The 110,099-nt window shown below is 42.0% G+C and overlaps 3 protein-coding genes across 7 annotated transcripts; 2 read left to right on the forward strand and 1 right to left on the reverse strand.

Annotated features, from left to right (window-relative positions):
* Positions 1–48,393: 48,393 nt before the first annotated feature.
* nlgn2b (neuroligin 2b) lies at positions 48,394–77,316 on the forward strand. The gene is made up of 8 exons (XM_076101788.1): positions 48,394–48,910; positions 54,737–54,790; positions 59,715–59,864; positions 71,098–71,283; positions 74,416–74,681; positions 74,838–74,991; positions 75,529–75,895; positions 76,371–77,316. Exons 1-8 carry the CDS (start codon positions 48,394–48,396, stop codon positions 77,314–77,316), a joined length of 2,640 nt encoding a protein of 879 aa, XP_075957903.1.
* A 5,933-nt stretch (positions 77,317–83,249) lies between these two features.
* On the reverse strand, positions 83,250–88,230 carry LOC142959881 (endonuclease domain-containing 1 protein-like). The gene is made up of 5 exons (XM_076101384.1): positions 88,210–88,230; positions 87,941–88,015; positions 85,836–85,959; positions 84,348–84,688; positions 83,250–84,141 (listed from the first exon to the last, which is right to left on the reverse strand). The coding sequence occupies exons 1-5, from the start codon at positions 88,228–88,230 to the stop codon at positions 83,533–83,535; spliced, it is 1,170 nt and encodes a 389-aa protein (XP_075957499.1). The 3' UTR covers positions 83,250–83,532.
* Positions 88,231–88,706: 476 nt separating this feature from the next.
* LOC142960225 (uncharacterized) lies at positions 88,707–109,369 on the forward strand. 5 transcript variants are annotated; one of them, XM_076101955.1, is made up of 22 exons: positions 88,712–88,889; positions 91,141–91,288; positions 91,436–91,552; positions 94,204–94,327; positions 95,370–95,426; positions 95,614–95,833; positions 95,954–96,199; positions 96,339–96,494; positions 96,593–96,874; positions 97,639–100,238; positions 100,358–100,484; positions 102,130–102,235; positions 102,788–102,993; positions 104,262–104,419; positions 104,508–104,576; positions 104,672–104,820; positions 104,960–105,074; positions 105,678–105,865; positions 106,002–106,143; positions 106,226–106,352; positions 106,446–106,616; positions 106,891–109,369. In XM_076101955.1, exons 4-22 carry the CDS (start codon positions 94,209–94,211, stop codon positions 106,912–106,914), a joined length of 5,262 nt encoding a protein of 1,753 aa, XP_075958070.1. In that variant the 5' UTR covers positions 88,712–88,889; positions 91,141–91,288; positions 91,436–91,552; positions 94,204–94,208; the 3' UTR covers positions 106,915–109,369. The 5 variants fall into 5 exon arrangements, 4 of the variants coding, with proteins under 4 accessions (XP_075958070.1, XP_075958069.1, XP_075958071.1 ...); XM_076101954.1 differs by lacking the exon at positions 91,436–91,552; XM_076101956.1 differs by lacking the exons at positions 91,141–91,288; positions 91,436–91,552.
* The last annotated feature ends 730 nt before the right edge of the window (positions 109,370–110,099 follow it).

Here is a 110,099-nt window from a genome sequence, read left to right on the forward strand (position 1 = left end):
ATCACAAGTACATGCCAAGTTACACCAAAAGAAAGCTAAGTGGGGATTCTTGGGACAACAGACGATCTCAAGGTTAACAAGTGTTTCCATCATTATAATGAAATTTCCTGCCAAAATCTAAGTGGACTCATTAAGAGTGAAACCACTTTTCATGTCTTCCTGAACTATATCACCTGTATGAACACACCCATACTATCAACCAAAAACCCATTATGTCAGGAGTCTATGTTACTGCCATTAGTTATTTCCAATTTATTACCATATAAATGTTATTCTTTTGTCTTGCTCATATATATTCAACGAGATTCTTAAACTCTAACGATATTCAGGAGTTACTGTGCGGGCTGCCTCAGCCCTCCTGTCGCTGTTGAACCCTCTCTGTTGAAGTGGAGGAGAAACAATCTGCATAATTCAAAATGAGAGTAAGAAAATTTAAAATAGCAAATAACCATTCCGTCACGTGTCCATGTATGAATTGTCATCATCTGCACTGGGGGGGGGATTAAATGCAGATGTTTTGCTAAGAAACAATCCATCCCTGCATGCATATCAATTCACATGGAAGCCGAGGGTATTAAAAGTAGATCCGCTTTGAAAGTGCTTTATGTTGAAATGTATTAACGGTACAACGGTTTCCACGTGTTACCTAACGAAGACGTCTATAATCTAGTGGTGGAAAGTAACCAAGTACATTTACTCAAGTACCGTACTTAGTACAGTTTTGAGGTACTCTGCTCAACTCTACTTTACATGAGTATGTCCACTTTACCCCATACTTCTCCTCCATTACCTTTCATGTAATCCACCAAAATTTAAACAGTTTCCATTATTTCGCGAAAATAGATTTCTGTGCTTTTCTCATTGGGTGAGAAGAAGGTGATGTCACATACTTCTGTGCACCAATCAGGATCAAGCTACTGTCTGTTTTCTGTGAAATAAACGAGCAAGTGAAGAATGGATGAACAGGATTAATCAAGTACACAATTACTTGATGGATCCCAAAAAACTGTATTAAAAAAAAAAAATGAAAATAGTCTTTAATTTTAGCCCTATAAAGCAAAAATCCCCAAATATGTTAATTTCTACTGAAATGTAGGCAGTATGGTTGCTGCAAGGTGTCCTTTAAGCCAGGTCCGATATGCTATAATATAAAGTGCCTATCCTGAAAAGCCCGAGTTCGGACATGCAGTCATGTTTTACGTAAACACGCACAAAGCCAGAAAGAGTGAAGCACATCAAAACAATTGGCCCAGTTCTGTCACTTTCTTCCTCCTCTCTTCATCACTCTCTCCCTCTCCTTCAGTCCCCTCTCAGCTCATCACGCTGTCCACAGATGACAGGAGGCATTCTTCGTTAATCCCCCTCCATTATGCGACCATGTGGAATCTGACTGAGGCCCGCTTCTTGCATACAAAAATAATATTTCCAATGTCCATGACCCCATGGGTGAGTTGCTCATTAACTTTGAGCAGCACATATCATTCTCAGTTTCATTCTTTATTTAGCCCTGTTCAGATCCGCCTCCGCGTAATTAGGTTTTAATCCTGAGAATTACTTGGTGTGTGTGAGACAGATGCACATTCTTTTATTTCTGTCTGTTTTTTTTTTACTGTTCAACTGATCTTGATTTTGACTTGGTGTGAATCAGGCTCTTTTTTTTTTCTCCACATTGCGGGTTTGGCACTGCCAGATATGCCGGATTTTAAAAAAATGAAATTCATTACTCAATATATTCATGATTATTTTACGTTTTGTGTTGGAGAAGCAAAATTATAAACAGTAATCTATCATGGTTTTCATTTGATACATTGATATTCTAAAAAAATAACGATTATAGCCGCTTTAAGAGCTCATGTAGACCCAACATACACACAATGTTCCACTAATAGTCAGAGCAGCCTCTATTCATCTGTTGTTTACTTACAGCCATCACAGACTTCGGTCTCCCATTGTAGTCTTGTATTACAACCATTTGACCTGAAAACAAAATTCAAAGGTTTAACTTTTCTAAAGTTATTCTGTATCAGTAAACCGTAAGAATTAACAAACAGGAAGAGGAACTCGGCTCTTCCACATTCTATTTGCAAGTGGGGCGCTATCTTTCCTCATTGCCTTCATCTCCGCTGTTGCCTGAGGTAAAATCTCAGCAGGTAAAGCTGCAGGATTAAACTTGCCTGTCTCAGAGTGAGTAAAGATTGCTTGATGAAAGCAGATTCAGGAAGGCCTCTGTGTCGGTGCTGTTTTAAGCCCACTGTCACCCCAGCTGGTTCAACCATCACCACCCTAACCCCCTTCATTCTCTCCTGTGGGATCCCCTTCACCGCTGGCAGCTACTGCTGTGATGACTGATAGAGCAGCTGATGTGGAGGAAGACAAGGGGTGTACTTTTAAATGTGTGATTTATTTGACCTGTGTCCTCACGAGCATCCTGAAAATACTTTACCTTTTTTTTTTTTTACCTTTGCGTGCAAACGTTATACTTTCGCGTACATTTAATATACAAATCTTTGCATCAAAATAAAGCTACAAATTCATTCATTCATTTTTTTTTAAACGAGTAACATTATATTACACTACTCTGGACTGCAGCCGCAGCATTCTGGAAAGTTTTATACAGACTGCAGCTGTACGTGACAGCTGCCCAAAAGTGAAGCCAAAATATCTCTATCGCCTCTATCGGAGAGATTGTGCAGCCTTATTTATGTCTGTCATAATCTGGAGAAACAATTTATGGCATACATATTATTTTGATGCTCGGCGCATTCGAAACAGCTTCTGGTTTAAAAAACTAGAACATTTGATTGAATTTGAATAAAATACAAATATGTGATGAAATATATTCCCATATTAAAGAAGACCCAACTTGATGAAGGTCCTCTCAGCTGTGCCTTCAGTCTGCAGCCTGGACCTAACACCAAGGTCCGGATGGAGTAAATGGTTGCATTCTCTATCCTCTAAAATAATCGTCTGTCACTCAGCATTAGGAGTCGTTTAGTTCAGTCTAGTGATACTTTCAAAGCACTTAACTGTGTGACATGAAAAACTGCCTCTGAACTTCCGAATGTTTCGTCCGTTTTGTTTAAAGTCACTGGATTCATTTAGAAGACACGTTTAACTACACGGTCAGATGCAACAGGGATGTTCAGTGTGATTAATCCAAGCCAGGCAGGGATGATCTCTGCTGTTCTATCGCCAATCACTTTCTCCCTGCTCCGCTATTCTTCATTCCTCACTTCTATGGTATGAATGATGTGAATGAAAGCAGAAATAGGCCTATGTCAGATTAGGATGGCCTTTCATTTCATGGATTAGGAATGGGATTGAAATGTTTGGGTTTAAATATAGTGACTCCGGATTTATGAACTAATCTAGCTGGAACCGAATCTCATCGTCCCTCCAAAACTGTTCTCAGTAAACACAAAACAGTGAAGGAATGTGGAAATGAATGTGTGTTTATGCATGTGTGTTCAGTGTGCACAAATATATGTAAATACTGCAGTTTTTTTTATTATTATTATGATGTATTCATGAATATATGAAGAGGTTCCACAGAGAACCACAGCTAAACAGGCATGCAGAAATAACACAGTTTAATGCCAGCAAAATGAGGTCACCTAAATGGGTTTTGAGATTGGCTGCGTATTCAATATAAATATTGATTTTGTGTTGCTGGAGGGTCTCTCTGGTGTTCCATCAGTCTTTTTGGCATTTCACTGCTCGACATGTAGATCATAAGAATAACTCCTTCAGGATTCAGCACACATGATCGCAAAATATCTTGACTGTTTCAGAAATGTGATTTCTCTCATTCCACTGATGACGGCTAACCATAAAAAAAAAGAAATGTACTTATTTGGTACTGGTACTTATTTACGCAAAGGCTGATATAACATTACTCCACTTTGGGGCGAGGAACTGATGTAGGAATGCAGCTTGGATGGTGGAGGAGAGAAGTGGTGGGTAGAAGCTGGCATGTCTTTGGGGTTATCAAGTGGGCACCTCCCATCACAGATGTTCTGCTGAATTAGGATCATAACACCTCTACAAGGCTCCAAACTAACTTCTGGCACCGAAACAACCCCTGTTCTCTCTACACGGAGCACTTTCTGCTGATTTTTACTGTCATTTTACACATTTCTCTCACAATCTAGAGTAGGTTATGTCACAAGGTAAGCGTAGCTTAGCTTAATTCTTGCTCAGTTCTTCTCAAATGTGGGAGCAGACGCTCTAGTGCTTTGCACTCATTAGACTAGCATTAACCGGCTTTTAAACAAAGGCTTTTATAAGTACATGACAAATCCATGACAAGATTCTGTGGCTTATTGAGCCAGTGAAACAGGATGCCTGCGGACTTAGCACAAACAAAACTCCACCTCCTCACCCCTAAGATCAGTCAGGAAAAGCTGTAGATGGAATATGAATAAGATTGAACAAATCTGGAATGAAATATTTGTACAATAACGCTTTTTTTTAGCTGTGCTAGCTGTGTGACTCCATAATATCGGTCTTTTGGTCAGTCCACCACTTTGGTCGGACAGACATTCATGGTTTCCAGAGGATGGATGCTGCTGACTTTGGTGATCCCCTGACTTTTCTGAGCCAACGGGAAGATATATTTGACTTTTAGTGAAATATCAAAAAAATAATTGGATGCATTGCCAAATTATTTGGTGCAGATATCAATGTTGCCCAAACGATGTATTCCAATGAGTTTGGTGATCCCCTGACCTTTCATCCAACACCACCAACCACGAGGTCGACATTCAATGGTCTCAACAACTATAGGAATGATTTCCACAAAGTTCGGTACAGACATTTTCATCTACTGCCGTCATCGGGCAATTTCAATTTGTCCAGAAGTTTATGACAAAATACCTACAAAATGACATCCCCATCAGCATCAGCTGTGCTTTTGGCCTAGTTTCTGGTTTAGTAAAAAGAAGCATATGTTAGCATGCTAACACGCTAAACAGAAATGCACAACGTTGTTGACATTATGTCTGCATTCTGAATCGCCTACTTTTCCTTTTTCCTTTTTAGTACGTACTGCGGCTGAAATATAGCCTCAGATGCATGGCTGCAGACTCTTAAGTCTTATATGTGCTTTGCTGCTTACTGTACTTGAATTCGTCATACCTTCTGTTTAGCCTTATCTGGTTTCTGAGTGTTGCTCACCCTCTGTGACAGAAACATTTGTCCAAACGTGCAAAAAATGATTGATGAGTGATGAAATGCCATGCCATTTGCAAAGTAGTTCAGCCAAAAATAATGCCAGGAAAATAGATGCAATGCAAGAAAGGTGTGCAAGCTCTGCAAACAGTGCCACCGGAAAGCTTTTTCAGGTAAAGCATTTCTGTGTGATTTTGCTGTTAAGAATTACTTCAGTTCATGTTTGCAATAACTTAGTGACAGTTCATCTAACTTAAACTAACATATTTTTATTCCACAGTCTGCGCAGTGCTATCTGTCTGTGGGGTTCTTTTTCCACCCTTGATCTCTGTGCAAGGTGCACAGCTCATCTGTGTCACTGATACTGCTGGCATGGGCCTCAGTTTGTGGTCACTATAGTCTATTTCCAGCTGTTTTTCTCATCTGTCACAGATATCAGGTGGTCACACAGCAGCCATTGAACAAATCCACTTAAAGCCTTCAATGCTGGTGTAATTATTTCTAGTGCTACTTTCGATGTCCCCAAGGTTGAGTCAGAGGAAAGGTGAAAACATGTCATTATTTAGTTTTGAACTTTTATGTGCCCATGGTAGTTTCACTCTTTTTCAAGATCACCCTTCTCACACAGACAGTTAAACACATTTACACACCTGCAGGCTGCCCAGTGTAACCAGTCTGATCTGCTGGCCAGTGAGCAGCCTGATTGGTTGCTGCTGGGGGTTAAGGGCTTTGCTCAAGGGAACCTCAGTCGTTGTAATGCCTTACGGGCGAGCGCTGTTCTCTAATTTTCCCCACCCAGGGTCAGTAACACTAATTAAGCTCCATTATTGGACTAAATAAATTAGTAATATTTGTTTAAAAGCAGCACCAGTCAGTTTATTTCCTGTATTTCGGGAACACAGTAACCACAGCCCTGAAATACGCTTTCATTTTTTCTTTTAATCAAATATATATTTAGAGCTCGATTTAAAAAGCATTAGTTGTGAGGCTTAGCGCAGGGCATTTTTAGTCGGATTACAGTTGGAGACATAATGTGTTCACAGTGAGACGGCACGTGCTTGATTATGGTATACTGCAGAGAGCTGTTAACAGATTGAAAGCTCAAGAACTTCCATGGAACGAGCATGACCTTTTACAGTTCTGGAGAGCAATAAGGGTGAGGAAATTAAAAGAAGAGATAAAACTAAAAGGAACATTGGTGTGGTTGACCTTTTTAAAAGAGAAGATTATCATCTGGAGAATGAATGGCAAGAGTTTAATAAATTAAGTTAATACCACCACAGTTCTCAGTTGTCTAAATCAACATGATACTTCATTATTTCTGTAGCAGTGTTTTATGTGGACTAATAATTGTAGACTTCTGCATAATACCAACAATTTGTCATGGACAGTGGGAGAGGAATGTCCAGGGACTTGTTGATTGTTAGTCGTCCAAGCATTAGACCCAAACCGCAGCATATATGCTCTACTACATGATATGTTGTGAGATATCTAAAGTCCACATTGAAAGAGATTCCAGTTGAAAAACGGTTGCATGCCAATGTTTTTGGTTGTGGCAAAACTAACAGTAAAGTTTGTTTTGTTATCGCCATGTTGAGAACCATTTAGAGGCAATCGAAATCCTCCCAATCTCGTATATCTTGCACCTTTAAGTAACATCGCAGATTTCGTTAAAAGAAAGATTTGAAATGGGAATACAGGATGGGAAAACCATATTTGTTCTCAAATATGGTGGTGTGCATATAATGTTAGCATACTACGTCAAATAAAGTTGCATAGTGTGTTCCTAAAACATACAGAATGCACTTCAAATTCACGTAGGAGCTTTTTCCCCTTTGTCTTGGTTGCAACATAGATGACTTAACTGCCAACTATCCGTCACATTTAATGCCAAACAGTTTTGGCTTTAAAGAACTGGTGACAATAAGAGAGCGCGCTAGAAACAGAAGCAGCAGTGGCTTACTATCAGTTTCTCTTGACTTTTAGCAGGTCATCAATGCAGAGGTCATTCCAATCAAACCAGTCTTAATTGCATCTCTTGGTGAATCCCAAAGACTCCTCTGCAGCATGGTAGATAGCTGAGCTGAGAGTTCCACATTTCACTGCTCCCCTTCATAAGAGAGAACTCTTTGATGTTGCAGAGCTCCGCTGCAAGACAGCCTTTGAACCAGTGGGAAACTGCAGTGGATTAATGGATATTGCAGTCAAGTCTCTTGCTGGGGGCTTGCTTGTGCTATTATGAGCAGACCATGCAGATCTTTGTTATTATCAATTTACCACAAGTCATGCCCCGCATATGGCCCAGTGAGAGGCAAAGCCATGAGCTCTTCTGTTTGTTTTTCAGATGTAGACGAAGGGTTGTTATGACAAGGCCGTGCCAGGGGCAGCTGTACAGAGGAAGACATTGTTATCCATGTTTCAGACTCCAGGACAGTGTGTATCGCCAGAGTCCATGTGGGCACTGGAGTTGTAACAAGGCCTGTAACAGCGGTTGTAAATTGTAAGTAAACAGCAGTTTGATACTCGATGATGGGCTTCGCGTTGTAGGATCAGATCATAGCCATCGTAGACACGATCTGTCTCTTCTTTGCTGTCTTCCAGGTTGGGTCCATCGATTTTGCTTTTGTGCTTTGGGAAATCCAAGACGCACGTTGCACGAAAAGCACACAGGAACAAAAGATGCATGAATGATCAAACACAAGTCGGCTGGCGTATGATAATTCGTTACCTGCTGTGAGATGAAGACGCACCACACACACGGACTGTCACACAAGCACACAGATCACAGACAGTGGTGAAAATAGTTTTCGCTGTTTGCTATGTCAGATCCACTGAACAAGCGCCGTCCCACCTGTGAAGACAAATTAGATAACATGCACGATGAAATCGAATAATTGCCTCTACAAATCAGGAAAGTAAATTTCCCCTGAAACATTAAGTGGCAAATCTCAGGGAGAACATTATATTTATGTTTGGTTGTATGGTGAGGGCTGTTTTTTCTTCTTGCAAGTCTTAAGCCTGCATGCTTTGAGATTAGTTCGAAATATATTTCATCACAAAGCAAGAGCCAGGTTCTATTTATTTTTTTAATTACTGTCAGCGCTCACCATCCGTGCACCTGAGAATTGCACTGCACAGGGGTAGTGTGGGGAAATGTAGTGGTCAGAGCAGGCTGTTTATCTCACGTGAGTCGAGTTTAAATCCGGCTTTGGGTGCATTGAGGTACAAGCCAGGGCACAAATGGAACTTGACTGTATGTGCATTTGTGTGTGTATCATAAAGGGGGGCTTGTGCCAATCCCTGTCATGTAATTTAAATTGAACTCATTGAATACATTATGCATGAAGGAGTCCTGGGTCTGCAGAGGAGCCGAGGTAAAGCCACTCAGGCCAGGGAAGAGAATCTACGATAAACAAGTCAGTGATTATCTTTTCAACCTCTTCTGCTGGTTTTCATGCAATGTAAAAAAAAAAAAAAGAGTTTAGAACGAGACCATGACATGCTCTACATCACAGAGGGCAAGAGCTTATCCCAGCATGCATTGGGCAGGTTGGCAGTCACAAGGCTAACACACATTAACACGGTCAAAGTCATATTCTCACCTCGGATGGAACAACACCTTCGTGCAGTGAGGCCGCAGTGCAAGTCAATGATCCACTGCGATGTTCTAAATTGTTTAAAACGCAGCTTAATTAACACCTGTGCTGTGTAGCCTACTGGTGGCAAACCAATATGTTTGCTTCTGTAGCTACAACTGGATGTTTCATAAGGATTTTTCCCCCAATCATCCTGATATAATCGCACATTATGCACGTATTTGTTAGGCTGAAATGTAACACTGGATATTTGACATCATGCAGTGAACTAGTGGACGGTGTCGAACCCTTATGCCCCCGGTAATCAGCCTTTGGATTTGCATCTCTGCCGCCACGGGCTAGGTGCCTTTCAGCCAAAACTGCCGTTTAATCCACCAACTCTGTCCTCTCAATTCCAATGGAGGACAGCCAAATCCTTGTTTACCCTGAACCCTCATCTGTCACCACATATTAAGCCCGTCTCTCAACAGCAGCCCAGACACTGCCTGCAATTAAAATATTAATGTGATACCTTTTACTCTCACCATTAGATACACAGAAATATCCCCACAGATGCTTCTCACTCACACTGAGTGTGGCGAGTGCATACAGAGTGCAGATGTGCTCTTGTTCACACACACACACACACACACACACACACACACACACACACACACACACACACACACACATGTGCAGACCAAGTGAATGTTCATGTCAGCTTATCAGATGAGAGTCATGTTTAAAGAGGTCATGAGCCAACAATATATTGTTTAATTTAATTTAGAAATCAGAAACTTTTATTGCCAAGTACGTTACATCTACAAGGACTTTGGCTTGGTTGGCAACGTAGTGCAATAGTAAAAGACAATTTAAAAATTAGAAAATGTGAAAATCTACACTAAAATATGATAAACAAACAAATTAAGAGTACGTTTAAAACAAGTATTGTATTAAAGTGTTGTAGAGTTGTGAAAATGTGTGTAACTGTAAGTAATTGTCCTGGGTATGGAAGTGTCCGAGTCAGTGGGCGTCCCGAGCTTTGTTGATGAGCCCAACTGGATTTGGAGGACTAGTGACCATATTATCTATGTTTAGAGAAACGTCATGGTTTGGGTTGAAGATGACTTTTTGGGTATTATTAAGATTGCGTCATTGGATCAAATTACTACTTAGTTAAAGGTTCTTAATACAATATTCAGAGCATGAATATGGCAGCAAACAACTGATTGCAATGTAAATATATAGTGAAGCACTGTTGCCGTTGTTTGCACTGTTTGTGCTTTTTGCACTGTTAGGTGTCGCCATGTTGAGAGCCGCGTGGAGGCAATCCCTCTGCTCTGAATATCGTATTGAGGACTTTTAGGGTTACAGGACGTTTGTTGTCATAGTTACATTAATAAACACGTGGTTAAGGTGAGGAAAAGATTGAGTTCATGCTTTAAAAAAAATCTGTCTAAATTAGGAAATGAACCGTGGTCTCCTGTGTGTCCCATGTTTCGTCCACCCATCCATCTCCCCTAATCTCACTCTTAAAAGACATACTAACACTTCAACGTAAACATGTGTCATTTCCGGGCATTGGTTCAAACAACCGATGCTGTTTCTTTGTTCTTGGGTGGACAGTCTTTATTTGACGGCGCTGTCTGTGGAATGAAAGCTTTTATTTGAGGAACAGCACATATTGTAGCTCTTGCTTTAAAATTGAGCACTAAACATTTACATCCTTGTAAGATGGGGGTTTAATAGCCCACTGAATCTGCCTCTAAAGTAGACCTCATAAGCTTTTAGCAATAAGCAGTATAAATGAAGATGAATCTCAAGTCACAAATTGCTGGAAAGAGGAGCCATAAAATGCATTACGCTCAAGACTGTACAGTAGACTTTATGGACCTCAAGACAAGAGTGGAACGTCCAGGCTCCATTTGAATTGACAGTGAATTAAAAACTTAAACCTTGTTTGTGTCTTACAAATGAGTATAAACAAATAGTGCCATTAGTTGCTCTCAGCTATGGCCTCATTTTCTTCAGTTTTTATTATTCACATTTAATACTACAATGCTTTTATTGGATCATGTAGGAATTTTCTGGTGGGAGAGGGCTTCCGCGTCTAATTACTGCCCTCGTTTGTGTACTGCAGCCCATCTAGTGCGTCATGGCTGAACAAATAATTTGTCACACCCCACCAGGAGTCTGTTTTCTTCTCCCCCAAGCTTTCTGTCTTTTGCTTTTTCTCTCCGTCTGCGTCATCCATTGTGACCGTGTGTCTCATTGTCTTCCCTCTCTGTGTTGACATTCAAGTCAAAGATGACACCAATTTAGTTCACCACTGAGTTTATCTTCATTTGATTCCAAACAAATTTGGAACTATTACCGGACCACACAACATTTTCCAACATAGTTTAACCCTTTGTATGATCAGAAATTGCAGCAATTTTCACTAAGGGGATCTAAATTTGTCTATTTGTGCACTTTTTTTTAACAATGTAATGGAGAGAAAATGTTGCATCGTAGACTGGGTCTCCTGCTAGAGCTGATCAAATGGGGAATAATACAGAAAGGGGAGCAGAAAGTAGGAAGGATTGGTGAAGGAGCAGAGTGAGAGAGATGACGCAAGCAGAGAGGAGAGTGGAAGTCTGAGAAGAAGAGCAAGAGAGTGAAAGTTGATAGAGAAGAAAAAACTGATTACTTATTACACCCTTGACTCTTAATCCAATGGCTAAATCAGCTTCTAAGCAAGAGATATTTTTGGGCGGCGGAGGATGCCGGAGCTACAGTGTGTGATTACAGATGCATGCAGGCCTTAAATAAGACATTGCTTAATTTGTCCATCTTTCACATTGTTGTGTAGTTTACATTGGTTTTCAAATGTAACTTTTTATTGAATGTTTCGTTTTGTTTTCGTCATGAAAAGAAGGTCGACAACGAATATTTTTGGTTTAGTGTAAACACTGCTTTAACAGACACAAATTGAATGAATGAATACACCTATGGCGCAAAACATTTGTCTTCATGCTAACAGCTTGTGTAGCACCAGTAACCAAACATTTCTACCAATATACACAGTAATACTGAGAACAAGGCAGGAATAAAAAAAAAAGGGACAATCACACGTGTACAAAGTAAGGAGACAAAATGTAAATCAACTCTTCATTGACCACTGTAATCTGCCCCTAACACCCCAGCAGCTCCCTCTTTCCATTTTCTCCCCAGAAACTATTAATACTCTCACTGTGTTAATTGAGATTAATGGCTACGGGCAACAAACAGACGAGGTAGAGCAAAAGAAATACCATCATGAGTGATGGCGGAGGGGTGGGTATAGAAACAAGGACGTATGTGAAAGATGGATAGATTTCATTTGGCGGGGAAAAGGAAACACTAAGTTCCGAGGTGAAAAACACCTTCCTCCCTCGGAGCAAAGTGTTCTCCAAATAATGACTGTTCATTGTCACGAGGTCAAGAGGATAGCAAAAAGTCTCTTTGTTTTTACGTGAAATGAAAGAAAAAGGACAGAAGGTAAAACATGTGCTAATGTTGCAATGTTCAACCTATTTTTGCATGTTTTTGTGTCCAAGCAACTAGTGACGACAACCATTTTTTGAAACTAGCCCTGTAATGAAGGAGAGCGCTGCGGACGACAGCCGCTAAACATGCTGTAATGTAATCGCGCGGGGCTATTCCTCACCGCCAATTTACGTCAACTAGCAGTGCTTGTTTTGGCCACTGACAGGCTCATGTTGTAAGTGTCTGACACCATTAAGGAAAGGACCCTACAGAGAAATAAAACGTCTTTCTTACCTTTTGCGCTCGATCCAGTTTGTTTTATCAGCGAGTGTCTCGCTTTGAGAAATCTGGCATCGCATCCACATTGTCGGAATCATCAATATTCAGCCATGATATTAAAAACATTTTCAGATAAAACTAAGCTACACTTTCTGCAACACATCAAACTCTGAAAACACTGATGTCCCGTCTCACTCCTCCCTCACACAACACAATAACAAACAGAAAGTGTGACTTTTTCTCTCTCTCTGTAGGGTCCTTTCCATAATGTTGTCAGACTCTTATAATCTGAGCCTGTCAGTGGCCAAAACAAGCACTTTCAGTGGACGTAAATTGAGGTGAGGAGTTGCCCCGTGTGATTACATTGCAGCCCGTTTAGTGGTCTGCACCCTTCTCCTTCAACACTGGAGCAATTTAAAAGAATTGTTGTCTCCATTAGTCAGTTAGACACAAACTCTAGGGAAATAAGGTCTGAAATGTCCCAAAGTTACCCTTTAACAAAAGCTGGTTGTTTGAGGCTATTGAAGCGTCTAAGAAGGTGTCAAATGGCAAAGATGCTACATGAGGCTAATTGACTGCAAACAGGCTCTCCTGCAGCCTGGCCAGCCTCAGACCAGTGGAAGCAGCGTTTGACAGCGTGACGTGGCCCGGGATGGTGTGCTCGGTGGGCATCTTTGGGGACACGGGAGAGGACGGGGCTGTGCTTATATAACTTGAGCTGTGGAAGATCGGGGCATCCACACCACAGCCGGGAGAGGAGAGACCGACAGAGTGTTTTGTGAGGGTGGGGGATGGGCGCTAGTTGAGGGGGTACAGCACAGAACATTCCAGGAAACTCAGAGGCATAATCTTCTTATCCGTGGCAGATTGGTTCAATGTGTGATGTGCAGCGTGCGCACGTGCGTGTGTGTGTGTGTGTGTGTGTGTGTGTGTGTGTGTGCGCATGTGTGGTGGTGATATGTTTGTGCATGAGAGGTTTGACTTCACATCACCTCCTCTTCTTCATCCTTCGCTCGCTTCCTTGTCTTCCGTGTGTTTGACCCCAACCTCCTCCGCCCTTCCCCACACACTCTCTCCATTTCATCACACACACACACACACACACACACCAGATCAAGATCCGCTCATCTGCTTTTCGTCCTCATTAGTGCCTCTTTTCCTCCGCGTCGGGTTTGTTCTTTCCCCGCGATCAGAAGATGAAAGTGACCCAATGTGGAAGGCGGAGCGAAGGGAGGTTTCTCTCTGAGACTGCTGGTGTTCCTCTGCCCCTGGCCACGGTGGGGATTCGTGTGAGAAGCAGGGGTGGGCGGAAGGGTGAGAGGGGAGGGATGGGGTGCTGTGGACCAGATTCTGCTGATTGTAGGAAATTATATCCTCTAATTTCACCTGCGACTCCAAGAGACAAAGGCCTTGGGGAGAGAATAGGATAAGGAGGTATTTCACAGAGTTATAAGAAGGAAACAGAGAGAGGGGGTGAGAGAGAGGGGGATGAAAGAGGGAGAGAAGACGGACATGGGGCATGGGAGAGGATGTAACGCTAGAACACGGTTCGGTCTGAAGCCAGTCAGGGAAGACGGAGAAAGAGGACGGAAAGAAGAGAGGCAGCCACTGACAAGAAAAAGTGGTTCCGCTAAACCAAACCATGTCCTTAGGATCACCCATCCAGCTTCAGCACACACGCACACTCGCACGCATCCGCGCACGTGCACACAACACTGTTGCCCACCTATACCACCACTTCTCATCCTAACACCTTACTAAAGCACCATTTGCCGTGCCGGTTCCCCGTGTATCCTCCCATCTTCCCTTTCGATCCAGGTTTCCCTCTCTCCTCCCTGATAGTCTTACTCACAGACCGTGACTATCTCCCACTGACAGAGCCGCTACAGGATTAGAGGAAGACGGAGAAAGCGGTGCGCAGTCAGCCAGCACCTCCTGCTGTACACCAAACGCCACTGACTCGCGGGTCTGCTGCATCCTTGAAGAACACAGCAAGGGCATTTCTCGATTCAGACGCCTGCTTGCCTTATTCTTTCATTCCCAAAGAAAATCAGCACATTTCCACCTCAGACGGAATTAATGTGAAGAAGGACGATAAGAAAGAAGATAGTTATTCTCTATGCATAACAAGCTGTGTTCCTCTGTATTATGATGAACCTCACAATATTATTCTGCATCAGAAAATGCTCACCTCTGATTGGCGTGCTGAAGGTGACACAAGTTATCTGCTGATATAATAAGAGATTATTTGTGGTATATTCACTTTTTAAATGCAAGCAAGGAAGTAACATCTCAAAGCTGTTGACCAAAGCGAGTAATGAGATGGAGAGCGGAAACTATTCGTCGATTAAACAATTAGTTGATTGACAGAAAATGAATTGGTCATTATTTTTTTCTTTAATCAATTTACTGTTCGGGTCGCTTTTGAAGCAAAAAAGCCAAACATTTTACCGAAAACATCTTCTTACTTTTGAGGATTTGCTTCTTTTCTCTGTTCCATATAATTGTTAATTGAATCTATTTGGGTTCTTTAAGCTCTGTGAACTTGTGATGGGCTTTTCTTTTTCTTTCTTTTTTTATAGTTTTATGACATTTCATAGACAAAATAATACTTATCGATAATGAAAATAATCGTTACTTGCTTACTTAAAGACAAATAAAGGACAAACGGTGACCGAAACATAACATCACTTATTCACTTCAATGTGGAAATCCAGAATTAACTGAGGGGAGGAAAGCAAAATATTAAAATCAAATGTGGTCTACTTTACTAAATCAATGGATGACCCACATGCCCTGTGTCCCATCTGTGTTTTACTAATGCAGCTATTAAATATAACACATTGCTCTTCCCAGATCATCGTATTGTAACGTAATTTCAGTGTCCGTATTTAATCCAGTCAGAATGGATTCAGACTGATTTAGAAGGTCTTTGGCAAATAATACAATGAAGAAAACTGGGACACGGCACTCCTCTGATTCACTCCTCTGATTCAAACAGCAGCTTCAAGTCGAGCTCCTCGAAACTAGACAGTTTCATCTGAAGATTGAGACAGAGTCCTTTCTCTCCAATATTTAATGCTCTCTGAGATCCTACAAATGATCCAGCCACCAGAGCTCTCTTGAATATTGAACTTTTTATGTGGCCTGCGCTGTGCATCAAGTACGGAAATGTACTGACACAAATGGTCAAACATTCACTAGTGCTCCTTTTTTCTTTTCTCTTTTGTGTTGACTGTAATTAGTCTGATGTCTGTGAGAGTGAACAGTAACAGAGAGAGGAGAGAGAAGACAGAGAAGGAGAAGCTGAACGACAGAGAGTGAGCTTGGCAAAGCTACAGCGTTCTACTGCGGAGGTTTTAAATCCTTTAACATGATTTCCCTCATCCTATTAAAGACATAGCTATGGATAGGGAGAGTGTAAAGTGTTACGTACAGGAGGGAGGGGGGGCTGAGTGTGAAGGAGAGAAAGGGAAGGCGAGGAGGGAGAGAGATTAAATGGGTGTTAAATATAGGGAACAAATCATCATTCCAGTCCCATTTCTATCTGCAATCAGGCTTCTAAATGTTCTCTCCATCATCTCTTGTAGATTGCACTGGATCATTATTTGCTTTCCTCGCATATCGATCCTTATTCTTCACATGGACGTCTCCCTTTTGGTACCAGTGGTGGATTCCTTCAGTGCAAACCACCACAAATGAGTCTACTGGTTAAAGAAAAACGGGTTAAAAAGACACCTCTGCAGAAAATCTTAATTAGCACACGTATGTAGATGACAACATGTTGACATATTGTATTGCTTTGGATGAGAATGTCATAATGGCACAAAATAGCTGAGAGTGGTGTCAGACTCATTGGAAGAATTGTTTAAGAAATGTCACAGTTTTAGTGCATGGTCACCAGACGTTTACATACCAATGCAGAAGTGTCTTAAACTTGCATTATTTCTAATTGCCAAAAGGGGGAGACTCCTCTGATTGCAAAAATAAGTCTGATTGTATGGAGTTCTTTGAGAACAAAATGACCCTACTTTTCTACTTCACTAACATGAGTCATGGTCTCAGTCGCTAGTTTTAAGTCTTCTTCAATGCCTGGCAGTTGTCTGTGATTTTGTCTTACAACATTGACCCCTTCAAAGTGTGTTTTCAGTTCATGAAAGTTAATTGTAACCTTTTTGGTCACCTAAAAATGAGCGATTCGGTGTTTGGTTGTACTTGGCTCCACCCTCTCATGTCACAGTCTCGTGACAAGTTAAAGCGGCTATAATCGTTATTTTTAGAATAACGATGTTTCAAATGAAAATGTGACAATATGTTTTTATGGAAAAAGCGAAAAAAAATCCGCCGTTCACTGGTCAGACAGGTAAAGTTAGGGACTAGCTGGTGAACATAGTGGAGCGTTTAGCTGCCAAAGGGCCAGATATATCCCTCGGCAGCTGAAGACCAAAATAAGAACTAAAGCTAAAAGTTGATATGTTAATCTCATGTTCACAGTTTGTTTTTACTGCCTCCAAGTGGCCAAAAACATGACCGCATATTACAATGAAGCCTACTAGTTGAAATGAAACTGTTGCTGGTGAGCAGGACAGAGCAGCTAATGTTACTCTCTACTCGGCTAACAGCATCTGTGACAGGGTTTAACACAGTGTGGAAATACTTCACAGTGGATGTGCTTGTCGTGTTCAGGGCTTTTTATAACATTACCCACAAACGAATGTCGTGTGCTAATGATATTCTCCTTGGCCTGAAAAACTCTTTTGAACTTTAATGTCACATAGGAAGAATACATACATGAAATTAGACCTCTGCAGTCACCCCATCGTAAGCGCTAGGAGCAGGTAGGTAGTAAAGCGGACTGTTAGTTCCCCATCTTTTATTGATAGTACTACTCTTATCAATACTCCTTATTGGTTCGGTTCTTTATCAGTACTTTTATCTGTTTTTTTTTTAATTCTAAATAATTGCTTTTATAAATTAATTTAGAAAGGAATACATTCAGAACAGGATTAGAATTAATTCATATTTTAAATATAACTAATGTTGTTTCTGTAAATTTAAACAGGGATTGGTTGTTTACAATGTAACGTTATCAGATATCGATAAATGCCGATGTCGAAAATGGCCCCTTACACCACTCGTACAGACTTAGCTTTAGTTTTAGCTTGTTTGTAACACGTTGCTCTTAGCCGAGCTAGCTAGCGTGCTGTGCTTGAGTAAAACATGGCGGCGGTGGATGAGAGACTGCGGACAGAGCAGTTTGAAATATTGAGTTTGCTGGTTTTTCTTCACTTGTGTGCAGTTGGAGGAGCTCAGCCCCGACACAGAGAGCGCAGGGAAGGTGTGCGCTGCAGCCTGATAGTAAATTACCCTAAAACATTAAAACATTTGATGAAAAAACCGATAACGTCAGAGCTTATCAATACTCCGTTCTTTCATATTTTAGCACATGGTGACCAAAATTTGGTAACAAATCCTACTAGCCAACAAATGATCTTTGCATTTTCCACATTATATTCCCAGACAACAGTCACAGTTAGACAGTGTCAACTTAAAATCAGCCCAGAGCAACTGGATACATCAGTCATTAGTTTTTGGTTATAGAAAATCAATATTTAAAAAAGGCACAGAGAGATTCTGAATGATAGATTGGCAATAACATCAGACATTCAGTCTCAGCTCTAACGCTGTGATTACAGTCAGAACAGTACACAGGAAAGGAAGGAAGTGAGGCAAAAACAACAGCTTCAACCTTCCCTCTGTCGCCACTTAATTCTATATTCATATACAACATAAAGCTCTGAAGTTGTTCACTGACCCCTCTGACTCAATTCATATTATCCTCTCTGTCGCTGTGGCTGCCACCAGGATGACGGCTTCATCGTGGCATCTTTCTTGAGGCAGTACAGCTGCTAAGTCAAACGGGAACGGGCTCTACAATTTAAAAGACTTTTGTATTTTTTACTGTGCGGTTTTATAAAACGTGTAACTGGACTTAGCTTGTTGATTTCTGATTGATTTGATTCTCACAGCGTTTAGTTGTAGTTTTGTAAAACATACTGTATCTTGGCCAGCTTCTCGTGATTTCTGGTTTATCATCTGCAGACATTGTAAAAACATGTTATCTGACAAGATATCTGCAATTCTTTAACTTGCTACTGTTGATGTACGTCTCTCGTTAGCAGCCACTGGTTTGCTTTACAGCTGTGGCTTTGCTGTAGCTTAAGATGCACATGTCTGAGTTTGTTTGCTGGACAGACAGACGTCATCATGGCAGCTTGAACCCTGGTGGTAAAAAAAGAAGAAGAAAGAACTCAGTATCACATCCGTCTACGGCATTCTCAGAATTCCACTCTCAACCTCAGGAAGCATTACAATGACACTGACCTTGGAGTCCTTTGCTTTATTAAAAAAAAAAAAAAAAGTTAATGCCGGCTTGAAATGTGTCCTCTTTAACAAAAACAAACGCATACAAATCAATAATCTCAAACAGCATCAGTGACGCTTCCAGTGCCCAGAGATGCAATATTAACGTGAATCCAGCAGAGTGAGCTGTTCTCCAACAACTGAAGAGTGGAAATGCATCATCTCTTTATGAATCTCTGAACTGGACCCTGAGGTTTAGCTCACTACTCCAATGTTCTTTTTTTTTTTTACATTTAATTCATTTAGCATTATCTTTGAGTTCACATTCAAAGAAACTGACTATAGTTAACATTTGTTAACACTTTGATACTACCGAATACTAACATTTTACTACATTATACCTTCTACTGTCTCATATTATCCTGACAGTTACCTTGTGGTAGCGGACATGTCATTAGAAATGTGGAGAGATTATCAGGCTTCTAAATGTTCTCTCTCATCTCCTGTAGATTGGACTGGATGAACTTTGCTCTCCTCCGATACCATTCCTCATTCTTAGCATGGACACCTCCCTTTGGTGAAGGTTCAGTCAAACTGCATCGTTATTCTTGATATTATCTTTTCAGGACAACATTGAGATCTACAAAGTGCAAACTTAAGCGACCCAAAGCATCAGGAGCAGCAGTCACAACACTGGTTTCGGCAACGATGAGCTTATATCACCGCAGCTGACTGCAAGCCAGTGCAAAGTTTCACTGTTCTCCCATTCGAGTCAGGTGATGATGAAAAGCTTGACGCTGTGATGCAATCCAGAAAAGAAAAAAAATCAATGAATAAAAAACACTCACTCCTACTCAGTTTGTAACAGAAAAAAACTCCAGGGCCAGCGGTGTAGACAGATAATGCTTTGTTATTAATAATATTCAGTAAGCAGATGATTCTCCTGCAGCTGTTGGCTCTTTAATCTCCTCACTAACTTATGATAAGTTGTCAGAGCCCCAGGGACGTTATCTCCCCTCTCATTCTAACGTGACACCAGAGATTTGCCCTCTGCACAAGGACTATTGAGACATGTTTTTCCTCCGTACTGACCCATACCAAGAAGTTGTGGTTCATATGGGCTTTGGCTTTTAAATGTAGATTCTGCTCTAGAAACAATACATTTCTAGCTTCAGTGTCATTACTGTCAGTTATTTATCGAAGTCAGTGCATGTTGGACACATTGATGTCTTTTTTTGTAATTAGCCATCAATTTTCCAGCTTTGTGAATCTAGACAGAGAGAAGACATGTTTGACTTGTAAATCGTCTTTTTACCTGAAAATATGTTTCCTTTGTTCAACTATAATCTGAAAAACAACAGTTAATAAATCAACTATATCTTTTCAATGCATGGATTTTTTTTTTTTTTTTTTGATTTGTGTTGAGCACCTAAAGGAATAGCTTTTTTTTTTTTTTTTTTTTTTTTATGAATTTCCATATTATTATATTTGAATTTTATTTGAATTGATGGATAATTGGTTTCCTATTCTAATCTCCTTCCTTGATGGTATGTCATAATTGAAATAGATGTCGAAGTTACAAGAAGAGAACAGGGCCGATGAAATAATAGCAATTAAAATAATGTAATTTTAGCTGGTGTTATTCTCATAATTTGACAATGGAGACAGTTAAGTATTTAAAGCTAAATAAGGGGAGAACAATAAACATGTTAAGAGCTGCTTGGACAGTCAAAATAATATTTTTTTCTGAACATAGCTTGGAAACTAAAGCAAACAATAAAAAACAATGAGCCGTTCCATCTAGGGGCAGTTTGCGGTTACAGCAATTATACTTGTGATAGTAATTTTAGGTTTTTCAAATAAGAAAAATAATTGTGAGAAACAGAGCAAATGAAATGCATAATTGAATGTGTGTGCAAGCTAAATCAGATGAGTATATTGCTTATTTTGCTTTTACAGATGAATTGGTACATAATAACATTTTCACAAATAAATAATTGTTTTGTGCTCTTGATATTCTAATGGCCAATTCAGTTTAATACATTGCCTTGGTTCATTCCACAACTTCACAGTATTTTTGCGCACACTCAATTAACACTTAGCATCACTGTACATAGAAAAGGAATAGTGTTTACAGTACAAATATTGTGACATTTATTATTTGAGATTGTGCATGTAATTGCATTTGCTTCGTACTTTAGATCAAATCAAACTAATGGCTATGATAATAAAAGAAGTCTCTGGTATTGCTTTGCTGCATTTTGTAGTTTGGAATGTGTGAGAAGCAGGCTAAGTAACCCCGACATCCTCCTCCCCGCAGCCACATAGTCTACTTCCAGGGACATCCTGAGGCATTCCCAGGCTAAATGGGATATATCATCCCTCTGGTGTGCTCTGGGGTCTGCCCCGGATCACCTCCCTGTTGGACATGCCCGGAGGACATCCAGTCCTGGAGTCCTGGAGGCAACCTCATCAGATGGCTGAATCGCCTCCACTGGCTCCGTTTGGCACATTGGCTCTCAGCTCTTCACTTTGTCCCTACGATTCAGTCCCTGTGCGACTGACTCGAAGGGACAATATCCTCGGTTTCATCATGTCACTCATGATGACCGTGGATGAGAGTTGCAGTGTTTGAACGTGGATCGATGACTGGTAAATTGAGAGTGTCACCTTCAGACTCAGCTCCCTCCTTCACCCGCATCGCTGCGGACGTCACACTGATCCGCCTGTGGATCTCATGCTCCAACTAACCCTCCCATAGTGACCAAAAACCCCAAGAACTCTCAATCCAATGGCAGAGTGCATGGTCACAGTGCAATGACGCAAGCAGAAGTGCATCATGAACAGTTAGCTGTGTTGAGTTTCAATTTCCAGAGAGAATTACTAAATTAAGATAATGTTCACTCATTCTACAAACATACAAATCAGCAAATATGGACCATTTGTTGAATTATCAACCATAGTGCAGCCCAGTATCGAACAGCTGGTGCACATAGTGGAGCATTTAGCTGCTAGAGAGCCAGATATTTCCCAATAGAGTAAAAAACAGTTAATACTCTAGAACCTAATACTCATCAGGTCAGAGTTGTGTTTACAGCTTTGTCTGACGTCAGACAAAGCTGCCTCCATATACGCCACCTGCCTCCAGATCAGCCAATAGCAATATTCAATTGCAATGGGTTTCAACCAGCAGTCTCTATGCATATTTACAACACAATATGTAGTAACTAAAATATTGCACTAAAATATCGAGATCTTAATCCATAAACACCACGACTAAATACCCATTAACATAGTTTTTCAGCTGAAAATAAAGAAGTTTGGTGGTTTAGTCACTCTTTAATTATTAAAAACTTACAAAATACAGGAAATGATAAGTGTTATCAATATAAATAGGCGTTTACATGACTTGAAATATTGAAATGAACAAGGGCTGACTCTGCTGAAATTGACATGTGAAAGAAAAATAAATCATATCAATCAATCTTATAATGTAACAGTTGTGAAATGCACAGATGCGTGGCGCCAAAAAGAAAGAAAAAAAATTCTGACGTCAGCCTGGTGCAGATCCTCATCTAAAAACAATCAAAGCAAACCCTTACCCGGTGTTTCAAGTGCAGATTTTTTTTTTTTTTTTTTATTCCTTTGACATGTCGATTTCAGCAGAGCAAGCGCCTGTTCATTGAATTATGCGTCGCACCTCCTCGTCATGACAACTAGCTGTGAGATTGAAATACTGTGGTGTCCTATGAGCGAGAGAGGCGATGAAACCGCAGAGAGAGGGAGAGAGAGAGAGAGAGAGAGAGAGAGAGAGAGAGAGAGAGAGAGAGAGAGAGAGAGAGAGAGAGAGAGAGAGACGTGGGATCCTCTTCAGCGCAGGCATCGGGCTTTAAAATAATAACTCTGCATCCAAATATTTGAAGCACTTATGGTGTTATTCTAAAACCATGAAGGCTAAACGGAAGATCCACGCGCCGTTTCTCGACCTGAGCCTCCGTTTTCTGTGAAGAGCATCAGATACCAAGTGAAACCAAGAGAGAGCACCACGCAAGCGCGTAAAAGAAGAGATTGGACACCTTATTTTTCTGGGGTGTCTTTAGAGCGCTATTTCACATTTGAAGTCAAACAATCCTTTTTTTTGTTTGTTTTTGAAGGCCCTCGCGGTGCCGCGTGTTGGGGGGGCAGATACCGTGGATTATTATCAGCATGGACAAACGGGGAAAAGAGGACAGATCACTGCGTTGACTTTTGAGGCAACGCGCAGAGTCTTGGCGCTATAGCGTTACGCATTTATTTTACTGTGAGCGCTTTTTTCTCTCTCCCCCCCTCCTCTGTTTGAATTACACTCGCTGCTGCATCTCTCAACATTATAAAAGTCAAATATCTGTGGATAAAGAACAGAGCAGGGTGTTGTCGGAGAGGGATGAGAGGAGGAGGGGGCAGTATGAGGTGTGCTTTTTTTGGAAAAGCCGGAGAAAGACGGACACCGAGAAGGTGTACTGATGTGCGAAAGCCTGCGACGCGCTACCCTCCTGAGAAATAATTGCGATCAGGGAAGAAATGGCCTAGTTAAAACATCATCGACACGCCGGCAGAGGATAGAAAAGAAGAATCGTGTTTGGATGGACGGGCCATCATCATCGTCATCATCACAATTCCAGTGCTTGCATCGAGTCTTTTAGGTAAGCCGTATGTCCACCACCACCTCCTAAAACGTGACTGGAGATTTTTCTGTCCATCATGGGTTTTATGTGTGCGCAATATGTACGCTTTGGTGACTTCGCATATTGCGCACGTTATCCATCTTGACGCACTGTCACAATTGGGGGAATGAGAGTTCAATGTTAATCCCCGTGTCACTTTGTTGCTATAGCACATCTTTTCTTCCCTTTTCAGCGGGAGCCTTCGATCGGCCTTGCCTGTTGATAAGCCGTCACATTTTAGCGTGATCAGCCGACTTTGTGCCTTCAACGTCGTTATTCTGTCTTTTTAACCACGCTGCTAACTAGATGATGTCCGTGGGATTTAATTGGAATCAACTCATCATGTAGGCTGTCAGTCAGACTGGATGCTCTTCTCTATTGGGCTCCAATGGTGTCCTGTTTACCTTGGTATAGATTGTTTTCATCATACTTTTATTACATGTATTGATGGCTTAATTAGACACACATGCTGCTATGCTGCAATATAACTAATGCCAATCAAAGTGGGTGACAGGCCTTGAACTCGGAAGATGTCCTCTCGAACAAACCCACACAGACACACACACACACACACACACACACACTGTGCACAAACACTCACACAGACACACATAGCCTGTGTCCTAGAAGATGCAGATAGGATTGTGAATTAAATGCACACACTCTGATGATCCAGGGACAGGCTCCATTAATATTCAGTGGTGGTTTGGCAGTGCTCAGTTAATGGCAGACAACAGGACCTCTGTTCTGACAGGTCGTGGATGAGAAATGGTATATTTTCATTTTGAGGGAATAAGTGTGTTTCTCCCACTGATTCGGGGCCTCTAGCTATGGACGAATGACATTTAAAATCCATCAGAAAACCAATACAGTGATTTTGTAGACTTTTTGCAGAATTTGGCATTACTCTTGTTCATGTGCTGTTGGAATAGCTGTGATCGCTCTCTTGCACAGACGTCATGTCAACCTGGTTAATGGCATTTGGACACTACTCAGATAGAACAGAACATGGCTGAAGACTTCTGAAACTTGCATGGGCTTCGTATATGCCATACATTTGCCCTAATCCAAATGTTGTCAATACATAGAAGAGAAATTAGAGCAAAGGTTTTGCTACAGATGTTCCCAGAACCCTCAATTGAAAAGTCTTTTGGGAACATTTAAAACCTGAATTGTTTCCAAGATAATAAATTGATTATCTGTTTCTGAAATGGATCCATTTTGTGTCGAGTTATTCACTCGCAAGAGGGCCAGGAAGATTGGGTGGCATTATATGGATGGGTGATCCTTTGCTACACAAGGATGTAGTGCAGTGACATCACACATACTGTGATTAACAGTTAATACGTATACTTTAACAAGTAAAACTTCCAGCATTGTTTTTATCTCTCAGAAAAGATACGGTGACTGCAACCATTCCCTTCGTACTGTATCCAATAAATTACAGCAACGGGCCAGTGATGCTAATATTGTGGTGAGCCCAGCGTCGCTTGGTTTCCAGAGGGAAAATAGACAAGATAAATGGAATTAAAGCTGCAAGCAGCGCTGATCGGGTCATCACACCGTTGTGCATGTCGGGGTGTTATTGGCGGGAAGCTGGTCGACGCAGCCAGGCACAGCGGTTCATGAGTTCTGAAAGGGCGCAGCTAAAGTGAAGGGGGGGCGGAACAAACTGTCACTAATTAAATAGGTTAAATATAATTAAACAGTTTAAATGTGTTATGAAAGGGGGCGGGGCTCAAATGTAGGGGGCGGAGATAAGCCACACAAATAAAAAGGTAACTTTCTGCCGAGCGCAATAATGCCTTCCTTAAGAGTCGACGACAAACGGTTCAGGGGTCCTAAAAGGGGCGTGGCTTACGTGTAGGGGGCGGGGCAACCCGTCACTAATAAAAAGGAACATTGGGGCAGATTGGACAATGTACGTGCACATTAAATATAAAATGGCCAAATTCCTATTAGGTTTACGGTGTACCTTCAACAGACTTTTTCGTACGTCTGCCGACCAAATTTCATACATGCAGGTGAAACCTCAATTCGGGGCTTTGTGGGATGCTTTTGAGCCTTTTTGCTACACACAATATAATATAAAATTTTTCACCACGTGTGATGTGTGTGCAAATGTTCTATATTTTTTGAGCCAATCAAGCCCCCTAAAAAAGGTGATTCATTGGCAGAGATAGTAATTCCTCGCATTTCAGTATGGTGCCTGCACCGAGGTTAGTGCTTGGGCCCTAATGAAAATAGAAAGAACGGCGGCCTAATGGATTGGATGACAACGTGAAGTGGAGACTTTCAATCCAGAGCAAAATGTGTTTAGTCTTAATGTTTAAAATGAAGTACGTTTGGGTGAGCAAGGTGAAGTATCGGATGGTGTTCAATGTGATATTCTATCTTACATAAACATGATCAAAACCAGAGCTTTCTTGAGGACAGAGTTTTATGTCAAGTTGTTTTGTAGTCTACGTGCAGTCTACATCTGATACTGAGAGAAGGCAGCCTTGTGAAATACCAGGGCTTATTTCCATCACCGAGGCCCAGCATTTAAAGGGAACCGTGGTATTGCACTATCCCAGCTTTGAGAGTATTGTAATTCTGATTAATTGCATTTTTTAACTGCTAACTGAAGGCCCAGTGCATGGTCGTGGATTGGAGTGCACACAGTATTCTTTAAAGCAATATATGTAATATCTAAATTATGAATTTGGTAGTTGGGGAAATGGCCCTTTAGTCTGTGTTTTTCCGTTTTATAAGCACAATTTGCTGTTCCACCGAGTCAACAAGACAGATTGAGTCAATATAAAGACCTACTGTATGATAGCAGGCTGGTGGTGCTGTGTATAGGGCATAGGCTGCTTGCACTTATACCCACCAAGCCATAGGATGTACCTTATACAATTTGGGTGGTAAGTGATGGTAAATTGAAGTGTAATTTGTTTCTTCATTTCACTGTGGCCATCTGACTAGAAACAAAGGTAGGATTAGCCTAATAGTTGATTTTTTTTTACTAGGTTTAAATGAGGCAATCTACGCACAAAAGATGCATGAAAAAACATGAATATGCTGATTTATCAAAGTTTTATTTTATTACAATTGTGCCTATGTATTTTACCTCATCTTATTTATGTCTATTTGCGTTTAACTTCAAAGTCTGTGGTTTAGTCATTGCTTTTTATCACTGTCCATTTTAAATGTAGTACTTTTAGTACTGTAGACACCAATGTCCCAGTCCTTACAAATGATGCTGCTACCAGGTAATCTTCCGCTGTGAAAAAAAGTCCAAGTACATGTATTCATAAACTCCTCATATCAAAAGCCTTACGAGCTGTACAGTATCATTATGCTGCCATAACATAAAGAGCCCGCACTGAAAAAAAGTGTTTTTTTACGTATTCTCAAATAATTAAATATTCTCTAATAATACGGTTGCACTCACAGTGCCTTTGCCATATCATTTTACTGTAAGAACAGGCTGTGACTCAGAGAGCGGTTGGAGATATTTTCTGTTCTTGACCTTGTGGTATATTTTCAGGTCTTACACGATACAGCGAAGACCCCAAGTGTATTTGTCTTAGATGAAAACCAGATGTGCAGGAGACCAGGGGCAGAAGGGTGGATGTGTAGAATGAGGAGGCCACATACATTCTCTTACGTTCCGCCCAGATGTAAACATAACATGTACCCTATATAAAGATGAAGCGAGAGCCCTAAAGGCAGGACTTTCAGATTCGACTTGAGACCTCCGGACGATCTAGACGTCCGTAATGGCATGTGTTGCTTGTTTGTATTAAACTTTATTATACCAGCAAGAACAGTGTCCACGGAGCATCCTTCCTCATCACTTCAACAGAACTGTCACATGAAAGATACGAAAACCTCACATCATCTTTGCAGGTACAACTGGTAAAGGATAATTTGGTGTGATAGTGATCCAATCACATTGTCCACTATACAGCTGAAACATTGAAATGGAAATCTAAGTGATAAGGAATTGGCATCCCACGACCAAGGGCCGGGTGTTTGATTGGCCATTAAAGTTAGGGCCTATGAATAAATGAATACTTTAAAATGATTGCACTTTGTACTGTTCAAATCATAATACTGCTGTATGAAATTGTGATTGTGCCTCCATGCCAGCACCTTCCATGATTTCAGTTTTTATTTTTTTATTTGTGTTGTTTCCTCTTTTTCTGGGGTTTCTTCTGAGGTTCCCCTGTTGTTCCTGTGTTTCATGTCACAACTCTATGATCTGTGGGCCAGTCCCTTAAGGAGAGACTGCAGGATTGTGTGTTTCAAGTGCTCAAAAAGTCCACAGGAGAGCCCTCGTGTGCTGTGCTCTCCAATTGTTTTAGTGTGGGACTACACTGAGCCCTCAGATATGTGTCAAGAACATTCTTCTAAATCTGTAATGTCTTTTGGACTGAGATGTCTGACATTGGCATTGGACTAAACCTGTAGTCTCACTGCTCCACGGGCAACAAGTCCCATTGACTTGCTGTCCAGAAAGCTGCACACTTATAGCACAAAAACAGACACATCATATGTCTTCTTAGATTTTGGAGCATGGCTATGTTGTGTTTGAGTCACAATTGTCTCGAGGCAAGAAAGCCATGCCCCAAACGGCATGAAAATCCAGCCCATATTGCCGAATATTTGACCAGCTTGGATGCGTGGCAGCTGTTATGGTCCATACATCCTCTCTATGACCGGCTAGTTTCACACCAAGCTACAGCATCTTTACATTAAACATTTACTGTGTTCCGGGTTAATGGTGCATCTGTTGCGATGGAGGCTTGGAGATTTTAATTCTGTGTGAATATGTCAAGTCAGAGAAACGGGAGGTTGAAATGACCCAGCTCTCAGTCACGTCACGACCAAGGGGCAGAAAAGCAGGAGAATAGCTTGACCTGACCCATTATCCGTGAGCAAAGTAAAGCTGGAGAAAGCGCCAATGTGCAAATGCCATGGTAACCATCTCGTGTAACCTCCTCTGAACAATATCACGTAGCACTCGTCACTGAGACAAACCAGGATAAGTGCTGTCCTGTCTTGCAAAGTCTGCGAAGAATAGCGCACCAAACACCATTAAAATATCTGGTAATTTAATGTGTCTTTTATTAGCAGCAGAGACGCAAGCCCATTAAAACGAGACACGCGACCTTTCCTGAATTGCAAAGTTCCACCCTTCAATTCATCAGACATGATCCATTAAGCAGCTGTAACATTTAGTTCTCTGATATGTTGTGGGCAGTGATACAGAAGCTTGAACTGGCATTCAAATATGGCGTGGCATGTGCTCTTAAAAAAAAAAGAAAAAAGAGGTTATTTACAAGCAGTGGTAGTTTGTCATTGAACTGCACTGATCATAATTAAACCTTGCTTATGACACAGCACACGCATTAAGCAGCTGGTGCTCTTTAGAAAGGTGTGGGCAGTGTTGACATGAATTGGGCCGATATGCAGTTTGAAATGCGGCCTATGTGATGTATTGGGGCGGTAGCCCGATTTTAATTAATTAAATGTCATAGTTTCTACATTTGCAGATGGGAGCGTAATAGCCGGTTAATGTTGCAGTATGAAGATAGCTAATGCTACTTTCATTGGCTTTGGATACAGTGGGGAACTTTAATGCCTAATGACATACGACGCCAAAGGAAATGTTAATAACCATGCCCCCAACAACTCTTTACCTCTAGTGCAGGAGTGAAGTGTCGCCCAGTGGAAAAAAACAAAACACACACAGTATGTCCTTCCAGTCTTGTGAATGGCAATGCACTCAGTGCCTTGTGGAAACCCAGTGTAGCTACTGTACTGTAAAGCTGAGGACGCAATTAGGGACAAAATATGAGTAAAGATTAACATACGTACTGGAAATAAATAAAAAAAGACTGCATCTATGTGCAGTCACTGGCTATGAATTTTTTTAATCCTTGTTACATAAACCGAAAGTTAAAGCAGCTGGAGGTAAGATGTTAGACAACGTACTCAGCAGACATTTTAAGACATAGATCTGAGGCAAACACTGACAAGCACAGAAAGTAATAATACTCTGAAAAGTACTGGGGTCTGATCAGGCTTCTCAAATTGACATCGAAAAGGGTGGGCATTTTGTCTTCAGGGAACATTTTTTTAAGTATTGTGTCATGCTATCAGAAAGGTGCAAAGACAAGTCGCAGAGGAGTACATTCACAGTGTATAATGACAGATTTGTACCCTGTTGTCCAAAGTCGAGGCATCCACCTCAGAACCAGACTCGGCCCTCGGTAACACCACAAACTTTGAATGCAGAATGAATTTAAATATGAAAATTACGACTACAACTTTTTTTTTTGTTGATTGAATGAAAATGTTTGGTGTTGCAAAATAAAACTAAAGCACCGTACTTGACCTTATTTAACAAAACGTCAAAGTCGCTGCTCTGTTGAAGCCCTGTGCAAAAAAAACAAGTGGGTTGGGTGTACTGCGGTGTGTTACATTACATCAGCTGGTTTGGTCCTGTGATTTCTGTTGATCTGGGTTTAGCTATCGTCACACACTGTGGATTCTGAACTGCTCTTAATAGAACCTCATTGTCGGCCCTTGTGTCTGTTCTGTTCAAATGAACCAGGAAATATCAGGGTTGCTCTGTTCTCAAAAGGCCAAGACCTCTAGTTTGAAGGCAGTAAACCTTAATGTTTTTCAGCAGTGCAAACGGTTGGTCTGCAAGTTGCACAGACAGTTGCAGGATCAGTAGGCTGGTGCGAGTGGAAGAACGAAGAGGAGCTAGATAAAAGCTCGGCCCAGCAGCGTCAATGCAGATTAAAACGGATTTACCTGGACAGTAATATGAAGGGGGAGCACTCGGTCCCATATCATCTTAAGAATAAAGAAATGTTTCTCCGACACAATCAAATTGGCTAATTTACTGTATTTTCTACGACCCCTTTAACCTTTATTTTTGCATAAGACATTGTAATTAAGCATGGAATGTGTTATAAGTTATTATATTATGAAAGCAACATTAGATTTCTGCTATTGTGGGACTGCATTAAAAAATTAAATCACAAATCAAAATCAATTCTAGTGAATTCTCACTTTAATTGTAATTTTCATTTTTTTTTCAATTTTGATAATAAAATCAGATTTTCAGTTTTTATTATGAAAAAATGAATTGTTTTGTTATTTATCTCTCAGAGCTTCGTTTTATTTCCCCTGTGCTCAGCCTCATGAATAATGGCTGGTTGGTTGCTTCACTACAATGTGAAATCTTTATTGGATTTTATTTCATGCCTGCTGTGTATACATATAAACTATGTTGTACTAAATGAATGCCCAGTGTAAATACAACATCATAGCGTCCCCCAAGCCATATTTTTCATCATATCCAGTGCTCCGTCAAATCACTTGAACTTGTTGAAGACCAGTTTTAGTGAAGTCTAGTATGTAACCGAGGGGTTATGTTGTGGACTGCCAAAACCACTACTTTGTGCAGTGCTCTTGCAAAATGTCAGGCAGTTCAGTCAGACACTTGCATCAAAGGATTCAGGACAATTTGTTGCAAATAGATGTCCAGATGCACTTGATGGAAAATGCTCTGCATTTCCGGCCGCTCAACAGATGAATCCGAGCAGCATGGGAGAGTCCGTGTGGCGTACGACCCCGAAACAGAATCAGTGTATAATCACAGGAGCGAGAGTGTGTGCTCGTCGAATTATCGAGACCGCCTAATGACCTCGTTTTAATCTGAAAGGTGTTTGTAAGAGTCAGTTGATACTGATCAGCCGATGGCATGCAGGAACCCAGTGCCCTACCTGAACCAACATGATGCTCCTTTCCTCTACAACAGGAGTCCGCGTTTGAAAAGCCCTGACCTCAAAGGTGTGGCAATTAGCATTCTGCCAATTAATTAACAATCCTTCCTTTTATGTTGTGTTTTGGACTCGTTTTCATATTCAGCTGTCAGGCTTAGTTGAGGCATGACTTTGAGGTCTCAGTGTCAGCTTATTTAAACAAATGGTGCTGACGATTTGTTGCTGTCTACTTTTTATTGAAATATTTTACCCGGCACATTGTATTTTTCCTGTCAAATAGAAAATGTATAGATTAGTACATGAAAGAGGCCAAACGATCAAATATCATGCAAACGCTGTGTAGGTGAAATCTCACGCTAGCTATAAAGTCTTATATGTTCTGGAGTGACACTGCAACCCAAATGACACGCACCGCCTTCTAGTCAGCTGAGCTCAGAGCAGTATCTTCGGAGCACAGGGAAACCCCTCGACACTTTTGGGCATACAAATCATTTCAGCAGCAATCCATCACACACAGCGGGTCTCAGCGCTCTACTTAAGGCAACGGACGCATCATCCAACGCAGCCAGCCCATCGGTCAAGGCACGCTGTCCACTGAACGTGACATTCCTCTTAAGGCAACGTTTAAATTTCCGCAGTCGTTTTGTGTTGTGGCAGCCTGAATAGCGTGCCAAAGTAAACTGTATGTATTTACTCAAATGAATGATGATCCTGAGTCAAAACTCCCCCAGTGTGAGACAATGAAGCAGGCTTATGTTCCAGGACGTGTTGCTGAACTCTTCTGGCTGGAAAAGGAAGCCGGTCTCCTTCTCCCCTCCAGGAACAGATGAGCAGTGTGGAGCTGTAGGGCTGCAGCTGCATGACGATATATGGGTTATTACCCATTATTATGATGACCCATTATTATGTCTGTGGTCCAACATAGCGCACCTGCTAACTCCCACACTCACAGCATATGGTTTCTTTAGGTTTCCATTTGCGATTGATCCTCTAATTCAAAACCAAGGTTTCCCTTATGGCGTGCATCTAGATCCCCAATTAACAGCGACAGCTCCTTCCTTATCCCGTCTGTACAATGTCCCCACGTACACAAGGTTAGAAGGGCCTTTATTATGGCTGTAGACAAACTATTTAAATTATAATTGATTTGCCCTGTGTATCCATTGATTTATGCCAGAGTGTAATAACACATGATCTACAGTATGTGTTGCATCTCAAATAGTACTGTAGATCCCCTTTCCTTATTTTTAGCCATCATCACTTTGCATGTTTTCAGACGTTGTAGATGTAAAGCAGGAAAAAAAACTGTGGTTAAAGCAAAGAGACTATGGTTAAAATACAGTAAGTAACACTTAACGTTGTAATGCTTAAGATTTGTCGACTTGGTTGATTTGTCGACACCCATGTTTACCCTGGTAACAGCAGGTGCAGCTTAATGCTATTGAATGGTTAGTGCAGACAAGTGCCGACCATGAACACTTTAAAAAACGGGCTTTGATTTTATGAAAATCTTAAGGATTATCAGTTTATGGTTAGGGAAAAGCATGGAGCTGAAAATGAACATTTGCCTTTTGATTAACTCAAGAGGCAGGTTTGGTGAGGCAACCTCAAACTTTGAGTTAACATTTTAAGGAAGGACTGCTCTGCGAATAAGAACAACGCAAATGTTATTTCTCTATTTCCCTTTGGTTTTTCAAAAGTGCATCAAAATGTCAGACTAAGATCACTTTTTCTTTTTTGAACAAACAACAGTAAGAAAAGAGAAACCAATGAAACGAAATGTTTTTTATTATTCCTGGGATCCCCTGACGGTATTGGGGTAGTCACTGCATTTACACAGATAGAGCTCCTCTGGTTTATTTTCTGAGTAAATGGGTAGTCTATTGGCAAAGAGGAGAAACACTGCAGGTTGTCCCAGCCTTTCTGAAAACATTTTAATTATTAATTTGTTTGGATACTCGGAACACATCTGGACTACAGTGTATTACTACAGCAGTTAGGGAGCCGTGTTTTAACAGCAGTAAAGGACACAAACTAAACCAACAAAAGAACACAAACTAAACAAACAAAAGCATGGAAACCAAATGGCTGGAGAATAACAACGATAAGAATTAAACCATGAAAAAGGAAGATGTTGGTGTAATCGTAGCAAAAATAATAAACTCAGCATCCCCACTCAATTCTTTCAACTCCGTGGAGCTCAAGTCATTGTACCTCTTAACTCTCTCATGCGCGATATCTTTTATATTGGACAATTAAACATTTTAACCTAATAAAAATACTTTACACGGAGGTATCTGGTGAGGAGTTCTCTCTAAGAAAGGGCTGGCCAGTACTGACAACACACACATCACTATATCTGTCCAAATACATCAGTAGACTGATGATACTTGAGGAAGTAATAGACTGCCAGGTGGCCCTGCAAGAAGACACAATGGGATTTTATTTTTAGAACTTGCAAAATAACTTTAAGCTCTGAAAAACGCCATCTGTCTGCATCAGTGGAAAACATGACGTGCAAATCTACAAAGGGTCCGACCCCCAAAATAGACGTCATTATGTGAATGGGCTGTTCCTATTTTATTCATCATTTTGCAAATGGTCTTCTTATAATAACATTATATTTGAACAAAAGCATACATAAACCAGGCTTTTATTCAATATTATATAATATAAAGTGTGTGGCCTCCCTCAAGTTGTTCATCTGGACATAGTCTGATATGCAGAGCTGTATAGCACAAACCTACCTTTCATTATGAAAAGCTTTGTTGACAACGGTTTGAATAGGATAGTGATTATAGGAGCCAAGGTGATGGCTGCTGTAAACATTACTGTTGCCAAGGTGATTCTCAAATGGCAAATAGGGTGTTTGTGTGGGTTGGGCAATAATTACAAATGATTGTTTATGATTCATCTTTGTGAAATTGTACATCGAGTGAAAATGTTGCGGAAATGATTATTCCAAGCGAATTGAAATGCATTTGAAGTGGAAGTTCAGGGCTAAAGTCGCGTAGCAGCGTAACAACGCTAGCCGCGTGTGACAGTGGTGCTCCGACTCCCATTTCTCGCCATGCAGCGAATGGCCAGACAAGTTCAAAACCCCTAAATACAGCAAATAATGCTGCGCAACTTCCAGTCTTAAATGGAAAACATAAATTAGATTGAATATGTTTGATAGCTCTGCCACTTAACACAAAGTCTAACCCATGTTCTTCCTTCAACAAAAAGACGCTGTAGCTTTGCTATTACCAAGTAAACGTAGAAAAGGTTGGACAAATCTCTCCACAATAGACTTAAATCATTCTGATTCATCAAAAAAATATATTCATACCTTAGCTCAGCCTCACATTTTTCTCTACTCAAATGATCGTTCCCTTAGTTTTACTTGTCCAGGTATCTCCCCTTCATTCCCACCTGTCATTGTCCATGAACCTTAACAGATACATCTGAAGGTGCGCTGCAGTCTTTTTGTCTCATTACATCTACATATCACTCTTTGTCACTAATATAACTCCGTGTTCCCACCTTTTTTGGTGTAACTCGGGCCACTTCATCTTAAATCTCACACCACTTCTTCTCCTTACCTGCCCACACTGGTGCAGTATCCAGACTCTAACTGCTTGTCCCATGTCCCCACCACCACCAATACCACCCCCCACCCCCCCACCCCTGACTGTACTCCTGTAATAATGAGTATTATTGTGTAAATGTCATGTGCGTAGTGTTTAAGTGTCAGCCATGTGTGCTTTCTCTAGCCTAGTGTTTCTTTGTGCTCACATGATCTTATGTAAGAACGAAGCAGGTGTGGCTGACATGTGTCTCTCAGACACTCGCTCCCAGGATGCTCCTTAAAGCAGATTGCACCGTCTACTGAGGGTTGGGGGCTAACAGGTAACAAAATACCTAATTTGCCTAATTTGCAGTACATTTTAACAACACACAAATGTAAGTGGATGCTTGGGATTTATTTATGCAAAACGTGACTTAAAAACATCCCAAAACAATCACATTTTAGACGTCATTTTCGGAACGCAACTGGCCGGTCTTGTTTTGATTGCATGATAGGAACAGTGCAAAGGCCTGCTGGTTTCTGTGACAACAGAGATGGCGATAATAGTTCAATTAAGCATATACACAGTTCAAATTGAAGCGATTTCACGCAGCAGGGGTATGTTTGATTCACTCCCAAAATGTGAACAAACTGTGAACAAACTTTAAATTTTAAACTTTAAATCACCCCCCTAGTGTTCCTTTTGACACGTGAACACGTTTAAGAAAACGAATATTAAGAGCTGAAGTATTTTAACCAGGTTTCTCTCCTGTTGACATATAGACAGACAAGTGTTAATATGACAACTGCAACAACTGGATTAATGTCTTAATTAGTGTACAGTGCTATTAGTGCAGACATAAATGCACCCACTATCATGTGGGTCTGTCATTTGCGCCATTAAATCAATGTTGATGATGAAGCTTCATTACGTAACATAGCTGGCAGGAGATGTTTAATCGGCGCTTTTCATTGAAAATTTGTTATATTTTTACTGTTTTATTAATTATATAACCTGATAGTTTCTCTGCTCTACAAAACTTAACAAGCTTTTGCATTGAATCCAATGAAGCCCTGCAGTAAATTAGAGAATATTTCATGGATTAAGAAAAGGCGCAATAACATACTGTACTTGTTCAGATAAGTCAAGATTATTGCCTCCTAGAAACAGATCTTTTCTTTCCCAACTGTGGCTTATTAAACCTCAGCAAACAGCCAAGCGACTTCTCTTTTGACACGACTGAAATTGAATTGCTTTGAAATGAGTTGCGAGGGAAACTTGATGGCAGACTGGCTGTTTGAAAATATGTACAGTGCAATAAAAAAGTACTGGGACAGTGACGTGTTTCGATGTCACTCGGGCACATTTGATGTGAAATAAAACAATGGCTGTCAGCGCTGATTTTCAGCTTCAGGGATGCGTTTGCTCAGAGCCCGGTTTTGTACATAACATCCCAATTGTAGAACGATGCAGCCGGACATCGATCCTAAACGTAGAGCCAAGACAACCGAGGAGTTTTGGGGCTAGATGTCAAGGTGGCTGTGAGAGTGTCATTTTATAATGTGTTGTTATTACATTATGTTTCGCGTCCGTGTCATTGTTCCTGTGCAGTAAGAATGAGGTCATGGATGGAAAACTCCTAAATATTGTGTTTAAAGTCCCTTGCATATGCTGTAAGTATGTATCATCTTCACGAACTACCAGTGTGGTGGAGCTTTAAGAAAGGGGGATTACAGGATGATGAGCTTTAACTTGACATTCAGCAAACCACTTAACCACGCATGTCACCCCTGCTTGCCTGCACCTGCCTCTGTTTTAGCCATGACAGCTTCTCCCTCTATCTCTCATACCGATGGTCCCTACTCTCTACTTCCCCTCGCCTCTTTTTATGCCATCCTCTCCTCCTTCCTCACCTTGACCTATCACTCTTTTCGTACACCCTCACAACTGCACACGTTCACCTCCTCTTTGTGTGATCACAAACCTTCTTCACTTGTGCTGTGAGTGGGTAGAACTTACAGCACCCAAAGTTGTAATAAAGCAGGAATTACATTAGAACTGTCTCTGGGCAGAAGTTGTTGAATGAACCTTAACCTTAATTATATATAAATCAACTACTCTGTTATCTATTTTGGAAAGCACAGATTTGATTTGACGCTATCAATCCAGAGACCAAGACTTTTAGAAAAAATAAGTGTTGAAGTAAAGTTGACGATGTTAAAATAAAGCTATGAAATAGAGAAAACAGAATTATATATTACAGAATACTTTCAGCTAAAATGAATTTCTTCGGCGACAGTAAACTATAATGTTAGGTTGCCAGGTGTGTTCATAAATACATCTGATTCTTACAGAGTCTCAGGGCACCTAGTGGCATTTATTATAAATTTACAATGCAGGCCTTTGCTCAACAGTGAGTTTGGAATATGTCTCCCCAGGCATTATTATAATATTATTATAATTTTAGTGATTTGTAAAGTAGCCTATCCCCCAAAGCTTTTCTGGCTTTTTATTTCACCAACTCACCACAAGTCCTATCAAGACGTTCTCCACATAAAGGGAGAGGGATTTGCTTGTCAGTTGGATGTGGCTGTCACAGCCGGTAATGAATTAGTCAGACTTGCACTTTTGCCAGCGAAATGTTCATAACACATCCACATCGAGAACACGAGACACACATCGACGGTGTTTTTACTTGGGAGCCCTCAGACAAATGCGATACCTTTTGAAAACACCGAGCAGAGCATTGCCACTCAATGCACCAGTGCATCTCCTTCAAACTAGGGGCTGTAAGCATGATGTAAACTCGTGCGATATTGTTGGGGCGCTTGGCTCGCTGTCATCACTTCTCAATGATCACATTTAAAGTAGGCTAAAGCAACGTCTGGCCCGTGGCTACATTCAGACTTTTGGCTTTCCTGTCAGCCGGGCATCCTCGGGCTCTGTTCACTCTTTCTCACTCTTGAGTCAACAATAAAGCTGATTGCAGTTTTGCTGGGGGGGGGGGGGGGGGGGGTTAGGGTTGAACGTGCCTGCCTGAGGAACGTAAGCTAGTTAATTCAATGTTATCCAGTAAATCTCCTTTTAAATTGCGCCCCTCAAGACATGCTTTTATGTATTGTTTTCATCTTTGCAACAGCCTTTTCTGTTTCCTCTTCTTTTCTTTTTTTTCTTCTTCTAGATTTTAAAAAAGAGCATCATGAGCATCATTATTCACATTTTTCACATGTAACAGGATATCAGTGAGACTGAGCAATCAAGTCAACATGACTGAGCTGCCCTTTCTGTTTAACTTAGTGGGCCATTCTATTCTTAAATTAGCTTTAAGCTTGAGGCAAAGCAGCTGTCAGACTGCTCCCTCAAACTGTGTGTATCGCCAACAGACACCTATACACACGCTAACGCAGCTAGCGTTTCACCTAGATCATCGCTAATTAGTGTGTCACCAGATTGTGCACACTACTCGGCTTCAGTGTGACGCATTCTCCCACTCACAACTACCAAAAACACTTAGGAAAGCAGATAAATAAAAAGTAACAGCCCCCTAGAGGCAGCCGTGTTCATCTATACCGTATTTTTTAAGTGTGTCTGGCCAGTCGCCGTCAAGATATCTTATTCTGTGTGTGTGCTGGTGAGGAGAATTGGAAGATAAAGGGGTTTCCATGTAATCTACAGGTGTTAACTAGAGAGAACAGTGGTGACTAACAGCAACATATTGATTTTCGGGTCCAGCAGTGACTGAGAGCCTTTTGTCCAACGTCTCCTATCTGCTCCTACTGCCTGCTGCTTTATGATCCCTGCTGCTGCTTTGATAACCTACATTGATGCTTCACTAAGGCCCCTTTAATTGACTTCTACTCGATAATTTGTGACATTAATTTTTAATCCGAACTTGTGTTTCCATGTTGGTAATTATTGGGGTGAATCCATGCAGCAGTGCAGTGGAGGAATATAACGACAGTTCATTTGTTTTAAGTTGTGCTTGTTGAGGCCTCTGCTGCTCAGTCAGGAGACAGGATCTGTCCAGCAGGCCTTTATCCCTTTTGAATGAGATGTTTGCAGTCATTTCTTGGGTTGATTGGAGTTATAATAAGTGATATTTCCTTGTGGATATTCCCACATTTATCCGGCTGCAGTGCGATGAGGATGGGAAAGCAGTGGCAGATGGAGCAACCATGGTATCTGATTGAGCTGCTCTTTGAGTCTGGAGGACTTATGGTAAATACAATAAATTGTGGGATGAAGCTCACGGCCTCCATCACCACCAACAACACAGTGGTTCTCCAAGAATTTACAAGCTAAAAGGTTGATTTCCTCAGACAGATTAATGGCAACAGCCTTTATAAGCAGTACACAACTATTAAATAACTGGTTTATAACACTCCATAATAACATTCTATCATGTAATAGTGTTTGTTAGTGTATTCATCAAAAACTATAACTCCTGCTGTTGACTCCCATAAGTGGAGGCTATAAACAGATAATAAATTAGAATTACTGACAAATACTTCTCAATATATTCTCCATAATAAACTCATGAACATGTCCAAATATCTTTTCTTTCTATCTGAATCCTTGTGATGCTCAAGTCCTGATCAAATGGAAATGTTGGCCTGGTGGTAGTGTTAAATGAAAGGTCAGTGGGTCACGAGGATTATTAGAAATCATCCTCTGGGGACAATGAATATGTATTTCCAATTTGATGACAGTCTGGCAAGTACTCCCTGACATATCTTGCTTACTAAAGTATGGCAATACATTGAATCAACTCGAATTTCTGTTCACATGGTTGAAACAGAGGTATTACAATCTGCACAAAAAGGTTATTTTCCATCAATAAACCGCTGGCTACAATAGCTGCCTTTAGTCTTGACAGTCCTGCAGACTGTGGCATGACTAGAACATTTTATTATGGAACTGCACTGACTCCAGGTGTCTCCCGACTTCAGATGGCTAGCTTACTCTGGCTTCTTCAGCCTGTGCTAATATTAGCTCGCCACCTGTCTGAAGATGCCAGACTGAGGGCACACAAACAGCATGAGCAGATGAATCAGTGTGCACACTTTTTTTTTTACTATCTGTGCTTAAACTGACTGATTGTCAAAGTGGATGTCCGTGCTCTGTTAAGTTGAAGCATCTGGCACTGACAGTCTATAGCTGTATTAAATAATGTTTGCATATGCATAACAATGACAGCCTTGCAGATGGTGCAGGTACTATTCTTGCTCAACTGCCTTGCACATGAAGTCGTAAAAATATATATAAATTTCAATTATGTTTTTGTAATTTTTTCCTTAAAATCATGAATCGAACCAAACTTCATTTTAGTATTTTTTTTGGCCACTTAAAGTTAGTTTGCAACAAAGAACCAAAAATACATATATGTTTCTATGATGGGTATATCCTCCCAGGGTTACGACTGGGTAAAGCTACAATTCAATCAAAAATCAACCTGCCTATTCAATATGTTACAAACATTCTCATCAGTTACATGAAGATGATTACTGACGCTGTTAAAGTCAGCTGTGATTTATTTTTAAATCTCTCCAACTCGACAGAATACCCTGCAAAAATGAATTTGTATCTTCCCAGAAGGTTCAACAGTGATCCTATTACAATAATCCTAATATGGAATAAAGCTCGATTGACATAAAGTCTGTCAAATCTCTGCCTATTACCCTCTGCAGCCCTCCTCTTGTCTTCGGAGGCTCCAGTCTTCATTATGTGTCATACAGTTTCAAAATATTTTCGGGGCTCGACTGTTTTCTTTAATTAAAAGACACTTTTTAAATCAGTTGGGCAGTTAGTGACATTGCTTTTAAGTTGTGACCTAAACTTTACTGATGAGTGAACCGGGTGTGTTTTATTTGAGTTGGCTAGTTGGGTCTCCAAGCAAACGCTTGACACATGATCCGAATCAACAAGAATAGGCAGAATATGCCCTATCAGTGCTGAATATTAAAATAAACTGATTTACCCGATGCTGTAGGACTGTCAAATCGTTCACCTCCGCCCTGTTGCCTCAGAATCATCGGTGCATCATATAGTTGTTCCAGATTACAAAGAAGAGGAACTGACTCTTCAAGCGGTGGATTCTGAGTATACCGACTAAATAAATTCTGAAATAATGCTGCACTCCAGGAGTGGCAGCCATTTTTCCCCTCATCTCCTATTCCTGTGTCACCCAAGTCCATCGTGGCATTCTGTACATTGGGCGGTTTCTGGGTTGCTTCAATGTCTATAGTGTGAAAAGAGGATGAGGCCCTTTGGCTGAGCGTACATATGAACCTGACAAGTCTAATCTCGTCTCAATTCATCAACAAAAAAGACTTAATCTTGCCCAGTCTATTCAAGATGTAAGGGAACATCGAGACCTCTACACACCTCTTTTACTGACATCTGTTATACTCTTTAACACATGAAATGCACATCTGTAATCTGTGCAGTTAAGCCATAGCTAATTATTTTGTACATGCCTGCCTTATTCCTATTCCCATGATACCCTGCATGAATTAAAATGTCAAACTTTGACTTTAAACAGGATAACAGGATTCTGCAGATTTCACTCTCCCATTTCAGATTTCATTGACCCAATTGTCTTGACAGTAAAGGTGCCCAGCGGCACCTGAAAGGGAGGGGGGGACTTTTATTGTATCCAGCTGAAAAGCTTATTGTCACGACAAAATATTTTCACATTGTAGTGACATACAAACCTATCACGTTAGGCCTTTATTTATCTTTGAAACTGTGCATAGAGAACGAATACATTGAGGAATCTATGTGATTTGATCAATTTCTACTTCTGATTCTGCTGTTGTTGAGCACGCTGGATGATATTGTGATAAGTATGCGTACACTACCAAGGACGAGAAGTGCAACCCTGAAGAAGTAGCCCTGGAGAGCAGTAGTAAGCTAAGTTATTTTAACGTAAGTGGATGCACTGATGGGGACTTTGAAACTCTATGTGCTCTATGTTCCATCTTCTACAAAGTGAGTCTATCTTCTGCTGATTAGCAGCCACAAGTGATAATGGTAAATGCTAAAACATAAGGGTATCAGTACGGAAGTAGAGAACTGACTTGTTTATGTCAGCGACACGGCAAAATGCTATCTTACCCTTTCTACCATTAGCCAACATTAATTGTCTGCAGCTACTGGTCACACCGAGGAAGACTCGAGTAGCAAAACCCCCGAGTGTGTTGAATTGCTCAAGGGTGCGTTTTACTGCTTATGAATTCAACTTTCCATTCACGAGAAGAATGATTATGACATGTCCTCTTTCAAAGCGTACATAGTCTTGTTTTAATAAAACCTGCCTGAATTTGTAAGAAATTGACTAATAAGCCTGAAAATAGCTTTTCAGATCACTTCACCTTTGGTAGCAAAGAAATGAAGTAGCTAAATATGCTACTGTAATGATCTGATTATTCTGTTTACGATGTGACAGGCTGTGTTCCCACATCAGTTATTTTCCCACAATCACTAAGAAAAAAGGGAAGGCACCTGAAGCAAACCACTAAGTCTTGCAGATGCCGGTTCGGTGACAGAAACAATCGGAAGACGTGCCTATAATTCACGCAAGGTATCATGGGCTTAGGAATAATGTGCATTTACTTTCAAAGTCATTGCATATAAGCTCTAAATGACAATGTCTCCTGCAAAAGCAAGTTATTGTTCCCATTAGATATCAATGCATAGAGACAATGGATGGCCATATCCAGACATTGTCGGTTGCAGGAGAATACAACAAACAACCATCAGAGCTTTGTTTGTTTTTTAGATTAAAGGGTCCCTTTTTCTATGCACAGTGACTGTATATAGCAGACGAGCAACTTTAGTCAAAAACTCAGCACTCTGTTTCTGGCTTGCTAAGCTGCTTGTCGACCACAGATGTTGACTAGCAGAGGAGAGCAGCTTGACAGCTGAAGTAATGCATGTAGTTTTAACAGTCAAAGTGGAAACAAAGCAATATAAAATCCCCAAGGCAAGCATTTTCCGCAACACCACCGTTCTGCGAAAGTTTTCCCAAACCACTCTGACCATTCCATTTTAAACATACCCATAAAAGTGTCCCACTGGCAGAGACATTACCTTCTCAAACAGCTTCGGCTGACACAGTTACCTGTTACATAACAACAGCTTAAAACAGCCCGGTGATTTGTGTGTCAATTTATCCCGTTTTATGCGCGTAGATTCACGCTCGATGCCATTTCAGCTCACGGATGGTTGACATGAACAGATGTTCGGGATGTTCGGGTACTACCATTTGCAAGTCACGTGCGAGCGGTTGAGAACAGACCAATTTGTGCTTACCGTAGAGTCTCGCATGCAACATCTGATGCCTCATCGGATTTCAAGCGTGTGTCTGTACGTCACTGCCAGTGCATGCAGGGAGACAAGCATTTAAGAGAACAGTCCGACAGTTAACTTGACCCTCGCCTATGCTATCTCAGTCAGTGAGGACATTCATTCTGTGTGCATCCCTGAACTACTGTGCATGTTGAAGGTAAACCTTGGGTTTGTGCTATATATTCAGTCCCGTTTACCGACAGAATACGACGAGTAAGTATAGAAACTGTGAGCAGTGACAGCAGCTCTGTGTCATTTAATGCTTTTTGAAACCACAGGCTTCGTACAGTGTTCTCTTTACTGTATATTGTATAGGTATTGATGTCCAGCTCGTGTCTGCCTTGTTTCCAGTATTCCTCTTGAACTTAGCACCTTAAAATACATTCCTCTTACTAATTTGTAGCTGGTTGATCAACCACTCTCATATCAGCATGTCCGTTGAATATGAAGCCACAGCCAGCAGACTGTTAAAGCATAAAGACTGTATATAAGGAATAACCACGAGCATGGCTCTGTCCGGAGGTTGTCTTGTTAGTTTATTCTGTACTAAAACAGAAGTGTAAAAACTACAATTTGTGTTTTTGTGTAGACTTTTCTTTGGCCAGGAGCAGTGACTTCCCTCTGCTGGTTAACTGGCTACCTCATGGCAGTGTTTCCCATTAATCACCTGGACTGGCGGGCTGCCAAAGACTATTTTGTCCCGCCACAGTTTCATAATAAACTGAAAATATTTGTATTCTTCTGGCTGGCACTGTTGCATTTCAGTGCCCCCTGTGAGCTGATGCAACTGTTAACCAGGGCAGACCGTCCTCATTGAGCGGTCTGCGGCAATGTTGAGAACCCACCAGACCCGCCTTGAAACACGGATGTGGTCTCGCTTTTTTGCTGTGTCATCACCATTCATATTATTTACAGCCAATGTGTTTATAATTAAATGATTTACTGGAGCACAGTGTAAAAATACTATTTTACAAAAAAAAATGTAATTCAATTAAAAATACAAAAGCATTTGCATCAAAATATACTTAAAGTACCATAAGTAACAGTATACTCATCATGCAGAATGGCCTATTTCAAATAATATACAAACGGTAGCCCTATATCATCAGATTATATTAATTGTTTTAGTTTTCATTACTTTAATGTTGCAGCTGGTAAAGGTGAAGCTCACTTAAATACTTTATATACTTAATAATTAGGCTATACACACGTGTGTAAATGTGACCAGCAAAGAAATCTAAATATGAGACTTACCGGTTTTGATTGGCAGCCAATCTTTCGGTGCATCTCTACTAACTAGTAACTGATACTGTCAGATAAATGAAGTGGAGTTAAAAGTACAATATTTCCCTCTGAGATGTGGTGGACTAGAAGTATAAAGTTACATAAAATGGAAACACTCAAGTAAAGTAAAAGTATATCAAAACTGTACTCAAGTACAGTACTTGAGTAGCCTAAATGTGACATTCCACCACTGCTAAAACAAGTGCACAAAATAGTCCACAGCATAAACCTCCTATGAAAACAAAAGAGCCAGGTTAGCTGTCGCCTGTTTCCACATGTTTTGCTAAGCTTAGCCAACCGTCTCCTGAATATAGCTTCATTTTTAACAGACAGACATGAGAATGGTATCAATCTTCATCATCCAACTCTCAGCAAGAAGGCAATTAAGCTTATTTCCCAAAATGTCAAGCTTTGAATGTACTTGGCTGGGTCAATAAATGAACACATTTCCCTCAATTCTTTGCCTCTTACTACAAATAAGTCTAGTGGCTTCTCTAAATCACGCAGTCTTACCCCCTCACAATGGATCCTTTACTACAACGTGTCGAGAGTCATGTACTGTGTATAATTCACATTAATGTTTTTCTAAGTTGGATTTTCAGCTTGGCTATGTATGCACACTAACTTTCTCGAATGAAAATGCAGGGTGTCCTTACACAACTTCCGTCCTGCTCAGAATGTACTGTGGAGTTGTCATAAGATGGAGTCACTCGGAGGGCTTTAATGAACTGAATATTTTTTCCACACAACTTGCTCCTGTTTTGTCCTTATGAAGCAGAGTACCACTCACATCACTAACTTTGAACATCCTGCAATGCTGCACGCCATCTTTCAGCTGTCATCCCTCGTGTCTGCTGGCTGGCAGCGCAGTGTGGATGTTGCGGAGCTGAGGGGGGAGGGGGGGAGAGGGGGAGGACGAGGTGGCATTCAACCAACAGTTAGCGCCACATAAAGCCTTTATCACACCTAAACGGCTCCGTCTCCCAAAGCCAGAGTGAGATAAGCACTGCCCATTCATCTGTAATGATGTGGAAGCAAGAACCAACTGAACTGAGTTGAGAGGGAAAGGCTAACTCTGACACAGTGGGGACGGCTGAAAAGGGTGCAAGGCCAATGGGGTTTGCCTCGTTCACTCCTCAGAATGATGTGTTGATTTATTTGGTGTTCTCTGTGGATTCACGTTGATTACAAGGTGAGGGTTGTTTTACACTTCAAAGTGCTGTAATTATGTAGAATATGAAATGTGAAGCAGGAGCCACATTACACCACGGTCATTGAAAAAGTTTCCCTTTGGACTACAAATTGCATTTTCTCAGGCACTTAATGTTCCAACGAAATGGAAGTTAGAGCTTCTCAAGCTGTCTGTAATGTGACGTATTTCCCAGTGAAACTAAATACTTGAGTGTTGCACCAACACAAGAGGGATTTAAATCAGACGAGGACTGTTGGCTCCACATTCACCTCTCTCACCTTTCAGATCAGGAGGAGGACGAGGGGGAGATGAAAGGGACACTTTGCAGCTTTTCAATTGGTTCTGTGTCACTGCAGCGTGGGCAGTACGTGCAGATGAACGGCACCCGGCCTCCCTCCATGCCACCAGCACCCCGAGCTCCCTGCTCACCCGCTGGCAAAAGCCTCCCGGTTGCGTCAACCGGGAGTTTTTTTTTTGCCGTCCCTTGAATGAATTACACCTCAGTCACATCGTTTTGGAAATGAAAACAAGGTTTTTGCCCACTGATATCAAAACCCACATCTCTTCCTATCTCTCTCCATGTCGCTCTGTTAGCTACTATGAACCACAAACGGGGAAGTGCGATTTTATACGATAATCTGATTCATTTTTTGTAAACACAGGATGATTCATCAAATATTTGAAACCATTTAACAGAAAAGAAAAGACAGGGACTTAGATGTAAAAGTACACTGATATTATATTCTTTCATATAACAAGAGAAAACAAAATTGACATGGGATTGAAAATGGGTGGTGTAGTGGCTAGCACTGCCACCTCACAGCAAGAGGGACCCGGGTTCAATCCCCGATCCCGGGTGGTCCTTCTGTGTGCAGTTTGCACGTTCTCCCCGTTGCAGCGTGGGTTCCCTCCGGGATCTCCGGCTTCCTCCCACAGTCCAAAGACATGCAGCTTAGGTTATTTAGACTCGAAATTGCCCGTAGGTGTGAATGTTTGTCTGTCTCTATATGTGCCCTGCGATGAACTGGCGACCTATCCAGGGTGTACCCTGCCTTCGCCCAATGTCAGCTGGGATCGGCTCCAGCACCCCGTGACCCTGAACAGGATAAGCGGTTTGGATAATGGATGGATGGATTATACGTGCCTCATTTCACTGGGTCTTCAACCCTGCCTTTCATATGCTCATTGTTAGCTTCTGTTCTCAAGTAATAATTGCAAAACCCACAAGTTCAAGTTCTTCCTAGTTGGACACATTCTGAAGTAAAAACTTCGAAATTTCCAGCCTATTCCTCCAATATTTCTGATAGCATCTTAAAGCAGATTAAAATGAAACCAATGTATTAGTTGTAACTTGTTGACTTTCCAAACCTACCTGGCTACCTTTGGTTCTTTTCACAGTCTTCACCTCAGTGTGTTTACAACTCTAAATACAGCTGTGTTGGTGCCCAAAAAGGCAGTAGGGGGAGGCATCACACAAGCCACTTTTGTAGATGCAATCTACAAAAGTGGTTATTTGCAAATTCAGCTAGGATATGAAATTTGACAAAAGTTGAATGTGAGAAACATTGTATTTCTTTGTTCAGGAAAGTGGTGATGAAAAGCCTACAAATGTCACTAAAGCTTGATAATGCAGCCAGATGGCATCACAGTGAAAAGAAAGGAAAATATATTTAAATGGAATAAACATGGACTACATGCACATGACTCTCTATGGTAGTTGTTGGTTAAGTAGCATGGAGCTAGCTGGTTAACAGGACAGTTGAAAAACAGGTGCATTAACACAAATGAGCAATCTAGAAAGACACCAATGCATACAGTAAAAGCCGTTGTGGTGAACACTCTTCTGTGTTCACCACAACGGCTTTTACTGTATAGTGTATACTGTATAGTGGCATATTTACTGGTTTCATATTTAATGAAGATGTTTACTTCCTATTTTAGACACAGTACGTGCTGCACTGCTGCACTTATACTGTCAGGAGCAGTGATTGTTTAACTATTGGTTGTCTGCGTGGTTGTGTCACAACGTAATTCAATTTTAGTCAAACAACTTCGCCACAAGTGCTTTAGTTCTCACTGACATCACTATTTTCTATTCAAATCAATTGTCTTCAGCACCACTAAATCGCATGACATGACAGATATGCAACCCTTGGTGTCTGTTGTGGTAGACAGAATAGCCTCTAACTTTAACCTCAGGGTAATATAAATGTACTACATCTGCAGTCGAGTGTCATTATTCCTTCTCTTTTGATCTAGCAGACACTTCATCTTAGGTAGAATCAGCTTACCCATATTGTCCTCTTGTGCCTTTTTAAAAAAACAAAACACTGACAGGGTTTAAAGAGCACACTTATTCACACACTGACTCAAACCTGCAACCTGTCTGTGTCTTCCAGGTGTAATTGGCTTCCTGACTGCAGCCCTGGATCCATCAGGAGTTCCAAAGAGGAAGACGGATGAGACCGCAGAGTCTACCTGAGAATGCTACCTGTTCCTCCGGCTCACCATGTCACCATAGGAAAACCGTTAAGCTGTCCCCTTTCCACAAATCCTCTTTTTTCCTTTGTTATTTCTCATTACCCACTGAGTTTGTGACCCCTCTCTACACACAGCTGAAGTCCTAGTGATATGACTAAAAGAGCCTTTATTTTGGACATGTTGTTTTTTCCTCTCAATGCTGCCAGCCACCAAGGCTATGGTGGGAAGCGTCATTATAATTCTCAGCAGATTGCTAATCACTGTCTGCTGTGGCTCTTGGGACTAGTGCTACACCTCACCCTCTCCTCGTGTCAACGAGTTGACCTGAAACACCCCATAGTGTCCACTGGCTATGGAAAGATACGTGGTATCAAGAAGGACCTCAACAATGAGATCTTGGGCCCCGTGGAACAGTACTTAGGTGTGCCGTATGCCACGCCACCTGTTGGCGAGCGCCGCTTCCAGCCTCCTGAAGCTCCAGGCTCCTGGCAAGAGATTCGCAATGCCACCAATTTTGCACCAGTGTGTCCCCAGAATGTCCACGGGGTTTTACCTGAGATCATGCTCCCAGTGTGGTTCACAGACAACCTGGACGCTGCAGCGACCTATGTTCAGAACCAGAGTGAGGACTGCCTTTACCTCAACATCTACGTACCAACTGAAGATGGTGAGTGGGACAACACTTTCATACTAGATAAAGGAAGAGATTAAGTTGGTCTTGGCCTGTTAAACTGTGCATTTAAAGTGGGTCAGAAGAAAGTGAGAGTAAGAGTGAAATCCCAAGTCTTCCTGCAAAGATTAGTGTTTGTCACAACTGTTTCAGAGCAGCTTGTACTTTTCTCATAATTTTACAAATTTCAGATATCTGATCAGTTAGCCAGGATTATATTCACTGGAAAAAGAGCTCTTAGCGTGAGCCAAAAGATACCCAGGAGATTACCAAATACATTCTCTGATAATCTCCTGGTTTTGTATTAATGGCAGTCTCAATTAGTATTGGTTTCTCAATTATTATTGGTCTAGTTTACTATTAATTGTGAACATGTAAACTGGACTAACTTGCATATTTTTATAATTTCAATTAGCTATGGGACTAACATTCACATTGTCATATTGTATTATTGTTAAATAATTACTAGATACTTTTAAAGACCATTTTATTCACATGCTAGTTTCATTGTTTGAATGGAATGAGCCTTTTTATTTTACTAACTCTTCAGGTTTGTATTGCATGTAATGGTGTTGTAGCAGCTGGGTTAGGGGGAAAAAACTGATTCAATAAATTGCCAAATATAATCTTGTTTAGGCCTCCTGGGGTAAAATTAGCCCAAAACTGAAGATCACTATAAAGCCAAACCTCCACCTTTTCATGGGCTATCTGGGTGTGCTTCTTGCATTAATGATCCAGTGGAGAGCGTTTGAGAAAGCAGATGGGCAGGTAAAAGAACACAGGATCAAAGTGTAACTTTGGAGGCAAAGCATATGCTACTTATGATAGTAAGCAAAGCTAATGATGAAATGTTAAAAAGTCCATGATTAATGGGCTCACCTGAGAGTTACGTGAGAGTATGCAAGAAAATGTTCATGCATACCTGCTCTTATACTGTATGAAGTCTAGCTCCAGGATTAGTCTAGAGTGGTGCACAACTTTGTTGTAGTTTAGCACTAAAGCTGAAACCATAACCTACTTAGCCAGATTGGGTCAGTGTTGCAGATTATTTCTTTTTGTTGATGAATGCTCTGTGGCCCAACAAAAAGATGGAAACAGATTAATTGCTAGTGGAAAATATGAAATATTACTGCATTATTAAGTGAGACCAGAGCACCAGAGATGCTGTGAAGAAGAAATTAAAAAACGGAAAACCTCAAACCATTTTAACTACTCTTAACATAGGAAAGTGCACATACACGCTCTGCGGTTACAGCGTGTACGCTACTTATGTCACACGCTCTCCGAGGGGCTGACGTAGAATCTTCTGTGTTATTCCCAGGGGACAAGGTGTGCAAATGAGTGAGACTGATTTAACATGTAGCCCCGTCTGCTTGTCAGAATCTGTCACTTATTGTCAGGGGTCACTGCTTACACAAGGCTGATGCTGTCCCCAAGGATATGTTTTGCCCTGTGTGTGAGAGAGAAATAGAGACTGAAGGAGACTGAAAATGCCCCTGACATCAAACACACCACATTTTACACGTAACTGCTGTCAGAATCTCACAAATAGTTTTCACGGTGTTAGTTATAGACTTGTGATGATGTCATAAGTACCAGCTTTAAAAGAGAGAAATCTTTGGTCATTGTTTATTTAGAGTTCAACGCTCTAAAACTCAGCTCTGAGCGCCTTGGTAGCCGAGTGGTACAGAACATGCCGTATAACCGGGCTTGATTCTGGCCTTGGGACCTTTGTTGTGTGTCCCACTATTGGATGGATTGCGATGAGATTTCCAACAGAGATCCATGTCCTTCTTAGAGATAGTGTTTAATCACTTTGGTGGTACCTGACTTTTAGAAAACACAAACAAACAACATTTTGAAATGTCCAATATTTGTCCAAATAACATTGACATTCCCCATCAGTTTCAGTTGTACTTTGTGTTTAGTGCTAACTAGGTTTGGTGAACACATTATACCTTCTAAACATCAGCATTTAGCTCAAAGCCCCACGATGCCTATACGTACAGCCTAACAGAGCTTTGAGTGTGGCTGTAGACTCTTGGTGGTGTTTCAGCTAGACTAAGCAGATTTAGCTAGTAGGTTAGTTTGCTAACTTGTAAGTGATGGTCAAGCATTCTCTAATGGAGGATGTCAGGGTTGTGCTGTGCTGTGTTTGGCAGTGAGCGGTTGCATTGCCACTGATGGCGGATGTAGGTGGGCCAAAATGAATTGGCAGCAAAGAATCATACTGCCTGGATCAAAATGTTTTTGTGCCAAATCTGGCCGGCTCGACTCAAATTTTGACACATTTTTAATCTTCATAGTACAACATTATGTATTATCTTCCCATTCTCAGACAAATTCATCGGCAAAAGAAAATTCACAGCTCTCTTGTCTTTCTGCATCTGTTCACCCCTCCTGCTCTCTCCACCCTGAAATCCTCCCTGCTTCTTCTTTCTTCTCTCCCCTCTCCTCCATCTTTATGCAGATGGCGGTAGAAGGGGTCACTGTTCTGAATGCAAATGAGCTCCGTGCCCTTCCCCACCAGGCCACTATGTAGCCTGCGACTTCTTCAATTCAAATTAAATCCAAATAACTCCTTAGAATTATGTAAATAACACAAATGTTCTTGTGGGTTGAACAGTGAGTTTCACTCTCCCTTTATCTCCCTCCTGCTCCTTACCTCCTTTTACAGTGCTCTTCCCTAACTCCCCTATGTAGCCAGGCTGCGAGGCAAGAGAACTGTCTCACTGCATTGCTGTTTCCTCAAGACACTCTTCGGCTATGGGCCTAAGATCCTTCATTTTTATTGCCGCTAGAGCAGCCATTTACTGTGCTCTTTATTAAAAACCATATTTCAGGACGCAGGACAGCGGAGGCGGATGCTGAGGGCACAGTAGAAGAGATGGAGAGCAGAAGGACAGGACTGCATGTGCTGGGAGCTGCTGCCTGGATGCAGGGGGGGGTTTGAACCGGAGCTGTGTCTGACACCTTGTCAAGCAGACAGGCCACCATAGACATGACATACTGCAGCTTCATCCCGTTTACCGCACTGAGGAAATAGAGAGGGACGGGAGGCAGCTTGCGCTCTGGCCACTAGCTCACTGAACCGAACAGAAATGCTGTTGACTGAGAGCTGGAGCTGCATTAGGTCAAACAGCACTGGGACAACCCAAGCCAAATGCTCCTGCGTAGGCCAATGCATTTATGTGACCAGTGGCCCATTACATTATGAGACGGTCAACCTACCGGCAGGCTTCTCTACTGAGGCAGAAGGGAAAGATGTTTTTTTTAAAGTGTGTCTGTTTCCCTTCGGCTACATCCTACTTTTTGTCTTGTCTAATCCATTATAGTATTCATTCAAAACTCTGAAGTTTGTTGTCAGAAGTTAAGACCTAGATACTGCCATGAGCATTTCTTTCAAAGCAAATCACCCACATAGCAATGCAATCTATTTCTGTAGAGGAATGACAGCAGTAAGATAGCCACAATATACTGACAACCAGCACAGAAATGTTAGTCTAACAATGGAAATATAGCTTACAAAAAAATCTGATGATTAAGTAAAAAGTATTTTTTTTTTGGCCATGCTAGACATTGCTCTTGGGATGACAATGTCCTTCTGTTGGTCCACCACTTTGGTCCAGACATATCTCAACAGCTGTTGGACGGATTGGCATGGCATTTGATTCACACATTCATGTTCCCCACACGATGAATTGCAACAACTAAGGTGATGCCCTGACTTTTCATCTAGCGGCATCATCTGGTCAAAAGTTTAAGAAAATGGCAATGCTTTGGTTTATAAGCATACCTGTAAAACTAATGGCATATCCATCAACCTCAGCTTCTGTTTGGCGGGAACATGAGGAGACCTATACGTTTGATAAACTATACGGATTGTGCCCACATGCGGTCCACACCTCACTGAGATCTGAACTCAATGCGGGCCAGGCCACCTCGGCATGTGGTCTGGCTTATCGGATCTAAATGCGAGCAAGATCCGATGGCGGAGCGTATGTACTTGATAGTTAATGCGTCCTGGCATAATCGGATGACAGAAGTCGCATCGAAAAGACAAGCGTAACCACAGCCTTAGTCTTGTTGAACTGTTGATCTGACAAGACTTTACTCAGGTCTCTGGAAAACTGTGAAGGGCTTTATCCGCTATTTTATAGACTCAACAATCAAGAGTAATAAAGTCAACAGTACTTCTTTTCATTTTGTCAGTTTTTTAGTCTTAGGTTAAGGTGAGGTAACCTTGTGCAGTCTTAAGATTAAGTCGGACGGCCCGTTACAAAGTGCGACTGTCTGTTTGAGCGAAGCTTATCCTCACTTATACTTTAGCTCTGTGTTAGGCATTAGAGAAGGAATGAAATCAGAGAAGTCTCCATTAAGCGGCGAGGTGTGGCTTTAAAGTGGTGCTAAGTAGTGGGGAAGTGCTGACAAGACGGAGGACTTCTGTGCCTCACTATCCATTACCGGTCTGTCTACCCGTCTGCTCCATAGCCGAGGACCAACTACTGTACCATCTCCCTTCATGGCAGGAAGTGCTCTCTGGATCAGGCGCCTGTATGCTGGTACTCATAGGATGCAGCAAATCCATTCAGCATTGATCCTTTTCCATTTCGACGGAAGATAAACATTTTATATCAGGAAACCATATTCATAGAGAGGGATGGTTGAAAATGCGGCAGTAGAGTGCAGTGATGCTCTTTGTCAATAGACACAAAGCAGTGTGAAAAGGGTATATGCCGTCACTTCACTGTGAGGGTTCTAGCAGAATGGTAGAAACGGACATGTCAGCAGAACTCAGAGTGATAAACCCCTTGGCAACCCGACGTAGAGAGCAGGGAATGTGCTGCTGGGTGGGTACGGGGAGGAGAGCAACACATGATAAGGACACTGTTGGCATGCTTTGTGTAGCGCGTGGAGGTTTAATGTGTGTGTGTGTACGTGTGTGTGTGAACGTGAGTTTGTTTTAATAGCTTTCTCTTAAGACGTGCCTCTGCAGACAGTGACTGAGAGCGACACAAAACGCATCGGTAATTGTGGGCTGAAGAACAAATAAACTAATGGGATCCTTATCAGTTAAGACTTACAGAGGTTGACGTGCCAGGGCGTGGGTTGGTCACTGTGATAAATGCTTGTTTTTGGCCGTGCCCTATGGAGCATTTAACTGGCGTTACCATTAAAGCTTAATGTGGGGCTCCTCTTTGACCTTGGTGAGGGGAATCCTGTCACAAGACTTTGCAGTGCAGGTGGAAATATCAAAAACAGCTCCCTCTTTGCTAATTTGGAAGTCAAGACTCCCATTTCAGGCTATATGCCAGAATTTATCTGTGCACAATGTGTGTCTTCAGTGTTACGTTTTGACATTCAATATCGTGCAGGGACTTTTTGCCTCAGGACTGCAACACTGTCCTGAGCTGTAGCAGGATACAGAGAGTCTTGACATTCCTTTGCCTTTTCTGACCGAAAAGAGTGATGGCTTGATTCTGCTCATTGATTTTTCTTTACAGAGCAGCGGCGTGTCAGGACGGATAGGGAGAAGGGTTGAGGAGAAGTCGTCTCTGGGGTCATTTCAAGGCAGCGCGTGACTAGATCCTAAGCAGTTAAAACTGATGTGTTTGGGGTTATCTTTTGAGGAAACGGGTGTGCAGTCCTTGTAAACATTTGTCTCTAGCTGTGCAGAGCCACTGAAACGTAACGGAGCATCTCGTCTTTTGCTATTTTCCTCATTTAATCTTCTCTTGTTTTTCTGTTTTGTTTTTGCTGCAAATGCAATCTTTTTGAATTTTGTCTCTTCTCCCCCCCCCCCCCCTCTTTTCTGAACCTCAGGTCCGCTCACAAAAAAACAAGACGAGTCTACAATGAACAGACCCAGGGATGAAGGTATTTTAATTGCATGTTTTGTTTTCTTCCTCGTGCCCCATTTTTCAAGCTCTGTGGGGAATTGTGTGTTTGTATCAGTATTAATAATCACCTGAGACTCATCACTCTTATGTGCACATTACATTATCCATTGTTGAGTGCTGTTATCAGCACACAAATCTGCCGTGCCTTCTCACTGGCACACGTTGAGCTAAAATGCATGCAAGACAGAGCTTCATATAACGTCGTTTTTCTTCATTCCCCACAAATTCTGCTTTTTTGGGTACCTGCACAGGGAGCTAATTTACTTCCCTTTCTCAGTTGCTATGTGGTTGATCAACCACACGCTGATGTTCTGACTATCCTGTGTGATGCATCACTGAAAATCAATACTCAAGCCTTTTTTCACCGGCACTTTCATTTTTGTACTATACATAGAAATGGTCTGCTGATTTAGTGTCCTTCATAATGTATTTGGGCTTTCTCCAGTTCTTCATTTTCAAAGAAGAAAAAATTTCTGCTCTTGCTGTACATTTTCAAGTTCACTGCAGTCGTATGGAGATGCTCTCACTACTTTTTACTGATGCAGCCAAAATCAATGCAGACAGTGTGTGCATCTGTTTCTGTCCACGTGCCCAGACATACTGTATATTACATAGCATTATGCATGCACAGAGAGCATTGCATTTACATTTGAGCACTGTGTGTCTACTCAAGCACAGTACATGTGCAAATCTACGCCTGAGTGCATGTGCTCTAATTTGTGCCAATGTGTGTGGTTTTTCTTCTCTTTTTTTTGTTGTATTTTGAGCTCTGTGCTATTTGAGTATTGAATTCTCTCTCCCTTGCATCTCTAATTGCTATGGTTTAAAAAGAGACAGATGTAGCTAATCCAATTGTGTGGTTTCTTAACGGTGAAAACAGAAGGAAGGATTCATGCAGGATTGCCAAGGAGAGGAGCAGAATGATAGAATAGAGATGAAAGAAAAGGAAAAGCTGAGCACTGCGAGAGCACAGGGGAGGGCAATGAGGGGGATAGAAGGGGGGGAAATAGTCATAATGAAGACAAGTGCATGATGAAATGACATTTACAAAGCTTTGAAAGTGAGAGAGATGTAGAGAAAGAGAGATTGAGAGGGTGGATGAGTAGGAGACTGGTAGAGCTTGACATTTATGCCAACACCTGATGGGTCCTGACAGGATCAGGAGGGCTGGATTCCTCGCTTATAATTGCTCAGGTATGGATTGGACGCAGGTTCCCGAACATTGTTGGAGAATACTATTATTAGCATCTTGTTTGTGAAAGTTATTTTTAAGAGCCTGCATTGCTTGGGCTTGGATTTGGATGCAAAAATTATTCAATTGCTGAGTCAGACTGAAACTTTTACGTCGCAAATCAATTGAGATTTCCATAAGAGAATGAATGAGAGAGGCCCGGAATAATGGAAAAGCAGAAAGTAGGCAGTTTCTTCTGAGAGGTAAGACATAACATTGAGAATAGAAGTGAGGGGGGGGGGGATAGTATCAGGTTAGGTAGAGGAGGAGTGAATAATTTGCCAGTGTTTTGGAGGCAGGCAGGAAAGACAGAGAGCTCCTTGTTGGCCGTATAGGCCTTGGATTTGGGCTGAGTGAAACACTTTCACCCTGCGACCCTGCAACCCTAATCACACCCTCTGTTTGTGCTGAGCTCCCTCCAATCATTGTACCGTGTCCCTCGCTTCAACACACATCCAACTCTCTTTCCATTTGTATTTCTTTATCGTTCTTTGTTGCAGAAAAGTGATTATCTCATGCAAATGGTGTCTTATGTTTTCAGTTTTTTTGTTAACGCCAGAGTTCGCCGAGCCAGACGGCTTGACAAAATACCACGTGTCCCATTTTATAAAATCATAAACCAGACAGATATTATTATGAAGCTTACCTGGTAAAATATTGTCGGAATATGGTGCGTACAAGTGATGAGATATAGACTGCCAGAAGTTTTCTTCTTTTGCACCACTTAGACCTTTTCCTATTCACCTTTCATTAAGGCATTGTAGGTATGCATGAGCTTTTTATCTTTTATTCCAAAACGAATGGATTTTTTTATTTCCATTTAGTTCCTTTTTGGGGGGCTTACTCCCAGCCTATATTGGGCTTAGCAAATATTTCAGTTATAAGTTTAATGTTTCTGACTTATTAGGAAAAAAATATTTTCACTCCCTCTTTTATCATTATATGATCATTTACATAACTGGTTGATTAATGTTAAAATTGCAAGCTGCTTGATTTTTACTGTCCAGTACAGCAATAGATACCAATTTATCTTAGACAAAAGAAAAACACTATCATCTTTCAGCCTTTTGGAAAAACCAATGATAGAAAGTCTCAAAGAGAAAATACATGTTATGCTCAAGGCTAGTGGAGCAGAGGCTAGCTTGAAAAGGGTGCTCTCTACTAAAGGCACAATTTGTAGATCCAAATATAAAGAAAATACTATAAACTCTTCTGTCAGTACTTAACTCAACTTTATTTATGTGGAACTTTACATACAATAGAGTTCATGAGTGCTGATGCAGTGCTTTACAGCACGCAGAGGGAACAAAATGTATTGACAGGCTACTAAACATTTCAATTGAAAGGAAATTTGAATTTTAACTCCACCGATTTTAACACATCAAAGTCTGTTTACAGATGTTGGAAGTACTGCTGCTGCTGAGGCCGTGCTGGTTGGGGCTGAAGACAAGTTTGAAAATTTGGTGGTGTGCAGTTAGAAAGAAGTGAACATACCAGACCTCTGTCGCTCGCTCCTACTAGTTTAACACACCTGAATCCCCAACCCAGCTGTTGGCAGTCGAGTTGCATTGTGGGTAGTGGGTATTGTAGGCGTCTGACTAGGAGGAAGAATGTGTGGAATACAAAAAGACCAGTAAATCAGCGCAGCACTCTTTTAAGTAGTTTTTGATGTTTGACAGGTGAGTGTATCAAATATTCTGCCAATCTGCAGGCTAAATCGGTACAAAAATTAATTTATTCCATTCTCCATCAAATTGTTAAATAGCAACAAGTAATATTATATAATATGATTTTATTGGGGACTAATATATTATGACTTGATTATTTATTTTCTGTGTTGATCACACCTGTTTTATTTTTTTATTATTCGTAACTATTGTCGACATGCGTATTTAAGCATGTTTATGCACGAGTGTGTATATGATCTATGTTCTATGCGTGCATGTGGATTGCGATGTTGGCAAGTGTATTGTGTGATGCAGTGGTTGGAGCCCAAGCCAAATTTCCCTGCGGGACAATTAAGTATATCTTATCTTATCTTAAATATGTTTACATCAGTAACCTGTGTGAACACAGCAGTGAAATAGTATTGTAATAGTTCAACAAAATACTGATTGGGCCTTTAAAATGGCTGCTACACGTCGTAGCCGAAGTTGGTTTTCTCTCAGGATTTAATTTATGGTGTGAGTGTTACTGTGAGGCCTGCTGTTATGTCACTCCTCTATACAGCCCTGGTAATGCCGGGATAATTGAACTTGTTTACATATCCTCTGGGAAATCAGCCGAGCTACAGAATACACTAGAGAAGAGCAGAAAAAGAGCAGCACGTCAGAGTGTATGACTGAAAATCTTTATTTTTAGCCAGTCTGCTTGTGTCATACGTTTGATCCATAAAAGATCTCTCCGTGTGTGAAGCCATATGTGCCATTTTTCCATGTTCCCCTTGTGTGTGTGCGCGCGCGACTGTGAGTGACGCACCCAAGTGCATGTGTAACCTGAGATTCAGGTGGTGATGCAGGCGGGTGTGCAAATACGTGAGTAGAATTTGTTACCACGGCAACAGGCATTCAGTGAGTCGGTGCAATGGAATGGCTGGTGCAGTTCTATTAGCGAGAAGCAGTTTCCATAGCGACTCAACATCGCAGCTGCCTATGCAAGAGTTTGTGTGTGTGTGTGTGTGTGTGTGTGTGTGTGTGTGTGTGTGTGTGTGTGTGTGTGTGTGTGTGTGTGTGTGTGTGCGTGTCTCTGTATGAATCCTGTGTGAATTTGAGTGTTCATTAGCGTACCTCGCTATGTATGACTTGCTTTGTAACATTTCAGATTTTTTCATCCTTCCTATCGTGTTTTTTTTGGTGTGAACCTCCCATCCATGTCTCTACCCCCGTCGGTTCTCTTACACTGCCCTATTTTCATCTCCTTCCTCTCGCCGTCTTACTCCCCTTTATCTCTCTTTCTCCCTTCCTATCTGCCTCTCTCTCTCTCTCTCTCTCTCTCTCCCCCATCTCTGAGTGCTGAAGCTCATCAGGGTAAACAGATGCTGTAGCTGTTATTTATGTTTCCACTTGGTCTGGCTTTCATACAAATTATCCACAGGCCTTGCACAGTGCAGACGCTCAGCCTAACTGGGCTGCACTGGCAGCTCTCGCAGCCTCATCCACGCTCAAACACTCAGGCCATACCACAGACGCTGCAAAGTAGGGGGGATTGGGGGGGCACACAGGCTGACAGAATGAACCATAGCAACACACTGATGGGCACAAAGACACCAATAACAGAGAGGGCATCAGAACTGGCTGCACCATTTGCTCCACACATAGAGGGGTATGCGAGTTTGGGAATGTACCATTACGGCACAGGACAGGGGAAACAGACGTTTCAGCCCAGTGGGGCTGACATTAAATACGTGCTGCCAACTTAAAGGCAGTACACTGAAAACGTTCATACTTAGTGTCTTTATCTCTTTTGCTGAAGCGATTCACTGGATGTAGCATGTTAGAAAAAGCTGCATATGGATCTTTTTACTTTGTTGACTGCTGCAGTAACTTAGTTTGAAGTGGGTAGACCTGTGGACACCCAACAGGAACTGTTAAAACGTGTGGGCGTGTGGTTTTTACCAAAGAATAAATGAACATGAAAATAATGAACACCATTGTTTGTCTGTGTTGCGCAGATATTCGGGATCGTCGTAAGAAGCCGGTGATGCTGTTCATCCACGGGGGCTCCTACATGGAGGGCTCAGGGAACATGTTTGATGGCAGCGTCCTCGCTGCCTACGGAAATGTCATTGTGGTCACCATGAACTATCGGCTCGGCGTGCTCGGTAAGTTTGGCGTGCCACACATCCTGCAGGCTAACCTTAGGGTTAGCTTCTGATGCAAATGTTTACAGACTTTGTTTGACATGTGTCACATCTCACCTTTACCGGTCCCTGTGTCAGACAGCTGATGTCTCTGAAAATATGTGTTTGAGAATTGGTGGTACAATGCACTGTATGGAACTCCCACATTAAAAAACATTTATTTGCAGGCTCCCGTAGTCCAAATACTGTAGGTGTTCCTCTACGCTAACATCACAAGGCATATGAATGTCAGTTTACACTTGTAATGGCGTGTACTGTAATGCTAGCATGCCCCTCATCTTAAATTATTTCTGCAGTGTTGACATGCTACAGCAAAAAGAACATGTAAGGGAAAGTGCAGACATCATGCACAATAGAGGTATGAATGGTGAGTATCCCAAGGGAGCTACTGTGTAAGATAATGTCCCATCAAAGCAAAAACAAAGAAATTGCTGAAGCAGATGACATTGCTTTACGAGTGTTATCTTTTTTAATATATCTTTTTTTTGTTTTTATCTTTCATGTGAATACCGTTCGTGCACAAGCAAAAATATTTCTTCCTCAAACATTTACATCCCCTTTCAAATTTTGATGATGAATTATTAATTATATTTTCCCCTTTCTTGTCTACAACATATGATGTGTTAATAACTATAAACCTAAAACAGAGATCCAAAGCAGAGCCTTTGCTTCAAGGATGTCGACGAATCCTCTTACATTTAGAAATGGGTTTCAGTACAAATGTTGAAAACCGCACAATAGAAATGTTTTAAAGTCGAAATAGTTCAGTGTGAAACCTAGGCTCGATGTCGCTGCCCTTCGTGGTGGAAGTAAGTTTAACAAAGTACGCTGTGATAGATTTACCTGTTGCTTGATGCAAATGTTACTCTTAAACACAAATTAAGACTAAAATAGAGCAGTGAAAGCTCCTATTAGTTTCACGAATATGCACGTAATCTATTGTCAGTGTTACACTGTCGTCATCATCAAGTGGCATGTCAGCCAGAAGAGATAAAAAATATAGTCTGCACAACGAGGGAGAGGAGGTTGATGGCCACAAAAACGAGCAGATCAGTTGCAAAAATCAAATGTTCCATGCACAATGTGTGTGATAGTTTAACTAAAAAAGTGAATGTAGTGATTTATTTCAGTCGAAGAAGTGATTAGTGTTAGGTTACTCTTTAAGACGCTTTTGGGAAATGAGGCCCTGGCATCTTCAACACTTGGCCCGGCTGAACCCAACTGCTGCCTCTAAATTAAAGACCTGAACCCGACCCAGGCTCAAACTTTATTTATTTCATCCATTGTTTTACGTGAACTGTCCTGACAAATTATCAGGGTTCGGGTCAAGTAGCGGAAGTTGCCTGATGTTACAGACTACTGGTGTGGGACCTGGAAACATCTTTATGTACAAAAACAGTCTGTGTGTGCAGCTCCTTGATCTGTTCACTAAGGGTTATTTCTGTGCAGCAGGGATTTCACAATAAAGCACAACCAGGTGTGTTTACTGTGTTCACTTACCCTGAAAATGATTTTATATTTTTTAATAATTAATTGTTATATTAATATGCTCTTCTGCAGAAAAAAAACAGCCAGGATCAGACTCACTGTACAGTATACTTCAGAGACACCACTAACCACTTAAGGCCTTTGGTGTAAACTGAAAACAGAAATAAATGTGTGTTTGTTGATTTCAGTGTATTTTTGGATTATGGGGTATTCTATTTGTCCATTCTGTTGGAGCTTTGCGGTGCTTGCATGGCCTGTGAGGTGTGTGTGTGTGTGTGTGTGTGTGTGTGTGTGTGTGTGTGTGTGTGTGTGTGTGTGTGTGTGTGTGTGTGTGTGCACCCAGCCCTTGTACTGCTGGATATCAGTGGAGTCAAGTATTTACATTTGCCGTCATCTTTTGGAGGTGTTTGCACACAGACTATCTGACGCTGGCATTTCGGTTGCCAGGTTGGGTAATCAGATATTGTTTATTGCATCACGCCTGTTTCAACATACCAGAATAATGATAAACAGAGAAACGGGAGTAGTTTAGGATGTCGTCCAAGAGCTGCAGAGAGTATTAACAGAGGGTAACATGAGCGTTATTGAGAGGGCCAATGGAGAGGGGACAAGGACAAACTGAGAGTTAGTGAAAAGAGGACCTAGACCTGCAGCTCAATTCTGCTCGATTTCTGCTTGTTATGAGGGGGGGGGGTTTCACAGCCGCTAGACAAATCGTGACCGTTAACAAATTGGGCGTGAGATTCAGTTTACATTTAGAAAGCAGGTTTGTTGAATGTAGTATTTCAATTACACTCTGAATGAAACGCTCTTCTGGGGTTTCTTTGTGTACCTCCTTTACAGACACCGCGACTCGGTCGATTTACATTGACTTTGTTTCTGGGATTCATGTTGGAGATGTTTGAAGTTCATGCTCATGCATTGTACATTATGTCTATTGCACTGAACCTCCACTCACTATCATGAAAAATGCATACGAAATACATACATATAAATGTGTACAGCGCTCCCGCTGAGTGATAATGAGGGATGACGCAGTGTCCTCGATTCCTTTAACACTGGTGAAAATTTTGGTATGTGGGCGAATGTGTGCTCTCCCTCTCTCACTCTCAGATATGCTTTAAATGGGTTACTGTACTAAGGCGATTATCGTAGCATGTGTGTTTGTATGTTTGTGTAGCATAAGCATGCATGTTTGCTCATGTGACCACAGATCTTCTTGTACATGTAACAGTGTGTAAGTGTGTGTGTGTGTGTGTGTGTGTGTGTGTGTGTGTGTGTGTGTGTGTGTGTGTGTGTGTGCGTGCTACTTGGTTGCGTGCCGTGCGTAAAATATATGTATGAATAATGCACCAGCCATCTGAATATTTAATAGCGCTCCTCTCTGACGCTGAATTTGAGTCAAAGGGAGAAACACAAGCATGCTATATTCTAATAGTTTTACATCCTAATCTTTAGTATTATCCTGTACTTACACACACAGGAGCTTACATATGCCATCCTCATTTCATACAATGCCTGCGCCTTTAAGAGAGTGATAGGGAGTCAGGAATAAGGGAAGAAGTGAAAGCAGGGAATCGAGACAGATGAGCGAGGGAGAACCATAGAGAGACAGTGAGGGGAAAGGAAACAGAAGGGGGGAGATGGGAACAGTCTAAAAATAAACCGTCAGAAATGCTTTTTTAAATCTGCAGTGATGCAAAGTATTCATTCAAATAAACGCTCTTGCAGTGTGACCACAGCACCCTTCCATATGGTTTAACGCCATATGCTTTCACCCCAGTACGACACGTACACATGTAACTTTCCAGCAAATATACTTTTCTTATTAATTAATGATACGCCCTGTCGTTGTGGAGTGGAATGGGAGAATGAGGAGAAAATGTCTGCTGCACACAGCCTGGTTCAGAGGTTTGGGGACAGTTGAGATTCCAGATTGCACCTCGGCTCACCTTCTCCTACCTTCCTCCTGCTCCAGGCCCAGAGAGCCTTCTGATTAGTGTTGCACAGCCATCTGTTCAGACTAATTAACTAATTAATGAACTCTGGGGAAAGGCCCACCATCGTGGGCTCTGAGAGTGAGGGCATTTTTCACCTCAGGAAGAGAGATGAAACGCTTCTTCTGGAAACGTTTCTCTACCCAATTTCAGCTTTTTACTTGTAAGTAAGAGCAACCCATTTAGAAGTAAATACCACCACATTTAATAACCACGGCTTTTACACTGAGTAAAGGGAGTATTTAAGTTCAGAACAAACTAATTGTGCTGTCAATGTTCTGAAAATGAGTCATGTTTTGTCCATGCTAACACTCCAATTGATCAATACTGTTGGTCAATTTGATTTGTGATCTATTGATTGGATTATTTGACCACTTGGAAGTGTTGTGTTTAAAACAAGCTGTAAACACAACACTGACATATTATCACCGTAAAACATTTATATGGTGAATTGATTCTATTTTTTGCACTCTGCAGACACTGAGCGATGCTGATTGTCATTTGATGGGCATTTATTCAAGGAGCTATTGTATGGCTAACTTGTAAGCAGGTAGTTGCTTATTTAAACGTCCAGCAGACACAGAGCAATAAGAGCATCTATTTTGAGTCATATTTGTGTCCTTCTGACAAATGTAAGTTCAATATTGAATCTCTTTTTAGCTCTGATTTGGTCTCCCCCAACTCCTTGAAGGGAATATCTGGCTCCTTTTGCTTCTAAATGCTCCACTATGTTCAGCAGCTGTTTGGTTGTTTCAACAAAAAAAAGGTTGATGAGAGCAGTGAGACCAGAACTGTAAAGGTGCTGGTTATTAACCAAAACAATGAGCTAAAAGATACTGAATGGATCCATAGAGCTAAGCCGAACTGCAGATTTCCGTGATAATTCTGGTGATAACTCTGTGGGAACCTCTTTCACATTACATCCATTGTTGTTATAAAGATATTGATTAGAGCCGCTTAAAGGTGAAAGCGATCTAGCTTATATTTTGATAAAATGGTTTTGTGTTTGATTGGTTTAGTGTTGAGTTAAGTTTTATTCTGCCTGGGAATATTACCTCTCATCTGTTATCTTTAACAGTTTTGCCTCACTTTTGTGGTAATCCTTCAAAATGTAACCAGAGTTGATATTCTCTATAATATTTAATTAACAGGGGCAAGATACGACATTGGGAGCATTTCTATTGCCCCTCAACGGCTCTCAACATGGCAACGCCTGAGCCGGTGGCTCGTAGCTAACAGCGCTAACAGTGCTAACAGTACAATCTACAGCAAACATGCTGACAGAGCTAAGTGTTTACCTGAGGGGGAACCGGAGGTTGGGTGCCACGCTTACGCGACGACGCTGTCGGGCAGCACAGGTCAGTTGTAACTGTATGAGAGCAGTGCAGAACAGGTCTTTATTTTAAATCTTTATATATTTGATACTGTTGTACTATAACAGCATGCAGAGAAAAATGTATTCTCTTTTGCTTGTTATACTCTGTCGAGTCGGTTTTTGCCCATTAAGTAGATGGATGATTCAATCCAAAATGATGAATCCAAAAATAATGTCCTCATGTTTGTGACACACTAGTGAACACCATTTAATCCATTACTCAATCATTTATGTATATTTTATAAGCCCATGCACATGAAAAACATTTTTAGCACAAGCCAAGTCAAACAGTATCCACAAATACTACTTAGCCCGGTGAGCCTTGGGAATTAGTTCAAATTGCGTGGCCCGTTGTTCTCAAAAACATCCCTTTAAATATGACATAAACAGTATTTTTAGCCAGCACAGATTTTGCTGTCAATTAATTTCAGCCTGCTGCCTTCCCACAGCTCTGCTGTCCCTAAATACAAATGGAACACACCTCCCACTCCCATCAGAGAGCCACAATCTTCCCACTCTGCGAGCAATGGTTAACTCTTCTTTCCCCACATTTTGCCTACAGTGCACGACTGTGATGACAGCACAGAAAAACAATCACGTTTCCTTTTTCGCTTTCAGATTGTGACTAGGTTCACGTGCAAAGATTTTAAATCTATTCCCTTGGCGTAATTGGCCACAATATGCTTCATACTTTGTATATCTGGTCCCTATTGCAAGTGTGATTGTGTAGACTGTGATGCGAGAGTGTAATGAATGTGATGGTAAAATTGTGTGTGTTGGAGGCTTCAGGTTGTTGCCAACAGCAGTTGCTTCCAGGATACAGGCAAAGTTCACATTGAGCACTAATGACTTATATGTATGTTGACTGAAACTGACACCAATCTGCCTTCCAGGCTGGCAGCCAGCTGCACAGCTGGACCAATAAAATACAAGGAAAATAATGAATGCAGCTACTGTACTGTACCATACTCAATGCTCGACATGTTGCACAGCACACAGTGTGACACAAAGTGTCAAAATCAAACTCAAAAGGTAGTACCTCAAATATCAACTTTACTTAGGAACTATAGAAAATAGACTCTTTACAAAGAGGAATTGCTAATTATTCGACATACCTTTTAATGATGCCAATTTACCTCAATTTAAACAAATTTAGGCTATAGAAATGATGTAAAGTTGTAACCAGATAATCGACTCAAATACTATGCTGCCATTTATCCAAGCTGCTCACTGGAAGATCCTTAACATGACTCGACAATAACATCTTGTATAGCTTGTATGATATCCACATTAAAATAAACGCAATTGCATAAGACTTTGAGTATGTATATACATAGATATATATATATATAAATATATATACTGTATATATATATATATATATATAGATAAGGGATTTAACTGATTTTCATCAGTAATAAGTTGTTTCTGAAACTGAACTTTCTTTGAAAAGCTTTGAAATGTCTTTGTGTGAGTGTGATGTTTGAAGCATTGCTTTTCAAATTTGCATGACAGCCTGGTTTTACTGCACAGCTTGGTACCATTTGAATGGACCTTTTGAGAATAAAATTGAGTCAGATAAGTAAGGTAATAAATACAATGACATTGGAAGCCTATGGGCGGTGTGGTGAAATGACATTAGTTCAGCAGGAGAAAGCCCAATTACAATATAACTTCATTTCTGGGTATACTTGACGTACAGAGTGATACGTAATTGAAATGGACCTGCCAGCGGGTCTCCTGATTGAGCTTCCGGCGCCAACAAGGAGATTTAACAGATTTGTGTAAGAATGTTGGTCATCCGGGTATGATCTTTGAATCAAAGAATGGAAATGATCATACAACACCAGGGGATGCCAGCAATGCTTTCGACTTTTAGTCTCAAGCAAGACAGGAACATTTTATTAAAAATCACCCTGTTTTTAGCAGATGTATGAACTGATTATTATTCAAACAACATGTTGTTTACATAAACTCTTGAGAGAATGTGACATTACACTGCTCATTTTGTGTCAATGCCCATTACAGGATTTACTAACAGAACCTTATTTTGACAGACTATGATGTAAAGTTATCCGTGTTCACTGCATACGGTGCAGATATATTCATCCACGCTTACATTCATACATGGTAGATAATCCCCAAGGTTGCTGCGCAATACTGAATACTCAAATCCACTTAATTTCAATCATCAATACAGATTCTTTAGTCTGCAGTGTGCAGGAGACAGTCACCATCTGCTAAGGTTTTTATTTCCTATTTTGTATTAGTGCCTCTGCTTTTGCTTTGATTCATTTTGTGACTCACACAGACAGCTTTGTTTTCTCTCTTCAATCACCTTTTCTGTGTGTATAAAAAGGCAATATCTTCCCTCTGATTTTTGACATCTCTAATCATCCTCTGTGTGACGTCACAGCAAAAATGATATAACATGCCCTTCAATATATTCCTTTCACCTCTCTCTCATTTAGGATCTGACAGTAGCTTTGGGCAATATTCGGTTTAATACCTGTCAGATTTACCTACCCGATCCAGATCCCCCCCCCCCCCTCCCTCCCTCTCCTCTTGTTCTCTCTTATTTTTTCACAGAAATATGTTCAGTGACCCACTGCAGTCATTCTGTTCAGTACTGAAAATCCCTCTGCAGATGCATGTCCCCGTCTCAGTAGTCAAACAGCCAGAAGAATGACGGCTCTTCAGTTCTGGACTTTGGATTTGTGACTTTCTTTCTCAGTGTTAAGGTGTTCGACAACAGAGGATGCACCGAATAAAGCTTTTCAATATAGGACACTAAACATACTGTGCAAAATACTGAAAACATCCTCTTGAAGTTGAGCGGCTGACCCTTTTTTTGCGTGACACATCTCCCTTGTCTCAAAATTGGAAAAGAAAATCTTTCCGATACATGTTTCTTTATACTAATACATCTTCCTGTTGCAGATGCAATACAATACCAATAAGGGATAATGGCTTTTACCATGACTCCTCTCATCAGCGTACATTAGAGGAACACTTAGTGCTCCTACCATTTCTTTTTTTATTCAGCGTTAGTGTGCATTATGCTTTCATGATTTCATAAGATACAAGGATATATGAGCCGAAGCAGCAGTTATTATCAGACGGGTCTTGAGGGACTTTTTGTAGGGCACTCTGCCTGATACAGTAACACAGTACTGTAAATATTTCTGTTTTAAATTTCCCTCCTTCTGTTGCTCACCACTCCTCTGTTTTCTTTCATCCACTCATGTCGTGTCTCCAGCCTGTGTCTTTACTTAGAGGTTGATGACTCTCCTCACAGTTCCTTGGCCGTTACCTAAAGCAAGTGTTGAATATGCATGAGTTCAGCCTCATAAACTGCTGCTCTCAGCGCTAAAGTCAGTAGGAAGCCCAGCTCAGCAGATGGGGGGGGGGGGGGGAGGGGGGAAGAAAACTTACTGAAAGAGAAGAAGAGGGAACGTGTTTGACTTATCTTCAGTGGCGGACGATAAACCAAGTTCCCTTTCTTCAAGTTGCCCTTGCAAAGAGAGCGACAGGAGGCGCTAGCATGCTAGTACATGCATGTGCTTTGTTTTTGTGTTCATGTGCGCATGCATGCAGCTGTTTGTGTACTTGAATATGTAACTGCTTGAGTGTGTGTGTGTGTGTGTGTGTGTGTGTGTGTGTGTGTGTGTGTGTGTGTGTGTAAGTGCTTCTGTGAGTGTCTGTCCATATCATTTTGCCTTAAGCTCTCTGGACAGTTGCCAGGCAACTGTGGCAGGCCGCTCAGCACTCGGCTGGGCAGCCATGGAGCAGACACTTCCACATGTCTATGGTTTTGATATGTGGCACAGGTCAGCGCTGATATGTTACCAGGTCAGAGTCACATCAGGCTGAGAGCCAGAGCCAATTGCTGGGTTGATCTAAGGATAATATAATTACACAATAGCATGCTAACTGTAACTATATCTCTATTTGGTAATCCCATTATCTGTCCTATTAACTTTGGTTCCTCATGGTCATTATCTTATGATCATTAGGTTAGAAGAAGGATTGTTGTTTTCTCATGAGTGGGTCACTATTTGTGGTTGCACATTGGGCAGCTATTAGACTTAGAAAAGCATTGATTCGTTCTCTCAAGAAAAAACATTTGCTTCGTTGTGATCCTGAGATAATGTCAAAGAATATAAGCAAACATGACTACGCCTCAGTGTCTATATTTGTGTGTCATATGTACAACATCCAGGTCACTGCATCTCTGGACCAACATGAAAATATTTGGTTTGGGGTATTTTCATCCCTAAATGTAACAATGGAGACATCCAAATAAAGGCACAGGCACGTGAACATTTTGAGAAAGGTTTACCATGATCTAGGGAAGAGTACTTTTTTGCTTTTCATGCAAACATACTCAAGCATATCCTCTCTGTAAAGGTCCAGTAAATAGTCTCTATACTGTAGGATGCTGGCACAATAGCAAAGCGCAAAACAGTAATATTACTTACAGATTTCTTTTTAGGCTAAATAAGTTTTACAAAATGTTCTTATAGCTAAAACTGGTGAACCAGGGATGAACCTATCCAAAATAGTCTTAATGAGACACCAGGCCCCAACATGTGAACAGTAAATATCAAACACTGTAATATGAATCATAAATAACCCAGGTAAACCACACAAATTGTTGAAGAAAGGTCAGTTTGCTAAGTTGTCATTACCATCATCACCATCATCACTGGCATTATAATCACTAACAATAAAACTGTTGCTCTCCAACACATTTGTGCTGAATGTCCTCTTTTACCATCTGTCACTGTGTGCTCCCTAAACTGTACTCTATGGCGGTGACACTTGCTCCAGCTGCCCTTTAGAACATGCTGCTGCTTAGTTCAGTCACTTGTGTGTTTTTCAATTCAAACACAAGGACACTTGCTGAATTGGAACTGCTCAACAGTATTCACCAAAACACTACAATGTGGGCTGATGCCATACAGAGATGCATTGTAACTAACACAGTGTATGAGGACACACTGACCATGACACCTGGACCTTGTTTATAGTATAGTCTGATATATTGTGTATAATAGATTATACTGTACATATCCCTACACAACTAAACGTTTATTATTTAATCAATATGCTCATTTAGGTGACGTGTAGCATGGTTGTACTGTATAGATCCTTACGTGAACAATATTGTCTGCCCTCCTAGTTTTCAATAACTATTCGACTGACATCACACACAGACCGTCTCGCTGTACAAAGCGGTTAATTGGTAAACAGGTCAGTGAATGACTGGGATTGCCATTTGAACGCCATTCAAATCCATTAGGGCAATGGCGGACTCCGCCACTGACATTGCAGACTACTATATAGAGAAATAACCAATGAGTGCAAACACATTTAATGGCTATAGCAGAAGAGATTCCAGTCATAAATATACTAGACATTTCTGGTATCAGTTACAGGCACTGCTGGGAAATTCTGCTCATGCTTTAGAAGAGGCACAGACAAATATAAACTATATTATAAACTAAATATATATATATATATATTTTAATATATTTGTATATATATTATATATATGTATATATATTTGTGTGTGTATATATATATATATATATATATATATATATATATAGAGAGAGAGAGAGAGAGAGAGAGAGAGAGAGAGAGAGAGCAATGTTTTGAGATACTGAGATGAGTAGGTAGATGCTTTTTTTTTTTTTTTTTCATCCACGTCCTCCGCCCCAACAACCTCTAATCTGAAGAGTACACCGTTTACTGAACTCATTCTAGATGTTTTCCGGGTATTGAAGTCATCCAAACCGTCAAAAATTGTAAAAGCTCCTCTTCTTGTGGGGCGAAATAGCCTGGTACTGCCTGAAACACTTTTATTTTGCTGTAATTCAATATCATACTGTAAGAACAAAGAATTGTGTGTGTGCCTGTGTGTGTGAGATATTTTGTTCAGTTTATTTTATCTTGTTGTGGGTGTGCACCTACTGTGTAAATATGTGTCCTGGAAGTAGGTGAAACATGGCTTCTGTTGCTCTCCTCCTCTCTCTGCTGACAAGTTCTCTTAACTGTGCTGTATTTCAAGCGTGGGTATTAAAAAATGAGTAGTTTGGCAAGCTTTCTGTGTGAAATCTCCTCAGACTTGCAGTTGAGTTAGAGGCTGAGAAGTTCCTGACAATGACAGGATGCCATCTTCTGTTTATGTGAAATTATTATTTTATTTTTAATTGAGTAAATGCACAGGATAATGTTATCCTTTCTTCCTGATCATCTGCCCTGCTCCTATTCCTCCACATAATCAGTTTTTTTTTCCTCTCTGTGTTTGTTCTAATTTACCCTGCAGGGTTTCTGAGCACAGGGGACCAGTCTGCTAAGGGGAACTATGGCTTGTTGGACCAGATCCAGGCCCTGCGCTGGCTCAATGAAAACATTGGCCACTTTGGAGGAGACCCAGAGAGAATCACCATCTTTGGCTCGGGAGCGGGTGCCGCTTGTGTGAACCTTCTCATCCTCTCCCACCACTCCGAGGGTAAGGCTCTTTCACTGTCATTGTCACATCAGTAGTCGTATACCCTGCTCAAAGGGGATTCACATTTCAGGACAGTGTGGGTAGTGTATTTCTTCACAGAGCATGAAAAAAATGTTTTCATATATATATTAGTATACATTATATATTATTCCCCCAAGTGAGGGGGGCAATATTCAGAGATGAGTCATCCACTATTTGTAGCAAATGTGTGTGTGTGTGTGTGTGTGTGTGTGTGTGTGTGTGTGTGTTTGTGTGTGTGTATATACGTATATATACATATAGATATATAGATACACACACACACATTTACTATATATAGATTGTCATTTGTAACAAAATCATGATTGTCATTCCAGACAGTCGACAGATGGATGAAACAGTAGGTTAATAATAAAACCATTACTCACCTTGAGACACAAACCCTGTAATAATCCCAAATAACGTCACTGATCTGCACTGACAACATTTTCCTTCTCCAATAAAACGAATCCTGTCTGGACAGGGCATTAGGAATAGATACAGTATATTACTTGCTTTGATATATCTTACATGGACTTCCAATGAAGAACATCATGAGCAAATACATATACATATATAGAGTATATATATATATACTGTTGGTTGAACTTATTTACTTGACTGTTACTCTGCTGATTCTATGCGGACACATTATGAAGTCCATCCTCTTAATAGATGGGCAGTTTAAAGTGCCCTTTTGTTCAGTAATCTTGCAATTTGGGCTTGAAAAAGCTCAATTACAGAGTCTCCAGTTCACATGTCCAATGTTTCACTAATGTGGGCAGATGCCGCTGGTGCAAAATTTGATTTAAGAGGCTTGTTGAAAACACTTCCTCTGATTGTTTTATATATATATTTATATATTAATACAAAAGCAAGGGATTTTTTTCAGAGAACCCCCCCCCCACCACCTCCATGGTGAAGGTAAAAAAAAAAAAAAAAAAAGCTAAGAAATCAGTAGAATAAAATGTACGTAGGCCTCAGTCACTCAGCAATTTAGGCCATGTTGCTGTGCAGATTTGCAGATGAACTTAAACTAAACGATGAATAGAGAGTATGCTATTTGGTTAAATGCATTTCTTTCAATCTGTTCTAAAGCTTTTCAATAAAAAAAACACACATACTACACTGATTCTGTTTTTTTCATTCAGATCTCTTAGTCCCTTGCAGTGTTCACTATCTCTTCTGGCTAACAACGGTGTTTTATCTCGGGATCTCTCCTCAACCTATTCCGTTTCACATTTTTTACTGCAGACAAGTGACTCAGGTGTGGGACAGCAGGCGTACAGCTTTTGGTGGACAGGGGAATGTATGGTTAACGTTGTTTTAACCACGCAGTGAGATTTGTTTTTGTTGTTTTTGTTTGGTCACTACTCTAACAGTCATTATTTATGACCACTGTGCATTTGGAAAACGTGAGGACTGGAAAACGTGTTGCGGTACAACGGGCAGCTGTGAGGGGCCCTTACCAGTTGCATCATGTGGATATTTAATTTTTCATACGGTGGCTTTGATGTTTATTCCTCGTTTGAAAGCATAGCATTAAAATACAGTCCCTGTACAGTAAGTGTGGCCTCGTTATTTTATGTGATGAAACGTTATTTAAAATGTACAGTAAAAACAAATACAAATAAGTCTCGCGGCAACCTTGGCCCGTCCTCAAGGCATCACCTCAGGAACCGCTGAAGTATGCTGCTTATTAAGGACTGTACTGCGCTTCCTTTGTTTTTGAATGGCAGATCTCTAAAATACCCACCAGATGTTTGATCACTAATCCTCTGATGTGAGTAGAGCTCAGAAGGTGAATGCCACTTTATATTTTACCAAGAATTCAGATTATGTTATTACTGAACTGTTAACCTTCAAAAACTGACCTTGGACAGATAAAATAAAAAATAAAATATAAAAACATGTATCTGTACGCATGGAGGCGATTCTCAGAATGATGAGTGTGTGCCTGGGAACACACACACACACACACACATCTTTTTGTCAGAAAACATTCGGGAGGACATGGAAAAGCATTTCAATGATTGGGTAGTATCGGCCAAGTTGTTAAATGTTGTCAGGGGGCCAGCTAATGTTGGCTGTAGTGCATGCTGTCCATAGACAAAGATTGATACTCGCACAAGCACTAGTGTTCAGATTGTATTGTGGGTGCTGGCGGAAGGTGTTGTATTTAAAACATATCTGATATCATTAACATTTATGGCACTTTCATTTGCCCATTTGTTGTGTTACTACAAAATCCCGTTAAGAATCGGATCGGTCTGGCTCTTTTTTTGTGGTTAATGTTGGATTATTTTGGCCAAAGTTATGGTATGTTTTTGCTTATGTGAACAGTTGGTGTCATGGCAAATAGTGAACATTGGATATCCATTTTATCATTATGGGTTGTTTGTGGCAAAAAACCCTCTTCTCCTCCATTTTGAAGTCTGGCTGCAACGCCGCAAAGTGCAGAAAAGTGAAGTTGGTGGGTGAACAGCTTTTAAAGGTACCGTGTGTGTGTGTGTGTGTGTGTGTGTGCAGAGGAGAGATGAGATGAGGGGTAGAGCTTGAGCTGCAGCTGAGAGGCTTCTTAATTGATTTCACAGGGAGAGGAGCGGGGGTGGGGCACATGCAGAATATGGGGGGGGCTTAATTATTAATGACAGAATCTGCAGATAAAACTGAGGGACAGCAAGCCACTTTACATAACAGTGCAGCGGTGCAACAGTGCGAGCAGTTTTCTTTCTCTTGCTGTCTCTCTTTCGCGCTTTATCCAAGACAGCCATTAAGCCTACTGCTGTGTGTTGAGCTTGCCACCGTCTTTCTTGCTGCCGTCTCTCGCTGTATGTGATGGAAGCGCTTCATTTTCCCACCCTAATGTTCGTTTAAAGATTTTTTCCGGCTATGAAAAGCAGCAGTATTTCTACTTCATCTCGCTGCCTATGTATTACTCTGCAATTGCTCCTCCTCCAACATATGCATTATTGAGCACGCACACTGGAAGGCCTTGAAGGCCCCAGCAGTTGCGAGCGAAAGTGTGTCAGAGAGAAAGAACTGAGAGAGAATAAGTGATTGTATGTTTTCAGTTGAAGCTACATCTGCTGTGTATGTTCCTGCTCTGTGCAGGCCTGTTCCAGAGGGCCATCGCTCAGAGTGGCTCAGCCATCTCCAGCTGGGCAGTCAACTACCGACCGACGATGTACACCAAGATCCTGGCAAAGAAGGTTGGCTGCACTCTAGGGGACATGGCCGATTTGGTGGACTGCCTGAGGAGGAAGAGTTTCCGGGAGCTAGTGGACCAAGACATCCAGCCTGCACGCTACCACATTGCCTTCGGGCCTGTGGTTGACGGGGACGTGGTGCCCGACGACCCTGAGATCCTCATGCAGCAGGTCAGAGCTGATGTCTCTGGACGTCATCCAGTGAATAAAATGCCTTGTTCCTCTTGATCATTTCCTTGCATTTGGTGTGTGAATTGTGCCCTGGGCATTCCTACTGTGTTCTTTGCTGTCATGTCATGCTGTGTGTGCGCTTTGTTGTGACACCAGGGCGAGTTCCTGAACTACGACATATTGCTCGGTGTCAACCAGGGAGAGGGCCTGAAGTTTGTGGATGACAGTGAAGGAGAAGACGGAATATCAGCCGCCTCGTTTGACTACACCATCTCCAACTTTGTGGACAATCTGTATGGATACCCTGATGGTCAGGCCCTACTCTATTTCACCTTAAAAATATGAATTTTTTTTTGCTGCCGTAGTATTGAGGTGTTTCCTCTTCATTATCTGATGCCTTCCCATCCAAACATTCAGAACAGAGCTGGTGGACGTATTGCGCTGAGCTATAATACCACACAATAAAGACTCTGGGGGGAAATTTGGTGAATAGTGTAACACAGAAAAGCTTTGATCGCCTATAAGTCTGCGTTTATATCAAAGTTCTGACTGTTTTCGTCATAAAATAAAGGGAGGTCAATGAATAAAGAAATGCAGCAGGTTGCTTTGCTGTAGAGTTGATTCATTTTTACGGGACAGTTGTGTATTTATATTCACAGTAAATTGTGTTTATGATACTTGCAGTGAGATTGAACAGCAGCACTGAGACAAGAAGTCGGGTTAAAATCGAGCAACATACCACTGTATTTTAACCAAGTTACAGATTTCAGCCTAGAATCCATTCACCTAATGCTGCAGATAACCACGCGCTGCGTGTATACTCACATTCCTTCTTATTTCTTTCAAGGTAAAGACATCCTGAGGGAAACAATAAAGTTCATGTACACAGACTGGGCCGACAGGGACAACAGTGACATGCGTAGGAAGACCCTCCTGGCTCTGTTCACGGACCATCAGTGGGTGGCCCCGGCTGTTGCCACTGCCAAACTGCATGCTGAGTTCCAGTCGCCCGTCTATTTCTATACCTTCCACCACCACTGTCAGACCGAGGCCAGGCCAGAGTGGGCAGACGCAGCCCATGGAGATGAGATCCCCTATGTGTTTGGAATTCCCATGGTGGGAGCCACTGACCTGTTTCCATGTAACTTCTCAAAGAACGACGTAATGCTGAGTGCCGTCGTCATGACATACTGGACCAACTTTGCCAAGACGGGGTTAGTATAATGCCAAGCTTAGTAATTACTTTCTGTTATCAAGTGCCTTTATCTTATTAAATATCAGGTAATACACAGTGTGCACAGTATACTGCACTTACAAGCTAATATGTAACACAATGGTGATTTCACTTTCGAGTCCCACTAGTGAGTGACTAAAGAATAAGGGTTTATTTTTGGAAGTTATCTCTTGGATAAGAGAATGTGTTGAGCTTCTGAACATGTCCTGGGTCTAAACACCTGGGTTGGGACTGAGCGACGCAGCACGCGTTCTTACCGAGGCGTTCTTTCTGCTAGAATACAAACCAGATTTCTACACAGGCGCTCAACTCAACCAGCACTTCAGCTCTTTCTGTGTTTTGGTATGTTGAATTGCTGTATTAGCAACACAGGTAACGCTAAGTTACAAAACTTGGTAGTGGTTAATAATTCTGAACATATAATATTTTTTGATTCTGCTATTTCTCTCCTCCAGGGATCCTAACCTGCCAGTTCCTCAGGACACCACGTTCATCCACACCAAGCCCAACCGCTTTGAAGAGGTCATCTGGACCAAGTTCAGCTCCAAAGACAAGCAGTACTTGCATATCGGCCTGAAGCCTCGTGTGAGAGACAACTACCGGGCCAACAAGGTGGCCTTCTGGCTGGAGCTGGTGCCACATCTTCACAGCCTCCACAAGGAAATCATTAGCTCCATCACAACTCGACTGCCGCCCGGAGGCCCCAACCGCTGGAAGGTCCCCCCCATCCCTGGCACCTACACCACGCGACACCCTGCAATCTCCACCTATCCGCCTGATCCTGAGCCCTATGGTTCAGAGAGGCCCCGCCCTTCTCCTTTCCCCGGTGAGACAAGGGACTACTCCACCGAGCTGAGTGTGACAGTAGCTGTGGGCGCCTCGCTTCTTTTCCTGAACGTGCTGGCCTTTGCCGCGCTTTACTACAAACGGGATAAGCGCCACGAACTCATGCAGAGGCGCCACCGCCGGCTGTCCCCGCAACGTGTCACGACGATGGGCATGGGCATGGGCATGGGCGTCGGCATGGGAGTCGTCGGGGCCCCACCGCACAACGACCTGGCGCTGAGTCAGGAGGAGGAGCTGATGTCGCTGCAGATGAAGCAGCAAAGAGTGGAGCTGGAGCACGGCACGCCCCTCCCTTCCCGCGGCATCCTGGGCGATCTGGAACCCCTGCGGCCTCCCGCGTGCCCACCTGACTACACGCTGGCCCTGCGACGGGCGCCTGAGGATGTGCCCCTGATGACAGCCAACACCATCACCATGATCCCCAGCACCATCAGCAGCATGCAGCCCCTCCACCCCTTCAACACTTATCCCCCTGTCCCGGCCCCCTCCACTACACCTGTCCCCAGCCACAGCAACAATGCCCTGCCACACCAACACTCCACCACCCGTGTATAGGACCAGGCACAACCTCTGCTACCCCACTCTGGGCTTACAGAGACGCACCACACAAACTGCTCCAAACAAACTCCACTCTCACCACCCTCTGTTCTTCTTTCCTATATCTTTGTCTTTTCTCATTAAGCCCTCAAATAAAGCTGCAGTTTGTAAGATTTTAAGCAGTGAAATACCTCTAAAATGTAATCATAAATCAAGGGGGAGTTGATTAAAAAAGCCCCTTCGCCAAAAGCCTGTCATCGTAGGTGCATACTGCTTTGCCCCCCGTTAACGCTCTTTCAATATCTCGTGCTTAGGTGAGCCACCAAACGCAGCTTTTCAGCTTGTAGCTGTCTCTAAAAGAGGTATCGAGCTGATCACAATCTGTCACACATCTTATGTGTAGCTCAGTTGTTTTGCGCATGTGTTGTTGTGTCAGTGTAAAACTATGTTTGACATAGAATACATATATTCACTTCCATTCATTTAGTTAAAAAAAATGATACAGAAGCAAGCAGCGAGGCAACATATGCCCCGACAAGCTGTCTGTCATAAAGCGGTGATTTCTTGAAACTTACAAATTGCAGCTTTAAAGGCCCAATCTGGAAGTGGAATTTGGCACCCTGTGTTGAACACCATGTCCCAACAGCTGTCTCTGTGTTCTGATTCTGGAGACTTTAGTGAAGTGTGAAATGTATTGACAGCACTGGAAGTACAAGGATGAGTTATTTGACATTTAAGCATGAATTTGTTTTTTTATCGATTTTAAAACTTTAGTTCTTCTGTTTACAAGTTGATGCACCTGTTTTCAGTTATGATGCGACCTAAATGCCATTATTAAAAATCTGTGGACTCACAAACGCTGCTTTCAAACGTTTCCAGATTGGGGCTTCAACTGTTGGGGCGGTACAGGAAATAACTGAATCCTACTCAGTCTGTGGGATGCGACCTGGAATCCAGGCTGCCCATTAGAACTCGCTGCATCTCCGCCACACAGGCTCTAATCATGTCCATTACTTTATTTGTTTCTCACTCATTACCTCTCTGTCTGTATCCCCATCTCAGCCCATTTAACTGCTCCGCTCTTTTTTCGCTGCCTCGCACTTTTTCTCTCTCTGCATCTGCCCTTGTAGCTCTTTTTATTAAACCATTGACATAATCCATTTCCATCTGCACTTCTCTCCTCTTTCTCGCAATCACTTCTAGACTCTTTTTTCCTTTTGGAGTCTTTTATACAAAAACACAAATGTAAATGTTGTATTATTAATAAATTGTAAGGATATGAATGAAAAAAAAGATATTCTGATATCTCGTTTTTACCAGCATTCTTGGTGCCAAGTACTGTGATAAAGTTCCTCTTTTACTGGCGTCCAGTGGACCGCCTGGAGAGGTCCATACTGACTATATCTTACAAAAGGAATTACCATCATAAAAAGTGCCAACCCCTTCATCTTTCTTTTGGATCCACACACTTCTTTGTTTTTTTTTAATTACACTCAATGTTGCACTGTGGCTGGTCTCTTCTTTAAAGGGAAATCAGATTCAATATATCCTTGTTTGAAAAAAAAAAAAAAAGAATATAAAGTTTTATTAACTACTTTGCTGTCTAGGATATTTGCATGATGTTTTTTTTCTTTTTTTCTAAAGAGTGTGGACAGAGAAGTTTGTTTGTCATTTTGATGATTTGCCTTGTTCTTCATTGATTTTTATTTTATTTTGAAAAACATTTTCATTTTCTATTTTAATATCAGCTGCACTTTGTGGTACTTCAAAAAAGTATTAAAGTATTAAGAGATGAATATTGTGTAAAACTATGATTATAACAAAGAGAGTAAATATTCCCTCTTTATTTTTTTCATTTCCTAACACTGAGGCTGTGTCGCAGAACTACCAGAAAGACTGATGAAAGCCGTTTTCTTCCCTCCCTCTTTTGCTCTGTTTCTCTTTATATTTTGCAACTCTCAATCTCACCTGAAGATAGCACTCTTTTAATTTCACGGAGAAAAAAAGAAAAGAAACGACTCCTTTACATGAATAGTCTAAATAAGGTTTTTGTCTGTGACTGACATTGACCACATGCTTCAAAGACTGCTTGACACTTATCTTTTCGTCTGCTCTTTCGTTGTTTCACGATTCTCCCTTCTGCAAGGCTGGGAGAAAGGATGAGATATATATTTATGACGGTCAAAAGGTGAGAAAGCCTTGTACGCGCGTTTTCACATCTTTTCGCACAACTGAACACAAAGGACGGGGTCACACTCTGGACAATTCTGAAGGAAAAAAAACAAACCCAGTGACATTAGGACATCACTGGACACATGGCGACAGTGATTCAATGGCGATGAGGAAATAGCTCGTCGGCTGCGGTATGATCTGTCAATGCACAGAGGATGCATTCAAAAAACCTGATTACAAAAAAAAAAAATCTTTAATGACGTTACTCATACACCATATATCACAAGAGCAAGGCAAGTGGGGTCAGTTCCCCTCCCTCCTTGTTATGTTCTGTATCCTGTCTGCTTAGGATAACAACACTCTGGAGCCAGACTGCCATCCCTCACACTGGACTGGAGCGAGCTGCGAGGACAAAAGAACAAAAAACCAACACGTGAAACAAAACTGTACATTTTATAAGTGTAAGAGAACAAACTGGAATTTGTAAATATTATGTTTGTCGTTTGGTTTGAGTGATTGGCCGGATCTTTTCTTTGTGACAACAGGTGCAAGTTTAGGGGACTTACATGATTTTAGCACTCATGCTGTACGTTTGATTCTCCTTTATTTCCTAGATCTCAAGGGCAAATTCCAATAGGTCATCGGCACGTGAATACATCTGTGAATACGAGTGAATCATTTTCTAAAAAAATCACAAAGCGTTGTTGGGGTCAACATAAACACGAAAAAAGGAATGCTTACGGCTCAGGTTGGCCTCGATGTTGTGGTGATAAAAATGCTCTTGCTGCATATGTGGCTGTCTAAAGCGTAACACACTCAACCTGGCACTATCCCATCAATCATGAAGGCAGCTTTTGAGTGAAATGAGTCCTGGATCAGCTGCAGAGAATCAGATGACGGACAGGGAAATAGGGCTGTTTAGAGAAATGAAGCAGGAAAAACGAGATAGGGCGGATGTTTAAAATGTGCTCTAAACAGACCACAAATCAAGGAATTTTACTTGTGATACTGTTGGATTTAATAGTGTCTCACATTGTCTTGAGCATTGTCAATAGAGTATAACATGTAATTGGGAGGTTGTGAAATGCTTTGTACTCTTTTGGTCTTATTTCAGACTCCAATCATGATGGTTGTTTTGCTACAGTTTGCAATTTTGTCTGTACATTCTGTTTACGGGATTATTGACCCAGCTGTTTGATGTGAGTCTGATTTGCCCACGCTTGCAAAAACAGCATTACGAAGACATTTGTTGTTTATTCTGTTTGTTTTTTTAAACAAGCGGTTGGACAGCCAACAGATAATGGAAGCACACTCGCCAAGTTTACATGTTTACACTACAGTTTTGATGTTGGCTCAAGGTAAGGAAAAACATATAAAAATGATAAAAAAGGCATTTCAAGGATTTAAATATCTTCTTATTACAACATTTCATGCTGGAATGGTAAAGAAAAGGCTTGCACCTGTTTGTCTGTTTCATTTAGTCTGATTCAGTAACCTGCTTGAAGCTCAAGATACTGCGAGGGAGCATAATGACCGGAAAGAGTTGAAAGAATTAAAGTTAATATTTCTATTTCAAATAGAGGCTATTACACACTGTATGTTGTGTATCTGAACTGGAAAACATTAAAAGACATTCTTAAACAAATGCTTTGCCATCATTTTTATTTTTTTTTGTCACATTGTCAGAGGTGCAATATTAAAGCTGCAATACATTTTATAGCCAGGTGGGGGCAGAAGAAACCCACTACTACACAATCCAGAGCGCTAGTTGGTGTTGTTATAGCTAACCCCACTAGCTTGTTTTACACTGTAAGGAGATACGGGCAACTTTAAAGTGGAAACAGACAACTCCTGAGAAAAATAACCCCTGGTCATTAGTTGTGCTAGCTGCTGTATTGAATTGTTTCACCTGCTAGCTAGCTGCTAGCCTAGTTGCTAACTTGTGCATTTGCTATTACAGTTGACAATGGAGAGCCTTGAATCATACAGTACATTTGAAGGTGGTTTAAGAGCTCTGTTGGTTGCTTGCTTGCTTGGGTTTGTCACTGTGAGCGACTCACATTTAGTAATTTGATTGGTTGACAATGTTCAAAATATAGATTATTATCTGAAATAAGAGTAGAGACTTTTTGGTTTTCATTTTTAAAAAGAACAAACCCCATCGCGGCTGCTCAGAGAGAGAAGCACGGTGTGTATTGCTGTGGTAGTGTGAGTAAGGCCAGCATTAGCTTGCATTCACTTTGCAGCTACTGTATCCTCATGAGCTCATACCCGTGATTTCATTTTCTAAATCCACACAAACTGAGTTCTGACTTTCATTCCATGAGGTCTTAAAGTTATCCAGAGGATTTGAATTTCAAAGCCTAAAATAACCGCACCAGTTTCATGAAGGGAACTGTCGTCTAATCTGTGTTTATTCAGCTGTTGAACACAAAAGTCTCTATTGTGGCAAATATACTGAAGCAGACTCATGCACCGGTGCTGTTGGATGGAGCATGCGTGCTAATGCGCGGCTTTCCAGTCATTCAACCTCTGATGTGGAAATAGTTGAATGCTTTTTAGGGCCACAGATGCATTTACCTCTGTGTTATCGCCCGTGAATAAACACTTTTAGACCACACTGCACCACTTTTTACGTCTCCAAGGTCACAGTTTCTACTCCAATCAATTGATCTTCCTGTCCATCTGATGACATCAGTGGCATTATACAGATAGATCATTTCAATACGCAAACCCTGCCTGTGGTGCGAACAGTTTGGAAAGATTTCTGGGATGTATTTGTGTACAAGAATTACAGGAGAAAAGGGAAAAAGCCACATTTTGACCTTGCATATACAATGCAAGCATTTTATTTTACTTTCCCATAGTTTTTCATATCTTGTATATTGTATACTTTCTCTTGGTTTCGATGATCTGCCTCGAGTTATTGCTGCAATAAGAAGCGAATCATTAGACCCTGCATTGCCTAAGAACTTATGGTTGACGTGCCCTGTATTAATCAAAATCATCTCCGTCATAACTTCAGCAGATTCATCATAGATTGCAGAATTGTTTAGATGACTGATATTTATGGTAATGTCATAGCGTTTTTCTTTTGTGGCATGTCGCCTTTGCATATTACACAGTAATACTCTGTTGGTGTCCCTGCAAACAGGAGACACTTTCTCTCCGTCACTAGATGGCAGTGTGCGACTATAATGTGCAGGAAAAAGGCCTGCTGCATCAGAAAATGACTGCTTCTAAACCAAATGAACCAGCCTCTAGCAGCTCAGAAAGCATCTTCCTCTTTGGAATTGCGAGCTTAAACATCACTCTCAACATTTTTAAAGAGGATATCATAAGCATCACATTGAATCAAAAATGTTTTTATGAAAGGTCTTTATGATATGACATCCATAGAGGCAACATTTTACATTTTTTATTGGATACCCAAATATTATTCTCACTGTCTTTGATTGAAATGATCAAATGGGAAGTTTGTAAGGGTTCTCAAATCATGTCGGTCGTCTAAAACCTAAAGAACTCTGCAACGACTTATGCAACCATATGTATTTTTTATTATATCCAAAAGACTTTTATCACAAGTAGATTAAATAAATGATTAAAGACACTAAAACCAGATAGCCATAAAAGTCAAATCCAATTTTCATAACTGACCCAACATTCAAACTCACATTTGCTCAAGGGTATGATGAAAGGAAGCTTTCCATTGACCTTGTTTTTATAGTAAATGATAAATAACAATCACAATACAGACCTGTAAATTAAGTTTATTAAATGAGCCAATTTACATCACCTCCCACACGTCAGTATTAGATAATAATCCCTCTCCCAACAAAACAGCTTCTTTTTTTTTTTTAAAGGAGAGATAATGAAAGAAAACCCCAAAAAAGAGCAAAACCAACTCTGTTTTTCCCAAAAATAATAACTGAGCTGCAAGAGAAAATGATAAATTAACATAACAGAAAGGTATGACAATAGCCTATCGGATTTTTTTTCAATGCTCTTTAGCACAAAAATCCATATTGACTTAAAGGTAAGTAGCCTGACCCTTTCAGGCTTTCAGATAGTGTGTTGGAGGTACAGAGGGAGGGGTGAGGGAGAGATGCAGTTGTCGTAGAATATCTGAAGGTTCTGGTCAACATCCAAATTACTCTTCAGGAAGATCTCGAGTTCCTGGACCGGCATCTCGTGCACGCTGTTGCCCTCTTTGGCGTTTTTGGCCAAGACTCCGTAGGACGGGAAGTGGATGCGCACGTCGTGCGGTGCGTTGCGGTCGTACTCCGTGCAGCAGTACGCGGACCACACGTCTTCGGGGATGGCCACGCGGTCCTGGTTGTTTCTGCGGATCATGTTGCCTCTGGTGGTCACGCCGGTCACGATGTAGGCCGTGCCGCGGCAGAAGTTGTTGAGGCGGATGCGGATCCGCTCCTCGTACTCGCGCCAGGGCCCGATGTTGAACTCGCGCATCTCCGGCACCACGTTGGTCAGCGTGTAGGTGGCGGCGCGGTCGTGTGGGGTGGACTGGTGCTGGTCCGGGTTCAGGTGACCTCTCTCATACAGGACCACGTCAGAGTAGTCATCCAGGACTGCCTGGCTGTCCTCAAACTTCATGTGCAGGTAGCCAGTGGGGAAGGCCTGCATGTTCCCATTGCCATCGACTTCTGCCAGCTGGGGAGACACAGAGACACACTTCTTTGATATACAATACAAAGCCAGTATTGTCTATTAGGCCTCTTTGCCAAATGAGTATTTAAAATATATATATAGTATACTCCAGTGTGAGCTACCTGGTTAAAAAATGGTTAAAATGAATGAGCTTTTTTGGCATTTTTAAAAGCAAACCCGAACTATCACTCAAAGACAAAGCATCTGACCTGTGGCTCAAACATCCAAGGGTAGTCCACACGTCTGTCTCCCTCTGTTTTCTTGAAAGTATAAGCCGAGTAAACCGGAATCCGCTTCTGGGGGTCGTACAGGGTCACAAAGCGAGGCCTGTCAGCATACCGTTGACAGATCCTCCTCAGCTTGGTGTCGGTGAACCCCCGCGGCGGTGTCCCCATGTACAGGGAGTCCTTGCACCTCTCTATGTGATTAAAATCTTGAACGACCGACGCCAACATCAGAGGCAAAAGACAGGCCAGCAGAGGAAGAAACGCTGACGGTGCTAACATATTTGTGGTGAAAAACGTCTCCTCAGTCTCACCTACTGGGGCTTCTGGAAAGAAATGACAGAAAATGTTTGCAGTTATGATTATGGCAGATCAGATATGCAAAGCAGTTAGAGACAGTGTGACCAAAAGACAGGCCTCCTACCACGCGTGGGCGTGGATGTGCAGGTCATTGCTCTGACCTACGATTCTAAAATACGACTGAATAAAAAAAGCTGTATGCTCTCTTGAATATTATTCTAAATGCTCTTTTTGAAGTAAAGCTACTGTACCAGACTTAAGGATCTATTGAGGTTATTAAGTCTCTTTGGGCATTTAAACTAATTGACAGGATTGTCCCTGTGAGTTCTTAATGAGGTTATGTTTTGACCTTTGAGATAGCCATTACATTTTATTCAGGTGCAATCAAATGCTGAGGCAACAAGATACTGGATCATTGACTGAGGTGCAGACAGCGCTGTTAACTGTCACAGCTTTACCATGCACACCTGTTCTGAACAACTTGTGAAGGCCTGATTTGACACAAAGCATAATTTCCAAAACTACCAGCCAAAATAACTTCCCATTGCAAAAAAAAAAATGTTGGCCTTGCAAGTGCAATTCACTCTCAAAGAGTTTGGTGGTGACGGGACATTCAAATGGGTCATTCATGGACGTGCTATCAGCGACGTGGTAAAATGCAAAAGTGTCTAATCTGTCGCAGTGATGAACAAAAGGCCTACAGTGACCAGTGTGTTTTTGAGCTACTATGCTACTCAGCGTAAATGATGGAGATAAAGCCCGAAAGTTTAACTGCGACACGGCGACAAAGAGCGTACAAGTTCAAAAGCAAGAAAAGGAAATAAGAAAAGAACCCAGAACTCCATGGCAATGGAAGAAACTCGATCTGCCATGAAGTAGAGCGAACATTTCATAGCAAATGGTTCAGTGTTCTGCCAAAACGGGTGCTTGACTTATTCTGGCAGCTCATTGTGTACAGAGCAAGTAATCCATCTGAAACTCTCTTCCTGTTTCCAAAGTTGCAGCTTGCACACATTATGCAAATTCTTTATTTCTTTGCTATTTATCAGACACATTTATGACCACGACGTGATGACTGAGGGTGCACAGTTTTCTCTCTCCAGTATTGCAAGGGACACGTGCATGCTTTACTTATCCTTCGATAACAACATGGACCTAGTGGTCTTCCGATACCAGGAGGGTCACCGATTGATCCGCTCATCAACCACGTGTCCTTGTCAGTGTCCCATATCACTTTACGGGCTCTGAGGAGGATCATCATCTCAATCAGTGACTCCCCACCAGGGCTTTTCTTGCCCTATAGAGGAAAGAGTGCGCAGTATAGCCAACACTGAAGTAGCTCAAGTCATAACAAGGAAGAAGATTCAAATAAAATGTGCTGCATATCAATGGCTGGAGTGTCTGGTGCTGCTGCGCTCAAGCTGCTGGCCTCTTCTCAAGCCGGTTTCATGCAAATGGAAAAAGTGTTTGTCAGATTAGCTGGTGCAACAATCCTTCACTGCCCTAATAAGTCAATTTGAGTGACTGAGTGTGGTCATTCATCGAGGGACCAGCTTGCCTCTCTGATCTAATCCTGAGTTATGGCAATCATAACTTATGTAGCTGGGGCTGATGATGCAGTTATGCGAACAGACATTTCTCAGCTGTCAGCGTTTTTACCAATTAAAATGAGAAATTCAGACCAAGTGCCGACCCAGCTCGGCTGCCCTCTGCCGCCTCGTCTCCAGCAGAGGAGGGAGAGCGTTTCACTGCTGTGGCGTTAAATGTTATCAGTTCTTTGGAAGGAAATGTAATTACTGATCATGATTTTTGTTTCCTTCAAAACGGTCACTACCCATGCGGGTCATGGGGGCAGCGTGCTTTGGGGTGCGATTATAAACATGTGACAAAAATCATCGAATGGTCTGTCTGTTTATTTGTTTGTTTCTTGGGGTGGATGACAAGTAAATCTCTGTGATTATAATCCAAAATCCTAATGAATCCCTCTGTAGTTCTGTGTCTCAGACAGGCTTGCAATGATGGTCAGTAGGAGTCGAATATAATGCATGTCAGTTAAAAGGCTGACCTGGAATAAGCCCGTTAGACAAGTATGGATGCGCAGAGCTGTTGAGAGATTTAACAACTCATTTTATTGTTGAATCATTCTGGTACAGGGACTCACACAGTAATTAATATATATATATGTATATATATATAATCAATGCAATATGACAATTTAAACAGTGTGACAATTCAATGTGATAAGTACTTTTACAAAATTGAACCTATTTAGCTTCAACCCAACTTTCCAGGACATTTAAATGTTCCTGGCAGGTCTGCTTTGTGTTCTGCACGTTCATGGAACACAGAACGTCATCGTTGCAATAATACATTTTGCCCACTTGGAGGCAGTGTAGGCTTGTTTGTTGTTTTCCTGCTCCACGACAATCAAATGCATTTATGCATATAAACATCAATTTAAACTTTTTAAAAAGCCATCAACACGGCTGCATTTGTAAGTCTGAAAAGTGTGCCAAACACCACCATTGTCATTTACATGTTTAGTCCCCATTGACAGGCAGTTGTTAGGCTGTACTTTATACAGTATTGTGTTCCAACAGTTTTCCTGATATGTAAATGAATGTATTTCAATTTTGATATTCTGAGACAAATTTCTGTTTCTCGGTGCTCAACATAAAACTCGGATGAATCTTCCAATTTTGAGCTCGTCTGTTTTTCCTTTTCCCTTCCAATCTCTTCTTTTCTCCTTGATTTCTTCTCATTCAGAAGAAATCACTCAGCTTACCATTGGATTTGGTCAGAGCCGTATTTTGTCAGAATTTTAGTTGTCAATTAAACAAATGGGTAAAACATCGTAACACATTTGTTATTTACTGTTCAATTGGTGTGACATTAAACAGTTTTTAATAATGTAACTCTTAATCAAACCCATATTAGCATGATATTTATAATTATTTCTGAAGGTCATGGGTGACATTGTAAAACAGTTGCTGTATCATTACTGTATCAGTAGGTGTTTTTTTTTCTTTTTCTTTTATGAACTATTGAGACAGACCTTCACTGAGCCACTAGGGGGCAGCAGCCATTCCAGCCTAAGAAGCTTTCCCCTCTAAATTCTGCACCAAACTCCTCCGATTGGTCCAAATACCCACATGAGCTTGCGCATTGACCAATAGAATTTGGGCTCATCAGGCGCTGTTGCTAAGGCACTTGAGAGGTAAAAAAAAAAAAAAAAAAAAAACTGTCAGCGGGGCTGCTTCCACCATTTTCATTCTCACAGTCGTCTGGCTGCTCCGTCCGTCTCTCCCTCTCACCGTGCACTCAGGCACCGACAGCTCTGCCTGCTTTTCACCCTGCAGAGGGAGCAAGCGGTGGTTTCTTCACCGTGTATCAGTATTAATTAAGGACCCTCCCTCCTGAACCCGGAGCCGTAAGCTCCACCTCCCCCCCCCCCCGGTTATCCTGCCACTTGACATTTGAGCTCTGCCAACACTCGCCGCACGTCCCCTCACCATTTCCCTCTGCTTCACTTCATCCAGAAACATACCTGGTTGCACGGCTCCGCCATGAGCCAGGGGAATACGAGAAACGATTACCGTAATATAATGTGCATTACGATTCTATGACCATTTCCTCCTTTAGTTAAGAAGACATTAAATATATTTTGCGGGGATTTGCAGAAAAAGAGTGTCAACCACTTGCAGTGATGATGATTCTTTTCAAAAAAGAGTTCCAGGAGATTATTTTACAGCTGTGGAAAAAAATTAAAATAGGCTGTCTCCTGGACTGTAGGCTACTGGCCATGTTCCAACTCTCACTCGATCTCTCTCGCACACATGCACACATACAGAGAGAGAAATAAAGAGCCCCTCCATGCCTCTGTCTGCTGTGTCCCCCCACCCCCATCTTCTCCTGCCTCGTCCCTCCTCCAGCTCGCTGCAAAATGTCATAGATTAGAGATTCTCCCCCCGTCTCATTGGCTCGTGCCTTGCGATTGGCAGCTCCGTCGGGCCCGCCCCGCAGGTCTCCGTAAATGGATCGGTGTGCTCGGAGAGCCCGAGCATCAGAGTGGAGTGGAAACAGGAAGAGGTGGAGAGGAGAGGGGGGGAGAAAGAAGACTGAGAGGAGAGGATCGGGTGAGACAAGGTGGCGAGGAGTGAAAGGGAGGAAAAGGGGAGCAGAGGGGCGTGAGGACCAAAGAGAACGAAGACAAAAAAAAAAAACAAGGTAAAAGAGGGCATTGCAGAGCAGTAGCTGCATGTGCTATTTTGCATATGTCTGAACGTAAATAACAGTACTTGTACTGCATCTACCTGTGTGGAAGAGGTGTGAGCGTGTGTGTCTGCATTTCTGTGCATCCACTGTGTGTCATTGTTCTGAACGATCGGTCTTGGCAGAACATACTGCAGTGTGTGTGTGTCTGCAGACAGTGCTGCACATTCATGCGTGAAGCTCGCGCACACACACACACACACACACACACAAACACACACACGCGTGCACACATACGGTGCTCACGTGCAGACACAGAGAGAGCAAGAGCAGAATTGTGAAATGATGAATGTGGTGATGGGGAAGTGTTGCGGTTTACACTTTCGTTATGGTTACATTTGTGCTCCGTGGAACGTTTAACTGTTGAATATCAGCCAGCGTGTGTGTGTGTGTGTGTGTGTGTGTGTGTGTGTGTGTGTGTGAGAGGCGTACAGTAGTAAGAAGCCACCGAGTGTCATGATTCATCTTCATCTGGAGTCATGTCTAAACTGTGTCACATAAGTATTTGGCTCCACTGAAAGTTGGACTCGGCCTGATGAACACCTCTCACACAGAGAGCGTTTGGCTTTGCTGTGTTTTTCATGTGCTCACACTTGTTTACTTTTTGAACCGTTTCAAAGTAGAATGAATAAAGATTGTGTTGGGTTACTTTTTAAACGTATGCTTCCAGCGGATATGACTGCCAGTTGAGGTAACCACCTGGACGTGCCATTCTAGGTTACCATTCACCACACAAGCCAGCTGCCTGACACACACACACACACACACACACACACACACGTGCATCCAGTGCCTTCTTCAAACCTGTTAACCTGCCTCATAGTGTTTGTTCACAAAAAAAAAAAAAAAAAAAAGCTGTACATTTTGGCATTGTTTGGAAAAGACACCCCTCTTCCTTGTTCCTGACCTTGCCTTGGTACATTCCAGTACCCCTCAGAGGGCTGTGCTTTATGGAGCATACACCGGGAGAAGCTGCTATTACAGAGAGGGAGAAGGGGGATAGAGCCGAGGGGAAGCGGGGCTGCAGGGATGTTATTTTTAGAAATGTGATTGATATTCGTCTCGTACTGTATGCCGTCTCTGTGATCGTGCCGCTATTTCAAGGGCCGAGTCCAACAGAATCACACACGTGCGTGCGTTCTGAGAGGAGAGGGGTTGTCGGTCCGGTCTATCTGTCTGCTGCTCGCTTCTGCTCCCTCCATATCTCTGTTAGCTAGCCAAGGAGCCACCAGAGACAGGCCTGGTCTGCTGCAGCCCATCCTTTTATGGTATAGGATCAGTATCCTTACTACTTACACACACACACACACATGCACACAGAAAGTGGTGCACATCTGCAGTGGTTCCCTGCAGCTAGCAAGCGGCTCTGAATAGTATAAGGTATGCAAGAATGTGACAGACTGCTGGTTAGTCCCTACGAGTGCACAAATTGGAGTGTATTTGGAGAGCTGTAGCACTAAACAATGAATGTTGTTGTTTTTTTATTCAGCTGACAGAGCGGCTGCATAATGGTTGCAGACATCTTAACAGAGAAAAGAATAGAGAAATGTGAAAGTATGCATTAAATCCTATATGCTATACCCCCCCCCCCCCCCCCCCCCCCCCACCCTCCCCTCTCTCTCTCTCTCTCCCCCTGTCAAAATCACACTCCAACACAAACACTCCCCTCCTTGCTCGAGGCCTTGCTCCCAGCTCTGGACTAAATGATATCATCGGTTGCCAGGGATACAAGGACACAGCGTGCAGAGAAAAGGGAGGGTGAGGCATAGGCAGAGCCATACACATAGCCTGAAAGAAAAAGGGAAGAGGCTGGGATATTGGGTATCAAGAAAGAAAAGGGGCCTTGTGGAAACAAGTAGAGTGAAGATGGCAAAGGGCAGGGCCACGGAGAGGAAAGACAGGAGCAAAGAGCGCCTGTCAGAGGTTACTGGCCCATCCTTCCTCCCGCTTCTGACTTACATCTCATTTCGTCCTCCTCCTTTGTCTGGAGAGGGTATGGCTTGCAACAGGGCAAATGTATGTGAAAGCATGTGTTGTAGGAAATGACAGGCAATGGATAGAAAGGAAGGGAAAGGCAGAGATACCCGAGGGGTGGAGGAGAGATACTGCCCTTGTTTTTGAGACAATAAAACCTTCCTGTCTTGTACATCTGTGCACCAACTGACAATGGTATTTCCTCACTCCCTCTACTGTGTGTGTCTGCCAGCTCGCGGAGGATGAGCGCGTCTATTTAAAGGGGTCCAAGTCTGCACGGGTCCGCTGTCTTGCTATTCCTGACCGACGGCATCATCGGATTTGGGATTTGGACCAAAGTCTGTCTTCCCCCCCCCTTTTCTCTCGGTGCTCATTGCGAGGTAAGATTGCTCGCAGGGATGCACCAACACAAACACAAACGCATGCACATGCACTACTAGGTTAGAAATACAGTCGTCCGGGCAGTCACACATGGGGGTTTCAGCAGAGACGTGAAAGGATGCATGGCTATCCCTCTTTGGTTACAGAGAGATGACCAGGGTTTCCTTGGTGACAAGAGGGAGCGGGAGGCAGCAGACTGAGGGGTGCAGACGGCAGGTTTAACCTACCACTTTCAACTACTATCACACGCCGGCATAACAAATGTAAGAATGGATCTGTACAGCGTCATTTGTCCACAAAATATTTCACTATGCAAGTCAGGACCACTGCACACTCTTACAGTGCGCTGTTTACATTGCACATTCTTTTCTTCAACGTATCTCACTGGGAAGCAGTGGGTTCACCCAACAGCAACTTAACCCCTTTTGCACGTGACATCATTTGGAGCTCGATTCCAGATGTCTGGAATTAACCCTGCGCAGATGGGTTTGATATTGGAAGTAGAGGGCCATTGTTGTGCAGAATCAAATTTAAGCTGCTGCTGACTGACGGCTCCCCCCCACAACACTCCACCAACGGCGTGTCCCCGTGTGCAACAGGGAGGGTCTACAGCAGATGGTTTATCTGCTGCCTGGGTGATGTTGCTCAACTACCAGCAGCAGGCTGGTTAAAAAGCGCTGCGAGGTGCCTTTTACTTGTCAAAGAAATAGGGGGAGTTGCAACACTTAAAAATCTAAAAATGTAACGCCACACAAAACGGCGAACCGGTTTACAAGTTGCTGGCATCAATTAAGCACACGACGACAGTTGATGTGACATTAACATAACTTGACATGCTGGGACACAAATAGGCAAGTCATGAGAATAAAGTACAACCCAAGATCCAAAGCTTCATAGCGTTCGCTGAAGATCGCTTATTTCAGCGTTAGCGGAGAATCGCAGGAGCTCAGAAAGCTGGTCTCTCACAAAGCAGAACAGGAGGTGATGTGAGGATTAGAGTGGATATAAGCGGACGTGGTGTGTCCATTGCACAGCTTTATGTGGCGGCTGATGGCACACAGTGCATAGGGAAAAATGCATCCAGTCTTAATTCAGCCGTGTGTGATTGTATGTACACACATTTCCTTTTGTGTCCTCTTTTCTTACTCCAAGAATAAATCTGAATGCAGTTGACTTTAGAAAGCCTAAAGCCTCAGTGGGAAGAACCGTCTGGCTCCAGTTGCTCTAGCAACTGGTAGGAAATGGACTCTTGAAGAGGTTGCTCACTTAGCTCATTCAGCACTCACAGAAAGGTTATTTCACATCTGCAAACCACAAGCAAATCCTGTGTGGAACAAACTTGTAAAATGTACCACACAGAGGGGGGGGGGGGGGTTCAAATGTGGCACAGCCTATATCGTCATAGTATTTATAAATAGCTGTGGGAAATGAATGCATGTCGAGGTGCAACCTATCGGCGATACAGTAAAGCTCTCTTCAGCATGCAAAGTTGATATTTTACAAGGTCAACTAATTTTGAAGACAAAATAGGCTACCGAGTGCTGAAAGTGTGCAACAAGAGAGACAGTAAGACATCTTTCCTGTCCATATTCAAATATATGACTATTCAACAATTCTATATATTCAATATGCAGATTAGACGGGGGAGGTTAGGATAAGACATTGTGACAAAACGATAAGTGGACAACATGAAACTCTGCAGAGACTCAGCCAGCCACACATCTGACCTGGTGCGGTGGTTCAATACTCAGCAGGACTTCACGTCGGGGAGTTGGTGTAGTTGAAGCAAATCAACCAGCAGCTGGTGATGAACTGTGAGACTGGATGGAAGATGGGTGCTGTTGATTTGAGACACAGTCACTCACCAGTCCTGTCAAATAAGAAAGGGAGACTCGGGGCTTTTACTGTAAGCTGAGAGAAATACTACAGCAGCAGAGCCCCGTTTTCTTTTCCTCTGCTTGTCTTTGCTCTAAAAGTGAGGTTGCCATGGCCCTTCTTCTTAGTGCCATGTTTTTTTTGTTTTTTTTCAATCATTGGATGGCCACTGGCTGTGGTGGCTGCTGGGTAGCAGTGATTAGAGAGAGGCTGAATGCACAATGCAGCTCTGGCTGACTGATGATATGACTGCTGAACAGACACAGTGCAGCAACAAAATACAGCGTGATGAAATCAAATGTACCAGAGATACACAAACTGACACTATGGTCTCGATGTAGATCACAGACCCACCAGGATAAGACAGAACAAAAGCAATGATTGTGCTGACATTCACGTTTCTCTCTCTTTTTGCTCTCTCTTTTGGTGTGAAGTAAAGGGCTTCCCAAACACAGACCAAGACTGGTAACATTTGTTTCTGTCTCAGTACTTTGTTTATGTGTGAGCGTGTGTGTGTGTGTGTGCATGGCTTTTTACATGCAAACATATACTTTGTGCACCACTTTAGCACTTTATGGTATCACCGTGTTGATTAAAGCACCTATGTGAACCTCTAGATTACCGTCAATTGTAGTGTTGGTGAAAACAGTCAGTTGACGCAGGATGGAGATGCTGAAATCCACACACGTTTTGCATCAAACCCCCCCCGAATATATCCACGTGTGAGTCGCTGCGTGTAGTGTTTTTCGTTGGTGTTCACCTGCTGCTGTAATTGGATTTTACGTTACTCGATTACAGGCCCCCCCCCCCGTTGGCCTTTATCAATCGGTGAGTGGAGCAGTCTTCTGAATAAGCATCGAGGAAATAGAGCTGCGGGGCAAAGTGGTGGGCGTTGTCATTGCATGAGCTATTATCTGATTGGTTGAAATTGTTGCATTTTACGTAGCCAGACGTTCTTTTAAATGAGATATCATATTTATTCATGTGTTTATTCAAAAAAAAGCAACACCGTACACATTAAACGTTATCTGTGTTTCAGGCTGCATGTATCTCCCCGCAGAGTTGTACTCTGGCCGTAACACATGGGACTCCTATCCAGCTGGAGGACCGAACAGAGGACAATGGGCTCCTGGGAACATTCGTCCCTGGAGCCACACAGAAAGGTCAGCAGCACCATCACAATACTCGCACTTAGTGTTTCTACAAAGTCACCTTTAATTCTTAAAGGACAGTAGTCCATTCGCAGGTGCACACATATCATACCACATGCAGTGGATATAGTCTCTTATGTATTTACTGTACTCTGTAGTTTTTCCTTATTTCTTGACTGCTCATGGATTATGAGCTTTAGTCGTGAACATTAGCCAAGACTTCCAAAGGTTGTTGGTTGTAACGGTTAAGAAAGCAGATACAATATAAATGCCCTTAACTCCGACCTAGAGCGTTTGGAAAGAATAAACGTCCAAAGCCTTCCCGAAGATGATTTAAACTCATTCGGAGTGGATAGTGTGGCACAACAAGGGTCATTCCAGCAGGTGGCGACTCCAGCTTCTGTTGTCTGGGTTGATAAGCACCACTTCATGGGACTGACGCTGTGATGAGCATATTCATGAACAAATCTTACTTCAGCTGCGGCTGTAAGCAGGAGCCCATCTGCGGTTTAAATAAGCAGGACTCTGGTGAATGAAACTATAACTTCTTCAGCTGCAGCTGTGAGAAGCCTCAGTCGAGCTGTTCAGCTGCAGCGGTTGAGGGTGACTGAATGAATGCGATTATGTCTGTCGCCGAAAGGTTGGGAATTTGGCAATTGTGACTCTGATAATGTTGCGTGACATAAACACAGCACTATAAACAATAACTGATATTTTAAATAAAATAATAATAACATGAAATCCAAGATAATAGTGCTTTTTTTAGCAAGCTATGCAAATTAACTCCATATTCGGAGAGGCCTCATTGCTACAAAAGTGCAAGATTAGCAATCAACCAGGAACAAGTTGATTAAGATATTCAAAGAAAGAGTGGACGTGCAAAGCAAACACTTGAAAAGAGAAACTGATGGCTGGTTAACCGGGTTCAACCTGACTTGTAGCCAATAGCATCAAGGTTTATAGATACTACTGTAGCTTTGTATGTGTATTTTCAACTCTACATTATTATTTTGAGTCTATAGATTGTCTGTATGTTTTTTTTGTGTCACTACAGATGCCATGGAGGGCGCAATCAATCACATAACCCACCGTCAGGTCGTCTTTATAATAGGTGAGTGACACAGGGGGTAAACATTGCACAGAAAATCCCGCTCAAATAAGTTCTGTAATGCAATTTCACTGAAGCCACTTAGACAATCAGCTTCGGTTGGACTTGCTACTGGAGCAGCAGAGCAACAGTACAATACTTGATCTGTGTCATGGTACTTGTTGCTTAGTGCGGTTGGTCTTTTGCTCAGGGGGGAGAGAACAGTCGGCCATGTCCAGGACAAGGTTGTCTCAAAGGGGCACCGGCAGCCTCTACGTCTCTGGGATGGAAAAGAGCAGTCGTTTGAGGCCCAGAACTGGCATCACAACTCCACACGCTCATTCCACAACAGAGGCGGCACCAGCAACGGTTATCTAACGGGACCAGGAGAGCGCTACGCAAGCTGGGACAACAATGCCAACAACTCTGTGGTGAGACCTGCAGTTCCAGAATAAGTTCCACAATATTACTTTCAAAAGAGTTCATATTATTATTATTATTAGAACTAGAAGTGTGTCATCATTTGATTATTTTCTCTTGTCGACTGTTAGCATGGGGGGCCTCGCCAGCATCGCAACAACAGAGAACTCCAGTCCCCACCAGAGAGATGGGCCCCCTCAGACTGCAGCCGGAGCTTTCCTGTCAGAATGATAAACAACAGACCAGGACCATGGAAACGGCCAGCCCTCCACCAGCGGCGAGACCAGCTGCACCAGCACAGTCCACCTCCACAGCACCCTCTGTCCCCCAGGGACGAATGTCCAGCCAAGAGGAGAAGGGACTCTGGCCCTGATCAGGTGGAGTTTGTTGGCTTAGATTCCTTTGTTAAATATAGCCCATTTATTTCTACACAGGCTTTTTTTTTCTGTGCAATAGCACCACCCATTGGTTAAAATTCCATCTAGTATGACAGGTTACTTCTGCTTCTGTGTTTAGTCATCTCATCCTGGATCAAGACATTTGTCTTCACTTGCCCATGCCCCATCACCACCTCGCCACCACCGCTGCAACCAAGACGACTGGAAGCCTCCTGATGAAAGGGCGGGTAATTGCCACCACTATGTCCACAGGACCTCAACAACGCTGCAACAGGTAAGCTTGTAGAGTCCGTAAATGTTTACTAAAAGATGAAACTGAACAAGCATCAGTTGGTGGTTTTTATTATTGTTGTGTTTTTTTTCATTTTGCAGGAAACCTCTAAACTGCGAGCTGGAGGACATGGCTTAAGTAACGGTCACCTAGCGGCTCTGAACCAGAGCTGTCGCAGCAGACCACCACAATACGGAAGCGATGGGAAGGTCGACCGGAGAATCTCGTCATCACCAGCAGACCACACCCGTGTGCCTTACAGCCAAAACCATCATTACTGCTATCAACGGCACACAGGCCACCCCAGAGCCCTACCGCACAACATGCCGCTACACCCTTTTGAGGAAAAGGACTCACGGAGCCATCACCACAAACAAAGCACAGTGAGAAATACACATTTAAAATAGCATGAACACACAAAAGTCAGTATAAATGCATAAATAAATAGGTAGAGACAAACTCTCAATAACTTTTCAGTTTGTGCCATTTCACCAGGGAAGTTGCTATTAATGATATCATTAACCTCTTCCACCATCCTGACCATAGACCCATTTATGTCTGTTTGGAGAGAAAGGGGGTCTTTAGGGGGAGATAACAGGTCAACAGTATATGCCACATAGAAGTGTTGTCCGACATCGGAAAGCAAGGAACCTGAAGATGGATTTAAGATGCAGCTCAGCACTTTGTGTCAATTTCTATTGACGTAAATCTATAAAAAAAAACATTGTGTTTGTCAGACATTGTCATAAGTTGCAGCAATACTTTGGGTTGATTCCATTTGTTACACATATTTGGTGCTAAATGTAATTTTCGACCACTCAAATTGATAAAAATGGTTTAAAAAATCCCTCCGACATACCACATTACGAAAGCAAGACCTTGAGGAACACCATAAAAAAATCCAGACAGTGAGGTCAGCTTTCAAAATATGGTCTCACGACAATGTAATTGTTACTATGGGGACTTACATTGTCACACATGATTGCAATTTGTGCAATTCCAAAACTGTTCAGTGACCCCAGTATGTAGAAATATTTTAATATATACCATTTTTAGAAAAAGTAAAAATAATACATTGATACTGCATGAAAAAACTGCATGTTTTTTTTTCCTGAACAAGTGTCTAAACAGATGTAATCCTCTGCAGGAACCTCAGCGCACTCATCAAAGGGGCAATTCAAGGGATCCAGCCCTCTCCAAGTCTTTTGGTGCAGATTCTCCTTCCTATTCGTCCCTCCTCTGCAGCCCTAAAGATGGAGCTTCTTCTGCCAGCAGTCCACGTGCTTCTTCCAGTCCCTCTTCATACACAGTGGCCAGTGGCAGAAAAGATCCATCAATCATTCATCAGTTTATCCCTGGCCTCGGTGGACAGCAGAAACTCCATGGAAGCCCTAATTACACCCTGAGACCTAGCTTGACATCTACCACGTCTCTCACGTCTCACACTGGTCCTAAATCCAGGTTTTCGGATGTCAAATATAGAAAGACCTTGCAGCCCCTCTGCTCACGGCAGTCCCCCCACGGCAGATCAAGAGCAATCAAGCCGGAAAAGATGTTGGAAGGACACAAAAAAACAGAGAAGCTGATGAAAAAGGAGAGGAAGGGGGAAGTTCAAAAGACAAACCGAAAGGGTGAAGAGAGGAAGAGGCATAAGAAAAAAGACGAAAAGAGGTTGGCCGAGAGAAAAAGAAGGAAGGATAAAGCAGCGAGGAGGGAAAGAAAGTTAGGCTTGAAAAGTAAGGTCACAGAAAACGAAATGTTTACCTCCAGCTCTACTTCCAAATCGTCAGGAGAGGCCAAAATATGTAAAATGGAGACTTCAACTCTGTCCCCAGTAAATCAAGGCCAGTTACCACCCAAACACAGGCACAGGGAGAGGAGGGAACGAGCAGAGAGGACACACAGGCCATCCGCAAATACTCCTCATCTCAGCAGCACTTCCCCGCAGCCATCCTCAAAATGTGGAAATCACAAAATGCCCAAGAAGCACAGCGGTCCCCCAAGACTCCCTGTCAAGGAACAACTAAAACGGTCTCTTCCCAGGAAAACATGCCCCGACCAGACCAGAAAGAGGCCCACCGCCGTCTCATCACGATCAGAAGCGCGACGAAAAGCAAAGCCCCATGACACGCTCCCTTCCCTTTTATTTAAAGCCTTAGCACCTCTCAGTGCAGCGGGTGCTATCAGCTCAGAGCAGCCCATCCACGGCAAAGAAGGTGGGCAGGGAGGCGCTCTCAACGCTCCAGACCTACAGCCTGTGGGAAATGTGAGGGAAACGGGAGACAACCTTGCCAATACTCCCCCTGTTCTCAGCTGGCAGGGCTCTCCAGTATCGAGTCTGGGAGAAGATGAAGAGGAGTTAGAAAAGGGAGTGTTAAGCAGACCCGTCCTCCAGCCCAGCCCCACCCAGTGCTTCTCTCCTCCTCCTGTCGACAGCGAGAGCACCGACGATATGAATAAGGAGCCTTGTGAAAGTACGCCGGCTGATTATTTCCACGACGGCATGTCTGAACTCGGTGATCTACCCTGTGCGACGGAACAAGTTGCTGATGGAGAAAAGGAAGAAGAGGTGGACAGCGGCAGGGAAACCTCTGGCTCTCTTCTCCGTGAGCTTCGCCACCATAAAACCGGTTTGGATGACGTCTTCAAGAGCCTGGCAACCTTTCTCGGAGGCCAGCGGGTCACGTGTCGAGGCGGTCCATTTGGGGGGCCTCCTGCTGGCTCCGCGGGAGGAGTGAAGTACTCCTCGTCTCTTGAATTGGGGCCAGAGATTCATGAGCATCATGATTTCTCTCCACAAACCGACCGTACAGCGTCCTCCGAATCCAGTAATCAGTCACCAACTCACTCTACCTCCACATTTTTGAAAACCCACAGTCCGACACGGACTCGGAGGGAGCCTGTCGCGGACGCCCTGGTGCAGGAGAAGCAGGAAGAAATCAAGACCAACATAGAAGAGAGCCCAGAGGGTAAGGATATGGAGAGCCTTTCTGAGAGAAACGAGTCCTCTCTTTTGGATGGGTCACTGAGTGCAAAGCTGAGACTCACCACGACACACACAGCTTCTTTCACCAGCCTCATTACTCTCTCGACCAAGGAAGAGAGGGGACACAGTGCAGAGACAGAACGCATAGGTACAGACCGAAAGAGAAAACAAAAGGTTAATGATGGGGGGAGTGAGGGAGAGATCAAGATTAAGATACAGACGGAGGAAAGCAGCGTCATCGGTTCTAAAAACAAAGCAAATGAAATAAGGAACTTGGAGGAAAAAGACGTTTCGTCCTCGGTGCTCGTCATCTCCAGAAAGTCACCCAAACCTCTCAAAGATGGTAAGAAGGGCCAGACTCCCCGGGAGAATCAAACCTCGCATGACAAACACATCCACAAAGAAAAAGTGGACACAAAGATCATAACTGAGAAGAAGGAAGAGTTAGAAAATAAGATATCCTCAGCAGCCGGAAAAACAAATACCAAGACCCCAAACTCGGCGTCAACTCTAACGATCAATACATCCAAATTATGTGTGACCACACCTGCAAGTAAACCTCTCTGCTCAGTAGCTCCAGTTGACCCCATGAAACTGAAAGCGCTGTCCATGGGCTTGTCTAAGGAGCTAAAGATCCTCTTGATTAAGGTGGAGAGTGCTGGAAGACAAACATTCAACATATCGGAGGTGGAGGAGCAAAGAATCCCGCTCTCCAAGATCAGCATTGAAAACACGGGCGCTGAAGTGGTCAGAGCTTGCAAGTGAGTACTCCGACAAAGTTGCTCCTAATTTGGGCTTCTCTTTTATTTATATATGTTTTACATCTGAGCTGTTTCCCTTAATGAATTTAGTCTTTTCTTGCTTTGTCATATTTCTCCAGGGGGACGAGGGTGAAGGGGAAGTTCAAGGAGTCTTTCCTGCTTTCCGCCTTCTCTGTTAAACCTGACATTGCCAGCAAGACCCCCATTCCTCGAGAAAAGCTTAACCCTCCTACACCAAGCATCTATGTGAGTCCACACAGATTAGCATACTGGAATATGCTCCAGCTCAACAAGCGGTATCGTCAAGTATTGAATCCTAACAAATTGTTTTTAGCCATGCTAGAAGCATGGACGGCAACGTCAACCTCTGCTGTAGGTTGGCCGATCGGTTGGTGTGCCACTTCGCTCCCAACTGAAATATCTTGATAAGTATCCGACGGCTTGGCATACAATTTTGTACAGACATTCATATTCCCCTCAGGATTAACTGTACATTCCTCGGTGATCCCTTAACTTTTCATCTGCCACAAAATTTTTTTATTATTCTAACACTTTAAGACTCAATACTCGCAAAACTATTGACCTTCGCATCAGCCTAAGCTGTACTTTGTGTTTAGTGCCAATTAGCAAATGTTAGCATGCTAACGCACTACACTCAGATGTTCTACATAATAAAACATATATAACATCAGCATCCTAGCATTGTCATCGTGAGCATGTTAGCATGCTGGTGTTAGCATTTAGCCCGAAGCGCCGCTCCGCCTCAATACAGGGACTGCCTATTGTTTGGACGGCCCGATTATTCCGAAACCCCAATGGTCTGAAAAGCCCATTTCAATCAGGAGAGACAAGTAAATGAAGAAAAGATCATTGTGTTTTTTTTATAAACAGATGATGTGTGTCAGAAAAGTCTTGACAAGAGTCCTTGGCGCTTAGAATCTGAAGGGAGATTTGTAATGGAGGTGCGTCTGCCTTCAGCAGCAGCAAAGGTACAAACCCCCTGTGGAGTCCAGACACTGTTGATAGCGGCTGATGAGTCGGCTGAGATTGGCAGACTGAGGAGGCTGATGAATGTGATGAATCTGCGAGGACTGGGCGGTGGAGCGCACTAAAGAGACAACAGATTGATGAGACCAGCTGATATTACGATTGACAGCCCCAAACAAGGAACTGCAAGGAAATTATGAGTGAGCATGCATGAGAGCAGAGAAATAAACTTCAGGCCGAAGCATGCAAAAGTATAATTCTCTCATCAGAACTTGCGCTATTTGTTCAACGCCCATTTTTACAAAGGTTGTTTTTTTGTTTTGTTTGTCGACTGGCGAAGGCATAAGCCACCTCTTTGCCTCTTTTTACTTGTTGCCTTTGTTGGTTAGGGATAGGCATGAGGAGTGAGATTAGCTGTGTTGAGGGTAAGAACATCCGGGTAAGCCAACCAGAGGCAGAGTAGGGCGGGTCATGGCTGTCTGTTGCACAAAAGTTTGTATTGTAGGAACAATGGGTGGTTTTTTTTCTGCTATAACAGGCTGTTGGACAAATGAGCTTTCGGGTCCAATGGGAATTTATTGGGATTTCCAAATAATGGGCCACCCGAAAAAATGGCATGGCACCCTAAATACAGCCTCAGCGAGCCCCTAGCATGGCTGTAGACCCCTCGGCTTGTTCTCATATGAACTCATATGAAATGAGAAAATCCCCACCATAAATCTTTGAATTATGTCTTGGATTGTTTTCTCGATAGCAGCAGAGAGAGCTGCCTTATCATACCTTGTTTCAGGACATCTACAGGTTACCAACGTGCTGTCAGTATTTTTCATTGGTTTTCAAAACAAATAAATTAATTCCTTCACCGCGTTCAAATGTTAATCGTTATTCTGTGTTTCTTCCGCAGTTGGAGAGCAAGAGGGACGCCTTCTCTCCAGTTCTGCTTCAGTTCTGCACTGATCCCAAAAATGCAGTTACTGTCATCAGAGGCCTGGCCGGCTCCCTCCGCCTTAGTAAGTTTACACACCACACACGTCTCAGCTAATTTACCCCACTGCAGTTACATTCCAGTTCAGCTAAATTTAGTTTTTGGTGATTAGCAACACAAGGAGCAGGGAAAGGGAAGGAGGTGTTGATCATTCAGATATGAATGTAGCATGTCATAAAACTGGGGGTTATTTTAGATGCAGTAGATATTTTACACATGACATTTGAGAAATGTTATACAACGTACAGTTACACATTCTCTGAGTCACAACTGTGTCTTTATGATCCATATTTGAATGCAGACCATGTATGCTCAACCATGACGTGATGGCTCGGCCACTGGAAGGCTGCACTTTGATAGAGGGTTATTCATTTGAATGTGTTTGCGTATTTCAGTTTGTTTTACAATCATCCAGTAGAGATAAAGTGATCTTATTTCCTTACCTTTTTCTCGCTCATACTTTGTTGTATGAAATACTTTCAGCTTAAATGAATTAATGCAACATAACTGGGACAAAGCAAGAAATTCTGATTTAATCTGATAATTATCTGTGTTCGCTTTCCTTCCCCTATGTGAGACCTCGGTCTGTTCTCCACCAAATCTTTGGTTGAGGCCAATGCGGAGCATGCAGTGGAAGTGAGGACTCAGGTCCAGCAGCCCGCCGATGAGAACTGGGATTTAAGTGGTTCGACGCAGACGTGGCCCTGCGAAAGCAGCCGCTCACACACCACCATCGACAAATATGCCCAGTATCAGGCCTCGAGCTTCCAGGAGAGCCTGCAGGTAGACATTTTCCATCATGGCCAACACATGTGCACACAGATGGTTTTAATATTTAGTGGATTTGGATATAATTTAAAGGCATTATTAATTGATTTACTCTAGCCTGTATTGCAACTCTCATCCGAATGGAATCAAAAACCAGAAATGATCCATTGGGCCTCATTCAGGAACCTTGTGTGCAAACTGATTTATCCTTAAGTGGCAAGTATGAGGGAGTTACCAAAGAATTTGTGGCATTCACTAATTTCCTAGTACTTAAAGTTTTCTCCTAGATACGAGTCTGAGTCATGGACAGATAGTCTGTCTTTCTTCTTTGAAATCATAAATAATTTGGAGTTTGAATACGATGCAATAGTCACCATATCATCATCATCATCATCATCATGGCAATTTACTTTTTAAAATATTTTTCTCTCTGTTGCACCAACAGCTAAACATCTCTGACTGTAATATTGACCACCTCATATTGTTTCTTAGGAGATTTTTATTCAACCCATGTCATATATTGTGTCTGTGTTTGAGTCTTATTTTTACTGTTTGGTAATATCATTTCAATCAGGAGAGACTTCATTAGTGTATGCATCATATGCATGATGAAGTGGATATTATGGATATTATGAAGGTGAATGGGATGAAGGAGGGTTGCATCGGTTCATGCTTCAATGACAACTGACAGCAGAAGAGAGGAGAAGCAGTTTTACAATTTTGACAGCAACTATGTGGCTGAGGGAAGCCGTGGCACAATCTGGTTGGTAAAAGTGAACGCCCACAATCAGCTGATGGAGTAGAAGCGCAGAGACGGAGGGAAGGAGAGATTTGTGAATGAATGAGTGTAAAGAGAGGCTTCCTGACTCAACTTCCGCTAGGCTTTGTTATTAATGAATCCCACACACGGAGCAAAGCCGGTAGCCTCGTATGAAAATTAGGGGAAATAAATATGCTAATGATCAATTGTCACAAACGCTCTTTTCCTGTCGAACGGGCAACATTCATCGGAAGAACTGACACTAATTATTTAAGTTTATGCTGGTGAAGCACCCTAAAATACAAAGAAATTACACAAAAAATAACAAGTGTGCTGAAAGTTCAGTCTTTCTTTGAATCGTATCTGGTGAACAAAGCCTCCCGAGCTTTCAGTAAGTTTCAATAAGTTGTTTTGATCATAGTACAGTGTCCAGGACTAAGCTCAAAAAGTTAACCAAATAACGATGCATCCATTATTAGCTGTCGGCCAACCTGTCAGCTAAGCTCATGCAGATGTGTTACAGGAGGAGAAGGAGAGCGAGAGTGAAGAGGAAGGAGAGGAGAACAGGTCTTCAGATACAACAGCCGCTACAAAAGCTGCTCTGGCGTTAGCCAACATTAAAGTCAGTTCTGCTGCCTTCTTCAGCAAAGCCCAACCTGTGCATTCCAACAGCACAACCAGGTTAGCACAGAACAGTGTTCCGTCTGCACAAATAAGTCACAGCTTTACTTTTAGCGATACACAACTCAGACTTTGTTCTTTTCCCCAGCTCAGAGCAGAAAACAGCCGGAAAGATCATTCAATTTGGGACAAATATTGATCTCTCTGACCCTAAAAGGTGAGATTATGTCATTAAATGCTGCCCGCTCAAACTGACGTCACTCTAGGGGGGGGGTCCTCGTTGTTTCACATTACCCATCATATGTCTATTAGGTGGAAGCCTCAGCTGCAGGAGCTGTTGAAGCTGCCGGCTTTCATGCGCGTGGAATCCAGCAACAACATGCTCAGTCACGTCGGTACCACCATCCTGGGCATGAACACTGTCCAGCTCTACATGAAGGTGCCAGGCAGCCGCACGCCAGGTCTGTGTGTGTGTGTGTGTGTGTGTGTGTGTGCGTGTGTGTGTGTCTGACAACACAATCAGGAGCTAGTAAACCACTGATTGATGTTTCAAATGATGTGTTTGAACGAATAAACGGACCGTTTGCGTCTCTTCATTAGGTCATCAAGAGAACAACAATTTCTGCTCCGTCAACATCAATATTGGGCCTGGTGACTGTGAGTGGTTCGCTGTTCATGAGCACTACTGGGACGACATCAACAGATTCTGTGAGAAGTGAGTGAAGAGGCTGTTTGAGAACACATGTAGCAACAAGAAAGGTGCATTCGGTAGAGAGCAGCTCTTCGCCAGGAGCGTCTGCAACAAACATCCGTCTTAAATGCAAGTGTATCGGATGTATTTTGCTTTTTCACACAATGGACACGCTCTCATTTGAATCCATGCAGACGCGTCTTAGCTTAGTCTCACAGGCATACCCACGACTTTAATTATTTTTTTTTTATGCTTCAAATCTCTCAAACTTGTGCGTAAACACACCGGCCAAAACAATAAAAGTGAGCAAACTGTTTTCCCCGTTGTGTCTCGCGGTTAAGTCAGCAGTCAATGAATGGCAGTATAAAACAGGCAATATTAAGTGTTTTGAAAAAGTGGGAGTCACTGTAACCACAAGAGGTCTTTTAGCATGTAGCCATAGATAAGCACCCAAAATATTATGCAGTTTGGTGCAGCACAATGCAAGATTAGTCGTGTGCAGACACAGAGATGTACACCCACACACTCACTCAAGCACACACACACAACCTATCTCCTGGCGGAGAAAATAATTAGCTATAGTATCTGTGCATGCTGAATTGCATTGTTGCAAATTGTTTCCCTCAGGCATGGTGTAGACTACCTAACAGGGTCCTGGTGGCCAGTCCTGGAAGACCTCTACGGCTCCAACATTCCGGTGTACCGCTTCATTCAGAGGCCCGGAGACCTGGTGTGGATCAATGCGGGGACTGTGCACTGGGTCCAGGCGGTGGGCTGGTGCAACAACATCGCCTGGAATGTGGGACCACTCAACTGTAAGTTACAGCGAGGACCAAAACATAGGGAAAAAAGCAGCAGCTTAAAGCTTGACATGAAGGGGTTTTTCTTTGTGTCAAATTACAACTTAAATATGCTGTTTGTGCTGTTTGTGTTTTTCTTTTGCTCTCCCAGCGTACCAATATCAACTCGCCCTGGAGCGCTATGAGTGGAACGAGGTGAAGAAGGTTAAGTCCATCGTTCCCATGATCCATGTGTCCTGGAATGTGGCACGCACCATCAAGATCACCGACCAGGATACCTACAAGATGATCAAGTAAAATCCCTCTTTGCCCGTATCTGTGTGTGTGTGTGTCTGTGTTTACATCTTTCACTATGCACTCCTCTCCCTCCCTCAGACACTGCCTGATGCAGTCCATCAAGCGCATCCAGATTCTGAGACAGCAGCTGGTGGCGGCAGGGAAGAAGATCTCGTACCAGAGTCGTGTGAAGGACGAGCCAGCCTACTACTGCAACGAGTGCGACGTGAGTCCCTCTCTGCCTATACAGGAAGTTGCGCATTTGTGTGCATTTACAATCGCGACATAAACTGCAGTGCCTCATTCTGTGTCTGTGCAGGTGGAGGTGTTTGCTCTCCTGCTTGTGACCAGTGAGAACAGCACCAAGAAGAGCTACGTGGTGCACTGTGAGGACTGTGCCCGAGCTAAGAGCCCATCGCTGGCGGGAGTAGTGGTGCTGGAGCAGTATCGCATGGAGGATCTGATGAGGAGCTACGACACCTTCACGCTGGTCAGTCTCACTTTCTAACCACTAACCGTAATGCCGGAGTACTTTTGAGAAATTCTGAGGCTAGACCAGGTGCAAACAGGACTCCATATTGCTTCATCCGTATCTTTTATCAATAATTTGTCATTATTCTTCAGTCCAAAGGTGCAGGGCTTCAAGCAAAGTGAGAATATATTTCGGATGTGCTAAAAAAAGTCACAAGTAAAATGATTTTGCGCACAGCTTTTTCAAGTGGCCAGCTGAGCTCTGTCTCTTCCTCTTTTTCTCCCCCTTTCAGGCTCCATCACCCTCTTCAAAGTGAGGACTCCGTCCTGGTGTCTTTCAGCCATAACCAAAACTCTAATGGCAGCACAAATGTTGTCTTTAAAGGCAATCTATTCCTGCAAACACTCTTTGAATCACCCAATCTCAGTATTGTTTACATCACACAATAAGGTATGGCTACTCAGCCAATCCAACTATATAGCTCACTGTCTTCCCCACACCAGCTGCTGATTGGACGTGTGTTTTGAAATAGAATGACTAGACTGGTACTTTTCATGAAAAGCATTTCAGAAAAAAATGTGAGCACTGTTGGCACTGAAAATCAGGTTAAATGTTCAACGGACACTGCTGTGATTCAAAAGCGTCAAGTAGCCGGTTCTGTGTTTTTAAATTCAGGTACTTTTATGCAAATTCCGTATAACCTTTTTAAACCAATCTAGTTATTCTATATGTCCATGAATTTGCTGTGATTCTGTTGTACCAGCAGGCAATGGCTTCACAGGAGAAGTAGCTGATTGTCACATTTGGCATCGTATTGGTTCCTCTTGGTTTTTCTTTGGTATTCAGGTAAACTCCTGTCTATATACTCTTTGAGGTGCTATTCCAATCTAATTTATTCCCGTTAGTTAGATACTTACAAAGTATTACCAGCCTATTAGTACACCACATTGGCCTTGCAAACTGTATTTATAGGAGAGGTAATTAGAGGATTGAACACACAAATAATGATTTATGAACATATTTAAAAAAAAAAAAAAAAAAAATTTAAAAGTTTTATCAGTTTCTCTTAAATACGGGTTTACTAGAGGACTAATATGGTTTCATTCTCAGTTGGAAATGAAGTATGTATATGGGAAAAATGAGTGTGCTTTCTATGATACACCCGGAAGACAAACAGTGTGGTTTTTTTATTTTTGGAATTGGAAAACAATCCCAGTTTTATACTTTTGGTGCTATGTTCTTGTTTCTAGATGACAGAGGAAATAAGTAATTGTAAATTGTGAATGAATTTATGGGATGGTTGGTGTGCATAGATGGGGAACAAAGGGGATGGAGTGGGGGGGGGGGTGGGGGGGGGATATGTCCAAAGAGACACACAATCATAATCTTAGAATGCAAAAGCCAATGAGGCCAAATAGATGACCACACTAAGTGGCACCTCCAGTGTTTTCATTTTCCCCAAACACCCGTCCTGATGAGGCTCCATGCACTGCCAGGGGGTTTAATATACTGTACTTCCAGTTGAACATGATGAAGAGCACATGACTTAAAACATCACAAGAAAGGCCCAGTTGTTGTTTTTCATTTCCCCCCCCCCAACATTTAGCCGGCTCTTTAAAACAATAGGTCTCATTTGGTTGAGACTACGTAGTCTAACCGTTGGCTTTAAATGTTATGTGTTATAATGCAAAGGTGAGGTACAACTAAACGCTTTGCTTCCACTGCACCTATTTCATATCGTTTGAATAGAGGTTCATCATTGCTACTACTGAGATCCCCCACACATGGCAACTTTCACATTTTATCCCTGCCCTCATTACTCTGTGCACACCATATATTGTACATAATGTAACTGTTTTCAGGTTCACTAGAAGACTTATGTAATTTTGCTCTCAATCAAAACTTTAATTTGTATATGGTCAAATATGTCCACCTCAGTCATCTGTTTTTGTTGTTGCTCTATTATAATACACTCTAAAAAATATCCTGTTTCAGTTTAAATTACTGCAATGGGAATTTCTTCCCACTTTTATACCTCCTTTTTGTTGTCAGTTTCTGTATTTTGGATTACAGAGAAAATGGAAAAAATGTAAATTGTGACATTATTTATACTGTACATTGTGGTTTTCTTACATATTTATTGCATATCAAAGGTTACTTCACTTGTTTAGGGGCTACAAGGTATTTTAAAGATGTAGTATGGTCATAATGTGTGGATAGGGGAAGTGCAATCAGGGGCCGGTATAATTTCCATGGTGCTAGGTCCCTCCTTGCCTCGGTGCCCCCCTTGTTAAACATAATACATAAGTCAGTGACGCAACTCAAACCTACCGGTTGGTGTTTAGAACCATTTCAACACAGTTTGGTGGTGACAGAAACTGAATGATGTCTTTGTACTGTATCTAACAGATAAATACAAACTCTTTTAAAAACGTTTTGTCCATTTTATGAAATCCATAATCTTGTGAGGCAGTAGTGGTTTTATGATGAGCATTAGTAGTAGTTGTAATTCTTGACACTTTTAGGGATGTGACTTTTAATGATGTTGAGGTTCTGTTTTTTTGTGTCGTGTCCCCATTATTTGTATTATTTGAAGGATGCTCTTTTTCCTCTTGACTTGTTTGATTTATGCTGCATTTATTGTTTAAAAAAAAACTGACATAGAAGAAAACCTGAGCCAGACCTGTCTTAAACCCCTCTGTGATTATTATTTTTTTTTTCCGTGACATATTGTATTGTTGTTCAAGAAAATAAAATGTTTTGATAAATTATTCAACAATGAGTCTTCGCCTTTGATTCACTCTGTTGTTGAATCTGTTGGTATTCAGGCATGCTCTCCTTAAATGTCCAATTAATATGCTTGATACGAATTTTAATCTGTTCTGAGCTCTTGGGGAAGTAGAGGGGATGCAAAGATGGAATCTGAGATTTTTTTTTTCCCCTCTCACAATTTCATTGAAAAACCTTTCCTACATGATTCAAAACAATTTTGCATGTGTTCTGAGAAAAAAGCCATATTTAACCCCCACTTACTTCAGTACTTGATCGATGTGAAACTGCATTCCTTGTGAAATTAGTTTTGGTCATGGTGTACCACTTTGGTCCAGACTGAAATGTCTCAACAGCTATGGAATGAATTGCCATGAGATGAAGTGCAGGTATCCATGGTGCCCTCGGGATGAATCTGGATAACTTTGGTGTTTCTCTGACGTTTCCTCTACCACCACCAGCATGTCAGAGTTTTCACTCATTTTGTGAAATATCTCAACATTCAAAACATTTTGTACAGAAATTCATGGTTCCCATTAATCCTAATGACATTGATGATTCCCTGACCTTTCCGCTATAGTGACATCATGAGGTTGACATTTGTGGTTTTGAGTGAAACGTCTCAACATCTTTGAGATGGATTGCCATAAAAGGTACATTTTTACGATTGTTTTTGAATATTATAGAGTCAGACTTTCTGTATCTCAATGGCAATAAAACCGAAGTCATATT

The sequence above is a fragment of the Anarhichas minor genome, unplaced genomic scaffold (assembly GCF_050575085.1).
Source record: "Anarhichas minor isolate MPS153535 unplaced genomic scaffold, ASM5057508v1 ptg000027l, whole genome shotgun sequence".
Classification (NCBI taxonomy): domain Eukaryota; kingdom Metazoa; phylum Chordata; class Actinopteri; order Perciformes; family Anarhichadidae; genus Anarhichas; species Anarhichas minor.

Bases quoted from the DNA above. Each gene is read 5' to 3' on its own strand.
- LOC142960225 (XM_076101955.1), top strand. From the start codon at position 94,209: ATGTATCTCCCCGCAGAGTTGTACTCTGGCCGTAACACATGGGACTCC. The intron at 100,239-100,357 runs GTGAGTACTCCG...ATATTTCTCCAG, and splicing joins GAAGTGGTCAGAGCTTGCAA to GGGGACGAGGGTGAAGGGGA. The intron at 106,353-106,445 runs GTGAGTCCCTCT...GTGTCTGTGCAG, and splicing joins ACTACTGCAACGAGTGCGAC to GTGGAGGTGTTTGCTCTCCT.
- nlgn2b (XM_076101788.1), top strand. From the start codon at position 48,394: ATGACTAAAAGAGCCTTTATTTTGGACATGTTGTTTTTTCCTCTCAAT. The intron at 59,865-71,097 runs GTAAGTTTGGCG...TTTACCCTGCAG, and splicing joins CTATCGGCTCGGCGTGCTCG to GGTTTCTGAGCACAGGGGAC. The intron at 75,896-76,370 runs GTTAGTATAATG...TCTCTCCTCCAG, and splicing joins ACCAACTTTGCCAAGACGGG to GGATCCTAACCTGCCAGTTC.
- LOC142959881 (XM_076101384.1), bottom strand. From the start codon at position 88,230: ATGGCGGAGCCGTGCAACCAG. The intron at 88,016-88,209 runs GTATGTTTCTGG...CTCCCTCTGCAG, and splicing joins TGGCGGAGCCGTGCAACCAG to GGTGAAAAGCAGGCAGAGCT. The intron at 84,142-84,347 runs GTCAGATGCTTT...GTGTCTCCCCAG, and splicing joins CTTGGATGTTTGAGCCACAG to CTGGCAGAAGTCGATGGCAA.